The sequence below is a fragment of the Phlebotomus papatasi genome, chromosome 3 (genome assembly GCF_024763615.1).
Source record: "Phlebotomus papatasi isolate M1 chromosome 3, Ppap_2.1, whole genome shotgun sequence".
NCBI classification, from domain to species: domain Eukaryota; kingdom Metazoa; phylum Arthropoda; class Insecta; order Diptera; family Psychodidae; genus Phlebotomus; species Phlebotomus papatasi.
The window spans coordinates 14,219,860-14,347,841 of NC_077224.1; the positions used below are offsets into that span (position 1 = coordinate 14,219,860).

The 127,982-nt window shown below is 34.0% G+C and overlaps 6 protein-coding genes across 20 annotated transcripts; 2 read left to right on the top strand and 4 right to left on the bottom strand.

The window, feature by feature from the left end:
• The first annotated feature begins 3,047 nt into the window (after nucleotides 1-3,047).
• On the top strand, nucleotides 3,048-18,824 carry LOC129807804 (protein yellow). The gene is made up of 3 exons (XM_055857297.1): nucleotides 3,048-3,915; nucleotides 14,724-15,095; nucleotides 17,755-18,824. The coding sequence occupies exons 1-3, from the start codon at nucleotides 3,684-3,686 to the stop codon at nucleotides 18,633-18,635; spliced, it is 1,485 nt and encodes a 494-aa protein (XP_055713272.1). The 5' UTR covers nucleotides 3,048-3,683; the 3' UTR covers nucleotides 18,636-18,824.
• A 3,504-nt stretch (nucleotides 18,825-22,328) lies between these two features.
• Nucleotides 22,329-76,834, bottom strand: LOC129807805 (proton channel OtopLc). Of its 15 annotated transcripts, none has more exons than XR_008752321.1 (17): nucleotides 76,074-76,834; nucleotides 62,135-62,247; nucleotides 61,808-62,062; nucleotides 56,963-57,099; nucleotides 56,622-56,666; nucleotides 38,404-38,588; nucleotides 38,176-38,342; nucleotides 37,792-37,845; nucleotides 34,613-34,724; nucleotides 34,380-34,540; nucleotides 34,159-34,321; nucleotides 33,343-34,102; nucleotides 33,003-33,284; nucleotides 32,762-32,942; nucleotides 29,214-29,381; nucleotides 28,942-29,145; nucleotides 22,329-28,873 (listed from the first exon to the last, which is right to left on the bottom strand). XR_008752321.1 is itself a non-coding variant. In XM_055857298.1 (16 exons), the coding sequence occupies exons 3-16, from the start codon at nucleotides 62,012-62,014 to the stop codon at nucleotides 29,005-29,007; spliced, it is 2,781 nt and encodes a 926-aa protein (XP_055713273.1). In that variant the 5' UTR covers nucleotides 62,015-62,062; nucleotides 62,135-62,247; nucleotides 66,076-66,373; the 3' UTR covers nucleotides 22,329-29,004. The 15 variants fall into 15 exon arrangements, 7 of the variants coding, with proteins under 7 accessions (XP_055713273.1, XP_055713276.1, XP_055713274.1 ...); XR_008752319.1 differs by lacking the exon at nucleotides 76,074-76,834 and adding an exon at nucleotides 66,076-66,373 and having other exon boundaries at nucleotides 61,790-62,062; XR_008752320.1 differs by lacking the exons at nucleotides 37,792-37,845; nucleotides 76,074-76,834 and adding an exon at nucleotides 66,076-66,373 and having other exon boundaries at nucleotides 34,613-34,745; nucleotides 61,790-62,062.
• Nucleotides 76,835-87,585: 10,751 nt separating this feature from the next.
• On the bottom strand, nucleotides 87,586-89,499 carry LOC129807807 (uncharacterized). The gene is made up of 3 exons (XM_055857305.1): nucleotides 88,860-89,499; nucleotides 87,997-88,787; nucleotides 87,586-87,907 (listed from the first exon to the last, which is right to left on the bottom strand). The coding sequence occupies exons 1-3, from the start codon at nucleotides 89,111-89,113 to the stop codon at nucleotides 87,690-87,692; spliced, it is 1,263 nt and encodes a 420-aa protein (XP_055713280.1). The 5' UTR covers nucleotides 89,114-89,499; the 3' UTR covers nucleotides 87,586-87,689.
• Nucleotides 89,500-103,317: 13,818 nt separating this feature from the next.
• LOC129807808 (40-kDa huntingtin-associated protein) lies at nucleotides 103,318-104,405 on the bottom strand. Its single transcript, XM_055857307.1, has 2 exons — nucleotides 104,265-104,405; nucleotides 103,318-104,205 (listed from the first exon to the last, which is right to left on the bottom strand). The coding sequence occupies exons 1-2, from the start codon at nucleotides 104,348-104,350 to the stop codon at nucleotides 103,362-103,364; spliced, it is 930 nt and encodes a 309-aa protein (XP_055713282.1). The 5' UTR covers nucleotides 104,351-104,405; the 3' UTR covers nucleotides 103,318-103,361.
• Nucleotides 104,406-111,592: 7,187 nt separating this feature from the next.
• Nucleotides 111,593-118,216, bottom strand: LOC129807809 (dynein regulatory complex subunit 4). Its single transcript, XM_055857308.1, has 4 exons — nucleotides 118,011-118,216; nucleotides 117,843-117,879; nucleotides 117,605-117,769; nucleotides 111,593-112,904 (listed from the first exon to the last, which is right to left on the bottom strand). The coding sequence occupies exons 1-4, from the start codon at nucleotides 118,011-118,013 to the stop codon at nucleotides 111,697-111,699; spliced, it is 1,413 nt and encodes a 470-aa protein (XP_055713283.1). The 5' UTR covers nucleotides 118,014-118,216; the 3' UTR covers nucleotides 111,593-111,696.
• A 6,120-nt stretch (nucleotides 118,217-124,336) lies between these two features.
• Nucleotides 124,337-124,777, top strand: LOC129805199 (uncharacterized). Its single transcript, XM_055852966.1, has one exon. It carries the CDS (start codon nucleotides 124,337-124,339, stop codon nucleotides 124,775-124,777), a length of 441 nt encoding a protein of 146 aa, XP_055708941.1.
• Nucleotides 124,778-127,982: the final 3,205 nt, after the last annotated feature.

The following is a 127,982-nucleotide window of genomic DNA, read 5'->3' on the forward strand; positions in this document are numbered from 1 at the left end:
ACTTGAACTAACTAGACTCTAAGCTCTCGACTTGAACTAACTTATTACAATTATTTTATAACCGACCGGATTTCAGATAAAATGAAAAATAATTCTTTTTTTTTGTTTTTGAAGTAAGTTTAAGCTTAGGGGAAGTCTTTCAGGCTTCGCACATACTTTGGCTTCGAACACTTCATATTCTTCCTATTCTTATAAATAATAAATCTGTACTATTTTTTTCAGGAAATGTGTGACTTAAGACTACTTATTAAAATATGCCAAATATACTGCCATTAGATCAGATTCATTAAAAGAATATGTGAAAAATATAAAGTTTTCGAAGCCAGAATATGTGCGAAGCCTGAAAGGCCTTCCTTATTAACCAAATTCCCGCCTTTTCCTTTCTCATTAAAGACGTATGTACAATAAATTATGGAATATTAGAGCAGCATTACAATTAATTAACATTTCTAGACTGATGTTATCCTAAAACGCCATTAAAACGTGAACCCATAAGTTGTCATGTCAAAGTCTTTTTGGTTAGACGTGAATTTCCGTTAGCAATATTCCAAAATGCCTTGAATAAATTTCGCTATTACCAGGCTAATGTCTTGTTTTTCCTTTCCGGAAAAGAAGTATTGGTTTCATTCTTTGATCTGGAATGCCTGCAAATTTGTTCTATTTTATTAATTTCAGGTTAGTCTATTTATTTACGGAAATAACTCAAGTCTCATTTATTTAGCACTTTTTTATATAAAAAGTGGATGCACTCTTAAATAGACAGTGATTGGCATAAACCTCAGTTGAATTCTAAGACGATAATTCGCTGAATCAACACCATCGATGCACAAAAAAAATTTCTTATTAAACTTTTCTGCCAGTCATTGCAAAAAATCGCAATAATTCATGACTTTGATTACTCTGGCTTGTTTACTTTGAGATATTAGGCCAAAAAACAATGATTGACGGAATGATTTCAGAATGTTGATTGAATTCCAACATTAATGATGATCCACTAGCAATCAATTAAAAAGACAAATCCATCAAATTGCGTGGAAATGCTTTCGCAGCAAATTTGCCATTGAATGTCATAACACGACATAAAAAGACGTAACATCATATTTTCTTTCAACTTTGCAAGAAGAGAAATGCAATTGCACTAAATTGTTCATCTTCACTGAGCTGCTAATGAACTAGAAATTACCTAAATGGACAAAATATTTTACTGGTTTCTTTGGAAGACTTCTGTACAAGGACACGTCGCTAAAATTTCTCCCGGTAGCATTTTTAATCTGATTTAATTAGTTTAAGCTAAAGCGAAAAATATTTGCAGCATTCCATGAAGCCTTGGCAAAACTGCGTGAACGCGTGCATGGATTTGGTTAATCGGAGCAGCAAATCATAATGCTATAATTTCGGAAACGCTTAGAAGAAGCAATATGCTGTTCGCAATATGCTAGTTAGAGGAGTCTTATTAGGAAAAGTTATTTAGATCCAGATAAAAGATGTTTTTTCCTTGGAAAGTGATCGTTTATCACTGATAACGTTGATTTTCAAAATAAAAACAATAAGCCAGAATGAAAACCAAAAGAAAATACGATACAAAGGTTTTAATATTGTTTTTGGAGAAGAATAAAAGCTAAAAAAAAATAACCATTTAGATGCATTAGAGTTTTTTAAATTAAAATTCAGATAATTTATTTATGAAGAAACATCGCTATAAAGAATCTTGGACCGTACGTGTCCAGGTTAAATAGAAAGGTTTTCACTCAATGTTTAATGAACATTGGACAATAATCATATTATTCTCAATTTTTACTTTGCCTTAAACTATTTCTTGGTTTTAGTTCCGAATATTAGTAAATAAGGTAAGTGCACCAAATTTCGGCCAGCTTACAATTTCGGCCACTTTTTTTGTTCCTCGAATTTCCATTAATTTTTAGTTTTTGCATATTGTAGAGATTATATAATGCAAAAAATTACAGAAAATGTCTCTTCGACGAACGAGATTATAATCTGTTCTGTGAGTTAAATCTGTTCAAAGATAGGCCATTCAAAGTTATTAAACTTTGACCTTGGGAAATTTCTATATCGAAATGCTTTTCGAACATAGGTGCCTAAGGACGAAATATACACCTTGGCTACCTCCGATATTCAAAAATGAGAAACCTAGGAGCCATTTTCGAAATAAACCAGAAAATGGTGTTGAAGGAAAAAGACTGTCTTAGATAATATTGACTTGTAGGGACGTCGTCGAAAACCGGAAGTCATTATCTCTCACCGTTTGGACTCTAGTCGTGACACAAGCTATCGAACAAATAAAAAATATTTTTTAGAAATATTTCAGAAATATACAACAATTACGAGTACTTCAGCGATTAACTACCGATTGAGTCCGACGTATCAGGGTTTGAAATTTCAACATTTTTCAAAAAATGTAAATTTAAACAAATTGATTAAAAATTAGACACACCAAAGTGCTTAAATAGGTGCCAAAAGACGAAATTCGAGGCGTTTTCGAAATAAGCCAAAAAAATATTTTTATTTTATTCCAATTTGTAGAGCGTATGGCCCATTCGACAATTGTTAACCCAGTCGAACCCACCAATCCCAATCCTTCATTCCTATGACACACCCAACCCATTATCCCTAGGCGGGTGCTGAAGGTTGCTGGGGCTTTTTTTCTTGTCAGCTGAGTGAGCATCAGTCGCCGTGGACGGTTCACTCCGAGGAAGTTGAAAGATAGGTGTCACCTTCAGGTCCTCATTTTCCCTTAATAAGTTATATTACTTCAGTGAGCCCCATCAGGGTTTACAAATGCCCAGTTTCAAGTATTTTAACATTATAATATTTAAGAAATTATTTTAAAATATTTGTAAATTAGAAATGCTATCATAAGTTCAATTACTAAATTACTTCTCTTTTTCCAACAACCAGCGAGTTTGAGCAATTATAAAAGCTCCATTCATCGCTCGTCAAATGTACAATTTGCTAGCAATGTCCTTTTCACTTATCTCACCGATTCCATCGACAATTGGAACACTCCCAATTTTCCATTGTACTGGGTCAATTGGGAGAGTGGTAATAAAAAAAATTAAACGCATGATTAGACCAGCGGGAAAATATGTGAAAATTACCTCAAATGGTCTTCCTAAGGTCACCAAGCTACCGGACGACGACGGTGCATTCTGTGGGCAATTCTTCAGGTGCTCTTGAACCTCATGCTCATCGAGAGTGAAGCACGACCGGGTTCAATAGCATGTTCCTTGAATGAGAGGGGTTTCAAACAATGTCCTATCACGGGCTAATTACCATCTGATTAAATGGGAAAAAATTGCTGCAAACTCCATCTCCTTGAGAAGTCTGATCACGATGGAGGCGGATAAGGCCCCTTTCTTTGGCCGAATTTGCCTCTTTTTATTCCTGCAATTAATTTGTGATCGAATGGGGGGATTTTGTGGCAAATTCTTGCAGTGAATTGAGTAAAAATTTAATCCACTTGGAGGAAATTAAGTGGGGGCTCAAATATAACACCGTGCCAAAGGCATTTGAGTCATCAGTTGGTTTTCAGTGAGGCTCAAATCAAGTCCCAGCACCAGGGATTATTGAGGAGTTTTGCCAAGAAGTGCTGTGAAAGTTGTTCCCCAAAGAGGACTACCAAGGACTCCTCGTAGTGCATTTAAAAAACCAACGTATCACAAAAAATGAAGATTGTGGTGACTTTAGCTGTGATTTTCGTGATTTTTCGCGATGTGGAATGTGTTGGGAAGCTCCAGGAGAGATTCAGGTGGAAGGAGCTGGATTTTGAGTTCCCGAATCCTCAACTGAAACAGAGAGCCCTCAACACTGGTAGCTACATCCCCAGGAATGGTCTTCCCGTAGGCATTGAACACTGGGGCAACAAACTTTTCGTCTCTGTGCCACGATGGAAGGATGGTAAGTCATTTAATTATTGCGCATCCAGCGAATTTTTTTTCACAACGCAATGAACAGTGGAAAATTTAATTACACAATTTAGGCCTTTATACTTAATGCTGAGACGGATTTTTTGCCCTTTCTGTTTTCATTTAATTTGACAAATTTGATCCAATTTCACTTGTCGCAATTGCGTAAGTTTAGATATAAATTCCGCCTACAATGAAATAAATAAGTCGTTAAAAAATCATAAATTTTCTATTTGATGATTGAAGAGAAAATTGAATCGATTTTTGGAGGTCGACTTGATCATTAATAAATAGAAAAAAAATATTTTAATGATTATATATAGATTTGTCGAAAAGATTTGTGACACTCAATAAAAAAAAGCTCATAATTCAATTTAAAGAAATGAAATGAGAGATTATGATGTCATAACAGATTTTAAAATAAATAAAAGAATAATATTTAAAATTTTTATATACAATATTACAGAAAATGATGCTGAAATTCCTTAAGGATGATATTTTCATCGTGTAATAAAACTAAATTTTTATTTGCGAATCAATCAAGAAGAGAAACTTACTAAATCCGGTGCAGTTTAAATAGGGAAGAGCGGCGTCAATTAACATTACTTTTAACAATTCTCTTTTTGTAATCAAACGAACTATATCCTATATATTCTGAATCAAAACAGGATTCAAAACTTAAAAAGGGGAAAGTAGGATACCATCGAACACGGGGTAGTACTGAATCCTGCGATTTTTTAATTAGATTTTAGACTTAAGAGGACGAAACTTGTATGCATTCGTAAATACCGTAATCTTTCCTTTACTTCTAGAACTAAACGATGGTCTTTACCGATCCGATCTACCGTGTCTGATCGGTGAGAACCGTTCTTAAACATTGGAATTAAAGAAGAGATTATGAACATTAGGGAGTCAAAGTTTTTTCATCAAAAAGCACTTACGGTACTATAAGGATGCTTGTCAGTTCCAAAATTAGTGTTCGGTGTTACCGTATGTTCGATGGCGCCCCAGTTTCCCCTACAATTATTTTCATGCTAAAATTAAACTTTTATGGGGACAAAGATATTAAGAGGATTAGAAGGAAAATCGCCTTCTACAAAATTCCAAATCAATGGATTTCTTATAAATATCTTCTGATTGCAAATCTATCAAGTCCTACGGTTGGAGACGGTAGGGCAGTTTCATAAAGCTGATTTTTTTCTAGACTAATTTGCTAAACGAATATAAACCATATTCAAACCAATTATGTTCCGTTTGATTTTTCTATATAAGTACTGTCTAAAAATATACAGGACAATTCCTAAATATTTATTTTTCATCATAAAAATCTTTATTTTCAAAAGTAATGGATGCGTTAAACTACCCCACCCTCCCCTAGCCGAGACGGAAGAAATAAAGTTACTTGTTTTGTGAGTTTTCGCCCTAGTCTGCACAATTCATTCTAAAGCTCATTGAAATATTTATAAATAAAATATATAATAAATAAATAAATATATCAAAACAATAATATAAAAAAATTAAATAAAATTGACTTTAATTTTGTGAAAAAATTGCAAAATTCAAGAATTTTTTACCTATATACGAGTACTCTGAAGAAAATGACTTGTTAAAGGAACAAATGGATTTTGTTGAAATTTTGTCAAAAGGATGTTATTGACCAATTTGACAAAACTTTTTCTTGCATTTTATATGGAAAAACATCCTTTTGACAAACTTTTAACAAGATCCAGTTGGCTGCCGATTTGACAAAACTTTTCTATATTCTGTATAGAAGAACATTCTTTTTACAATCTTGTCTTGTTAATTTGACAAAACATTTTTTTCAGAGTAGAAAGAATGTTTCGTAAAATTATTCGCAAATATTTGTGAATTCCTACCGAAGACTTACGAAATACTCGTAATTTGTACAACCCACTAAAAACTTTGTAAAGGTTTGTACTTTTTTACTTTTCACAAATTTTGTTCGTAACATGATCACTTGACGATCATTTTTATACTTTCACAAACATTTGCTCGTAATTTTTATTTGTCTGGCAGAAAATTACGAACAAATGACAAAATGCTACGATTTTTTTCTGCGTATTTACGAACATTTACGAACAAATGTTTGTAAAATAACAAAAAATGCTCATCAAATGATAATGTTACGACCAAAGTTTGTGAAAAAGTACAAATCTTTACAAACTTTTCAGTGGGTTATACAATTTACGAACATTCTTAAAGTTCTCAAGGAATTCAGAAGCATTTACGAACCATTTTACGAAATTTCTCTTCTGTTCAATCAATCAAAATTTTACTATAAAATTTTTTAGGTTAAGTCAGAGTACTAAAAATGTAGTTATTTTATTATTTCTTGAACTTATGAGGTAATAAATAAATATTTTCATATAGTTTTCTAAAAAAAAAACTAATCATAAATTAACTTCAACTCTTAGCCAATTCTGCAAAACAATATAGAGGAATAAAATAATTAAAATTGTATTGTGAATAATTGATGTTATGTTTAAAATACTTTAAATATTTGAAATTATTATTAAAAATAAATCCATTTAAATTATTATTTAAAAAATAGGTTTTTTGAGTAAAATTTTTAAATTATTTTTAAGGTTTTCATTAGACCTTTTAAATGTCAATATTATAAATATTTAAATAAGGTTAGGGGAAAGCGCTCTACCTTCGGATGACTCAAGCTTCGGACAACTCATTTTTTCTAAATTCTTAAAGGCTTTGACCCTTTTGACCCATTTGACCCATGATTCTATTCTGAACATTTGAGGCATTAGACTATCTATTAAAATTCAGTATTATTGTGATAGAAATTCATTAAAAACGTATTGGAAAGTGGAGTGGCAAGGCGTTCCAGGCTTTGCGAAATGCTCGAACTCGTGACTTAAATGCTATACCTCAAAAGTATTTTTGCATCATTTACCGTTTACAGATACTCAACCGATTTGAATCGATTCATAAATCAGTCAAAAGATTCTACAAAATAGTTTAAAGAGTAATAAAAATTATATTCGAACACAAATTACTTATCGGCGAATAACCGGTTCATTACCGGTTTACAACCGATTAGAACCGACTTATAAATCACTCAAAATATTTCCCAAAATACACCTCAGGAGTAATTGAATTGAATTTCGTATAAAAATTATTTATCGGTTATGAACCGGTTCACTACCGATTCAAAACTGTTTGGCACCGGTTCAGTTTTATAGGAAATTCCATACCTTTCCAACGAGCACAAACATGACCACATTCGCTTGATAAATGCGCTCTCAAGTGTCTTTTAAACTTTTGACCTTGAAAAACAATTATTAGGAATGATTCAACACTATTTTCGTGTAAGGACTAAATACGCGCCTGAGCAATCTCTAAAACTTATCCAAAAGAGAAAAAAAAAATTCATGACGCGTTTTCGAGCAATCCCAAAAAAAACATGGGAATGAGGAGCATGTTAACGATCCTTGGGTTGACTTATCGGGGGGTGGGGGTCCTCTTTAGGTCCCAAGTCGCTATCTCTAACCGTTCGGCCTCTAGAGCTGATGACAGCCGGACGTACAGACTGACAGACGGACAAACAGTGTGACGCCAAAAAACTCGAAACTTCAGATTTCCAAAATTCTACCAAAATACGACTCCTTGGGGAGTAAGGAGTCGAAATACATATATAACTCAAGATCGAGGGATTATATACAGTGGCAGCCAAAATATTAGAATCACTTTGCAAAGCTTATATTTTTTTAACTTTTGTATTTTTTCCCAATTTTTTAATATAATTCTGAAGTACAAATCTTCAAATTATTAGAATCGTAGAATAAGGGTTGTTTTGGCCGCTAGAAGTCTCTATTTTACACAGAATACGTCAATAGTAAAATTCATTTCAGCCAAAAAAAATTGGAAAACTATCATTTATTGTTTCTAAATATGGCTTTATTTAAACTTATTCGATTTATAGACCACATTCTTTAATTTAAATGAAAATGGTCCTATCGTGTTGTCCAAACGAAATTTCACTATTGATCTATTCTGTGAAAAATTGAGACCTCTAGCGACCAAAACAATACTCATTTGACGTAAGGTAATTATTTGAAAATTTCTTTATCAAAATTATTTCAACGAATTATTAATTTGATTATAATTCCGTTAAGTTGTCTCTCAGCTTAAGTCGTAAGTGTATCTAGGGCATAAGGCACTAAAGAAGGGTTTCTCGTCCTCAAAGGTTTAATAGAATCTTTATTTTACCCTTACTTAAAGGTCTTATTTTACTTCTAGTTAATTAAAGTGGCAGAGGTCACATAATTGCTGTAGGTGGTGCTGTAGTCTCAGATTTTAAATACAACCGTTAAACATTAAATTTGGGAAAAATAGTATTTCTAAATTTTAAATTCCCTAAGAAGAATCATAGATCCAATACAATGAGGTAATCCCATTGCCTCTCCATTCCTTACAGTGTTTCATGCACATGTTTTCCAAGTGCATTTGTTTTTTTTTACTTCCATAAACCTCAGTTTTTATTCCATCATATTAGTGACACCACTCAAAATCGTATTTAAATCAATAGAGCCTTAGTGTTTTTTGCCACCAATGTCTGCGAGGATTTCTTTGAAGTTTCAAAACACGAATTGAAATCTAGAGCAAATTATGATACAAACAATCTCGTGCCGTACGTTTTTAATTGATTTTTGCCCCGAGGGGTCAAGAGTGAGTCGCCCAACATCTCACGTAGAGACTTCCAATGAATAAATTTGTTAAAAATTATCCTAAGGCTTAATTGACGTTTTGAAGGGTGGATTTTTGGCAGTTAAAGCCTGAGTTTATTGTTGGTATCGCGGGTGAATAATCTCAAAATCACGGTCAAGTATTTTAAAGTGAGTGGTTCAATTGAAGCAAAACACGGGTCTAGACGCCGCTGTACAAAGTGATTCAATGGAGGTACATGGAGTAAAACAATGAAGCAATTGAAACGTGAAAAAAAAATTATGAGTAAAATATTTATGACCATTATGCAATTTAATAGTGAGCAAGGTGAATTAGAGACATTTTATGTATCTCAAGAGCGACTTTCCTCCGATCATAATCTCTTGACTGTACCAATCTTGGAACCATTAAGGCCACATTCTCATGCTGAAGAGTGAAAGCACAACAACAAGCCAAAAAAATCACAAAAACAGAATCAAGAGTATTTAGCACAAATTTTTCTCTATAACTTTTTCAATTGGAAATACATAATTGAATTTTATGATGTACTACTGAATAGTAAATGGGAAAGTTTTAACTACTAAAAAGTATCACTTGAGCTTCATGAAGTTCTTGTTTTGTCTTCTCTGAGGCCCATAAAATGCAACACCTCATAAATATGTAATTTAAGTTCTCACATTTGACTCTTAATTGTTGCCAATTATGAAATAGATTATAAATGGATAGCCTGAGAGAAGAAATGTTGAACAAAAAGAAAATAACAAGTATAATTAAACGCGATGCTTTTGTTGTACACACTAGGAGAATGATTAATAGTAACTTATAGCTGAATTAAACTTTGAATTCAATAATCAAGAAAATTAAATGAGTTGACTCTTTTGGATTTAGCATAGAAAATTATATTTTTTGGACAATTAATGACTGGAAATTTTAGATTAAAATTTTATATGATTACTTCCTTTTGTTTGACAAATTTTGGAAAAATAACAAATAGATTTAGTCAACACTGAAAAAATATTAAGTTTTTAAAGGTTTTAATACAGTACCTATTACCCATTCTTGTATTATAGTACCTAACACTGAGAGAAATCCGAAAAAGTTAAAATAACATTCCGGAAATGTTAATTTTACCCTGCAGTATTAATCCGAAATCAGTGTAAATATTACCCTTTTTAGGTGTATTGGGGGTTTAAATTAGCCTTTTTCATGTTAATCTGACTCTTAAAAAGGTGTAAAATTAACATTAAAAAATGTTGATATATTTTTACACCTAAAAGTGTTAAAGTTATGAGGAAAAAAAGTTGATCGCACCCTCTTTTTTTCTCAGTGTACAGTAGAGCCCCGCTATAGCCCATATTTGATCCCAGATTTGACACTTAAGTCGCACTATAATCCATGTCATTTTTTAAAATTATCAACGACTTTTAGTATTAAAATTGCTCGACGGCTTCCACTTTCTTTGTGATTGTGGTACTTATCCTCGCTTTCTTCATTATGGATCACAATTATCACAACTACTCAATAAAGTTTGCCAAAAATATTAAAATATTTATGACAACACTTCATGTCGCGTACTAATAAACATAACCTAACTTAAAATCAGTGTTTTGAAATCAACGGTCAATAAATTCTAGTCTATAGAGCGATGGCCTATAGCGGGACTCTACTGTACTATTCATTTACATGTAAGCATTAGAATTTTGAAGAATTTCGCCAAGCTTTATGGCCTCTACACACCAAAGAAAATTATGTCCATATTGAAGCAAATTGCCTATGCTTGTGTAGGAAAAACACTTCAATATGTACATAAATTCTTTTAGTGTTTAGGGGCCATTAGTTACGGTCTTCTAGGCAGACCCACGAGTTAAGCTGAGAGACGACTTAACTGAAAAATGATGGGAATCCATCCTAATCATTATTTTGATTATAATTACTTTAAGGCGTCTCTTGGCTGACCTAGGTCTGACAAGACGCTTAGTACGTTTTCTATTTGAGGTACATTTCAGTAAAAGTTTAATACGTGATTGCACAACTGATTATGGCGTTTTATCCTCGAACTTAGCAAAACGTTAGTTAAATTTATTATTATCTTTGAAGACATTTACACCGCAGCATTGAATTGATATTGAACTGTCCCAAAATCGGATTTCGGGACAGTTCAGTCTCAATCTAATGCGGCAGTGTAAATTACCTCAATAAAACCGTTTAGATCGTCGCCCCTGATTCAGACTAAATTGTTCCAAACTCCGATTTTGGGGCAATACAATCTGAATCCAATGCTGCGATGTAAATGGCCTCTTTGTTTTCATCTTAATCACTGAACGACCACATCTTAATCACTGAACTACCAAACCGGTCAAATTGACCGGTTGAGAAACTTTTTAAAACTAACACATATTTGAACGATACAATATCGCTATCAAATTTTGTAAATTTCTTAAAATATGCAAGTAATAAATTTTTCAGTGTTTCAATTTTATTTTTTTCCTCTTCTCCAAGAAAAATTTATTGAGTATCCTACTTAACGTAGTCTGTCATTTCACCGAGCGCACTAGGAAAAATCACCAAAAACGGTCGGTAGGTTTAGTGTTAAAATATTAATAAAATTTCATAATATTTTTCGATAAAAATATTAGATATTTAATTTTGTAAAATATTTTGTAAGATTTGATTGACTAAAAGATAAAACATTGTATGGGGACACTTCCGGTAATCGCCAGTGGAAATTTATTTCATCTCAATAAGAAAAACAAATTTTCTGTTTTGCCCAGAGCTTTCGGTCCGAATGTGGACCTTCTTCAGTGGCTACAGAAAATTTGATTTTCTTCTTGAGGTGAAATAAATTTCCACTGGCGATTACCGGAAGTGTCCCCACAGAATATCCATCACGCCAGCTCATTATTCAACGGTAAAATATTGCATCGGCCCTGTCAATTCTTCCTCTCAATTTATATACCTATGACCAATTCGACAGTTGTTAACCCGCTTCACGGTCTATTTCCGTAACAAGAGCCAAATCCTTATCCAGAAGCGGTTATAGAATGTGTCTGATCTTATCGAACTTAACCGTAACCGTACTTTATAGTGCGTGAAGAACATTTGCCACAAAAAGGTCGATTTTGCAATGTTGAACGATAAAATTTGGAGTATTATTTAAGTAAAACCCTTCTTAGACACTTAACCGGCGCTACCAGGGGCTACAACTAATTTCTGGTCATAGTTTAACTATAAATTCGTCTTCACTCAAACTTGCTGCACACTACTGTCTTTTAATTCCGAATTTCTAATGATCTGTTTCTTTCTGGACCATCGCAGACTAGGTCGGTTAGGTCAGTCTCTTCAAGGCTTAGAGCTTGTCTCTAAAGACTTTCTAAACTCGGTCGATTTTCCAAACTAGGTCATCGGAGTCTATTGAGATACATTTGCTTGACGAAAGGTATAAGCTAGAGATCCGTCTCTCTTCACATAGGGAGCCAAATATTTGTCGTAGAATACACTTTTCAAGTGAATACATGCGGAATTTCAGAGATGTAGTTCTATACAAGGGAACCTCACTTGAAAAAAGTGTACAAAATTTAGGAAAAAAAGAAAAGAAAAGTTTTCGGAAAGAAAAAGAAAAGAAAAGAAAAAAAGAAAGAAAGAAGAGCAAAGGAAAAATGAGAAAATGTTTAAAAAATAGTATTTGAATTTAAAATACTAAAAAAAATTTCACAAGCCTAATCAATTCTTTTTTGGTTAAGTTTTTTTTAATGTTGAAATTCACTAGTTCAAACGGTTATCTTCTAAATTCCAAGAAGAAATTTCTGGATGATGTTGGTGTCTGAGGACAAAATATCCACCTTGCTAACATCTAAAACATATCCAAAAACGAAAAGTATCGATAGTTTGGTTTTTGAGATAATCCCAAAAGAGTTGTTTCTGAAAGATCCAAGAAATGGAGGAGAGCTCAAGGAAAATCGCAATCAATGACGAAGAGCTAAAATTCCAGTTTTTTGTCCTTATGCACAAAATACGGAAATCTTTAAGATTGGAAAAGGACACACTTGTAAATGAAGTACAACTCAAAAGAAATTTTTATAAAATAAATAAAAAACCAGCTAAAAAATTAAGATTTTTTTTTATAATAAGAAAAAAGAGAAAGACGGAAAAAAAAGAAAAGAAAAAAGTAAAAAAAAAAGAAAAAAGGAAGAAAAAAGATGTGTACAAATTTATTGAAGTGATGTACCCTTGGTTCTATACAGTAGATCCTTTTACTATACTCTCACGGTACTGGACCGAAATAATACTTAAATACCGAATTCTGGACTTCCAATTCGAGGATGGTCTTATTGAGGAAACTTCTATCTGATTCTAAAGTAGCCTACCTGTCCCCCGTACGGAACCTAAAGTGATCCGTTTGGAACCCGGCAAAGGAAAAAGAATAGGACTCTGGAACTAGGGGATCTTCAGAGAGTATTCAAGTTGGAGAGTAGCATCAAACCGTTCTCTGGAAGTATTTAGGACCGGTAGCTAAATTACCTTAAGCTTAAGCTACTGGTCTTAGCTTATGCTTAAGCGGAGTAGCTTAAGACTGCGGCAGTCGTCAGTACTGATTCTAAGTGAATCATATCACTTTCTGCTGACTAGTACAGTGGTCTTTATGACAAATGGGTGCTTTGATGAATCCTCCCTTCCTTCCTTTATTTGAAAAGATAAATGAATCCTCCAAGGATTGTTGACCCAGATTAGAAGAAGGAGTTCAAAACCTCGAAGTCTTGTAACCTCATTCGGAAATAGCATTTGACCAACCCCGATGCTCCCTGTAAGTTTTACCAGAGTATAGCTTTTTACCAGCCAACTATGTAAGATAGAATAGCCCAATTCAGCACCTGATCCAAACGAGAATACAGATTTTCTCCTTAAAAAATAAATTACTAATTTTATGTTTACATTTATTATCCAATTCACAGCCTTGTTTTTTGGTTATTTGCGCCCTAGATGAATTGAAAATGCATTTATATTGACGGATTTAAAATATCTTATTTGGAGTAGGTTCTCAATTACGTTATTCTACCCTACTTCGTTTATGTAAGGGATTACAAATTCAGAAGTGGGATGCTCATACAAAAGTGAACCAGGTATAAAGCCAGTTGTGGTAGTAGTACTTTAATCATGATGCAATTTCGATGGGAGACATGGAGACATCTTCAATTCTCCGTTTTCCATTAAAAATATTATTTAACCTCTTTTGCATCTTTTGGAACTCTGAAGAGGTCCCATATCACAATGTGAATCTTCTGAGAAAAACTATTTTTTAAGACTATGTATAATCGATAAAAATCCGATTCATTTAGACGATTAAAACTATTAGGGTGTCCAAATCTAGGACATTTTCGAGGGGGTCTAGAGCTGAAATATTTTTTATCAAAAATCGTGAAATAGGATTGCTGAATACGGTCGGCAGAGAGTCATATGTATAACACTGAGAAAAAAAGAGGGTGCGATTAACTTTTTTTCCTCATAACTTTAACACTTTTTATGTGTAAAAATATATCAACATTTTTTAATGTTAATTTTCCACCTTTTGAGGGTAAAATTAACATGAAAAAGGGTAACCTTAACTCCTAATACGCCTAAAAAGGGTAATATTTACACCGATTTCGGATCAATACTGCAGGGTAAAATTAACATTTCCGGAATGTTATTTTAACTTTTTCGGATTTCTCTCAGAAGTCTTATCATTGTTAACACATTATAATCACGAAATGGTCAGTCCCTTGTAGATAGGTCTGGAATGCTGTTCTTGAATGAGGATGTCTATTTAGTGATAATTTTTCCAAGTATTTTTTGAGCTTTTTCTGAACAGTGTTAATGCCTATTAAAAATATTTTATTTTTAAATAAAGCATAAACTTTAGTACTTGTTTCAAATGTTTACAATAGAGCAATAGAGCTAAAATCGTAATATAAATCTCTATATGTACTCTGCGAACCTATTTCTAACAGTGTGGCCGAATAATTTATTTATTGCATCATTTGCGGTTAAAACTTCCACGCAATATCAATAAAATGTATCGCGGTGTGTTTTATTAATTCTATGTTGTCTGTGGCTTTATTTTAGGAATTCCCGCCACTCTGACGTACATTGATCTCGACAAGACACCATCGGGATCTCCAGCTCTGATTCCCTACCCAGACTGGAAGAGCAATGCCCCTGAAGATTGTCCAAATGGCCTCAACACCGTCTACCGGATCAAGGCGGACATCTGTGGAAGACTCTGGGTTCTGGACACTGGAACTCTGGGCATCGGCAACGCCACGAGGAATCCCTGTCCCTATGCCCTAAATGTCTTCGATCTTGGCACCAACAGACGCATCAGACGCTACGTCCTCCGACCAGAGGACACAAACATGAACACCTTCATTGCCAACATTGCCATTGACATTGGTGCCACCTGCGAGGATACCTACGCCTACATGTCCGATGAACTGGGTGAGTACAAGAAGCCAATAGACCGAAGATCTGCAGACAAAGAGGGTTGAGTCACTAAATGCCCAACGGGAGAATTGTCTGCCCGGTCTGCCCACATTCACTCTCCACGTTATTCGCGTTTTGAAATGAGAAGGGCAGATACGCAATTACATGGCTAAAATATTACGAGTTCTGTGGTATTCGTGGGGCTTTCAATTGAGATCAACGCAAAATCAATAATGCGGTAAAAAACATTAACTCTAAATTCAGGTAATTCCACAAACTATTGGGAAATATTCTAATGTGAGGTGCTTAAATGTTGTCTATTTGGTTTTAAAATTATATCAGCTCTTAAAATCTCGAATATGAGTGATTTACTCAGCAAAAGAAGTACTAATTATGCAATACTGATTGTTGGTAATTAATTTCAACTAATTCGCGAACTAGACGAATGCAAGGTACTTTGAGGCTATATTTAACTTAAATTGTCTTATTTGATTTATGACATTCTGGAGATGAAGTTTAATTGGTACATAAAACTGAAGCGATATTTATTCTAAATTGTTATTAGATAACTTACAGAATTTTACAATTTAATAATTTACAGAAGAAGTAAAAATCTTGTAGCCAACCTACGTTTCACAAGCTTTTATAAGCTTAGGCAAATTAAACGTAAGAAGTCGATCTTTTCTGCCTTTGATACTTAACCATTCGAAGTTCTGAACCGCTTTTAAACGATTTTAGACATATACAGAAATTCTCAAACATTTTTGATTTATTCCTTTATAGTCTAGCTTTAATCTGTGACAGTAAAGTTTTGACAATCCATGTAAAGCTACAGTAGTTGTGGCTGAAATATTCTACTTTCGAATTTCGAAAATCAATATTTCGATTTTAGTGTCGTCAAGTGGCGCAAAGTTATGATAATCTGAAGAGTTGATTCAGCGAGATCTTTTATTCGTCTTATTGTTAAACAAATTATGATCAAGTATTATAAACATTAGGGACAATTTCGAAATTTGTAAACCTGTCAGCCCTATCAATAACCTACTTGAAACAGACCACAAAAACTATGAATTCTATTAGCATTGCTGAGATGAATTCTCGAATTCAATCAAATATATCAATTGACTTTCGAAAGGTTTTATAACTTCGAACAGGAGAGGAATTCTGGAACGCTCTGGCAATGCCATATGACAAATTGGGTTCGAATCTTAGAAGAGCTTTTTCGAAAATGCGATTCTGTAACCGTGACATTGCCATTTCAGCTCACGAGGCATTGTAAGAAGTCACATATTTGAGATTTCTGGCACTTAAAATGACAATGAATGATGTTAAACAAATCAACCAAGACGTATTGCATTTTCATAAAATCATCAAGTAAAGGGATTTCATTAAAAATTCAATGAATTGCATTTTCGAACTCATATGATATGACAAAAAAAGCTCGAATGACATTGTCAGGTTTCGATCTCATGCGTGACAATGCCACGAAAATTACAGAATTCCCCTACAGGTCCTTTTCATTGCACACAGTCAATGAATTTGATTAGTAGCCATTATTTTAGGTACGATCGTAAATATTCGTCAAGAAATTTTCGCGATTTGAGAGACCTTTGTACTCTACAAATTAGATTTGTACTCTACCATTTGTAGCTTTGTACTCTACCGATTAGAATGATTTTCAAAGAGCACTTCAAAACCTGTTGAAACTTCGAATGGTTGATCGAATGAAAAATGTAAATAAAAGTATGTAAAAAACTACGCAAAAAATTAGAATTATTCTAATAAAAATAATTAAAGAACCGCCATTTAAATGTAAAGTTTAAAATTTCGTCTCTCTGTCACCTGTTGAAAAATTAAAAGTTAAAATCGAAAGTAAAAAATAGCCCTTAAGCAGCTAATGTCGTAATTTGAAATCGTCTACGCTCGTTTTTTGAATGTGTCTGGTTATGAGTTTTATGTGACTTTCCCCTTTTAACAAGTCTGCTTAAGTATTAATAGTAACTACAATTAAGTTTTTTTTCTTCAGATTTTTTGAAGTTGAAACCAAAAATAATGATACCTGATACGTTATTTTTCTTAGAAAATAATTCAATTTCGAAATTTTGTATGATGGAATATGAAAATAAATCACAAACCTTTTATTAAAAGAATATGAGGATATCTAAATAATTTTCAACATTTTTCACTCAGAAGTTACTGAAGTTACAGAAGTTACAGAAGTTCGAAAATCAAAAAGCATTTGCACTCTTACGGCAAATACGCGAACTTATTTTTCGAAATGCAACTGATTTTAATCTAATTCATCCTGTTATTGGTTGGATCTTTTAAGCATTTATGGATTTAGAAAATCAAAGAACGTCTGGCATTTTACCTGAAGATTAAAATATTTATTATTGACTATATAAAATTTTCTAATTGCTCAATTAAGATACTATACAAAAATTCGCCACAGACAGACAAATTGTAAAATTACCTTGCTCAATGTGTATTTCATTGATTGATTATTTCACTTAACAACTTGCACTATAAAATCTTAAAAGAGTACAGCTTTTTATGGCTGTCAATAAATCTCAATATTTAACTGTTAACACTATAAATCATTAGATCAATAAAATGCAAATTGCCTTTGGGAGATCATGAAGAAGAAAGTAAAAGTTATGAATTTCTTTCTCAGGCTATGGGCTTATTGTCTACTCGTGGGAGAAGAACAAGTCCTGGCGCTTCGATCACAGTTACTTCTATCCCGATCCCCTGCGAGGAGACTTCAATATTGGAGGTCTGAACTTCCAATGGGGAGAGGAAGGTATCTTCGGTCTGGCTCTGTCACCCTTCAACCCTGATGGCTACAGGACGCTCTTCTTTAGTCCCTTGGCTAGTCATCGAGAATTTGCTGTATCTACGAAGATCCTGCGGGATGAGAGTCGAGTAGAGGACTCCTACCATGACTTTACATTCCTGGAGGAACGATCACCCCTTGGCCATACAACATCTCGTGTCATGAGCGATCATGGAGTGATGCTTTTCAATCTTATCGACCAGAACGCCGTTGGATGCTGGCATGCTTCCCTGCCGTACACTCCTCGCTACCACGATGTTGTCGACCGAGACGACGAAGCCCTGATCTTCCCCGCTGACGTCAAGATCGACTTTAACAATGACGTTTGGGTGATCTCCGACAGGATGCCCAACTTCCTCATCGCCGAACTGGACTACAAAGACATCAACTTCCGCATCTTCCAAGCTCCACTTCACAGGCTCATCTCTGGAACAATCTGTGATGTCAACAAACCCATTCACGGCCATATTCATGGTCATCACTACGCTCCTCTGGATCAGATCTCTAGCCCTCAGTTGATCTCTCAGCCAGCACCAACATCCCCTCCCAGATCTTCATACACTCCCAAGGCCTATTTCTTCAATTCGCACAATGGAGTGTCCCTGGAGATGTCCTCACCAGTGGAGTACCATCATTTCCAGAGCACTCCCTCAGGCTACCACGGCTTCAAGGCTAAATACTCACCAGTTGGACAGCTGTGGACACGCAAATACTGGTGATTTGTACCTCAGGATTCCTGCTAATTTATTCCATCAATTCATGGCCTGACGAAGGCTCTCCAGTAACATCCTCAATTGGACTTTTGTACTGTATCAAGCATTTTGTAATAAAAGAGATTTCGTTAAAATTTAAAATACTTTAAGCAAAATAGGAGAGAATTATGTACGAAATAAAAAGAGTATTTTATATTTCTTTGTGTTTTGAATTTCATGAATTTGAGAGAACTGATGGCTCGAACAGAATCCTTGGAATCTAAAAGTAAAATCCTGAGACTTATAGGTTTGACTTGGAATTTTTCTGGGGACACTAGGTGAATGTTGGCATGGTTCGCACAGAGCGAACCTTCAAACAACGCAAATTGTCTCTTTGTTTGCAAAGAGCTAATTCGTCATTTCTTAGTCATAAGATAGATAATTATTAAGCTCATGAAACGAGATGAGAAATGGTAAGTCAGCTCTTTGCAAACAAAGAGAAAATTCGCATCGTTTGAAGGTTCACTCTGTGCGGACCATGCCTACATTCCCTTAATTACAGAAATCATATCGACATAAGGCTTAAAGCCTCTGCATAGCTGTAATGCTAGATGATTTTCTCGCTTAATTATTTATATTTTTTCAATGTTTATAAAATGAATTGAAGTAGCATAGTTGCCAAATTATTTATTCCTAAAGAAATTTCAACATCTTTTTTAAAAAGAAGAATAGAAATTTCATTTTAATTCGAACGATTCCTGAAGTCAACCGACTCTTTAATTCAATCGTTTCCGTAGTGCAACTGACTTCTCAGGTTCAATTCAAGTCAGTCACTAGCTCTGGTCAACCAGTTGGTCATACAGCTCTTCAATTCGACTATTTCCTCTGATTGACCCATTTTTTCAAATCGATCGGTTTCTCAAGCTAACATATTCCTCAATTCGACCGGTTCCATACTTGGACCGGCCCCTCAAATCGATAGGTTTCCTAATTTTAACGATTATTTTTATTTTTATTTCTTTCTTTATTTATTTATTTTTTGGAATTTGACCGCTTCCTCAAGTTGACTGATTTTTTTAGGGAAACCTGTTTTTCAACAAGGGGTAATTCATAATCAATCATATTGGCTCGGGTTCCCAAAAAATGTATGGGTTCCCCGGGTTTCCTGAAAAAAATGTATGGGTTCCCCAGCCAGATTGGCTCTAGTTCCCCGAAATGAGTTACCCCTAGTTTTTCAAACATACCGATTGTCTAAATTAATCAATTCTCCAATTCGAAAGGTTCCTCAATTCATCCTGGTTTTTAATTCGACCGATTTTTCAATTCGACCGGTTCCTTAAGTTCACGAATTCCTCAAATCAACCGATTCTTCAAGTTGACCAGGGCTTCAAGTCGACTAAGTCCCTATGTTGACCGATACTTCAGAGCAATCGGTTTCCCAAGTCGACTGGTTCCTCAACTCGATCGGTTACTTAATTAGGCCGATTATTCAATTCACTCGATTCCTCAGGTCGATGAATTCCTCAAGTCGACTGATTGTTCAGTTAAACATTCTCTTCATACCGACCAATTCTTCAATTCGAACGGTTTTTTAAATAGATCAATTCTTCAAATTAATCGGTTTCCCAAGTCGACCGGGTCTTTAATTCGATCGATTTTTCAATACGAAACGAATGGTTCCTCAAGTCAATCGATTTTTCGTCAACCGGTTTCTCAAGCAGACCGATTTTTCAAGTCAATCGATTCTTTAATTTGACCGGTTCCCCAATTCAGCCGGTATTTTAATTCGACCGATTTTCAGTTCGACCGGTTCCTTAAGTTTACCGATTCCTCAAGCTGATCGATTCCTCAAGTCAATTGGTGATTCAAGTCGACTGAGTCCCCAAGTTGACTGATTCTCTAAACTTTAAACCGATCTGTCTCCCAAGTTGACTGGCTCTTCAACTCGACCATTTCTTTAATTCGGTCAATTATTCAATTTGCTCGATTCCTCAAGTTGATCAATACCTTATCTCGACCGGTTAATTCGGCTGATTACTCAATTCGCTCGGTTTCTCAAGTCGATCAATTCCCCAAATCGATCGATTCTTCACTTTTATCAGCATTTTAATTAGACCGATTCTTCAATTTAATCGATTCCTTAAGTTCACCAATTTCTTATATTGACAGATTCTTCAAAGCAATCGGTTTTCCAAGTCGACCGGTTCGTCAGCTCCACCGGGTCTTTAATTCAACCGATTTTCCAATTCGGCTAGTTCCTCAAGTCAACCGATTTTTCAAGTCAACCGATTTTTCAAGTCAATCGGTTTCTTAAACAGACCGATTCTCCAAGTCAATCGATTTTTCAATTCGATCGGTTCCTCAATTGAGACGGTTTTTTCAATCCGACCGATTTTTCAGTTCGACCGATTCCTTAAGTTTACCGATTCCTCAAATCAACCGATTCTTCAAGTTGATCGATTCCTCAAGTCGACCGGTGTTTCAAGTAGACTGAGTCTCTAAGTTGATCAATTTTTCTAAGCAATCGGTTTCCCTAGTCGACCAGTTTGTCAGTTCGACTGGGTCTTTAATTCGATCGATTATTCAATGCGACCAATTCTTTAACTTCACATATTTTTCAAGTCAACAAATTCCTCAAGTTGATCGATTTCTCAAATAGATCGAGTTCTTAACTCCACTAATTCCTCAAGTCAACCGATTCAACAATTTTAGTTCTTCAATTTTACCGGTTCAATAATTTCGACCGATTTTGCAAATCGACCACATAAATTAATTATTTAATTTAAATAAAATAATAATAAACAATAAATAATAAAAAATGATGTTTTGATATTAGACCATTCGCTAAATTCTCTAAATAAAAAGTTCTTTAGAGTACCGAAAACATTTCGCAAAAATTCTATACTTTCTTTCAACTTTTATATTTTGGTTACACATATTTTCACCTCAGAAATGTTCTACCAAATATCAACTTGTACAATGTTCTTTAAGTAAAAACTTTGGTGATCCTTCAAATCTTTTAATTAAAAAAAATCGAAAGAGTGTTAGCCAGTTATTCACAAGGTCCTGTGAAGTATTTTCCAGGTAATAAAGCTAAGGTGATACTTTGGAAAGAAATGTGAAGTGTCGTCAATGTTATTAGGATGATGTCGTACTAACATAATTCATTACGTTGCCATTGAGACTTCAAATCCACCTTATCATATATTGCCAAAATTTGGAGCACCTTTAAATCTTATTTAGCAGAAGATGGAAGATGTTCTCGTGCCTTCTTTCAAACCACCAAATGCCCTGGGAACTATTCTGTGAGATGGTGTGGAAAAAGGGACACCAAAACGTGAGACCGCCACCAAATTAGAGGGTAAAGTGGTTGTAATGAGGATCTATTAGACAACCCATCGTCTTGGGCGAGGTGAGATATGAGCTCATGCCCTCCTGGGAGTCTTCTGGGGCCGGTGGATGCTTTATAAATTTTGCAAGACGACAGATAGATTGACAGCCGGAAGGTGAAACCATCCATGGCTAATTCCCCCATCATTTGGCCCATCTATTTGCCACGAATATTAGAGTGGATTTAGGTATGATGGTCACCTATTTGATGGATTATGGTAATTTATCCAGAGGTCCAGTCTCCACCCAATCTTTCCCCTCAAAAACGAAGCCTTAATTGAATTCCAAAAGGAGTAGGGGGATAGTCCGAAAGAAAATAAAACACAACAGTATCGTTAACGTAATTTAGCATATGTATGTTATCATATCTTTTAAGTACATTCTTTGTTTTTTTTTCTTCATTTTATATCTTTTGTACAATAAATTATATCGCTACTAGAGAGTGTCACAAATCATCACTCCTTTTCAAATATTTTTTTTCTGATATTTCCATTGCAGTTCCTCCGTTTTCACCTGCCTTTCCATTTTCAATCAATAAATTTATATACCTTTAAATATAATACACGGCTTCTATTTTTTGGTAAATTTTCTTGTTTTTTTTTTGCCTCAGTTACAGATACACAATTAATTGATTTAATCAAAATAAAAATCTCTCATTTCACTCAGGAAATCAATAAAATGCCATCGAGAAGGACGAGACCTAAGGGGCGGATAATTTACACAAAAACAAATGCTGTATTGCAAAATATCTCACTCTTTCGTGTTCCTCGATAAGAAACAAAAAAATAATAAACTAAGCAAATAAAATAAATATTGTGATTATAATTTATACATTTCCCTGGTCAATCTCTCTGCAATCAACTAATATCTAAGAATAACAATTGATTATGAATTGCTCATGCCAATTTCTACCTCTTTGTCTCTAATTGCTTCTTTTCGAATTTTATTGTGATTCTCAATTTGTGTCACTTCTGAACAAAAAAGTCAGAGAAAAGCTCTTTTGAGTAAAAGTTGCTGGAGGGATGGAAATTTACTTCGAAAAAGGAAGAATTGAATTTGAGCGAAATTTTCTGTGACTTTCTCACAGAGCACTAACTTTAGTATTGTTCCATCGTCGTCAATTGAAAAAATGGCAGTGTTTCAATTCACTAGAGGTTGTGTTTTTTTTCTCTACATAAACAAATAATTTATTAGAAAATTAATGAGGATGTAAATTTGGAAAAACAGCAAAGGGGAATATAGATTTCTGAATTTTACTAATTTCACTTTAGCGAAGCTTCATGCCATTCCCAGTGTTCTGGAGAAATTATTCGAATTTTCGAATTTCGAAGGTCTTTCGAAATCGGATATATGAGTTTGTTTATTAGTCGCTTGAACGCTGTAACCGAACATCCTAGAACTCTTTTCCTTTAAATTCGATGTTCGAAGAGGATTTTCGAATTACCACTCTGGAATTTAAAAATCGAAGTTTTCCACTTGAAAGCTGTCAGTCTATGCATCACAATGACCTGCTTTCCCATAGATTTCTAAATCAAGTCGTAATCGCTGTTGCAGTATTTTTATTATGAACGATTTTTAAACTTTTCGAAATTCTAAAAGTGACTTAAAGAGCTTTTTATATTTCGAAGTTTTGCTTTCGAAAATCTACATAAGTACTAGAACTTTTTCAAATCTTCCTCGAAAAGATATTCTGTTAGCTCTGTCAAATACAGTCACCCGTAAGGATACTTTACTGTAACCTTTCCGACCTGTCTTTCTCGTTTCTCTGTAAATTATTTTTTAAATAACTCAGAAAAAAACGCAATTTTCCATTAAGCCTTCAGATTCTTCGAACAGAGATTTAATTGTTTTTGTAGCCTCGAAAATTTAACCTTGAATACCACGAATTTTAATTATTTCTTATTCGAAATCAAGTCATAAGCTTCATCTGTATATTCAATATCCGAAGAATCAACGATAATATATTTTGAAGAATTCTGACGAAATTCGAACTTACATCATATTTTCTGTTGATTATTCGGACGAAGATTTTAACATCTTCATGTCCTCAATTTTAAATCTTCAGTTATGACTTATTCGTTTTCCAAAACATTATGTAGTTACTAACTTGGTTACTAATCGATTTATTCGGAATCTAGGAAAGCCATTATAGAAACTTATTTAGCCTTTAATCTTCGAAAAAGATTCAAAAGCGTTCGTGTCGCAATATCCGTAGCTTTAGTGAAAAAGTACTACGAATTTCTCATTTCTGAAAATCATTATTCAAAATTAGACGATTTTTTGCTTTCCCATGGATCTTCGAAAGGAATTATTAATGGCTTTGCTTCTTCGAATGTACACCTTTTAACCCTTGCTCCGTCGTATTATTCTGTTTTTGAACATCAAAATACTTATTCGGAGATTAACAATGTTTTTATACTCGAAATCTCAGAAAATTGTCTCATGATCGCGGGCCCATGACATCCAATTTAACAGCCCACGCTTGTCAATAATTCTCCACTTCAGGAAGATGTTCGATTTCGATCCCTAGGCGCTCCAAAGCAAGATTTTAAAGATTTCGAAGTTGACGCCTCCTCACAATGGCTTGCATATCTTTTCTGGGAAATAACAATTCCACTTCTTGATACAGCAAATTGAATATAAATCGTTCGTTTCATCTTATGCTTGCTTTCTTAACAATCTTCGAACACAGGATCAAGTGGGTTTCATTTTTCGAACACTCATAATCATTATTCAATGATATTTTGTGTTCGAAAATAAAATCGAAAAGAAACCCTAAGAGATTTGCAACTTGATTGATTATTTATTTTTCGAAATTCGAAAACAATTTTTCGAATTCAAAAACCTTTGTGAAATAAGAACCTTGCTTATTAAGGTTAGCTTTTTTAAGTCCGTACATGCAAGACCTCATATTCCTGGCCATGACCGTTCGATTTCGAAAAATTGAATACTTCTGAACAATTGATCTTTACGTCCTTTTTCGACTTATCCTTGCTTATTCCTCGATTGCTATTTTTCCACAATCTAACCTTAAAATTAAACAAAAAGTAACACAATCGGAAAATTACATTTTGTCGCAAACATCGTCAGAGGGAATTTAGTTCATTGATAGCCGTGTGACCCTCACTCACAGGGCCTGATAAGAAATACAATGGTGGATTTTACACGAAGGATTAGAGTATAAAGAGACATAAAATTGTATCACACAAATTTTTTTTAGTGCAAACTTATCTTACACGATAAATTTCTCAAAGAGAAAAAACTCATTAGTCTATATGGGAAGAAAAGTTAAAAATTTCCTTTTTGGACAGATTGATTATTCCCATAGATTGAAGATCAATATTGAGAATTAAAAAGAACTATTTACACGAAAGAGACACTGTTAGACAATAGTAATATTTTTTTTTACCTTCACAAATAAATCACTTTAGTAAATTTTGTTAAATACAAAAATTCTTTTTTTCAATATCATTATGCATTTTGTTGCCATGTGAAAAATATTTTAAAACTCTTTCACTTTGGATTTTTTTTTCGATTTTTATGAAAATGCGCTTCAAAGTCGCAAGAATTGTTCCATTTTACCTCCTTTTTTTTTGGTAGAAAAAACTTTAAAAAATTCTCCTCAATTTAGATTGTAGACAAGACTTAAATGTGTTTTCTTGTATTTCTTCATCGCAACTCTGTCTCACAAAATTGTTATCAATAATTCTATGTAAGTCGATGCATTGTGATTCTTCTTTTCTTTCTAATGAATGTAACTGGTCCTCATTGGTGCAAATTCTCCAAAAAATGTATCTTTTTTTTTTATATACTTCCTCAAGAGTGCTAATGATCTCTTGCAAAAAGGATTCTTGGTGGGTTTTTATGTTTTACCATTATCTCGCATCTATTTCAGGACATGAGCAATCTCAATCTACGCTTTTTTTTTAATCTATCGTAATTGTCCATTACTATTTTTTTATAGAAAATGTCTCATCGAAAGTTTGGAAAAAAGAACTAGAAAGATTTCTGTTGAAAAAACTCTGTCTCAATCGTTATTTTTTTCTTGTTTTTTAAAATTGTTTCAACGTTCAAGATGAAAACGATACAATATGCTTACAATTTCATCTCCTTCATTTTTCTTTTAGTTATTAATTATTGGAATATCTGACGATAATATTTTTTTCTTTTATTTCTATTTAGTTATTTAAGTTTTTTTTTACTTCATCTCAACTGCTCACAATTCATGTGATTCTGTTTATATCTCTATAATGTTTTATACCTCCTCGTCAGAGAACAGTTTTATGATTTCTTTTTCTTAAAGTTTCATTTTTTCTCTGTTTTACACAATAAAATTTTTCATGTTAATAATTTTTATTCAATTTCTTTTTCATTACTATCAACTGTGAAAATCTTTTCATCGAAATTTCTTCTATATAAAAACATGTTTTTTTCTCAATATCTTCTTTATATACTTCCTAATATAAAAAGTAGACGAGTACAAAAATGCAGTCCCAGTATGAAGCGAATTCAAAGTACACAACTTCTATGTTTTTTTATGATAACTTTTATGTCACTTTCACCAATTGAGTATTAACAATTTTTTATCAATGTTTGTGTCTTCAATCAGAAGTTGTATTTCACGAAACTGTAAATTTTCGTTTAATCTCATATCTAGAATCCAGTCTGTTTCAACTCTGATTAAAGCGAAATGAATATGTTACGAGACTTTTTAATAAATGAAAATACTTTGGGATAATGGGCAGCGCACAATTGCTAGTGTTTTGTAAACATTGCGTTGACAGTTTGATAAAAGAGAAAGTGACATATTTGTAGTCGTCATGCTCACTTGCCTTTTCGAAAGCACATGACAGTTTCACAAGGATCAGCTTTCATTTTCGAAAGTAATTTCGAAAACCTGAATTTGACATATCCGCATGAGATAAAAAGAAAAGTTTATAGACGTCATAAACTGTGCCCAATTTCGAAAACATACAAGTCTCGACAAAGGAGAGGACTATTTATTTTCCGGTCGTATTTTCGAAAGCATATGACAGTTAGTTTCACAAGGATCAGCTTTCATTTTCGAAAGTAATTTCGAAAACATGAATTTAACATATCCGCATAAGATAAAAAGAAAAGATTATAGACGTTATGCACTGTCTCAAGCAATTTCTAAAATAGACAAGTTTCAACAAAAGAGAAGACTATTTATGATCGGTCATCTCACCTGAACGTAGTTTCGAAATATAATTATACTGTGCGCTCGGTTTGATAGCTCAACATAAAAGTATAAGAAATGCTTACTTAGTCTAGTCATCTTATTCACTCTTATTTCGAAAGTGGGACTGACGTTTTTTCGACAGTAGAGGTGATAAGCGGCACACAACTTTTTTTTATTATATAAACATAATTTCGAAACTACTTATGACAGTGAGCTAGATGATTAGACAAGAATTTCATTATTTCTACTTGAGATGTCAAATGGATGTTCACAGAACACAATCGTGTGTACAATATTAGGCGCGACAAACGTTTTTTTGTTTGTTTCAATGACGTATTTTGTAAGTTTTTCTTTTGACAGATGTTGATGTCAGAAAAAATGCTCCAAATATTTGTAGTGTTATTATTCTCTGTAAGCTATGCAGTGAACAGTTGCATATATTTTTATAAATATTTATTTGACAGTTGATGGATCCATTTCTTACTGTCTTTTTCAGTATCATGAGTTTCAAAGCTTGTTTGAGAACTGTCATTTAGATAGCTACTACGGAGCTGTCAAATTCTTCTTCTTGCTCTCGCTTACCTCTCACGTTCTGAATGCGTTCAGAACGTGTGTGGCCCCTCTAGTACCTCGTAAATCAATTTTAAATCATGTATTTCGAATCCGGAAACTGTTCCCAATTTTTTCGATCCTGTTATTATGAGCCCCCTTGTCGTTTATCAATTATGAAATATCTGTTCACAGGTTTCTAAATCAAAACAAAGGAATACCCAATTACTTTTGTTTTTATGGCCTCTTCACACTAGAAAATTTATGTCCATATTGAAGCAAATTCCCTACATTTGTGGAGGAAAAACTCTTCAATACGGACATAAATTTCTCTAGTGTGTAGAGGCCATTAAGCACGCTTTCTTAACAGAGTGATATATTTTAGTGTAAAAAAAAACATAGAAAAATCAATGTTTGGCAAAACAAAAGTCTTGTGCGCAGCCCATAAGTTTAGCACCATATTGCCAAAATTTTCTCGATCTCGAATCATCTATCTGGAAGATTTCTGTGCAATTCTGGTGAAACTACCGCTTCTAATTCTTGCATTTTGGGAACTGAAATGAAGTCTTAGTCCTCTGAAAAAGAACCATTATATCCTTTTTTAAATTGTGTGCGTCTCGAAAATCACTAATGCCAGAGACAATGAAGAAAAGCCTTCATCCTAATGTTTGTGAATGTTTGGGAAAATGAATTGGTAAAAGGATCTCTGTCCACCTTTTGTTTCAAAAATGGTTAATGTTCTAAGTGTGTATAAGTTTATGATTCATCATTATCCTAACACCTAGACACAGATTCGGAACAAGAATTAATTTTTTTTTTCATAGTAATTTTTACGTGTTTTCTCCTTTGAAATATTCAGACATCTTTCCTATATTTAATCTGGTTCTATTCTTTTCGCCAAAAAACTTCTAATCGGACCATTATCGTGTTTATAATGCTTCCTACAAACTCTGTTTACCCATCTTTCTTAAATTCTTTTTAAAGAATCCTTCCACAAACTATTTCTGCCCTTTGATTATTAATTGAGATTTGATTAAATGTTTCTTGTTTCTACTAATTCTCATTTTTTTTATCATTTTATCTTTCATTTACTGCCATTCTGGACGTGAGAGAAAATTCTTGCCTACGGAAAAAAATTAAATTGGAGTCCATTAGTTACTTCTCGCAAATGCTACAACCCTTTCATCTAACCTCTTGTCTGTCTTTCAGCTCAAAATACTAATTCTGAGAAATTGAGTAAGAGTTGAAATGATCTTATTCCAAGCGTGGCTTGTACGTGGTCTTCCACACTTCGGCCAGGGTGACAGCACTGTGAAATCGATGGAATATGCACAGTGGAAGGGTCACACGCTGAATAAGTGACCAGGCAATGAAGCCATAGAAGTCCAATTGAACCTAAAGTGCAAGACATGTGAATTCAATAACTCTTCTCCCCAAAATCGAAAGATATATGACCGACTTACCGGATTTGCAAAGACTTTCTGTGCCTCAAAGGTGTAAATGGCGAACATGGATATATTGCAGATTAGCAAGAATGTGACAATTTGACGGCCGGGTTTGCTACGGTCGTGCTCAGGAAGATGTACCCGACGTCGGGATACATCAGCGATGAACAGCAGTTGGAATATCACCTATTAAATAAAAATTTCGCAATATTTAATCAAAATTTCATCAAATTTAATATGTATACTTAAAAACCATTTTAATAAAATATGGATAAATCAGGGTCCCATCAAGCTTAATAAAAAGTGAAGATATTTTTCACTTTTCCTTGTAAAAATTTTGCAGACTTGCACCGCGACTTAAACAATTTTTTCTCGTAGTTCTTATATTATTTCGGCGAACATTATAAAACATGCATTTTTAGATAGCTTTTAATGCACGATTTCGAAATATATCAGACTGGTAAGTCAATTCTCTTTAGGAAAATACTTGCCAATAGTCTTCAGTGTCTCTATGGAAAAATGTATGGAAAAATGAAATGTCGAGAGGCCCCTTGGATAAACATTGGAAGCCGATTCTTCTATAAAGATTGCAACGGTCATATTTTGAAAATGAACGTGTTCGTGAAGAGGAAAAGTCAGTCTTGGCTTTAGCGGGAAAAAGGATTAATCGGACTGCGTGCCCTAGGTCTGGTCCGTAAATTGCATATCCCCAGGGCTAGGCCACCAATATCTCAGAATAAGGATTATAATAGAGTCTTAAACATTTAAATAAATTTCATGAATATTTCGCAATTCATAAAAAAAATAAATGACAATGATGTAAGGAAAAATTTGAAAATAATTGGAAAACATCCCAAGTAGCAAAAACTGATTCTTACTACCCAAATTTCAGTGAGTCTGTCGTACTGATTTAGTCATATCTGAGGCATTTGGGAGTCATACACTCTTAGAATAATTTAGTTCCAACTACCTCATATACAGTTATGGAAACTATAAAATATAGTAAGCATAGACCCATCCATATATTTAGCTAGGGTAACTAAATGAAATAGTTGAACAAAATTAGTTACAGTATCCTTTTCATTTAGTTATCATAACTAAATTAGATTAGTAACGGGTACTATAACATATCCCAAATAGCAATTTGGAGTAAGATTACCGTTGGATGTATGTATTCTGGATTCCAAAAACGGGTCCTATGACGGTCGTCAGAGAGTCGAATGACGGAAAGTGGGGAATAATATGACGGTAATTACGGAAGTCATTTGGCGTCATAATAACTCTGAAATTACCCGCCTACGACTAAAATATGACGCCCACTTCCAGTGTACTAATAAAAATTTTTCTCCTCACTGGATATATCTGAGGGGAAATTTCACTTGTCAAATGGCAAATAGAACTATTCAGAGCTGTGAACTCGTAAAGTAATTGATATTTTCGCGTATTTTCTCAACAGTATAACAGTGTACATTGGGAAGAAAAGCTCCTTCAGTAGAGATGTGTGTTGTGATTCGAAAAAGTACAGTGCCGACAGAAGTTAAGTGAAAATTAGGCAATTTTTTTCATGATAAACACACAAACATTTTTTTTGCAAAATGAAATTTTGTGATTTAGGAGTTTGCTCCAGTCTCTGGAGTATCCTGTGATTAAAATTTTGTGTCGAAAAGACCTATTTAGTGAAAATTTTAAAAGATTTTTTTGTGTTGTTGCCATCCAATGGGAAAATTTTCGACATGTCGGATGGCTCATTCAGCAATAGACGAACGGCAAAAATCTTCGCAAATGTGTGTAGTGAATTAGGGAAAAATTAGAGAAATTTACATAGAACGTTGTAGAAAACGATAGAAAATGTGAAGAATTGTTGAGAAAATAGTGTCTCCGATGGTAGTACAATAAAAAGTTGTGAAGTGCACTTAACGTTTTCATTCAAAGTGTGTGCGTCGATTTCGTACTTATGCGGTAGAGAAGGACGCCAAATGCATTGTTTTTGGCGCGTCATTTTTTGTACGGAAAAATACCGTCATTTGGAGTTGCTTTTGTTACTGCATGGTAGAGTAAATTTTAGAACCGTAAAATAACTATTATATTACTAATTCAATCTTGAGTAATGCTGTGACCAAAATTCGACGCGAATATGACTAATTTTTAAGATTCCAATTAGGAGTAATTTTTTTGACCATTTATTAATCAGTCATTTTTGAGTCATAGTAATTTTTTGCGGATTGGGATTAGTTTCAATAACTAAATAAATGTGGTTGATACCCATTTTATTGGCCGTAATAACTATATCATATTAGTTGTGGTTACTATATAGCTCGGAAAAGCTTCAACAAATAAGTAAAAAACCACTCTTTACTACTGAAAAAGTTGTCAGAACTTTATGAAAATATAGGCCCATTTATTTGCATTAGTTGTGAGAACTAAAAGGAAACAGTGACCAATATTAGGTGGGATATTGATTTTATTTAATTGACACAAGCAAATATAATTATATGAAACCTATATTAAACAATTGCCGCAACTTATCCACGTAAATACTGCCTTATGTTCTCACTACTAATAAATTTTTTATAAGTAAAATGTTTTAAGATTATAAGAATTATTTTAAATAGATTTGACAATAATCACCCAATCAACTAATTTTCATTACTAATGATGTCTAAACTTTTCTAACTGAGAGAAATCCGAAAAAGTTAAAATAACATTCCGGAAATGTTTATCCGTGCAGTATTGATTCGAAATGGGTGTAAATATTATGCTTTTTAGGTGAATTAGGGATTTAAGTTACCCTTTTTCATGTTAATTTTACCCTTAAAAATGTGTCAAATTAACTTTAAAAATGTTGATATATTTTTACACCTAAAATGTGTTAAAATCATGAGTAAAAAAGTTAATCGCACCTCCGTTTTTTTCTCAATGTAAGAACTTTAATTATATTAATTATATATTTTAATTATATTGAGAAGAAATTAGAATAAAAGCTGCTATCAATTTTGTCAATTTTGACCCACGTAACCCCGTAAGTATATGTATCGATGAATTAGAATAATATTTTTGTTTTTAATTTGTCTTTTTGAATATTTTTTTGTTTTACCTCATTCACTTACATTCAAGTGAAGTAGACGGAAATCGACTAACCAAAATGGATCAGTCAAAAATTTTGATTAATGCCCTACCTTTAACTACTGATGCCCTACCTTAAATTCAAATCTAGCTACGGCCCTGACATTCTGGACGATATCCTAAAACCCTGGTAAATGGCTACTTAAGTACCGTAGATACAGATGACTTGTCGCCCCTGCTTCTCGTAAGCTTTTCTTTAATTCAAACGCTTAAGAATCATCTTTCATCCATCTTCAAGGGTTTTTATGGTCACTGGACCATCCTTAAGATTTATAATTAAAGCACAGCTTACGAAAATCAGGGGTAAAATTACCCGGATCTACGGTAAATAAGTTTGCAATGACTAACAACCTCTTGACCTACCCAACGTCAATTTTGCCGAATCGTTATTCGGAATAAATTTTAGTTTTCCGGAAAACGTGCAATGATTTGTGCAAGATTACCTGAAGAACAGCAAGAGCTCCTGTGACGCAGACCAGTAGATTTGGTTCACTCTCCATGAAGTTAAGAGCTCCCGAAATCACGCTAAACACTGAATATGTGAACAAGCCAAATGCCGAAATACGCAGCAAGATATCATTCAAGTTGCTCTGGTCCTCGCAGCGGAATTTCAAGTGTTGGACCCTACAATACAAAAATCACTTAGAACCTTATCCACATCTTGTCAATTTAAGTAATTCATACCTGCAGAAACCGATGAGGATGGCAATGACTGAGAAAGCCATTAGAGCACTGTGAGATACGTCTGCAAGGTAGATGGCCAACAACGAGAGCTGGGGATGACGAACGAGTACGAAGAAGAGGATCAGGCAGATGAGGGAACCCACAAGGAGTAGGAGTCCAAAGAAGAGTCCTTTGGAAGCTCCTACGCAGTCAACACGGCCTGAAGAAGCCTGAGCCATGGCTACAGCTCGTCGAGATAGCATAACCTCCAAGCGGTGTTCCAAGTCCTCCTCAGTTGCGAACCTATTAAATCAGGGTATTGGTTATTAAAAAAAAGGGGGCTAGAGTTGAATGTCCTTACTTGGGATAACGTCCAATCTGACGCCACATTACGTAGATCACAACAGCTCCAATCAAACAGTACTCAATGATAAAGGGGTAAAGGTATGGAGCTGAATCTTGAACAATGGTCCCCATGATATTAACCCGTCCGCAGGCTGTAGCATTGGTTGTATTTGTGTAGTTAACAGGCTGGAAAGCTGTTAAAGCAGATGGGAAGAGAGAATCCAAACTCTCAAAGGTCTGGTCCAGGGAGTTACTGGTGTTGTGAGCCAGTCCTGAATACGTCTGATAGGAGTGTTGATCAAAACCAAAGAGGTTGTTGAAGAAAGATTCTGTTGTAGTAGAAGTGGTTGTTGTAGTAGGAGCTGGGGTTGAAGTTGTCGTAGACGATGAAGAAAACAGGGCGAAGATCGAAGCTAGGGTCGAGGTTGAAGTAACTGGCGGGGCAGTTGTTGTCGTTTCGGTTGATTCGGTTGTTGGGGCTGAAGTTGCACGTTTCAATTTGCGCAGGAAAGTTGTTGTGGTATGTGCAAGGGTTGTAACAGGAACTGATGTTGTTGTTCTTGAAGGGGTTGGGTTGTCCAGATCCTCAGCAAGACCTTCAGTCACACCCTGAGCTGTGCTCTTGACGATCCGGGAAAGGATGTTTGCTGGGGATTCTGCTGATGAGGCTTCCTGAACGTTCATGTTGGAATGAAGAGGTTCCCATTCGAAGTCCGGTTCTAGGTGTGTTCCCATAACGGTTCCTGCGTTCCTCAGGGTATGTCGTCGGATAGAATCTACAAAGAGGTGAGTTTAAGAAACTAGGTCAAATTCAAAAATACCGGTCGGTTACCTAAAATGGCACCATCTTCAGGTGCTGGTCCACGGCGTTGATGATAGAGAGTAATCTCTTTGAGAGACTCAAGGACAAGGGTCCGGATCCAAACACAAATATTAGTTGCAACAATGTGCATCAGTCCAAATCTTGCCAAGACTTTGAAACGATGAATGTTCAACTGAAAATAGATGTTTTATGAGTTTCTCCCAAAATATCTAGAGATACTAAAGTCTCACTCTGGCATTCATAAAGATGAAATACATTTGCATAAAAGTGAAGATCATCTGGAGCAGAGGATTAACACCGCGTAAAATTTGATGGCATGGTGAATCAAATGGAATCTCAAAGAATGAACCAAATTCCAAGCCAGTGTAGATCATTGTTCCCAATCCAAAAGCTACAAAAGCAAGAAAAGCCATTTGTCAGAGGATGGTACCACAAAAGGGAGAACACAAAATAGACTTAGTACCAATTGCCCCAACACGGAGGAAGAAACTGCCATGGGTGGTATTATTCTGGGTGGTTTTCCTCTTGCGAACATTTTTGGGTGTGGGGGCCTTTTCGGCTTCGACGGTGGTATCCTGAAAATTGAATTTGATAGTCTGAAATTATTATTGAGAACAGTCCTTGAACAACATATTTCAAATCAAATTTAATGCCATTTCAGTTCAGAGGATGACTTTTTGGAGGCCAATTTGTCAAGTTGTTTTGTTGCATTCTTTGCAATCAACACATGCCAATCAACATCTAAACACTGGGAAAGTCAATTTAGTCACACAGATTTGGTTAGTTAACTCTGAATTCGACAATTTGTTGTCCAAAAACACTTAAACAGTTAGTTAGGAGGGTATTTGTACTCTGAAGAGGAAGGTTTGCAGAGTTTATTTAGTAAAAATTTGTCAAACATAGCAAAAAGTATTTCGTAAAACGAAATACTTTTTTAAAACCGACTTATGAAATGCTCGTAAATGACATAACCTACAAAAAGTTTGTAAAAGTTTAGTAACAAAGTAACATTCACAAACAAATGTTTGTAAAAGAACGAAAAATGTTCGTCAAGTGATCATGTTACAAACATTTTTTGTGAAGAAATATTTAAACATTTACAAACTTTTTAGAGGATTATACAATTTACGAACATTTCGTAAGTCCCCAGAACAAAATTCACAAATATTTACGAACAATTTCACAAAATATGTTCCCTACTGCCGATAAATTTATTTTAGAAGGCGTGGCTTATTTGGGTTAATCATTATTTTGCTTAGACGATACTCTTATTGAATACCAGAAAGCAAATAAACAATTTAAAAAAATATTACAAAAAATATTTCAGTGACAAAAAATTATAAAAATAAGTAAACATATATATTTTTTATTAATTTTTCTTTTTAAATACTTTATGAAGAAAGTTAGGATTCGACATTTTGAGTAAGTTCCACCTCCAAAAAAGTATCAGCTTTTGACCTTTTTGTAGGCGGCTATAATTTTTTTGAGGTGGAGTTTATTCAAAATTACTTATACTATCTTTCCGGATAAAACATAAGCATACGACTTGGAAAAGGAAAACATTCAGCTCCGCCTCCAAAAAATAAGTCACGCCCTCATAAATTTTCTAAATATGGACGATCCTAATAAAAACTCTATGGTTATGGAGTTGAAATCTTTTAAAGGTGGAGCTTACTCATAATATCAAATAGCATAAAGTATAGAGCTAAGAACAATATATTCAATTTGATTTTATATAACAAAAAAAACATAAGAAAGATTTTAACATATATTTACTATATTTTTGTAACTTTTGGTAAATAAAATATGTTTTATTATAATTATTTTTTAAATTGTTTATTTGTTTTTAATAAAATTTGAATAATTACGACTCCATTATATATTTCTTAATTTTGCATTGACTTTTTAAAAATGAAACATTTTATAAGTGTCAAATTGACAGTGACAAAACCTTAATATTTATTTAAGATTTTTAATTCTAACTGGAACTATTAAAATATTTACTAAGCAATTGACTTAATAATCTTCATAACTAGAATAGACATAGACTGTGAAAATAATTTCCACTTGTGAAAATTTAACGAAAATTTGGAAACTTTGTTGAAGCTTATTGAAATTTTGAATATTTATTCTAAAATTTATGTATTTATAGTGAAATAAACTGTTAAAAAACGAAAAAAAATTAGAAAAACCTCAATTTTGACTTTTTAAGTAACTATCTCTAATCGTTTGTTCTGTAGATCTAGTACAGACGCTTAAATATTTATATAAATCATTCTATTAAGGGGTTACGTGGATCGCATTCTGAGAAAAAAACAGCATATTTCCTTGACATCTTTTTTCATCATAATAAACAAAAATTTAATTCGAGCTCTTAAGCATATAAAAGTATAACATTTTAGCTATACTATTCGAAATTTTCATTTCAAAATTTTAAATAATTCAGCCGTTTGGACCTGATTTTCGGAGACAGTTATTTAAAAAATTACATCGTTTCCTGTGTACAAAATTTCTCAGAGTATATTCATCGGACATCAAAAAACTAAATATTTCCTGTTAGCTGATGAGTTGCACTCGTACTTGAACGGTAGAACTTTTTATCTTGATCACATATTATTTTATGTACCCCTAATACAAGACAAAACGTTGTGTAAAATACGCCGAAAATCGTATTTTTTTGTATAAGATTCTAATAAAAATCCAAACATTATTTTAAAAAAATATTCTACGGTTCAAGTACGGGTTTAACACATCAGCTAACAGGAAATATTTAGTTTTTTGATGTCAGATGAATACTCGGAATACTCTGAGAAATCTTGTCGGCGGAACAGCATTTTTTTTTTTTTTTTTCAAAATAAGTTTCCGAAAATCAGGTCCAAACGGCTGAATTTCAAATATTTTTAAGTCAAAATTCAGAAAATATAGTTTAAATGTTTTACTTTTCTATGCCAAAGAACTTAAATTAAAATTAAAATTTTTTATATACAAAAGCAATTAGTGAAAATATGGTGTTTTCCAGTCTTCTTGATCCATGTAACCCCTTAAACTTCATAAATAAAAGCAGATTTCTTCACTGAGAAAAAGGGGGTGCGATTAACTTTTTTCCTCATAACTTCAACACTTTTTAGGTGTAAAAATATATTAACATTTTTTAATGTTAATTTTACACCTTTTCAAGGGTAAAATTAGCATACAAAGGGTAACTTTAACCCCCAATACACCTCAAAAGGTTAATATTTACACCGATTTTGGATCGATACTGCAGAGTAAAATTAACATTTCCGGAATGTTATTTTAACTTTTTCGGATTTCTCTCAGTGTTTATTTAAAATCTTCAATTTTATTAAATTTAAAAAACTAATCTTAATTTCCAAACCTTAAAAAACACCTCTCTGCAAATCTTTCTCTTCAGAGTAATAGTTTAAAAAAATACATTTTATTTTGAATGAATAAATTTGTAAAGCAAGACCAAGGCCAAAACACAACGTAGGGATTAATCAACGAAAGGAACTAAAGTGTTAGAAAAAAGATATAGCAAAAATGTAATCACACACTGTTTTTATTTGTTTATTTATAAATTTTTATTTTGGAGAATTATGGTCTTTGACTGTTTTTTTCCAATGTCCACCACAAATCTCATACCTTTTGCAGTGATTGTTCGCGCACCAAATCGCGTTTCTTTTTGGGTAAGACCTCCTGAAGAGTGATTTGTTGTGTATGAAAATTATACAACAGTATCATACATGGCATTTTAATGTTTTGCAAAAAAACAATAAAGGCAAATAAATAAAATAATCATAATATAGATCAATAGACATTAAAAAAATGTGAAATATTTCATTACAATTTGCAACTCATAATTTGAGACAGACTTTTTAATCCATTAATGTGATTAATATTTGAGAAACTTTCAGTGTTATTCATGCAAATCATTTTAATTGACAATGTAATTGATGTGAAGTTGCAAAAGTGTGAGAAAGAGATATTTTAGTTGGACAGAATAAAATTCGGTAACTTTCAAATTACCTGGAATGGACTGGGTTTTCCACCCTTGGCTGCATCCTTGTCCTTGTCCTTTCCACCTTTGGCATCTTTTCCCTCTGGTGGATCACCCTTCTTTGGTTTCTTCTCCTTCGGCTTCTTCTCCTTCACAGGCTTGGGCTGCTTCTCACCTCCAGCACAGCAAGTGCTCTCTGCAAGACATCAATCATTGGAATTCCTTTTGCAAATGGGAAAACTAGGTCATACACTTACCTTGCAGAAGGAAGCAAAAGACGTAGAGCAGGAAGAGAATGCTGGCCCCGTAGAGATAGGTAAAGAATCCTTCGTAGTACATCACTGGGATTCGATGAGTGCTAACATCGCTGATGACGTATGCAACGCATACGACGACCAGGAGCATGGCATACACCAAGCTGGTGACTATGAAGAGGGATGTCCTAAAATAAGGGCTGGAAGTTAGTATAACCACCCCCACGGTATGGGACATTTCAGAGAAATTAAGCAAACAAGGCACAAAGTACAGATAAATTAGTAAAAGTGATTAATGGTGTTAGGTTTACAGTGACACTAAGTGACCCAGAAAAGGGCAAAGCAAAGTGATTTTCGGTACACCTGTGATTTGTGAAGCCAAGATTAATTGCTAGAAAATCAAGGTTCTTAAAGGTAATCGGTAGAGTTAACTTTAAAACGGTTAGTTTAGTTGATGGAATAATTTTTTTTTTTTTTTTTTTTTACAACCCGAGGGCATATATATTTATTTCCTATCTCTAGAATCAACGAGACATCTAATAAAATTCACACTGATAGAAATTGAACAGTACACATAACACATAGGGCGTTAGACCACTGTCCTCCACCGTAATTCGCACGGTTCCTGGATTCTAAGTTCCGGAAGTAATCTCACTACGTTGTACGAGAGTAGCCACGTCAACTCTCCTGAGTCTCTTATAGGTTTTCCTCTCAAGCAAGGGTCTGATCAACTCATTTGGATGTTCATCGATTTTGCCCTTGTACTTACGACAAATTTTGGAAATTTCATCTTCAATGGATTCAATTTTGAGATCTCTGTGAATGGCATCATTCCTGATGTACCAAGGTGCATGGGTAATAATTCTCAAAACTTTGGATTGGAATCGCTGTAGAGTGCTTAAGTTCGACTTGCTAGTTGTTCCCCAGATTTGAATTCCGTAAGTCCAAATGGGTTTTAAAACAGCTTTGTAAATGAGAACTTTTGATGATAAGGACATTTTCGAACGATGGCCAAGAAGCCAGTAGAGCTTAGCAAGCGTTATCTTAAGCTGCTTCACCTTAGCTTTTAAGTGACTTTTCCAAGTAAGTTTATTGTCTAGGTGAATTCCAAGATATTTTACCTCATCTTTGCGTGGAATCACTTTCCCATTTAAATATACCGGGGGACACCGCGCTTTCTTTAGAGAAAATGTAATGTGAGTCGACTTGTCCTCATTGACTCGGATTCTCCAGTTCTTAAACCACCTCTCTAGAGAGAGAAGATGATCCTGTAACTCCCTAGATGCTGTGAGAGGGTTTTTGTGGGTAGACAATATTGCAGTATCATCAACGAAGGTTGCTGTAGTGACGTACTCAGAAGTAGGAATATCGCATGTGAATATCTGGTAGAGCACAGGTCCCAAGACACTACCTTGAGGTACTCCAGCGCTAATGCTGCATAGAGCAGAAGTCGCTGTCTGGTGTCTGACCTTAAACTTCCTATCTGTTAGGTAAGAAGCAAAGAATGCATGGAATTCCTTTGGGGTGTAATTTTGAATTTTGATCAGGAGGCCCTCATGCCAGACTTTATCAAACGCCTGAGCCACATCCAAAAATACAGCAGTGCAAAACTTTCTGTTATCTACAGCAGATTGAGCCTCGTTCGCTATCCTATGAACTTGTTGGACAGTAGAATGGGAAGGTCTACAACCGAATTGATGGGCGGGAATTACACCATCATTCAAATATGGCAAAAGTTTCTGGAGTAGAAGTTTCTCACAAAGTTTGGATAAAATGGGCAACAGGCTAATCGGTCTATAAGACGACACGGATGTATCATCTTTACCAGGCTTCGGGATCATCTTGATTATTGAAGTTTTCCACATCGAAGGAAAAAATCCAACTCTCATTATTGCGTTCACGATGAAAGTGAATAATCTAACACACTCCTCGGGGAGTTCCCTGATCATTCTCCCAGATATCAAATCCCACCCAGGTGCCTTCTTAACGTTGATCGTTGTAATCATATCCCTGACCTGTTTGGGTTTAACTTTAAACTTTTTGACACTCGTACTGCAATTTGAATTCTGATTAACAGAGGTGGGAACGCAACCATCTTCGTCCGAGCCAGGGAAGGGTTGGAATACTGTCTGGAGATGTTCCGCGAAAAGGTGAACTTTTTCCTGATCATTTCTTGCCCAACCTCCGTTGGCTTTTCTAAGAGGGGGTTGAGACATTTTTGGCTTTTTTGAACTCCTTACAGCCTTCCACAGCGAATACCCACAGTCAGAGTTTGGAGACAATCGAGACAGAAATATTTCGAATTGATTATCACGTTCGGTTCTTAAGGCGTTTTTAAGCTGTCTAGTGAGCTTATTCAATATTTTTTTGGTTTGCGGTGATCTATGCAATTGATAATTCCTCCTGGCTTCACGCTTCAGTCTTATGAGATTATCAATGGTCCCAAACCTATTACTGCGGTCAAAAGTACGGGACGGGACTGTATGTAGAGTTGCTGCCGATGCTGCTTTTGCTGCATCCACCATCGTGCATGTGAAAGCCTCAACAGCTCTCTCAATATCGGCCGGAGAATTCAATGGGATATCCAATGAACAGTTTTCAGAGAGCTTTTTTTTGTAGATTGCCCAATTCGTGGAAGAGTTTGTGAGTGTCTCGGGTGGAGGAATAGGCACAGGTCTCGATTGTATAGTGATTAATAGTGGAGAGTGATCTGAAGACAAATCGAAGCATGGCTCGACTGTCACGCATTTAGGGTTGACATTTTTTGCAATTGCAAAATCAATTAAATCGGGTATCTTCCGTGAATCTGAAGGCCAATAGGTTGGTTGCCCAGTTGAAAAACATAACAAATTTTCTTTGGTTAAAGTTTCCATTAATTGTTTCCCCTTAGGATTTACAAGTCTGGAACCCCAGAAAGAGTGCTTGGCATTGAAATCGCCCCCGACTAGGAACGTGTCTCCCAGAGTTGAGAAGAATTTTGAGAACTCCTGAGATGTGATAGAATATCTGGGCGGACAATAAACAGCAGACAAACACAATACGCCAGAAAGAGTTGACAGTTCAATATTAGTGGCCTGGATATGCTTATAAGAATACTTGGCAATTTCACAGAATTTCAAACCCCTTTTTATAATAATTGCGGAGCCCCCATGAGCTTTTCCTTCAGGATGCTTAGTGTCAAGAGTTATGTAATCTCTAATGGTAAAGTAATTTTTTGTCGTAAAATGAGTCTCTGACACTAACATGACATCTATATCATGATCAAGCAGAAATTTGCGCACTTCCAATTTGTGTTGGGATAACCCATTCGCATTCCAGATTGCAATTTTGATTTGACTGATCATTTTACTTCATTAAACGAGTGACCATTTTTGAGAGTTGGGACACACTCTCTTCCAATTTGCTTTGATTTTTGATAATCTCAGCCATATTTGCTTGAAGAGCACTAATATTTGATTGCATAAGAATCATCAACTTTATTACATCACTATCCCCATTGATCTGTAGAGGCTCCTTGGTATTGGTGTTCTTAGTGATTTTGTTCTTAGCAATATCTGCATAGGAGATTAGATCGCGCTTAATCTGTCCTGATACCTCAGCGGAATCCCTAATATGTTCATTGCGTTTGAGTCTTTGATTTCTGATTCCCCTAAATTGTCTTGGGTTCATTCTCTCTTTAAACTCGCGATAAACAACACAACCCTTCCAGCTTGCTGCGTGTTGACCCCCACAGTTGTTGCATTTTCTAGAACTCGGGTCGTTTCTATCCTTTTCACAGGATAATGTAGAATGCCGACCCGAACATAGAGCACAAATTGAAAGGAGATTGCAACGGGATTTTGTATGCCCATATTCCTGACAATTGTGACACCTGAGGGGTTGCTTAATTTTATGCGGTTCTTCCACCTGTACAACCATATGCATAAATCTATTTAATTGATAGATAGGATGAGGACCCGTAGAAGAAAATGACTTCGGATCAAGGTCTATCATAAAAACGCTAGATTTCTCTCCTTTGCGATTTACTACATTCGTAACCGAACGAGCAGCGAAATTTAAACGCCCAAGTTCTCTTTTAATGTCGTCTGGTCTGGTGTCCGGATGAAGACCCTTCAGTGCGACTCTAAGAGCACGCTCGCTTTTTAATTGAAACGTGAAATAAGGAATCTTTTCACTAGTGAACATAGCTTGGACTTTACGATAGTCAGCAATATCAAACAATTGAAGTTTACCCTCTTGCCCGTTTCTTAAAACTCTGGCATCGAATTTTGAGATCCCCAAAGATGACATAAATTGCGGTAACATATTGACAAACACACTACCTCTTACAAAGAGAGGGGTTGGTTTTTCTGTCTTCATGGTACTTTCCTGAGAATTCCCAGAGTTTCCTGCTCCAGTCTGGTCAAGAGCGCCAAACCTGTTGTTTGTGGCGATTGGCTGAGCTGGGCTTTTTACTAGCGAAGGCAGAACTTTAGCATTTTTGGGGCTTCTTTTCCTTTTAACCGGTAAGAAGTTTTTGTAAATATCGATGCCTGAGATCGGGGTTGCTGTCTCTTGTTGGGTCATCGCTGGAGCTTCGGCAGAAATAGGGGTGGCCGGGCTCTCATTCTGTGCATTTGGGTTCGGCATAGGGAGCTGTCAAGACTACTGTTAGCTAGTCCGACACGTCACCCAGACTCCCCCAGAAACGCTGAGGTCAGTTGACCTTGGTAGATTTTGTTAGCGAATTTCCTCCAGTTAAAGCCACGGGGAACGTAGCCAACAATTTGACAAAATCCCGCAGCCCCTGGAGTCCTATGAAAATTGCCGATATGGCTTGAACAAATGGAGGATTTAGAAAATCTTTGATAAATTTAGTGGAGCAAAATAACATTGGATGCTGACACTTGCCTGTCAAAATGACGTTGAGTTGATGGAATAATGAATATATCCCGATTCTAGAGCAAAGTGAAAACCAAATACGAAAGTGATTTTCGACTGTGAAGTTAACGATTTTTTATAGATTAACAGAATTTACAAATTTAGATGCCAAGCTTTTCAATAAGATCCATTCTGACTCGATCAAATCCAAACATTCTAAATGCGAAAAATCCATGTAGGATACACAAGGTTCTACAACCCAGATTAATTTGCGCATAATTCAGTAATTTTTGATACAATTTTTAATAAGAAAACTTATTAGTTCGAAACTATACTTAATATCGAAATTCGAAAACTTTTCTCAAACTCAAGAAGTATATAGGGTGGATACCTCGAATGATGCCACTACCCCATTTGATGCCACCTTGAATAAAATGGTATTTTTTCAGCAAGATTTGCGGAAACACTAGACCTTTCTTGACTTTCGCAATTTTATTCTTTACGACGTTTCGAGGATGAATGTCCTCTTCATCAGTTATCGAATTTTGTTTGATCCAAGTCCAAAAAAGTGTAACCATTTCCCGCCTGTACGTGATTTTCCCAACAAAATTCGATACCTGATGAAGAGGACATTCATCCTCGAAACGTCGTCGTAAAGAATAAAATTGCGAAAGTCAAGAAAGGTCAAGTGTTTCCGTCAATTCTTACTACATCCCATCGGACCGAAATGGTATTTCTTCAATCTTACGATATTTTCGAATTATGAAATACAAGCTAGAATCACATTTGTATAATTCGTAATTCGAAAATATCATAATATTGAAAAAAATACCCTTTTATTTAAGATGGCGTCAAATTGGGTAGTGGCATCATTCGAGGTATCCACTCTAATCTAATTCCAATTATCTTGGTTCTACAAGTTAAATTAATTTAGCAAATTTTGCTAATAGCTTTCAATAAATTTAATACTAGTTTTAACACGTAAAAATAATATTTGAAAAGATATTTGAATGTTTTATTAAACTATAAAAAGAGTACACGGAAAAAAAACATTTAGTCAAAACCTGCTTTGAAAACTTCTGTACAGATAACTAATCTAATTTAGAAACACTTGTATTTGAATTTCATATTGAAGGAATATTTCCTAGATACTACGGAACAAGATTCTGATCTTTTGCAAGACCTCACGTAGGGCTAAATAATTTATTTCCTGAATTCCGAATTGAGAAATTAAATGAGAAAATTGGGTTTAACTATATTCAGATTTAAATCCATTTAAAATATACTTTAAGTCTACGTAAATCGGTAAGTTTACGTGCAGTTAAGCGGATAAACAACGTAGATTGTTATGTGTTTATAAAATATTAATGTTTGATTAAATTACCAAAATTAAAGAAAGCCTTTAAAACTGAAAAAATTTTCTAAATAAGATTTTTGATTTTAGTAAATTTAAAAAATAATGCCATTCGACCAACAAATTCCTTTGCAAATATTTTAAAGTAAAAGAAATTTAAAAAAATAATTATTTAAAATAATAATTTTGTAAAGCAAGATCAAGGCCAAAAAACTACGCAAGAATTAATGTACAAAAGGAACTTAAGTGTTCCTTTCGTATTAGTAGATATTAACTTAGCAGTTTCTTTGGCTTGAAACTAGGTTTGACAAAACTCAATTAAAATTTTGATTTATATCCATACATTATTTTCAAAATTATTTAAAAATAAATTATGATTAAGAATTTGGTCTGAACCGTTTAATTTGTGATCATCTTTGATTCTTGACATACGATACAATTTGCCTAAAGTTTCGATAAAACCGATCAGCCTTCTTCAATTCCTACATAGCATAGAGTGAAGTGAGGCAGCTTTGAAATTGGGATTTTCCTCTTATTTTTAAATGGAATTGACCCTAATCATGATATGATTTAGCTCCAAAAACAGATTGAGAAGTTAAATTACATTATGATATCAACCAATTCCATTTAAAAATTGTAGAAAAATACAAATTTCAAAGGTACCCCACTTCCCCTAAGATTAAAAAAGTTTCGATTTTACTTAAGTTGTGTATCCTTGATTTTCATTTAGTATTGGTTTATTCTTCCGAAGTTTGAATTGGAATATGGCCTTTATTTAAATCGTTTTTTTTTTCAATTTTAACTGGATGCATGCTTTAAAAAAAGTCGTAACCTTAGAACGAAATGTTAATTAAAAACGTTTTGTAAAACCATATTGAACAGTCGAAATTTAAATTATCGCTCTTATTATTAAGAGAAGGGTGTTATTTGTAACTTCGAAACTGAATCTTAAAACGTTTTTACATTTACAGGGTAAGTAACCTATTACTTCAATTCGATATTCTGTTACTCGTCCCTTTAATCCGTAATATAAGTTTCTAAGATGTTTAAATTTACTAAATGAAAGCGTTACTAATAAAAGGTTAAGCAAAGTGCGTATATTTAAGACTAAATTCTTAGTTTTGATTAATGTTTTTAAATAATTTACTTCATATTTTTAAAAATTCAAATGAAAATTTAAAAGTTACATAAATGTATAGAATACACCCAGAAGGAAAGACAAAACTTTAAAAGCTTTATACGGGCTTCAGACCTGAGACTTAGCCATAAAGCATAACTGCTCTAATTTTCCAATAATCAAGATTTTTGGGAAATTAATTTAGGACTCGAATATTAAAAACAAATGATCTACTAATTCTGAGAAAACAATAAAATTGGTTGATATTTAGGATTTTTGGGCTTTCGGGAACTGGGTTAAGCCACTAATCTCAAGACCGCTTTCACGAATCCATAAAACCTTTAAAATTCTATTCCCTGTCTTAAGCATCTAAATCGTATACTTTAAGATGTTTTAAATGTTTTTTCTTGTAAGAATATAACTTATAGCAGCCTAAGTATAAGTCTGAAAGCTTCTGACTGTTAAATGTGTAGGTCTATCTTAAATATAATTTTTTGTTCTTTTTACAAAATTTATTTTCAAAAGTTTCAGTGAAATTCTAAATTTTTTGGAGGCTTTCATACCAAGATTGTAACTCAAAAGTTCTAAAAGATTTTCATAAAAGATTTTATCCTTTAAGAAATTTAGTAGAATATTAAAAGAAATTAGAGATATTTATGAAGTCTTATAATTTTAAACTTTTAAGGACGAGTGGGACACCGGTGTTCCAAAAACGAAAACTATTCATTCTGACTATTTAGAGGTCAAAATAACTTTTTATACTTAAAAAAGATGGTTTTGTTTTCGGAACATCGGTGTTCCATTCATCCCTAAAGAGTTAAGGACTTAATGAACCTTTGAACAACTTTTAATTTTTTTCTTTAGAGGTCTTCCTAAAACATACTATGTTTTAAAGGGTGTAGTCAAGGGCATTACGTTTCCTATGATTCCCATATGTTTCTAGCGTGCCGAAAAAACTTTTGAGTTTATTAGCTGTTTTCTGTCATTGCAAAATGAATTATCAAAAAATAGAAATATAAAATAAAAGCCAATTTAATATAGAATAGCGAATCGAAAACTCCAAATTGGTACACTACGTAGTTTTGGAGATATCTCGTGAAGTGTGTAAGAAAACAGGAAAAAATTTACACTAAAACTGGTCGCATTTTTCAGAGCTAATGTCACCCCCCTGGATGTAGTAAACTTTATGATGATTTTAATGGATTCTTACAGGTTTTAAACTTCAGGGATTTAAAGAACCTTTAGCACTAAACCTACCGACCGTTTTTAGTCGTTTTTCGGTCAAATGAAAAACCGCGGTAGGGTAGGATATTTAATAAATTTGTCTTGGAAAAGAGCAAAATATTAAAATTTAAACACTGAAAAATATATTACATGCATATTTTAAGAAATTCATAAAGTTTGATAGTGACATTATACCGTTGATAGGTTTAGTGTTAATGAAGAATTCTTTTGATTTTTTAGAACACACTAACAGTGTCTCAAACATGACAGAGCTCTTCTTAAAACTTCTAAATTTGAAAGTGTTTAGTAGATAAGCTTACAAAAAATTTCCAGGTTTTTTTCTTAAATCGGTTTCACTTTGAAAAGGCTTAGTGGTTCTTTAAGTATTTTTAACGTTTCCTTAAAGTGGTTTATGTTTTACAAAAAAAAAAAGAAACCTTACTGGATCTGGTACCCTTCTTATACTGAATATTGTATGTTTTTACTTCAAGGAGAGGACCGATACAAAACGATTTTAACAAAGATTGTACAGAAGTACAGAGAGAAAATACCGCTTCATAAAAAAACAACAAAAATAAATTTGGGAACCATCAATTAAATAACCCCTGTGCAAAAGAATATGGCTGAACTCTTTAATTTCGTACTTAAACCTCTTAAACCTACATTCAGACTTTCCATTCCGACTCTAACGACCCTAATCATACTTTATCAAGCCATCTTGATGTTTAGTATGATATTATTCTACCGATTACCTCTGAATTGTCGAACCCAGCCCAACTGAACCCCAACCCCTTAACTTAAGTAAAACCAAAATGAAAATGGTGGAACCTCTGGAGGGGCTTCGGGACGACATTCTTGAGCTCCATCTCCTTGTTGGCAGCATTATTTTTCTCAGCACTGTCTCCACTTCCACCCGTATGAGCTCGGGAAACAGGAAGCGTAGCCATATTGTCGCCACTTTCAACATCTACAGTGGCCACCTTAACATCAGGGCCACCCATTTTCTCACTCTTTCACAAAGTCAATGTCCTCACGCAAACTTTTTCTTTGCTCTCAAGGTTTTTTTTTTCTCACAAGATAAACTACAACTCCTTCTGAAGTCTCTTTTCTCAATTTATCATCACTCTTATTAGTTGTTTCTTGGGATCATTTGGGGGATTTAGTGGATTCTGTAGAGGTTTTCCAAGTTCGAAAATCTCAATGTAATTTCGATGTCACTCTATTAATGAGATGGAGTGTTGTTTTGAGGAGGATCACCAGAGTTCAATGGACTGTGCTTTGGTCTTTTTTATTGTAGCTATGTTTGAGAAAAGGAGAATGAAATTGAGGAAGAGAATAGTTTGGGAAGAATCTCTGAAATACTCTGAAATTGAGAGTATGGAGGGATGTTGCGCACTACGGAATCGACGTGGATACTATGAGAAGAGAGGTATCCGATGGATGCTGTGCTATATAGGTGGGTGGGGCCGAGCTGTTGGTTGTATGATTGGCCGCCCGGGCGACCTAGTGACCTCCACATTGAAGAAAAAAGTCACAAAATTGACAAGAAATAGTTAAAGAAGTTGCCAATTGAGATGATTTCTCACAAAATTCAGAAGTGGGATTAATTTTGGGGTACTTGGAAGCTTGGGATGGAACCACAAAGTCGGGATACCATCGAATTGGAAAATTGGGTTTCACAATGGCGCCCAAATGGAAAATTATATTGATGAAAATTTGCCGCTTCGGGGAGGAAAAATTTGGGAAAAACAGTCACAAACGGCTTGAAAATGCAGGAAAATTTCACAGAAACTTTGGAAATTTCGAATAAATACATAAAATCTTAGGGTTTCCACTTAAATTTTGATAAACTAATGGGAACGTCCTCTTGAGAGAACAATGGATTCAGAGGGAAAGTGCGTTTTTGTAGGAAAGAAGCACAAGCCATCAAACCATGGACGGTAAAATTGTAGCAAATGCGTTTGAATGAATGAGCCTTTTTACATTTTCACTAACACTTTTCAAGATAGAACTCAGATATTGTTATCATAATCAATGGCACGGAATTTTTGCGCGCTTTCTTCTCACAAGACACACAGATAGAATGAAGGCAGAGTTGCTCTTGGAATTCCATTTGACCCTTATGAGAGGAATCCTCTCTGGGTAGAGAATTCTCTCTCTTCCCCGATTCTGAACAAAGCCGTGTGAAAGACTTTCACATGATACAGTGGTCTTTTTCATCCTGCCTCAACCAAAGCATCATGCATCAACCCCAAATTGAGGTATTTGCACTTTCTCTCTAGGAGAGGGAAAATTTTTGCCATTTTGAATTGAGGGGTGAAAGTTTGAGAGAGAACCAGAGATTTTTGGTTGAGATGCACCCTCTTCCCCTTTTCATAAAATAAAAAAGAAACCCACCATGGATGTATTTGTGAGTTCATCCGGACATACAGCATCCGGAACAAAACTTCCCTCCAGTATTGATCGATTTTCCCGCTCTCGAGAGAAAGGGACAACAAAAACGGAGAATTTTTCCGTATAAACGTTCATTGAATCCCGCATTTGTGAATTACCCACCAATTTTCCAGCAACGAAGAAGAGCATTATTCTGTGACAAATCCTCTCAATACACCCCAATGCCTCCTGGGGAGATATCAAAAAGGGTGACAATGGGGGGCTTATGACCCCGCTATATAACACCAATTTACTTTATTCAATTTGCATATCCCAATTAATGGGCAGCATTATGGTTTATTCAGACGGGGAAATCGATAAGTTTAGCACTGGAGCATGAATTTTGGACCCAACTGCATTAAAAACGTTACTGTAATTAAATTTGTAAGCTAAAAGCTAATACCCTAATTGCACGACTTGATCTATCAAAACTGTCAAGAACTACAAAATAATTCTAACTGAAAAATTTGAGTCAAGTTTACAAGTGTTTTAAATATTAAACACAATTGGGTTATAAGAGATTAGACAGTTTTTCGAAACAATCCATAAGTAAAATTTCAAATGTATTTTTAAAATACAACACAAAAAGAAACAAAAAATGTATGAACTATATTTATTTTAATGACAATTTAATTCGTTTTTAAATTATTTTGACATTTTTTACTGACCAAAAATGTTCGATCTTACATTAAAGGGAGACTGGGGCAAAAAGTCACAAAACGGATATTTTATTTTTTTACAAGCTACCAGAGCGCCCCAGAAATTTCTAATTAGCGCAGTTTTATAGGAAATTTGTCACACTACAACTTATTGAAAGTAATTTTCCTCTATTTTGTAAAGGAATACTTTTATCGAACCCTTTTTGAAAAGGGTATTTTTTTGGCCATTCTCAAAAATGCTGGAGTAAATAGTATCAGGCATGGGCGACATGGGATATTATCACATTTTGATTTACTTTATTATGGGCTTTCGTAAATTAAAAAAATATTTAATGACATATTTTCATAGGAAATTTATTCATTAATTATTATTAATTTTTTTTATTTTTCAACTAATCAATAAATAATTACAAAAATAAGCCCTATTGTATTGCTGAGATAATCAGAAATATGCTTAAGGTAGGTGTGACAGAAGCGGCTAGGCTCGTGGCGTCACATAGAATTCAATTCACTTCAATTTGCTTCGATTTTGTTACTTTTTGCTCCATACATTTTGTTACTTTTTACCCCAAGTGATCGTTTTTAATAAAAGGATTTCTGGAGAAAAGAATCTTTGGAGAATTCTAAAATAGATATAGCGGCACCATATTCAAATAAACTAAATCATTTAGGAAATATTGAAAAATAAATAGGTAATAATTGATATGATGGATATCTTCTGTGGTGAAAATATTTCAAAGATAGTGCTAAAAACAGGGGCCTCTCGACATTTTATTTTTCCATACGTTTTTGCATAGAGGCACTGAAGACTATTGGCAAGTTTTTTTTCTAAAGAGAATTGACTTATCAGTCTGATATATTTCGAAATCGTGCATTAAAAGCTATCTAAAAATATATATTTCATAATGTTCGCCGAAATAATACAAGAACTACGAGCAAATTTTTAAATCGGGGTGCAATATCTGCAAAATTTTTACAAGGAAAAGTGAAAAATAGCTTCACTTTTTATTAGGCTTCATGAACCCCTGGCTAAAAATTTCGATATTTATCATTTTCTAAATTCCTTTTTTTTAATTCTAAGCTAGTTGCGGCATTGAAGAAGGTCTATGGAGGCTATCTATGGAAAAAAATTAAGTCGCTATCTTTTTTATCTTGGAAGATATTGAATTTTGAAATTTTCGATTTGTGACTTTTTGCCCCAGTCTCTCCTTAATCTTAATCTTAAATCTTAATCCACCAGGAACATTAAAACACGGTAATGGCCATTGACACCTTCCTCGTTTTAATTTCTCAAGCTAACTTTTCTGAGGGGTTTTCCCCTTTTCTTAGGTCTATAATTGCGTTTTTAATGAAAGTCATTACTGTAAGGGCCTTGACAGACCTGAGGATTAGCCGAGAAACGGCTTAGCATAATTATATTAGAAATAATGGTCAAACTACATCTCCGACATCGGCTTAAGTCGTAAGTGCGTCTAGGGCATATGTTACTGTCCTTTATATTCAGTGTACTGGCTGAAAATAATATCTTTGATCCACTTATTTAAGGAGACTAAATAAACTTAATAGACTTAATAATAGAATTAATTAAAAGTAATAGACTTAATAATAATAGACTTATTTAAAAAGCCATATTTATGGATATTAAATATTCCTTCAAAGATTCCTCAACATTTATTATCTTTAAATTATAGGGTATCTACAAAAAATATTCCTCCTTGATTCTTAAATTCAGTGTAAAACTTCAGGATTTTAAATTCTGAGTTATAGACTAATTAGGATTCATATATTTCAATCTACATTTAAAGGTTTCAAATATCCTATCGATCAGATTTAGAATTAAAGAGATCTTAAAGGAGTCTTAGGTTTTAATTAGAGTATGCTAATTGTGAAATTTATAACTAAAGATTGTCGGGAATTTTAAACCGTTCTTGATTTCTCACAATTTTAGTATCTACGTGTCTACGACGTATCAAGTTTCGATGTACTCTTCATCAGGCATCGAACAGGAGTTGGATCACAACTTCTGCCGTTCTGATGAAGAGGACATCCATCATCGAAACATCGTGTAGAATAAAATTGTGAAAATCAAGAAAGGTTCAGTGTTTCCGGCCATCTCACATTACACTTCATTGAACCAGTAGTCTTGTGAAATTTGTTATATTTCAGTTAATTTATCAAAACAATTTTATCGTGAACACGCTTTTTCTCGCAAGGCTATTGCCGTATTATACACTATTCTAGGATTTTTTTTCAAATTGCAATTTGCTTTGCAAAATTGCGAGAAATTATTTGTTTAAGTTACATTTAAATATTTTATCATTGAAATATTTTATAGTGTTCTATTTAATCAAATAAAATACGCATCAAAATTTTTTTTTTTGAAATATAATATATACCAGGTATTGTGAATGTATTTACTGGGGATTTGGAAGAAAAACTAGAAAGTAAATACGACAGTGGATGCCTAACTTACTTGGTGTTCTACCCGTCGTTTCCTATCTCTTGAAAGAATTATATACATAATAAAATTAATTATTCTATATGGGTAATGGCTCCCAGCCAAAACTTAGAACGACAAAATTCCGGATAGGGCGACACTTCGAATAACGAAAATTCCTGAAAAGCCAAAATCCCGAATGAGTTGAGATCCCGAATTGTTTAAAATCGCAAAGAACTAATACCTAAGGGTCCTGGTCAAGATCCCTAAAACCAAAATCTTGAATTCTTAAAATTTTCATAGCTTTCGAAATTTTAGGTTTTCCAGGTTTTTGGGTTTTCAAAATTTTGGCTCTTCAGGATCATGGTTTATCGGGATTTTGGCTTTTGCGATCTTGATCGGTATCAAAATTAACTTTAATTTACCTGTTTAAAAAAAATCCTTGAAAATACTTCTCATTTTTAAATTTGTGTTTTTTTTTAATTCAATAATTTGAAAAAATACATTTACTTATTTTTTTATGTATTTTAGGTTTGATTTTAATTAAAATACTAAAGGTAACACGCTGAAATATCTTTGATTATCTTTATGGACTCGATTTAATTATTTAAAGCATTGAAATAGTTGGTATAACCAGAATTAGTATGTAATTCAATGTTCAATACTTAAAGGTCCTAGCTGGTCGTAGCTTGTCGTTGAAATAAAATCTTTATAACCATCATTCCTTCCTTTATTTCTCAAGTACTTAAGGCTTAAAATTCAATTCAAAAAATCAATACTAAATCTTTAGAGACGCCGAAATATCTTCAATTAATCAAGAAGGATAAATTAGAGAAGAGAATCTCCCATTTTGGCTTTAAGACATAAATTATCTCACAAATTTATTTTTCAAGTCTCTATAATTCCTCCAAGAAAGCAGTAGATTATCTTATTGATTGAGAAGATTACCCCTCCTTCGGTAATTCCCTCAAGTTATGTGCAAAGTAGAACACCTTAGGAATTAACCGTCTGCAGCATATTGTAGTCAAAATTTATTCCAGCCGTTAATTTTGGGAAATATTTCGGCGCGAAGGGAACAAAGTTCATTTACAATTGTAAAAGTACGTGATAGCGTGCAATAAAGTGAATTTTTCCCTCCATTTCCCCATCGATTTTCCCATTCGTGCGGTGTTGTGGGACAAAGGGACGAGATTTTATCAGTACGGTGTTCCCCCCTACGATATATCCTACAATCCAGTCCTGGAAGACAGGAGAGTGAAACAAAAAGAATTTTACTACAATTGGACGCAAGGAATAGCAATGAAATTGATCGTTAAACATAAAAATAGGTCACCCTCCTTCTATGAAATTATGTCTTTTCGCAGTTGGATTTCCCAGAATGGAGGACTAACTATTGATTTTTTGCCATTTAGTTGCATCCCATTCCATTCAGATACAACAATTGCACATTTTCCACCCCAATGTTCTACTGAGGATTCGCTCTCTTTTGCCAGGAAATTCATTTCAGTGGCAGTTGATTGTGTTGTCTCCTCAATAAAACAATGCCAACCAACAGACTTTAGCCTTTAGCATTCTGATGAAAACACTTGTTACACCCATTCTATCCTTTCAAAATCCTTACACGCTATTTTGTCACTCACATTGTGGATATGTGGCTATTTTGAGCACACGAAAATATTTATATACAAGATGTTAGTATGTTTTTGTGACACAGAAACAGCTTGTTAAATTCTACTTGAAGAGGTGGGCTTGTACAATTTCTTTCGAGAATTGTCTACGTTTTTTTTCCAAAAGATAGTGTAAATGTGCCAAATTTCGGTCAGCTTGCAATTCCGGCCACCGATTTTGTTCCTCGAATTTCCATAAATTTTCAGTTTTTGCATACTCTAGACAGAGATTATACAATGCAAGAGAATAACAAAAAATATAGCTGCGACAAACGAGATTATGTAAAAAACATATTGAAAGAATTCCCGAAGGGCAAGTAACTATGAGAATGAAGATGGCCGAAACAGGGCACCAAAGCTATGTCTACATTTTTATTCATTTTAAAATGTATTAAGAATGATTTTAGAGTAAATAAAAATAAACTGTCTACAAGGTTCCAAGCAACACTGCTTTAGAAGAAGGAATAAAAAATTGGATTTTACTAAAAATATTATATTTCAAGCTTGAGATTTTGGCGCTTGCATGCAACTATGCCGAAATTTGGCACACTTACCCTATTTGTTTTTTAGATCATTTCAAAAAATAACATTTGAAACTTCTGTTAATTAGATCAGTAATATCAATATCAAAATTATACTGAAAAATCGTTTAGAAAATATTACTGTGTTATCACTTGCACATTAAAATTTTAATATGTTTCACATTAATTGTCGCTGGTGAGAGTCCAAAGGTGTATTTTGTGTGTTTGAATCATTTTATATTCAAAATTTGATCTATTTGTTGATAAAAAGGTAGACTTGGCCCGCAAAATTTGATATAAATTGATTTATAGCATTAATGCGAAAAATTAATGCGATTTTCTCTTTAATTTTTTAATGTGAAAAATATTTATGCTTTAGGTAAATTTAAACTTATTTTTGCAGGCCAAGTTCACTTCTTTATCAATAAATAGAAAAACCCCAAATATTAAGTGACTCAAAGACACAAATAACATATTTGGACGCTCACAAGCGACAATTAATGTGAATCACATTAAAATTTTAATGTGCAAGTGTGATAACGTAAGAATTACTTTATTTTCGATATAAAGTTCCTTCATCTGTTAATTTAAACTGGAACTAAGAACTCAAACAGTTTTTTTTAACAAACATTTAAAGGCATTGTTTTCAGGGAAATTCGGTTTATTTTCTTTTTTCCAATTCATTCTTTCAGCCAATATATCGATCCTGGATGGGATCTTCTGCAGTTGACTGAAAGAATAAATTATTTTGCATAGAATTTCCATACGGTCGACAACCAGAAATAAACTATGCTAGAATTTAGACTAATCCTCTATTAAAATTTCAACTTCCATATAAGGTAAAGGAAGTATATGTCGGCCATGCATCTTGTATCGGCCAGCTTGCAGAAGATATCGGCCATCAAGATAAAATGAATATTTAAAAATTTACTAACTACGTTTTACCAGTTATCTAATGCAAAATATATTTGCGTTTGTTTATATATAATCTTCTGAATTAAGTTTTTCTGCCCTGAAGTTAAATTCTAAGATCCAATATACGGTTAGTAAAACTTATTAGCCGGATATTAAAATCTAAGAGTTCCTTAAGGTAAAATCTAAATAGAGATGGTAAATTTTCCCATTCGACTTTTAGAATTTACTCATCCGTAAGGTACCTCTGCCGAATATGCTGCAAGTCTAATTTCAAAATAGTTTAATATAAATTGGGATGATAATATAATCTTTAAAATATCTATTAGAAAAAATGCAAGAGATTTTTAATAAATTTATATATTTTTTTGAAATTATTGCATTTCTAAAAATATTAAAATAATCAGCTTCATATAACAAAATCCGATAATATTGAAAAGCTCAGTGTTTTGTCACTTCTGAAGATCAGTAAAACAATCAATAAGATTAGTAAAACTATATTTTTATTAATTTTTAATACAAAATTATCCCTTGAAAATTTTATACTGTGAATAATGTAATCAAGCTCAACTGCGAGAAATATGATGTAGTTTTGTTAATTTATTTTTATATCTGAATTATTTTGACTAAAGGCTAAAAGGTACAAGATATCGTTTTTCTTATCTTCGATAACCCCTCTCGCCTACACCACTATTGAATTTTATCTCATTAATTCTTAATTATAAAATTTAATTTTTCGCTTTTTTATTTAACTAATAAAAATATTATTTTTCAAATTTATTTAATTGCATTTTGCATAACGTAGAGAATTTTTCTAAAAAAAATGTAGACATTGTACCAAAAGCCCATCTCTGATTAGATCAGTGCAAAGTGAGTTAGCAAAGAGTTAATTGGAGACATTACTGTCTGTCAAACTTTTTTGTGAGTGCAATTGATGGTGATTTGTCAATGATTAGTGAGAAAATTGTGACTAATCTTTAAACTAATTTAGTGTTAAATAATTCAGTGAAGTTTTGCCTTTTTTTCAATTTTCTGACCTTTTTTGGCTTCGAATGTAAAATCCAATATCTTTAGTAAATGTGCTGAAAAATCAAAAAGAAAAAGGGAGAACAAACAAAAAATTGCTGTTAATGTTTTTTGATTATCTTCTGGTATATTTTTCTTGGTTTCTGTTTTTTTATTTTTTTGTCTTGTATGGAGTAGAAAATTCTTGGACGCCTGTGTAAATGCGCATTAATTACCAAACAGAAAGGATATTAACAATTGTGGCTTTGTTTTCAACAAAAATTCTCCAAAGGGGAAACAGAAATAACAAAAAAAAATAACAACTCCCTTTGTGGAAGTTGGGAAATGGGAGGAAGTTTATGAGTGAACTTACTTGGCATTTTTTGGTCTTCTCGGATCGAGTGGCTCCTCGGCATAATCCAGACTAAAGTCCTCCCCCAGGTCCCTGGGAACGAGTGGAGTTCTCTGGTGAGTTGGACTCGTATGTGAGCCATATCCATCGGGATTTAGCTGATTCCAACATGGAAAACAGACACGCAATTAGAACATTTTTGTCACAGACACAATGTTCCATAATTTATTCAAAAAATGCATTGGATAGGGGGGTTTAGGGGGTGGATAAGGGAGCGGGAAAAATTATGAAAGACACTGAAAATGTAGTAATATGCAAAAGTGATGAAAAGGGGAAAAATGTGGCATTTTTATGAGCTGTTTTCCACATAGACAAAAAAATAATAGCAATTTCGGATAAGCGGCAGGGAATTTTCATGAAGAGCTTCAGGATGATTGCCCAACAAACTCTGCAATGCAATTTTACCTGCTCATTTGCAATGCAGCAGAAAATTTTCAGACAGAGTCAATTTGGATCTACGTATTTGATGGTTAATATTAAAATATGCACCCCTGACAATAATAATTCCCAAAAGCTGATATTGTTTATAAGGATAAATCTGCGGAGAAAAGACACGATCTAAAAACTTAAAGGCTAAATAATATTCTTCTCAATCAAATTCTCAAAATGCAAATTTTGAAGCAGTTAAATCAAGAAAATATTGAATTTTTTAAAAATATTCTACTGATTCTTAAGCCACTTACAATAATAAACCCCGGGAATATATTTTTTATGACCGCTCAAGCCAGGAAACTTATTTTAAGTTCATGGAAAAGCACAGGAAAAAATAACAATCATCTTATATGACTCTTTTCTGAATATTATGGTCTTCTTGCGGTATTATAAGGGGCGTTAATGGCATAGGAAATCGTTATTATCAGCATAAATGAGTGCCATAAAACTTTTCCAATATAAAGGAAACTGATAATGCATGGGCATGCACATCTACTTGGTACAATTTGAGCTTTATACAGGATAACAAAACTTGACCTGTTGCAAATTTAATCTGGACGTCAAGTTGGAATTATGAAACATTCCTATTTAGTCTATTTCTGAAGTACCACTAAATGTCTTGTAAGGAAAACGGTCGAAAACCTGATTCATAAGCCGTATATGCCAACTCAGAAAATCGAGTATGATTGTTAGATTCTTCTAGAGAATATCAATCACAACTATTTATCATTTATTAATTATATTGGTAACTATTGCTCCGTCGGTTAAAATTTTGCAATCCGAAAAAGTCGATTTTAAGCTGAAAGAACTGTCTTAAAACTTGATAAAAAAAAATGTCATTTACCTAATCTTTAAAGTACTATAGATCTACTTAATGAATATAAATGGCTCTCAAAATAAACCGTGAGCGGCGATAGGCAAAATATTACCGATCTGGAGCTAAAAATCGACAGTGTTAAAGAACGAAGCCTGAATGCTCTGAAAGATTCCTTAAGTACCTTCATCTATACGATAATATGAATTTTAAAATTGATTTGTAGCGATTTCCATTTTGCTTTAAAATTTCAAATTTTACTCTACTACATCCTTATATGGGCTTCAAATCTAAGGCTTAGCCATATGGCTAAATCGTGGAAGTGTTCTAATTTCTAATCAATCAAGATTTATTTAGTAAATTTATTTTAGGAATGGATTATTTAAGAAAAGTGATCTATCAGATTTTGGAAAACCAATAAAATTGCTTGCTATTTAGGATTTTGAAACTTTCTGGAACACGGATCTTCAGAATATGAAGATCGCTTAACTTTTTAAAATAAATTTTTAAGCTTAACTAATTAATGCCAATGAAGCATCTTTTACTCAATTTACACGACGTAAATTAATCAGGTGGGATTATTTGCTTTTGAAGATTACTAATAAAACTATTGAACTCTGTTGCTCTGCTTTATACGGGCTGAGGACCTAAAGTCTACCCATACGGATTAACTGCTCTATTTTCTTAACAATCATGACTTTTTGGAAAAAAATAACTTAGGAATGGATTATGAAAGATAAATGACCTATTAAGTTTTCAAAAACCGATACAGTTGTTCACTATTTAGGATTTTGAGACCTTCGGGAACTACGCTCAACTTCAAAATAAGGTCAGGAAATATATAGCTCAGCGTAACTAAACACATTCAATTAATATAGACTTTAAAGTACCAGACTGCAGTACTGCTTTAAAAGGTTTCAAATCAAAGGTTTATTCATATGGTCTTTGAGTAAAAACGCTATGCTAAGGATGCTAAGAGGAAATGATCCAACATATTCAAAATAAAATACCAAAATTGTCTGTTGGTAGTCGAAATTTTCTGGAAATGATAGAGGCGGAAAACTGGTTTTGAGTGTCAAGTATATAGCTCTACTAAGTTTTCGATTTATTATCATGTGTAAGATCTCCGTAGAAGAAGTTGTAATACACTAGTAGTCAGATTCATCAACTACTAAAAAAAATATTTACTACATCTAGTGACGAGATCTATTAAAACTATAACAAACCTGGGATGGCATGACAACTTCTTTACGATTACTGTCAATTCTGAATAATTAAAATGATACTTGAACTTCTTGATCTTAATTTTATTTATCATCTATTACATTCGGCATACTAATTTAATAGGTAATATCAATTCGATAGTATCGAACAGCCATCATTTCACCCCTGTTTGGTCTAACTTAAACATAAAATATTGTCCTAATTTAATAATTAATTAAATAAACACAGAATGATATCAATTAAAAGCCTAGGTCTTCTATCTCGAAATAAAACTGACCGTTTCGAATCTTCAGATTGGACTACATTAGAAGATTCTAAAATAGTTTAGAATCTGAAAAAGAAAATACAATTTTCCTATGGCGCAAAAATACAGCCATAGACCATTTTGAGCCACTTTTCAAAATTTGTAAAAAAAAAACTTTTGGCCTATGAAAAGTGATCAACTTTGGGAAAACAATTATTCTTCATATGAAGGAGAATCGAGATTTTTTCCGTGTATTAGTATTATTTTTTGGCAAAAAACAAACGAGCAGTAAAAAATCAAAATGGTCAGTAGGGGAGACCGGGGAGGTTTGGAACAGGGGTAGTATGGGACGAGGCGATTTTTTCATTCATTATTGAAATAAATGGGAATTTAACCATTACTCAATCGTAGGCAACAATAAGATGTATCTTGACTAAAAGAATGGACATCCTCAGTTCTGTTGCTTAAATTTTATGAATATTTTTTTTTAAAAATTGATAAAAATTGTATATTTTGACGTCTCAGTTTTCCTCTTTGCATTTTATATCAGCGTACATAATCAAAACTTTTCTATTTTATTAGCTAGCAGTGTAATCTGCGAACATATTTTTCTAAAAGTTTCCGTGATCATACAGTCTTGTTTTTTACTCAAAGGTTTTAAATACCAAAACTACACACGGGGATGTTTGGGACACTTGAACGAGGATGAATGTAACGTTGATTTTTGACAAGATTGTACAAGATTGATTTGACAAGATTTGTGCAATTTTTTTATTATCAAATTGGAGAGTAATGCCCAGTTTCTACTGAAAATTTTCCTCTTGTGGAAGCTTGAGCAGTTTAGCAGTTGCCTACAGAGCCAATTAAACCATCAACGTCTTGGGAATCAATAATTTCTTCTCCTGTTGATATTCGATCTTCGTTCAATCCCGTTAAAAACTATTTTCTCGAAAATTTCTCGAGCAGTATCCTCTACAATTCTCACAAGTTCATGCAGTTGTCGTAAAATCAAACAGGTCCACCAATGAGTTCAAAACTAAAAGTGTCAAATGAATTTACTCGTCCGAGGAATTTGATGATGATGATTCCAATATTTAGAATAAAAAAGCAAAGAAATCTAGGATAGTAAATAAGAAGAAAATACATTAAATAAGTGAATGACAAAAAATTACTCTATTGTACAAATAAGATTGATATTAATTTTTAAGTATGAAATAAAAGATTAAACATTTTTATTTCTGTTAGTAATATTTTTAATCTAGTACTTAAAATTAATCAACGTGCTCCAATAATGCAAATTATGCGAGAAAAAACGCGTTCCAAACATCCCCTTTTGCATCCCATACTGCCCCACATCGGGGAGGTTTGAGACAAAGCGTCAAGTTAAATGTTTTATCTTCTCCAAGAAAACTCAATTGTTTTCCAAGTTCTTTCGAGTACTTTTTATAAGGTCAATACCCATAAGTATCCTATAGACCGCATAAAATTGCTATACATTATCGTGATTTTTTGGAATACTGTCTCAAAGTCAAAACATGAAAAAGTGTCCCAAACCTCCCCGGTCTCCCCTAAATATAAAAAAAAAATTAGCTGCAAAATATCTAATTATCGTCAGTAAAATAATTTAAATCTTTACAAAAATGCGTCTAATTTATATATTTAACATTCAAAATTGTTAAAGATAGAACGAAAAGACCTTTTTTTTCTTTTGCCAAAATTTGGACGATATTATCACCGTTTCAAATTTTTTGTTACTGCTCAATTTTAACTTTTTTACTGCTCATATATACAATGCCTTAATTTTTGAGTAATTAATAGGAAATGAGCAACATCCTGAAACTTTCATGAAACAATAAACATTTTATTTAATAAGAGCGAAAAGAGTAAGCATAATGAGTGTCTCTGTGTTCATAATTTTCTCCGTAATCGCGGGAGTTAAACCAAAAGAAGCCCAAACGAAAAAGTGAGGTGGCAAAAGAGTTTGTGTTGAGTGTCTAAAGAATAATTAGATTTAGCAAAAGAGATGGTGTGAGGGTTCGGCGGCATTTGGTCCATGAGGAACCACTGCCCCTACCTTGACCACCGTTCCGACCTGATTACCGTCCGTTGGGCGGCTATCCAGGAGGAGTCCTTCGCGCTCCTGTTCCATGGCGGCTGGTGGCTCTATGGGTCGCGGCGTCGGTGGATGCTGATGGGGTACGTGGTGGCGAAATTGAAGGGGTTGCTGAAGTGGTGGTGAGGGCTGCTGGGGCGGCAGAAGGCGTTCGCGCATTTCATGAATATACGGACAGCGTTGCATGCCGCTCCAAACTCCTCCACAAAGTCTTCCTCTTGCGATATGGCTTTTCTGCAGCAGGAAATGGGCCTTTTTAGTGATTTATGGCCGAGGACAGAGATGCAATTTATGCTACAGACTCACCGAGATATGAACTTAATAGGGTTTAAAAGCTGTAACGTTTCATCAAAATTGACTTAGAGCTGTTTTTTTTTCTTCACCTCCTTCTCGTGGCAATCAAATCCAACCTTGGCGATCTATAATAAAAAAAGCACAAGCCAACATTATGAGAAAAAGTCGATTGTATCTCTCTCGTGCATAACCGGAAAATGGAATTATTTATAAATAACAATTGTTGAACGATCGTATGATATAATTTTCTCAAGAGACGTGAGTGGAAAAAAATCCTCCTCCAATGTATCTTTTTTTCCCGCCTAAAACCGAAAAAAAACTCTATTTTCATCACCATGTAATTGTGCACCCAATATAAATTTTTCCCTCACCACGGAAAACTCTACACCTTGGCCACATGCCAGAGAATTTTTCCTATAATCCCCCATTCCACCAACAAAAAAAAAACCGGCATCAAAATAATATTAAACAAATCTTCACTGACCGCGAAAACTTTGAGATAGAGTGAGCATCTGGAAACGGACAACAAGTTCTTTTTTGAGGCTGCCTAACCTTCGGCAGAAGAAAAAAGTGTCTGGTGCCAACTGATAAAAGGGCCCCCCCCCTTGAAGAGAAGAATTTCTTCAGCAGACTGCTGATAATGAGGAAAGCATGATTTTCGCACCATCTCCCCAAATGTGAGATCACTGACACGATCTCTGGCCTCAATTAGTCACAGTGATTGAGAAATTGAGCCAAAGAAGACATAATGCTACCACATTTTTACGCCTCATCGGGCAGAAAAGCACCTGAAAACAGATCTCGAGTCACCTGCAGCGGCTACATTTTCATATTGCCAGCAAAAAAAAATGCCCCACTAGGTGGAATATGTTAATTTATGCATACACTTGTGACACTCGGAATGCAATTAATGTTTTTTTCACTCGCCTCCCAAATAACTCATTTCTGCGAGCGAAGAGGCGGCAGAAATGAGTGAAATGTAACAAAAAAGTGAAAGTTTCAAGGCTGTTCTGAAAAATTTCACTGATTTTTAATTTTTCATTCTGCTGTTGCTTCAGTTTGAACTCACATTTGATGGTTCGGAAACGGTTTAACCGTTATATTCAAAATTTTAAACATACGTCAGACTGTGTCAACTATTTTTCAAATTTTAGAATTTTGGCATACAAAAATAAATATAATGAATTTTAAGTATTTGAAAAAAATCATACACTTTATTTTTTTTTATTTAATCCACGACGTTGCACTGATAATTTTGAAAGCAATTCAAAGTTTTCACTTAAGACCAAGTGTTAGCATCGACTACATTTTTGATTTCATATTTTTTATTTAGCTAAATATTAATTTGGCAAAATTTAAAAATTAAAGACACTTTCAATAATTAAAAATTTAAAAAATAGTATATTTTGTATAAATAAAAAAATGAAAAAAACAGAAAACCGAAAAATGGAGATCTGTAATTATAGATACGACGAATAAGCTTCTTGTAAAACTATTAGGAGCAGGTGAGGCTACATTGAGGTGTGAGGCTACATTGATATAAGATTTTTTTTTGCATATTTCTAAAAGAAATTCTGCATCAACCTAATGTGATTTAGATAGACAAAACCGATCGCTTAGAATGAGAAACGAATAACTCAGAGTAAGCAAATTTTACATGCAGAGGATAAAATTTTTTTAGATTTAAAACCTCTATAACTTTGAAAATAATTATCTTTTGAGCTTAATATTCACAAGGAAAGTACCATGTATAAAAAAGTATCCAAAAAGCGAATAAAATGATTTTTGTAAAGACTCGAGTTGTTCGATTTATATTCTGAGTCGTCGAAACAATTGTGGAACTAAATAAAATAATTTTAAGGTCAACCTACATTTAGAAATTTACAAAAAAATTATGTACCAATTTAGCCCCACAGCTCAATGTAGCCCCACTTCCCCCTAGTCCTTATGGTGTGCTATCACTGATTTTTGATTATGTAATATCATTATATTTGTTATTAAAATTTTATTTTTTATTTATCTTATTTTATTAAAAAAGGTAAAAAGAATATTACTCCCTCCGTTCCGAAATAAGTCGTACGTTTGGGAAAAATTCTTGTTCCGAAATAAGTCATACGTTTGGGAAAAATTGGGATTAAGGGAAAGTTTGTTGGTAAATGTTTTGTGTATCAACAATTATCTCCTGTATAGAACTATTGTTAATGTTCGAAACGTTAAATGTTAATATTCCCCAAACGTACGACTTATTTCGGAACGGAGGGAGTATTACACTGTGCAACGATGATTTTGTCCCTGGGTTTCATGCTATTTTTTCTATTGCTAGGGTCAAATGATTTACGAAAATACTTATTGTGATTTCATTTTGTTTTTGCGCCTGGAATCTAGGCAAAATCGTTCTTGTCGTTTTTTGATACTTGGGTACCTATATCTCCGATTCTGCGGAAACGATTTATAACTTAATATGGGAACATTTGTTCTCCTTTAGAAGCCCGATAATCTTTTGGACAAATGGAGTTCGTGAAACTGACACCAGGGGCGCTGTAGTCCCATGTATGTCAGAAAATGTATGTTAAAAAACAATCTGAGAGAAAAGTTGCACATGGATGAAAATGTAGCTAATAAAATTCTCTATCAAACCCACAAAACAGATTGTTAGGGACAGTCCTAGTTTTCGAGATATTTTTGATTAAAGTTGCTAAAAAGTTCGATTTTCCATGTTTTCTGACATACATGGGACTACAGCGCCCCTGGTGTCAGTTTCACGAACTCCATTTGTCCAAAGGATTATCGGTCATCTAAAGGAGAACAAATGTTCCCATATTAAGTTATAAATCGGTTCCGCAGAATCGGAGATATAGGTACCCAAGTATCAAAAAACGGCAAAAACGATTTTGCCTAGATTCCAGGCGCAAAAACTAAATGAAATCAAAATGATAAGTATTTTCGTAAATCATTTGACCCTAGCAATAGAAAAAATAGCATGAAAACCCAGGGACAAAAAAAAGTTTAAAATTGTTGCACAGTGTTATAAATTATACAGATTTTTTTTAATCAGTTAATCAGTTAAAAGAATATGCCGCTAAGAAGGAAAATTCTGTTTTCAGAGTTAAAACAGAGTTAAAAAAAATCTCTAAACTTTTTATAGTTTAGAGATTTTTTATTAAATCGTGTATTCAACATTAAATCAATTAGATTGCTAGTTTGATTAATTATGTATTGTTCTGCTACAAAAGTGAATTACGCAAGAGATGAGCAATTTCAATGTCAGTTTCCATCTTCGAATTACAAAAGCCTCATTATGCTTTGCCAATAAATTGATTTTTAATGCCATTCAACTTCGATCTATCATAATTTATTCCCAAAACAAATAAAAAATCCAAATAAGGAATATTTCTGCTTTCTTTTTCATCAAATTTGCGTGAAATATTGGACAGTCCAATTAATTAAATTTATCAAGAAATACTCACGAAACTTTCACGACACTTCAAACCCCCCAAATTTGGATTGAGAGATGAGATAATATTTGTTTTTTTGTGGTTTTTTTTGTTGCTACTAATTCTTCTAATTACAAACTTGTATCTCTTATGGACGGTTTTGATGAATCGCTTTGGATTTTTTTGCCAAAACACCAATGAAAGCTCTTTGATGTGACCATTTGTGGGAGTTTCCGGTTCCGCGCCTTTTCACTCTTTTTTTTGGCGCCAAAATAGCGCACGTTCTGGGTGAAGAGCCACCCACCGCAACTTTTAACATGGAAGTACAATTGATGACCGAATTTGCTGGTGCATTCAAGAGATTTTATCACACAATTCCCTCGTAAATGACAATCATAAATCCTCTAGCATTTTTTCCACTCTTATTCAATATGACAATGAAATAATGGCCATTTTGAGATGGGAGTAATAAATGATTATTTGTTGCACTTATTCAGTTGCACAATTTTCTGCACTCACCGACTCTTGATGCGAGCATTGTTGAGATTTTAGATAACTTGAGATTCACAACATTTTATTATCGCGGGGAAAATTCAATTTTCAGCACATCTCTCAAATAGAACTCTTGGTCGTTATTATGCTCTTCTATTGATTTACCGGCTGGTAGTGAAAATGGGAATTTTATCACTTAGTACTTCATTGTTGCGAGTTTTGGTTTTCTGTTATATTTTGCCCGTCAGAGAGTTTTCATAAAACTGAAACTGCTGCAGCAACTTTTGTAATTCAATTGGCCACAGACTCTGCCTACACCACACACAACTTAAGCCTACACTATCGATAGAATAGCAATTGTGCCAGAAGACGAGCGGTGGCCTGTTACAAGCTCTTTCTACATTGTTGACATGGCAAGTGTAAACAATCTACTTCCAAATTCAAATTTTCTTTTTAAAATTTTATAATCGTAATAAATACATTCGAAAATCCTCCAATGGTTTCTTGCTTTCGAAATTAAAAAAGGTAAAGGAAATAATACTTTTTTTCGAAAATTCCTTTGATGAAGATAATATCTTTCAAGACGGAGAGGCTATGGAAATAAATTTATACGAAAATCCTCCAATGAATAATTGTGTTTCGAAATCTAAAAGAAAATTCATGAATTTTATACTTGAGCGCTGATGTTCTGTTTTCGAACTTCAAAACCTTATAAAAGATATTGAAGAATTTATTCTAAAAGAGTTTAAATGTACAAAAATTATAGTTGCCAAATTTTATCATTCGGTTTTGTACCTAAAACAGTACACATAATGCACAATGTTTGTTGATGTTTGTCTAAATGGTATAGTTAGCTGGGACACATACCAATTAACTTTAAATGGTGAATTGGTTTTGAATAATTTGTTGCAGCCCAATATGAAAATCCGATCCTTTTATTCCAAAAGGAAATAATCTTTTCACTCGTCTTTTCGCTCGTCACTTTCAGTACGCATTAAGAAAAACCTAAGCATTTGGTTTAGGAAAATCAATACAATTTACAGTACCGTAGATATTTAGTTTTTGTGAAATATATCTCGGATGATTTTTCGAATTCCATGAATCATTAGGTTTATTGCAAAACTGTTTATCAAATTCAATTTACCGATCTAAAACCAAAATAGTATAATATTACTATATATATTTTAATAAAAAGACAAATTTTAGTTAAAGAAAATGAATAAAAAGTTATAGAAAAAATTGCATTACTACGAGAATGATTCCTAATCACGAATAGAAAGTAATCCAAAACAGTTTTCCTACTCAAAGAGAAAGCAATTTTATAATCTTTTTTTTTTTTAATTCAACTTGCTATAGCCCTAAAGCACAATCGGTTAAAGATATTGACTTCTGATCCTCGCTTACCCCCCCCCCCCCGCTCCTAAGTGAACGTTATCTCCAGACATTTTTTCCTCCCCCCACACACTAATTCCCCTTGAAAACCATGCAATTTAGTTTATTTTAAAAACAGCTACTGTGTTTGTTTTTATTGTCGAATATGTTTTCGAAATAATTAAAACTTTTCGACAGATTTTCTTAAATTTGGATTTTTTTAAAGGTCTTGAAATTTCCAACCTTGCTGCATCAAACTTAATCGGTAATGAATCGGTAAAGTACCTGTAATTAATGTAGCTTTCTCAATATTTTTTCTAAATCTCTTTTATTTGTTCCGAATCTTGTGACACGGCTAGAGACCACACGGTAAGAGAAAACACATCGACTTCCGGTCTTCGATGGAATCTTATCTAGTCTTATATAGGACGGTTTTTCCTCAACCCCTTCCGTCCCCTCCCAAAACCATGTTTTTTCGTTTATTTTGAAAACGGCTTCTACGATTCCTTTCATTTTCGAATATGTTTTACAAATAGTCAAGGTGAATATTTCGTACATAGACAACCATGACCAGTATACATTACGATATCGAAATTTCAAAGGCCAAAGCTAAAGAAAATTGAATGGCCTATTTCTCAATCGATTGGTCTTGCGTAGTATTTTTTGAAAGATCTTGAAACTAGTATCCGGAAACATATTTTTCGATTGAAACTTTGTGTCATATAAAAGCCATTAAAATATGAATTGGATCCAAAAATATACGCGATTAGTATTTTTAAGAAAAGTTTTGGAAAGATCAGTACAATTTGAAAATTATATATAGTTTCAAAATTACTAAATATTTCGATCAGAAAATATATTCATCGCCAGAGTTATGAATTGCGGTGAAGCAGTCCAAAGTTTTAGAGACCGAAACTTTCAAATTGCTAACGGAAGAACTTTAAATCGGAAACGTCTCTGCGGTAAAGTTTGGATGGGTCGTACTGTGGTTTTTATAGAAGTAAAACAATAAAAATAGAAATATTTTTATTTGGTTTTGTAATAAAAAATAGAAAAAATATGCAGATATTATAGGTTTGATTTTTATGGAACAGTAATCTGGGAAAATTCGTCAAATAAATTCAAAAAATGCAGCCTTACAAGATCGTGACAAGTAACTTGACAAATATAACGACCAGACGAAAATACTTTGATCTTATGATCGAATATTCTCCTATATATATTAAGAGGTATTAATATTCTTTAATTGATCACCATTTGACGTTATCTATAAATGAATTCACAATGAATTTGAAAAGTCGAAAAAAAAATATTTCAAAAACGTTGAAAGATAATTAACGGATAGGGGACAGAAAAATATACCGGTCATGAGGTTTCTAATTGGTGGAAAAATTACATACACGTGTTAAAATTTGCTGCTGTACGTAACTTGGACCATTTCACAATTTTGCACTCAGATGCTCACCATCCGAAAGGGTGGTTCCATTCATCCTCGAAACATCTAGAAGACTTAAAAAGTAAAAATCAAGAGAGGTCTATTTTCCGTCCACTTATCTTCTACATTCCATCAGACCGAAAATTCATTCAGATTTAAAGATAATTTTCGAACTTCTTGTTCGAATATATACTGTTCATGAATATTGTTTACTAATTCGAATATTCCTAAGAGGAGTTCTGTCAGCGCTCAGGCAAGAATTATTTAAAATCACAACCCAAAAGATTTCGAAAAGCTTTAGAATATCGAAAGATTACATTTAATTGTAATAAAATTGCAATCATTGTAAACAATCGGCCCATCCCTGCAATCAATGGCATTGGAGATTGAAATATGAACACTCACACTCTCGAGAAATCATGTCATTTTCAGCGTCTCTTCCACGAATCGCATCCGCACCCAAAGAGATCGACATAGTCAATCAGCAATTGCGATAAAGTCTACCAACCATCGTCAATTTCTTCAGAAGATGCAACTACCAGTGCATTGTGGTGAAAGTCTATCTCACATTTCTGACAGATTTAATGCAATTTCTTATATCAATGCTCAAGAAGACCGTCATGAGATTGTGAGACAAATCAAAGGCAAAACCACCGACAAATCCAATTTCGATTTATCTCGCCGTGAAAACATCAATTTAAACACTTTACTTTTTTTTCTTGCCTAAACAAACATCGACTCTCAATGGGATCTCCAAAGTGCTGCCAATTAGGTGGAAAATTGCACGTGAGAGGATAATTAATAACGTCCCGGGAGTATTTTGCGAAAAGAGAGCAAAAGGTCGGATTAGGATTTTCCCAAAATAGGGACCTTTTTTTATTTATTCACGCTGTAAAATTCTATATAACACCATCGACGCTCATTTAGCTTGCGCGCTATTCATGCCCCAAATATATCCATTTGGAAATTAATAAAACATTCCCTCACATTTTGCCATGTCAAATCCTAAATTGGGGAAATAATAATATGTGGCTCAATCACTGAGAAGAAAAACCACTCAATAGTTTTCTGAAGTGACAAATCAATGTAAATTTATTCCAACAAACTGTGCACTTTAATTAATACAATGATGTGAAAATGGAATAATTTTGCATTGGAAATGCAATGCATCAATTGCAAGTCAATGATTGAAGAGAGTGAAGACTTTTTAGAGAGATTGTAGGTTTTTCGTTTGCTTTTGAAAACAAGTAATCAATCTATTAAATTGACGGTCTATGAAAAAAAAATATCAGCGCCTCTGGTAGCTCCTTGAGAAAACCCTCACTCACATTGTACAGATGCAAAATAAAATCGAAAACCAATTTGTTCCTCAGAGCCGTCAAATCTTCTTCTAAAAAAAATTAAATTCTATACCGGTATTTACGGAGCTACTCCGGTTTTTCTCACCTTCGTACAAAAGTTTTCTACCTCTGTACGCCCCATTAGCACTGTAAGTATTGCACTGGCTACAGAAATTAGTACATCAATGTTTAAATAGAGGTTTTATCTACTTGATTTAATTGTTTGTAGGAGGTATTACTCGTTTAAAAATTATTTTAATGCTATTTTTCTAAGGAATGATTTCAGGACGCTTGAAAAACTATTCTTTTTTAAACTGATTCCAGATAGCAAATTAGGTGTAACTTATTAATCACACTTACTGTAATCTTCGGATTTTTTCTAAAGGCCTCTACTTGTGTGCATTTTTTTTTTGTCAAAAATTAACATTTTTGACAGACTTTTGACGTTTCTATCAGAAGCGCTATAGATAGAAACGTCAAAAAGCTGTCAAAAATCTGTCAAATATGCAATTTTTGATGAAAATTACTCCCAATGTGTAGAGGCCCTAACGCCAGCAATCTGTCTTACTAGATCTAGGGCTAGGACATTAGAAGCATTTTTTTTATAATTAATTATTTAAGTTAATTAGGTAGTAAATTCACATTTTCAAAATTCAAAATAAATTATTAGTCAGAAATTAATAGAAATGTAATCTGATAATTATTTTGAATAAATTTCGTTAATCCGTCTCTCGGCGGGGTTACATGGGTCTCTCAGGTCAAAAAATAGGCCTTTTTCTGATAATAATTTATTGTGTAGAAAATATTTTAGAAATTCCAACTTTTGGGATATGAATGAGTAACTTTAGAACAATTATCATTATTAAAATGTTCTTGAATTGTCTGCACCTCTCTAGCAGAACTATTACAGTCATTCTCTTTCAGAATTGAAGGTAGAGTTAGAATATTAGCTTTGAAAGCAACCACTTCTTCTCATAAAATATTTTTTTTTTATATCACCTGCAATGCTCCAAATTCTCCGACACTAATAAGGTTATACTGCGAGGAATTCTAATTATAGCCATGACTTTCACATTATTATCAGGATCTCGTACCTCATATCCTCACAAGAAACCATGTTAGGGATGCTCAATTTGGCAAAAATGGTTCTGGAGGAGGTGGAAAAGCGGATAAAATGAGGGAAATGTTATTTGGAAAACTGGTCGCGGAAAAGCGATTTCTTTTCGATACTTCTTGGAAATGTTCCAAGTATATCTCCCGCCCCCCCAGTCACCCAATAACACTCCCAAACTTTCAATGAGATTCTCCCATCCCATTAAGCAATCGATACCAAGCACTTCCATCAAGCTGGTGTTCTGGATGAAGGATGGGTGCTCCTGTCGTGTAGACTTTGGTGTGGTGTTTGTGGTCACAGAACGTTGAGTCGGAAGTTACCGTGGTTGAAATTATATAATTAGACGTTGAATTACATTTGTGACTTGGGAAATGTCCCTGGTTGGGGTCCTGTGGAGCTCTCAGGGACAATTATCGCGAGGGTTGAAACACGGCAAATGCATTTAGTTGTCGTGGCAACAACCACCTGTTACGAAAGGACAGCCCCCCAGTGCCCTATGTTTACGGTTTTAGTTGGAAGCGACGGTTCAGTGACCCCAAAAGGAAGGCTGATGCACCCATCTAACTCGAGTCATAACAAAACAAATTTCCAATTGTCTCGGCCAGCCAACTGAACAGAATTTTCCTGGGACGCCTCGGAAAATGCCTTGGAGGTGGGCCCAATAGGGGAGCAACAGTTTATGAATTTGTGATTTGTACAACCGAATATTAATAACGCATGTCGTAAATTTTGCGAGGGAAAATTCTGTGCAGACTAAGAGGGTGAATTTCGCCCTTTATCAGTATTTGAGCAGCTCCCACGCTCATGTTTGTGTTTAAAAATATCCTCACATACACATTCAAAGGGAAAGTTCGCCCCTTTGTCATTCATTTGAGAGTCTTTGGAACCCTCATGTTTCAATATTGCTCGAAATTAGATTTGCAACTCGCATAGATTTAAGATTACGATTGCTTGAAAGTTTTTCTGCTTTAGAGCAGAATCACATTGAATGTAAAATGCTCACCGTATTTCGTTAATTTACGCATTTTTATTGCAATTCTTACGCAAATTTTCGATTACCGTATTACCTTATCACTCATACTCCGAGGAACTAGGTGAAAATAATATAAGAAAACTAAAGAAATAAAACGAAAATGCGATAAACGGTGAGCAAAAAAACTGTACGAATAATATCTCTTACAGTTTTCTTTGCTCACCGTTTATCGAATTTTCGTTTTATTTCTTTAATTTTCTTATACTATTTTCACCTAGTGCCACCGAGTATGTGATAAGGTAATACGGTAATCGAAAATTTGCGTAAAAATTGCAATGAAAATGCGTAAATTAACGAAATACGGTGAAGCTACGGCGAGCATTTTATTCTCAATTTGATTCTGCCCTTAATCTAAAAAAAAATTACACAATCTCAAATACTTAAAATTAAAAAAAGATTAGTTTACATGATATCAAAGTATTTTCGAGGTTTAAATTGTTTGATCAAAATTATCATGAAGATTTGCTTCAGAATCAATTTTTAAGATTATGTTGCTTCAATATTCGTGGTAATTAATTGTAAAATGTCTCTAGCTTTAATCACAACCTCAACTATAATATCCTTGATAAAGTATTACGTTATTTTGTGTCATTAATCTAATTTATTTTCCAGTAAAAATCTGAATTGAGGAATTTTGAAGCAAGCTTAAGGCTTCACATGATACAGAGAGCTCTCCAGATTAATCCTGGGTAAATGTTAGTTCTTTTCATATATCTCTAATTGGTCGAGAATTAGAGATAAAGCATCACTCGTTGAGATCTAGTATTTATATAATATTCTTAGTATTTATTTTAATGGAAAATCCCGAGCTTAGGTTTTTGAGTAAACACTCTTATTGAATTAGTTTGATTTTAAATTTATGACTTAATTTTGTAAATAAGTTAGTGGACAGTTAAAGTAGATCTTAAAGTAAAGTGTCATGTGTTTTCTTCATCGGTTAAGGGAGATTCTCATAACCCGTTTTTTCCATCACAATTCTGAAATCTAAAAAGACTCCACTAGAGTCCACGGAAAAGAGGGTTCATATTGGAGAGCATTGACCGCCAATTACCTTCAAGAGTTGATCAGCTGATCGGTGGAGCCCAGAATTGTTGACAACTCCTCACCGAAACACTAATCAACTCCTTTTTGTTCCATCAGATGAGCTACAGAAGTCCCAAAGCTCCAAGCTAATATGTATAGGCCCTGTCTTAACTCCATATGAGTTGACATATCTTTTAACGTAAGAGATATTCTACAAAACTTTTACTTTCCTTAATGAGGGTCAACCATTTCTTAATGCTCTTTGATTGATTTACTCATTCATTCAAGCAATTCCAAGCTAGACAGTTATTAACCAGATTTTTCTTCGTTAATTAGGGTAATTCAGATTTAATTTTCAGACCGGTGTTGCAGCAGAAGGAAAAATGTGAATGATCTGCACGCCTAATTTATATCAATATTTCAAAAATACGTCGAAAAATCAGTATTGTGTTGAACGACTTTAAAGTGGAAGTAAGGGCCTAAATAGACTCAGGCTGATACTCGAAAATATTCAGCCTGTAAAATTTGGTAGTATAGATATATCCCAAACTGTCACACGCTTAGTGCTTAGGATCATCGATTAGAGATCGTTTGCATAAATTTCCTTCATCCAATTCGTTACTGCCAAATCTTACTGGCTAAATCTTACAGGGCCTCTACACAGGAGAAAATTCTTTTTAAAATGCCTTTATTTAAAAAAAAAATCTCCTATCCTTGTAGGCAGAAACGTAAAATAGTGTGTAGACACCATAAGGGAGTTCGTTATGATAGCAAAAATGTCATATGACCGTTTAGCTCACCAACTAGTGATTTCACTTAAATGACGAACCAATATCTGAAATTATGGCTTATTTTGGAACGTTTTCAAGAGACATGTTTATACCGGAAGGAAGTTGTATAACCGTTGAAATGCTATATCGACTTTTATTGGCGTTCTGCACTTGTTTGCTGATGGTTTGTAGATATATTTGTATGGTGACCCATTGTCCTTTATAATTCTCTCACTGTGAGTCCTAGAATTTCACAGGATGGTATTGCAAGGCACTATCAGTCTGAGTCAGATGGGTGAGGTAACAACATTTTGTTTCTTTTTGCTTAATTTTTGCTTTTTTTATATTGTTGTCTTTTTTTACTCATAAAATTCATTTCATATAAAAGAAGAGTACCAGTGATCGGCAGTGTTCCTCAGATCGTCAGGTTATTACTCTATTGTTGCACCATTTCAAATGAATTTTTAAAAGTTATTAGCAACTTTTTACCATTTATCCCTCATGAGATTACAGTGAATTAACTCAGATTTAAGTTATAAAATCTTTTCCGTGAGACACCTTAGTAAATTTGTTACGATGCGAGGTACAGAGTTCGTAGTTGCAGTTACATGTATTTTTTATTAATTTATTGTAAAAATTTAAAATTCAAATGCACAGATATAGTTCAATTGATCACTTATATACCGATTAGCATACACAAAAGTACCATAAAGTATTTTGTGGCTTATATTTTCAACTAAATATCTCTTAAGATTCCGATCTGCGGTGCCCTTTCCTTATTTATTTTTCTTTCGTTCTTATTATTTTTTCAAATTCTATCTTTATCAAACAATACAAGAGGGGCGGGCCCTATTTGTTTGTGAGAAATAAATATCAATATCAATTTCATTGTTTTTTAACTAAGAAATTTCAAGTTACCCAATTCGAGGTTTAATCTCTCCGTGGTGTCACATATAAGATTAATCCTAAGAGTAAGAAAAAAACGGAAAGAGAGGTGTATAGCATACAAAATTTCAAATGGAAAATCATGTGTGTAAGAAAGTGTGCACTCTAGTAAAGTAATACGATAAGTAAGATATTACTGTTCGTATTAATTGTTTTCTGAAACGTACTAATTGCCTTCTGAATCGTATTACAGGCATTTCGAGCAATTTTCCATGCGTGCCAACTGTGATTCGGTCAGTTTTCGAACGTAATGCGAGATAGAACACTTGCTGTCTTTGTTTTGGCATTCTCGCAGTTCAGAAAGTATTAATCTTAATATTAATTTTATATGTGACATGGTCATCTGAATTGCAAAGATCTTTAATAATGCCTTTTAAGACAATCCTTATCTTCATCTAGAAAAATATGTCTGAATTCCTTCTCAACTCTGTTCCCAAATTACTCTTCTGCAGCATTCGGTCCGAATGAACTCCATCTTTTTGTAGTACTTCTCACACTTTTCTCATGTGTGTCACCCCTTGACCCGTCCACCCTCTCATCAACAACGTACCCAATACACCTCAAAATCCACTCTCGAGGAGCATAAAAGGGTATTATTTTCGTCATCTATAAATAATCAAGCACCAAGTGGCACATCCAAAAGATGTGCAAAAGCCCCCAAAAACACTTGCAGTGATTTTTGTGCTAAATGGAAATAATACTTGACTTGATTTTCTATAAATATTTCCATGAGACAACATATTTTGTGATCTTGTTTTCTTGGGCTCATTTTATGCTGCAGCATAGAGGATGGGCAGGGAGTAAAAAAAAAAGAAGTAGAAGACAGTGAAACGTGATACATTGCCATTTGGAGTGAATATGTCTCCATGTGATGGATCATTTGCACAACTTTTACTCTGCAATTTCTCTGGTATTTAACCCATTTTCCGATGGCACGACTGTACAATTAAGAATCAATTCACTTATTGCGACAATAAAATGGTTATTTACTTACGGAGGAGAGTCTCTTGAGGATTCCTCTTTTTTTTTATTACGATGCTCTGCATGCAACACTATAAAAATGGTTCTAATCCATTTGCTGTGTCTTTTGCATGCTTCCAAAGCATACAATTTGCAGCTTGTAAAAATAAACACCAATTTCTCAACACTGAAGATTTTCTTTTATTTTCTTTTTTTTTTACTGGGAGGATGATGTTTGTGATGAAAAAAATCTGTTTCCACAGCACAGAAAATTGAGGCTCCGAGACAAGAATAAATACTGTGATATTCTTAATAAAATCTGTATGTTTCTTCTCACTTGCCTAACAATACCAATAACTTTTTTAGTGAAACTGTGATATATTAGCGCGGTCTAGGGCATAAGACCAGTTCCGGAGATCTTTCGCGATCAAATCTCAACCAAAAGTACGATTGATCTCAGCACAGAAATCTGGCTAAAAATACTCATGTTTGTGTTTTTGGGACTGAGAAAATCGCGCTCTTTGGAGTTTACAAAATGCAACTAAAATTCTGCCTTTGCACTAAAACACAAGAATTTATGGTCTTTAGCTTCCTCTGGGCAGTCTTCTCAACTTGAACACTTTTTGGTGCCTTGTAATATCAATTTATGCACTATGCAAGAACACTGATGGTATTTCCATTCTGCTCCCACTTCAAAACTTTATTCCTCGGTACAAAAACAGTGTTGTAGAAAAAACTACAAATATCTCCCAGCTACTCACATCAACTACTCACTACAGTAGAAAATAGTGGAATAAATGGTGAAGCCAAAACAAAACACAACTCAACTCTCAACACTCTTGCACACATTCAAACGTCCACCAACACAACCCAAACTCCCTTCTACACCATGGAAAATCCGCGGAAAATTCATCTCAACGGCCCAGAGAGTTTGTGCAGAGAGAGTCGAGAGCTCCACAGGAAATTTTCCCCTGATTTTCCTTTACAAAAAAGCACGTAAAATAATTTGTTCTCTGGCAAGGTGGAGTCTCTCCAATCAAGAACCAAACAAAATGAACGCAGAAATTGTGTCGAATTTCACTCACAGACCGGAAATGGATCCCTTTATTCATCCACATGACCTCAAAATCAAATTTCCCGCCATATATAGAGGCACGCACTTCCCAGGGAAAGAAGGAAATCAGCAGGAATCGCCCAACTGTGCCCTAAAAGGTTTAATTGAAAGTCGATGAGAATGAGTGAGGATTAAATAAAATCACTTCTTTTGCACCTTCCCAAAGAAGTATAGAGCAAAGCCAAGCCTGAGTCAAGCAAAAGCTATAGGTTCGATTCTTACTCGGGTCGAGTTCAAAGATAAAGCCAAAAAATAGGCAGTAATAATTAAATTTGGTCTATACAAAACCTGAGTATGCATAAAAAAGGATATAAGAGTAAGTGCACTATCTTCGGACAACTCGTTTTTTTTTTCTAAGTTCCTAATGGATTTGAGCAATGCATTAAACACATATTCAAAAAACGAGTTGTTCGGACCTTGAGTTGTCCGAAACTTTAATATCCAAGATAGTTGTAAACAAAGTAAAACCTCATTATTTTGCCTTTGCTAAAGCTTTTACGATAGTTTTAATTCCGAATTGAATTAATAAAAAGGGTAGCAAGGCATCTCAGGCTTTACGAAGTACTCGAATTTGCGACTTAGATGCTATCCCTCAAAAATATTTTCACATCATTTACCGTTTTCCAGTTCTCAACCGATTTAAGCCAATTTGAAAATCACTCGAAAGATCCCACAAAATAATTTTAAGAGTAATAAAATTTATTTTTGGAAAATAATTACCGAGAGCACCGAAGGACTGGCAAGTTGGGGTCATTATACCCATATTCAAGAAGGGAAACAAGAAAGATTGCTCCAATTATAGGGGAATTTCCCTTCTGAGTTTGCCTGGCAAAGTGTATGCCAAAGTCCTTGAGAGAAGATGCCGAGAAATAGTCGAACCCAGACTGGGTGAGGAACAATGCGGGTTCAGACCTGGTAGAAGCACCACGGATCAGCTTTTTACCCTGAGGATGATTGTCGAAAAGGCTTGGGAGTATGCAATTCCACTCTATGCTTGTTTCATAGATTTGGAAAAAGCATATGACCGAGTACCGAGAGAACAACTTTGGGATGTACTGCACGAGTACGGACTGGATGAGGAATTGGTGGGAGCTATCCAGTCATTGTACAGAGACTGTAGTAGCTGTGTTCGTGTAAACGGATCCAAGTCGGAAGGTTTTCAGGTGAGTGTTGGACTGCGCCAGGGGTGTGTTCTATCACCATTGTTGTTCATAATATATATGGACAAGATTATGGAACGCAGTCGGGGGCAGAATGCGATTCGTATTGGGGATTTCAGGGTGAGCCATCTCCTCTATGCAGATGATTTGGTTCTTTTTGGATCTTCCAAGGAAAAGCTTCAGCGCACACTTGACCGATTTGTAAATGTTTGTGCCGAAACAGGTATGAATGTGAACGACAAAAAGTCGGAGGTAATGGTGATTTCCCGAGAATCTGTGGGATGCACTCTACATGTTAGTGGAGCCTCATTGACACAGGTGAAGAAGTTCAAGTATCTCGGGGTGTTATTCACGAGTGATGGAAGGATGGAGGCAGAACTCTCGTCGCGAATCGGTCAGGCTTCTGCAGTTATGAGGCAGCTTGGCAGAAGCGTGTTGAGGAAGGCCGAGCTTAGTCGATCGGCTAAATTATCGGTTTTCAAAGCTGTGTTCATTCCTATTCTCACCTATGGTCATGAGATTTGGGTAATGACCGAAAGGGTAAGATCGCGAGTACAAGCTGCCGAGATGAGGTACCTTCGAGCGGTTAAGGGAATCACTCGTAGAGATCGAGTGAGGAATGTGGCCGTTCGTGAGGAACTAAGAGTCGAGGAGCTGCTTCTTCGGGTTGAGAGATCACAACTTCGATGGTATGGACATGTTCAACGCATGAATGAAGAAAGATTCCCCAGAAAAGCTATGCAAGCCATTGTGAGGAGACCTCGGCCTCGAGGCAGACCTAGGACAAGGTGGCTGAATCAAATTCAGGATCTTGCATGGGAGCGCCTTGGGATCGAACTCGAACATCTTCCTGAAGTGGCGGAGGACCGACAGGCGTGGGCTGTTAACCTTGGTGTCATGGGCCCGCGACCCCAATAGGGATAAGCGGTTGAAAATGAATGAAAAAAAAAATTACTTATCGGGTCATAACTGGTTCAGATCCGGATTTAAACGGATTTAAAAATCACTCAAAATATTGCCCAATATAACTTAGGACTAAAAGAATTGAATTTCGAATAAAAATTAGTGGTCGCTTATGAATCTGTTCATTACCGGCTCAGAACCGATTGGAACTAGTTCAGTTTTGCCGGAAATTTCTAGACCTTTCTCAAACACGTTTTCCAGGAATCCCAAAAACGTGTCCGGGTCAAAATCCCGAAAGTCAAAATCACGAAAGCCAAAATCCCGAACGCCAAAATCCCGAACGCCAAAATCCCGAAAGCCAAAATCCCGAATTCTTAAAAGTGTCATAGCTACTTCCGCGATTGCACCCGCGCTTGCTGGAGGCAAAGGGAAATCTTCTGTGTCTTGGGAACTTATTCTAAACATTTTCCTCCATATAATTTCATTCCTTTCAGGATTTCCAACATTCGGGATTTTTGGCTTTCGAGATTTTGGCTGCCACCGCCCAAAAGCAACATGATCTTGGCGGAGAAGTGGAGGAGTTGGGGAAATGAGAGGCATGTTAACGATCCTTGGGTCGCCCTATAGAGGGTCCCCTTTAGGTCCCAAATCACTATCTCTAACCATTTGGCCTCTAGAGCTGGCGACAGCCGGACGGACAGACGGACAGAGGGACAAACAGCGTGACGACATTTCTCAGAAATCGTCTGAAACGCGAAGATTTGTTGAGAAAAGTAGTCTCCGGGGGCTGGAAGGTGGAAATTTTGGGGAGACGGGGGTGAAAAATCGAGAAGTTTTCATAAATACTGTCCTCTCCGTGGAGTTCGAGCAGTAAATTTTTTTTCTTTAAAACTAAATTTAATTTTTACTGCTCGTTCTGGTAAAGCGGTGTTACTTAGAACTATTTCCAAACTACTTTCAGATGAACAAAGAGAAAACTAAATCTACTTAATAAAAGAATAAGGAAAATAATTAAAAAAAAAACTTTTCTTTGGTTTTTTTCCTTTTTCTCATTTAAAACAAGGAGAAGATCTTAAAATTCCAAATTGAAAGTAATTCAAAATTCGTCCATTTTATTCTGCTATAGTGCCCGTGTTAAATCAAAAGAGGGGAAGGTATCTAGGTTTCGCACACACTCATGCCTCGAACACTTAATATATATATTCCCATATTCCTTTAAAGAAACTGGCCTAATTTTTAAATTTTTATAATTACTAATACAATTGGGAGAAATAAAAATATAATATTTCGCTTATCTGTCTCTATTTTTTAATATATTTCTTTTTAACTTTCTTTCTTAAAGTCAAGTTTAAAGTAAAAAAAAACTAGATAGTTTTCGGCCAGTAAACTGAGTATCAGAGACAGTGAAACACGGTATTGACCTTTGGCTCCTTTCTCCTTTTAATTTCCTAAGCCGACATTTCGGAGGGGTTTTCCTCCTTCTTCAGGTATAGAAATTTTGGGGAAAAAATTGTCACAAAAATCGTTACACTGAGCACAATTCGGACTTTGCACGAGAGACAATTTCTCCAACAACATCCAACAAAGAGTGTAACGATTTTTGTGACAATTTTTTCCCCAAAATTTCTATACCTGAAGAAGGAGGAAAACCCCTCCGAAACGTCGGCTTAGGAAATTAAAAGGAGAAAGGAGCCAAAGGTCAATACCGTGTTTCACTGTCCCTCATAAAAAAAAACTTTTGAAAAAATATTTCTAACCAATAATTTAAAAAAAAAAACTCGAAAAACCGAAAACAAAAATATCTCAAAATCGAAAATAACACATCCCTACTAAAAAAAAAAAATTTTTGGTGTTTTGAGATTTCGATAACAGTAACGTAACGATTTTGTTAATTCGCCCAACCGCATGAAAGACTAAAAAATAAAAAATAAATATTTAAAAATACCCCCATAAGTTTGAATAAATTGTCTCATAGGGGTCGATGAAAATCCAAATAGCTATCTGAGACCGTCTCATCTATATTTTTTTCTAGCGGATATTCAGTTAAATAGATCAACAATACAATAATTCGGATAAACTACATTTGTCTTCAAATCGAAGAATCTAGGCCTTCCCAATGCAAATTTTCTAGATATCCGTATTATCCTTTCTTTAACATCTGATCAAAAGGGGATTCGAACCCAGGACACTTGCATCATAGAACGGGTACTCCACCATTGGATCCATTAATTGCCCATTTATTATTGTTTTCATTTCTGAGAAAACAAAGTCATTACTATTTTTGAACAAGATGCATATCACTAACCCCTTCCCTGTTCCATCAACCCTTATCTTAATTGAGATACTCTTTTCTACAATTTTCTGGTCAGATACCTAATCATCCTTAAAGACCTTAATTGTTTCAAAATCAAGAACCTTAAATGTAGGATACAAATCAACCATTAAAGGTATATTTAAAATTTAAAGACTTAAAGATTTGGAAGATTATAGGGATAATCGTCCCATCCACTTTAACACGGATTCCCATAAGGCCTTAACTGAATATAAGACTATTTAAAGTTTAATATCCTGTCCTGTATATATTATACTACTTTCTCTCTTTTTGTGCCCCAATAAAGCGAGCAGTAGAGCCTGCAAAATTCAAAAGAAACCGCTTTGGAATTTGAATCACGAATTAAATGAGAACATTTAGAATAACAAACATCCAAGAGCTATTTTGAGGATTCATTTCATGCCTCCAGGCATCTTCTGGACTACCATTTGGATGATTTGTCTCGTGATTTCGAGCAGAATCATAAATGAAAACTCCCCGTCATGATCAAACAAAGGCGAGACCCCTAAAAATCATGGTATCCGTCTAATTGAAAAATTTCCTCGAGGGTGAGTGCAAAAATCCCATTTCTCGGATTGCATTTTGTGGATTTTGAGGGAAGTGAGTTAATGACTATATGCACTAAGTGGAAGGCTCTTTTGTCGCTGACGCATGGCACCTTCATTGTTCTTCGGGATGTTCTGGCGGAGGATGCCTCCGGGGTGGAACTTCTCGATCGATAAATGCACTTCTTTGTGCCATGGGTGCCTCTCTTCCATGCACTCAAAGAGCAGGACAAAGTATTCTGTAACCCACAGGAAAACCACTATGGAAAAGCCTCTGTGCCTGTGTGAGTGTGGAAAACTCAACGGGAAATGCGCAGGACTCATTTCTCCTCCAGAGAGTTCCCTCATATTCTCAGGATTTCCCGTAGAATTCAGCATTTGTGGCCTTACGTAACGTATTTACACTTTTTGATGCGTTTTTTGCTCCCTTCTGGTCCATAGAGGAAAATTCCAGAGGAAGGCAAAAGAGAGAGGGAAAATTGAATAGGAAGGAAAAGCAAAGAATTTTCCTCTTGATTATTTTCCTAAGAGAAATGCAGTCAGAGCTATTGAACATTTAACAAACGCTCCACAATTTATTACACGCAGATTCCTTCTTTGTTGATCCAACAACAAAAGATTCAGCAATTTTTACATCATCGTCACTTCCTGGATTGGTGAACTTGGGCATTTTCATCCCAGACTAAACAGTTGGTCAATTTGTGGTGTATTGAAAAACAAGACAATAGCCATCAACCATTGACTTCATACCTCTTATTCACACTCAATTATGCAAATGCGTTTTTAATTTCATGTCTGCAAACGCCTCATGAGCCCTAGGTCGATATGGGAAGGGCTAGGACAAAGACAACAGAAATCAACACAACTTTTGCTTTCTTTGCACAATTAATGATTTTATTTTAATAAATTTATTAAAGTTAATTATTTTGATTTTAAAGCTCTATTGAATATTTTTCAAAAAATTTATGACCGTTGATATCCAAATTGAGGGCTTGGCTTTTGAAACATTGCTCCGTGATTTCTCTTTTCGCCCTTGGTAGTGGTGCCATCTTGGATCATAAAACTACTTGGTTTTAGATTATCTCAATTTATTTAGGACATTTAGTACACTATTGATAGCTTATACTTTTCAATTTGTAATTTTATTTCAATTCACTTTGGTAATATTTTCAAGTTTGCAAATTTAAAAATAATCATAAATTGTGAATTTCAGGTTATTTTGTACTCTGGCGATGTACAAGGATCTTGTATTTTTTATCTAAATAAAAAAGGCTCATTTTAAAAAACAGCACCTTGAATTTTAATAAATAATTTTCAAAAATATTTTGTATTGATATTCTTAGAGTTAAGAAAATCGAAAAGAATAAATAAATAAAAATAAATAAATAAAGTAAGCTCTATTTCTATTTTTAATCAATAAATAAAATCGAAACGATAGGTAATAATGGTAAAAATATTCAATTTGGTGTGTAAAAAGTTGAATTTGGTTAATGAGGTAACATATCAGTTTTTTTTTGGCAAAATTAATAAAACAGCAAAATCCAAAATTTCGTGCAATTTTTTTTTTTTGAAATCGTCTTTAAATGTTCAATAATGTACGTACATATACTCTTTGAATTTGGAAATCGTTTTTAATAGGTTTAGAAAATTTCATGAGAATTTTCAAAATCCAAAACTTTTAAATTTTTGGACAAATGTCTTGAAATTTTAAAGTTTCTTTCATATTTCTTGCTAGTTTTCGAACAAATTGAGTTAAACAGGGAAATTAAGGAAAATCGTAAATTTTTAACCGATTTTTTTATTGGCCAAATTGAAAACTTTTGCTATTCATTTCTAATCCTTTAGGGGAAAGTACCCAGACCTAGCCCATACTTCGTAAGACCCCTGAACATCGTAATGACAATGATTACAGTTTTCTTATGTTTCTGAATAAATATGACTCCGTAACATAGGGGAGACTGGGGCAAAAAGTCACAAAACGCACATTTTATTTTTTTACAAACTACTCGAACGCCCAAGAAATTTCTAATTAGCGCAGTTCTATAAGAAATTTACCGCTCTACAACTTTGTGAAAGTAATTTTCCTCTATTTTTTAAGGAAATACATTTATCGAGCCGTTTTATAAAACGTAATTTTGTGACCATTCTCAAAAATGCTGAGGCAAATAGTATCAGGCATGGGATGTTATCACATATTGATTTGCTTTGTTGCGGGATTCCGTAAATTTAAAAAAAAATCCTAGATAACATATTCATATAGGAAATGTATTCCTCTACATCTTTGTAAAACAGCTTTTTCTCTATCTGAACGATAAAAATGTTTTTCAAGGAATTTGAGAAAAAATACACACAAAAGACTGCAAATCGTTTGACCAATGCAAGCAACAAACGGCGAGACATATCAATATCATTGACGTTGCTTTTCGACGTGAAACATCAGAAATTGTTTCGGTTTTTGTTACTTTTTGCTCCATAGCTTTTGTTACTTTTTACCCCAAATGGTCGTTTTTAATAAAAGAATTTCTGGAGAAAAGAATCTTTGTGAAATTCTAAGATAGATAGCGGATTCTTATTCAAAGAATATCCAGATAATTTAAGAGCATGAAACGCTTTGGCTCCCTTTTTCTTGAAAAAAAAATATAAATAATATCTGTGATATTTTCGGAAATATATTTCACGAAAATAAATTAAGAAAATAAAATAAATTTTTCCGAAGAAATTTTTATAGTGTTTTTAGTTTTTTTTTAAGTTTTTAGGATTCTAACCAAGTACAGTACGACTCCAATAGAGTAAATGCATTTAATTCTTACACATTTTTCAAAATCTGAGTTAATAATTGTTGTATTAGGATTAAGGGGAAATGTGGCACCTTTGAATAGGATCAGCTTTGAAATTGAGCTTTTTCTCCTATTTTTAAATGAAATTGAGCCTCATCATTGTATAATTGAAAAATGAAGATAATTGAGATCACGATAAGGCTCAATTCTATTTCAAAATAGAATAAAATGCCCAATTTCAAAGCTGACCCATTTCAAAGGTTCCCCACTTTCCCCTACTATTTTTGCTCGTTAAAAATTTGTCATTAAATGTGGAATTTTACGTACCTTTCAGCGTGTTTGAAATTTTTAGGGGTTCACTCTATCGGAGTCGTACTATATTTAATTTAGGTATTTCAATACTGTTTTTAAAATTGAAAAATCACATTATTTTTCAATCCTTATTGTGTTTTTCTTTTTGTAATTTGTCAATATCCAGGATTATATGATTAATTCCTGAACTTTCTGACTTTGATAATTCCCAATTAAATAGAATAATTTACCAAATCCTTAACTCTTTCGCATCTTTTGAGACTATTATGAGTACCCAAACGAAGAATATTCTAACAAAAACAATTTGTTTTTTTAATTATTTAAAACTGATAGAAATATAATTATTGTTGATGATTACAAACTATATGAATGTCAAAATCCAAGATATCTTTTTGTAGGACATCGATTAATTCCTAAGCTAAGATATTTTTGATCAAAAAATCGTGAAATTGACTTGCTGCACATATGCTGCAATCGCGAAAGAGTTAATTGATATTCATTTCAGTGAATTATTTTTTCAGGTTGTAGTGGTAGTTGTTCATTTTTTTTAAATTGAAAGAAAATCAATACTTTATCTTAAAAATTCATTTTTTGCTAAATTGCTGAATATAGGATATTTGAATTTTTTGAAGTAAATATATGTTAAATAAGCATATATTTTTTAAATTTGTTTGTTTAAATTATTATTTTTCTTTTTTTTTACTATAACTGAATATTTTTGACTAAAAATCCTTAGAGAAATCCTGAATTTTTTATTTCTCGTGGTATCCGTGCGAGAATCATGTAATACCGTTTTTGATTAAAAACGTCAAAATAAATAAACAAAATCTAGTACATATAAAAATATTTATTTTCATCCAAAAAAGTTCATAAAATGTGGTGATGTGTTTAATCCATGCAATTATAAATCTAAGCTGTAAATTTATAACTTGTACTGACTTAGATAAAAGCCTTATTTAATTAAATAATTTTGTACATTGAATTTTAATCATGTCTTATGATTTCTATAAATAATATTTTTTTTACTCAATTTGAACAAAATTTTACATTATCAAACAATTTTAGAAATTTGTGATTTTAATGGATTGTTTAATTTTAAAAAAACACTATAATTTTTTTTGACTTTGAAAATCAAAATCTTTTTTTCTTTTGTTTTTTTATTGGTTTTTTTTTGTGTTTTTTGAACTATAGTAACATTTAAGATTTTGTATAACAATCTTTGCGATCTCAGTCATCTTTCATTTTTTGTTTTGTATATTTTTTTTTAATTTTTTCATTTTTGAAATATCGCTCTCTACGTATCATAACGCAAATAAGAATTAGAGCCTTCGGATTCAAGGCAACAGACAATATTTTCCATGTTTTCCTTATCCAAATAAACTTGTAAAACCAAGTTTATGTAAGCCAGAAAATAAGAATTATAAGCTTCATTAAATTGTACTTATTTACAAAGAGATAAAGTGGCTATTTACAAAGTTTTTTCCAATACATCTTTAATTTTTTTTCGAAATTTATGGTTCCTGCACATCTTTAGATCAGGAAAATTATATAAGGTTGAGATTTACATCCATTTCTTTCTTAAAGTTTTTTGCATGTCCCTCTTACTTTTTCGCAATCTCCTTTTTCTTTCTATCATCAAACCAAATTAAATTTAGTTAAGTCAAAATTCATGTCTGAAAGAGTTCGATTGACTTAAGCTATTCTTTCGGGAAAGAAAGAGACGTAAATATTGCTTTCATGAAATTTTAGTAATCTAAAACCTGATGCATTAATCTCAGAATATATATTTTTTTTAATTTAATTTTTTAACGTGATCGAAAAAATATTTAAAAATATTATATTTAAAATTTAGATTTTTCTTAAGTTCTGCGCACGTTGGAAATATGGATTTAGTACTCAAAGTTCAAAAAATACTATACAGGTGCCATCTAGGCTTAAAATATTAATTCTTGCCTTGGCTAAGAACTGAGTACTAAAATGGTAATACATTTTAGAACTCTTAAATTTTATTTATTTCATTTTTTATACTCTTATAAAGAGTTTTAATAAAGGTATTGATCAATTTTAATCTGGATTGAATGTATTTTGTTCTTTATAAATAGATTTTTTCCGTTTTGTTAAATTACGTCTATTCCCTAAATTAGTATTCTTTTAGAACATCTTAATGGGGTCTCTTATTTTTAGAATATTGCTGCTTGCTTTTGAAGGGTCATCTCTTTTCTCAAGATTAAACTTGAATGGGATAAGAGATAATTTTCTCACAGTGGGTACTCTTATTTTAAATTCTCTTATTTTCTCTTAAATTAATTCGTTTTAAAATTTAAATTCTAGGAGCTCTTCAACGGACAGTACACTGTTAAAAATTCAATGTTTTTAAAAAAAATTGTCCAAAAACTCAATATGCTCATTCAATCCAGATTTTTATTGAAAAATGTCCAAATTGTGGCTAGCAAAAGTCAATGATTTGTTAGGAGGAACTCTTGAATTTAAAATTAATTATTTTAGAATTATTTAAATGACATATCATTACCGCTGCTCCTACGGGCATTCTTGGGATCAGCTCCATTCTCATTGCACTTGAACATCTTATTCTCATCAGCGCATTTAGCTGTGATGACGCTCCTGACGTTGGACTCGGGAATATTGGCGTTCTTCGTTACGAAATGCAGGATGTCCTGGATCTTAAGTGGGTCCAACTGCTTCTTGGCGTTCCTATCCAGAAAAGCTGGAATGAGAGAAAAATCGGATTAGTGGAAAGTTTTTTAGGAAAATCGGGTAAATCGGGTAAATCAGGTAAATTTTGTAAATGCTTACCAGGAGATGGTTTTCCGGAAAGGGAATGGGTAGCAAGGACATTCCTACTGAAGACTGCTACTAGAATCTTCCTGGTAGCTACGGATGGGCAAGCCCAGTTGATGCCTTTGAGGACCTGAGCTGCAATCTTGGTCCCATTTGGTCCGATTACGATATCTTCCTCAGGGCGGTAGACCATTTGACTAGTAGAGGATTCCCCGGAAGCTTCAGGACTAGCAGCAATCTTAACCCTCTTCACGTTCGGAGTAACATTCTCTTCGTTCTCCAATTGGCAGATCTTGTTCTTCTTGTACGGAGCCTTATAGGTCCGAACTTCGGGTTTAGCCTCTTCCACAGGCTGAGCCTCAGTGTCTATGACCAGATTCTCAGATGGGGAGCACTCATCCGGAGTCAGTTGCAGGTAGATTGAATTTTCCGGAGCAGTTCTCAACTTCTCCGATTGTTTAAGTTGCTCCACACTCTCTTCAATGTCCCGGAGCTTCCGCATAATCTCTTCCTGGATGTTGGTGCAGTGAGTGAAGTTATTGTTGAAGATCATCTGATTCCGATAAACTTCACTCAGGCTGCCCAGGATGGCATTATTCTGACTCTGAATCTGAGCAATTTCCTCGATCTGATGAGACATCTGAGCAGCAGAGGCTGGGACCAGCCTATCGTAGAGACTCTTGTCCGTCTGAGTCTGCTGATCAAAGGTCATCGGTGGGACTCTGTGCTGTGGATGCTGTGGCTCCGGCATGATGGAATCCGGGCTGCGCTGGCAACTTGTACTAGCATCGCTAGTTGAACTCCTCCTGCAAGAACCCAAAAATTTTTAACGTTATCATTCAAATTTTCAAAAATTCCCTTATCCACAAAGTCCTTACCTATTGTCCTCTAAGGTCCTCTCCACCTGAATTGCATTGAACTGTTCCCGGATGAAGTTCAAATCATCCGAAATCATACAGATATTGGCTGGTCTAAGCTGCCCTTCTATGTCAACAATAATTTTCTTCCCAGTGTAGCAAGTTTGAGGATTAACTGTTTGTATATTCCGCACAAGTTGGCTGGAGATGATGGCAAATCTGCTGACTTCCTCATGATTCAAGGCTTCCAACTCCACAATTAAACTATACTCCATTGCACAATTTTTTTCCACAAAAACAGAAACACTCAAAAAACACAAAAAAGTCTCTAAAGAACTATAACTTCTATCAATGCAAAAGTCTCTCTCAAAAGAATTATTCGCAGAAAAAATGTTCAATTTCAACAAGGTGTTCACTCAGCAAAACTTCACAAGAAACTAATGATCTGAGGCTAGAGTCTGGGCCTTTTATAGGGCTGATCGAAGGAAAACCGGTGAGCCTTGAGAGGGAGACAAAAAAACAAGCAACTAATGAGTAAAATTTCCCAATTGGACGTACCAGATGCTTAAATCCATCCTTTTCTACATCGCAGCCAGGTAAGAATTGTCCTCAAAGGGAGATTGTAGCACCTTCAGGTACAAAAAAGGGAAGAGGTTCAGCCACAACGAGTGAGAGGGAACCTCTTTGTGGTCTAAAAGGATTTTAATTGTCGCTCTTGGGTTGAATACTGAAGAATAATAGTGATAGAAAATCCTTTCGGATTTCGGGGAGTTGGGTTGGGGATATATTTGGAAACTTTTGCAAAGTTTTTGTATCTTACCAAACGCAATCTTTTTTTTCTAGAAAAATTGAAAAAATATATTTCTTGAAATTTGCAAAATTTAATAATACATTTTGTAGATTTATTGTACAAATTTTTAAGAATTTTATTTAAAAAAAATAACTCCTAAAGCTTCTAAAAATTATAGGAGTATTACATGAATAATCGAAAAGTTTTTTTGATATCTTAAAATTTTTAATTTTATTAAATTTATTTTTCAGGCATATTTCGGAATTTTTAAACAGCCTTGAAGCTCATTTTCGTTTTTTATTTCTCTTATCAATTTTTAAGTAGGAGAAAGCGTGCTACCTTCAGACAAGTCAAGTCTTTTTTTCTACGTTCCTAATCCCACCCATAGCTTTTTTCTAGAAATTTGATGCATTGGACCAGCTATTAAAGTATAATTATTATAATGGGTGAAATTTATCAATTACACATTCAAAAAATTAATTGTTCGAAGCTTGAGTCGTAATAATATTGCTGGCACAACATTCCATGAAGGAACAAGGCCTTCCTGCAAGGGGATTTCTAGACATGCATTATTACTTTTCCTTGTACGGGATGAAGTTGTCAGTCCCATGCCCGTCGAATCAAGTGCAGTGAAGCTCACTGGATACAATCCGAACACCTTTAACGCCAGAAAAATTCCCGGTGACCTAAAGGAGATTCGAACCCGGGACAATTGCATCATAGATCGAGTGCTCTACCACTTGACCCATTGAGTGCCTGCAATTTGAATTCATAGCTGATAAAAAATTTTTTAGGTATAATTTTGTATTAGGTGAGATTCTTAACAATCTCACCTACTATAATCCTAACAAAATTTCATGTCGTCCGATCGACCTCAAATTTGGCCAAAATGTGTTTCGCCACTTCCTGATTCCGAATATATATGTGGCTAAGTTACGTTCCCGGCCGGCCGCTCTTTGGAGCTTAATAGCTCCTAAACTAAAAAAGATATCGACTTGCAGTTTTCGGCAAAGGTTATATATCGGGTGAAAATTGCAACTTGGTGCATTGACCCCCCACCCCCCACCCCTCCTTCCGCCATTTTGAAGACCACCCTTTTTTTGTTTTCTCAATAGCTCCGCCCCTATGGTATTCAGCGGACTCAAATTTTAGTATGTTATAGCTGGGCCTTAGAGCTTTCCATCAATATCAAACTTAAGGTCCCCCGACCCCCCTGACCCGAGCTATAAGGGTCCAAAAAAAATTTCTTAAAATGGCCATAACTCCGGTTCTAATTGTCAGAATTTAAAAAGTGAGGGCTTTTTGGAAAGCTCTCGTGAAATGCCACTTCCCCTTCTAACATCGCAAGTTCATAAAACCACCGCTAGGGGCGCTTTTTTTAAAAAGAAAATTTTTAAATCTTAAAAGTTAAATAACTCAAAAATTCCATTGTGCATCGGGCTGAAAATTTAGTATGTTGTAGCCGTTGATTATACCTATCAAACAAAAAAACCTTAAGTCGATCTAAAACCCCTGACCCGAGCTATAAGGGGTCAAAGTTCGAACATTGACCGGCCTCTATCTCCGGTTCTAATTAACATAGCGGCCTAAATTTTACCTTTTTGGTTTCGTCTCGATGAGCACTTTCAGATGGAAGTTCAAAAAGTCACCACAGGTGGCGCTGTGATAGCGTCAAAATTCATCGAAATTCAAAGTCACTGTTCTCAAAAACGGCATTGTGCAAGTTAATGAAATTTTAGTATGTTGTAGTCCAGTCTAGGACGTTTCCAAAATAGTGCGTATGTGCGCTGTGGTTAAAACAGAACCGGAGATATGAGGGGTCAAAGTTTACAAAATTCAAAAAATCATATCTCCGGTTCTATGTGACCGATTTTGATGAATGAGGGCTTAAACGAAAGATCTCACCAAATGCTACAACTTTCTAGAATATTTGAACTTCGTGGGACCAACACCAGGGGCGCCACAGTCGAAAAACCAATTTCAATATCACATAACCTCAATTATCTCGACTGTCGCTCAACCGATTTTGATGATTACTTCAACATAATTGTAGAGCACATTTGTCTCTACATTTCGTCCATACATTATTTTCCGGTCAGACTACGCTATCACTCCGATTTTGCCGTTTAAGTGTGAAAAAATTGATTTTTCCCATAATAACGCTTTGAAATCACTCAGATGCCAATTTGACTGCCTCTACTCCACCAAGACACTTAAAATAGGGGTTTAAATGGAAAGTCCCGCAAAATACAACAATTCTTTGATTTAGTTGAAGTTCAACAAATGAACACTTGGGGCACTCTGGATGAAAAAACGAGTTAAGAAACAAAAAACCTCGCTTATCTTGGCTTCTGAGTAATCGATGAGTTCAAGTTCTACGGCAAAATTATAGAGCACATTCTGGTCTACATTTCACCCATATATCATTTTTGTGCCAGTTCATCCAAATCCTTGACATTTTGGTTCAAATACAAAACTTGTATAATTTCACGAATTTGATTCAAGATAACTGAATGGGTCTCCCTACTTCAGCATCAAATCGAATTTGCATGCACTCCGAGTTAGCTCACGTTAAGAATCTCACCTACATAAGCCGGTTAGGATTATCTGTCCCTTTTCTTAAATATTTGAATATCTTCTAGTACACAATATTTAATAAATAATTGTTAAAAATAAGGGTGAGTACGCCTTAGTAAAATGTGATTATTTTTTTAATTCGTGTTTCACTTTTAAAAATTTAATGTATACGAGTTTGTCACCTTGGTTTTCGTAAGCTTTTCTTTAATTTTAGCACTTAAGGCTGATATTCACCGATCGAAAATGGTAGATAAGGTCGATAAATCCCATTATAACTACAAGAAATGAAAACAAGCTTACGAAAAAGAGGGTTGGAAAATCATTTCCGAAGGACAAAGTCATCCGCGTCTTACCGTACGTAAAGAATATAAAGTATCTAGGAGAAATCGATCACGCATCGCACATACTCTAGCTTCGAACATCTCATATTTTTCCTTCAATGTTTTTTATAGAACCTGACCTAAATTCTTCAGAAAATGTGGGACTTAAGACTAGCTATTAAAATATATTATTAAAAATATGAAGTATTCGAAATCAGAGTGTGTACGAAGCCTGAAAGCCTTCCCTACCAGAAAATGGACAAAAAGACTTTAATGCCTTGAATGCTGGAGAACAAAAACCTGAAAATTAAGTGAGGTTATATCTTTCCATCCATTTTCTGATAAATTTCTTCGGTCCGGAATTCTTAATTTCGACAACAAAGAACTGCTTAATTTGCTTAATTTCCTTTAATGAAAATATAGAAGATATTAGTTAGTCATAACGAATTTTTAAAATAATTGACTTTTGAATTGACTTTTGAATAAAGATCAGGAGTAACATGATAACTTATTTTCGATAGTATCGACTGTCGCTTCTGAAAAAAATTAAACGATTTGTAGGTAATTTATCAACAGTCACATTATTCTAAGAATTGTGCAACATTCGCTTAACCTAACTGGTATAGAGTTATCGATACTATCGATTCGATAGTATCTAAAAGTTATCATTCCACCATAGACTTTAAATTTTCAGAGCAAAGTTTGAATTGATCCTAAAGCTTTTAATATCGAGAAAGAATTATCAATTTGTATTAATTTAATTTAATTAAATAATTTTATTTTTTCCACATGATTTTATATATATGGGCCAATCCATCTCAAGACGACCATAGGGGTACCCTTCATGGTCTTAGATGTTTTTGAATTTTACATATGTTAAAGTACACGATAAAATAATATACCCCTATTTTTTTTTTCGTCCGACGGCCGGAAAAAAAAATTCCTCAATTGCGATTTTTAGCAAATATTTTAAAATGCTCTATTTCGGGAACGGGTAGATTTCTTCTTACTCTTTTTTTTATTTGAAAGATAATTTTATACTCTTTAAAACGATATACTTGGATTTTTTTACTGTTGATCAGTAACATTGAGTACTACATTCCCTGAAAAGGCGAGCTTCCACTTTTGCACTTACTTTTTTTTTAAAAATATTTGAAAAATTACCATATTTTCAAAATTAAAAATAAACAGTTAAACAAAAAATTTTGAGTTCAACTTTTCAGGGAATATAGTACTCCACAATACTTATAAACAGCCATTTTCTCGAAATCAAGTTTTTGATTTTTTTGAGTTTTAAATAAAAATGTCTTTTATTGACAAAAATAAGCCTTTAAATCATATTAAACACATGTACTAATTATGTTTTTTTTGTTTTCTTTTAGTTTTTCAAAAAAAAAATCCGTTTAAAAAAAATCTACATATTGACACATGTGTGTATCTTAAAGTTTGATTTTTGTCAATAAAAGACATTTTTACTTTATATTCCCTGACATTTTTTAAAAAAAGTAAGTGCATGTCTCCTTTTCAGGGAATGTAGTACTCAATGTTACTGATCAACAGTAAAAAAAAACTTAAGCAGATAATGCAAAATCAAGTATATCGTTTTAAAGAGTATAAAATTATCTTTCAAAAAAAAAAAGAGTAAGAAGAAATCTCAACCCGTTCCCGAAATAGAGCATTTTAAAATATTTGCATTGAGGAATGAAGCGCGAGGCGCCATACGCCATGTATCTCCGGCCAGGATTTTTTTTCGACGTGTACATATGTAAAATTCAAAAACCTAAGACCATCGATTTGCGATTTTTTCGGTCGTTTTGAGATGGATTGGCCCATATTAGGTGAGATTCTTAACAATCTCACCTACTATAATCCTAACAAAATTTCATGTCGTCCGATCGACCTCAAATTTGGCCAAAATGTGTTTCAGCACTTCCTGATCACGAATATATATGTGGCTAATTTACGTTCCCGGCCGGCCGGCCGCTCTTTGGAGCTTAATAGCTCCTAAACTAAAAAAGATATCGACTTGCGGTTTTCGGCAAAGGTTATATATCGGGTGAAAATTGCAACTTGGTGCATTGACCCCCCACCCCCCACCCCTCCTTCCGGCATTTTGAAGACCCCCCTTTTTTTGTTTTCTCAATAGCTCCGCCCTTATGGCATCGAGCGGGCTCAAATTTTAGTATGTTATAGCTGGGCCTTAGAGCTTTCTATCAATACCAAACTTAAGGTCCCCCGACCCCCCTGACCCGAGCTATAAGGGTCCAAAAAAAATTTCTTAAAGTAGCCATAACTCCGGTTCTAATTGTCAGAATTTAAAAAGTGAGGGCTTTATGGAAAGCTCTCGTGAAATGCCACTTCCTTTTCTAACATCGCAAGTTCATAAAACCACCGCTAGGGGCGCTATTATTAAAAAGAAAATTTTTAAATCTTATAAGTTAAATAACTCAAAAATTCCATTGTGCATCGGGCTGAAATTTTAGTATGTTGTAGCCGTTGATTATACCTATCAAACAAAAAAAACCTTAAGTCGATCCATAACCCCTGACCCGAGCTATAAGGGGTCAAAGTTCGAACATTGACCGGCCTCTATCTCCGGTTCTAATTAGCATAGCGACCTAAATTTTACCTTTTTGGTTTCGTCTCGATGAGCACTTTCAGATGGAAGTTCAAAAAGTCACCACAGGTGGCGCTGTGATAGCATCAAAATTCATCGAAATTCAAAGTCACTTTTCTCAAAAACGGCATTGTGCAAGTTAATGAAATTTTAGTATGTTGTAGTCCAGTCTAGGACGTTTCCAAAATGGTGCGTATGTGCGCTGTGGTTTCAATAGAACCGGAGATATGAGGGGTCAAAGTTCACAAAATTCAAAAAATCATATCTCCGGTTCTATGTGACCGATTTTGATGAATGAGGGCTTAAACGAAAGATCTCACCAAATGCTACAACTTTCTAGAATATTTGAACTTCGTGGGACCAACACCAGGGGCGCCACAGTCGAAAAACCAATTTCAATATCACATAACCTCAATTATCTCGACTGTCGCTGAACCGATTTTGATGATTACTTCAACATAATTGTAGAGCACATTTGTCTCTACATTTCGTCCATACATCATTTTCCGCTCAGACTACGCTATCACTCCGATTTTGCCGTTTAAGTGTGAAAAAATTGATTTTTCCAATAATAACGCTTTGAAATCACTCAGATGACAATTTGACTGCCTCTACTCCACCAAGACACTTAAAATAGGGGTTTAAATGGAAAGTCCCGCAAAATACAACAATTCTTTGATTTAGTTGAAGTTCAACAAATGAACACTTGGGGCACTCTGGATGAAAAAACGAGTTAAGAAATAAAAAACCTCGCTTATCTTGGCTTCTGAGTAATCGATGAGTTCAAGTTCTACGGCAAAATTATAGAGAACATTCTGGTCTACATTTCACCCATATAACACTTTTCTGTCAGTTCATCCAAATCCTTGACATTTTGGTTCAAATACAAAACTTGTATAATTTCACGAATTTGATTCAAGATAACTGAATGGCGTCTCCCAACTTCAGCTCTAAATCGAATTTGCATGCACTCCGAGTTAGCTCACGTTAAGAATCTCACCTACATAAGCCGGTTAGGATTATCTGTCCCTTTAACTTATACTATTAGTTTTATAATCATAAATATATCTACCAATATTAGCGAAACACCTTTTGTTCATTCTCGCTTTAAGTCGTGTTTTTCTAGTGTATTCTATATAAAAATATCGAATTTTTGAATTTTAAGAATTTAATAAAATGTGAGAGATAGAAATAAAATTTTATTTAGATTACTGAATTCCAACGGGGATGGCTCCTTGTCAAGTCACTATTGCACTCAGGCCCCCATTTGGGTTTATTATGTATTCCCAATAGAAATAACCCTTATTAACGACAAGTATGTTCAAGCCAGCTCGATTTTCGACTCCATTAAACAGGCAGTTTTAATCTTGATAAGTAAATAATTAAATTATAGAAATAATGTCATAAATAGAGATAAATAAAATAATTTTTGTTGTTTCATTTCAATTTGTGTTAATTCAAAAGTTAAATGATTTCATGTAGAAAAAAACATTTAATTTAATATCAGAACTATATCCAAATCCATATAAATTTCATTGCATCACTCTTTATTATACCAGAGCATTTTTCAATATTTCTGGTTCTATTTTTTTTAATTTAATATAAATTTTCATTTTGTGATATTCAATAGAAAATAATAGAGTAATTTTGAATCTGATCTAAAATTGAAATTTTAAAATTATCTCATAGTTTCAAATAAGCAAAAAAGAGAGGAATGCCAGTAAGAATTGCAAGTTCTCTTACACTCAAATATAAATCTTCGTAGTCCTTTAGTCATATACACAATGGGGAAATCACAAAATTCCAAAGTAAGTTGGCTTCCAAATTATACCATTGCATTGGTGGCCACTTTTTGAAACTCAGCTAAATAAAGCATATTGGATAAATGAACTTAATAACCCAAAAATTCAGACTCTCTTCTAAAACAAACTTTTTGGCCTTACGCAAAGTGACACGTGAATTTCTGATCAAGATCCCATTTGGGATTGTAATCAAGAAAATTTTTATTTTAATTCTTTTTTAAATTTGAGTAATAAAGTCTTAAGAAATAATTTAAAATTAAATTCAAAATAGTTTTAGGAACACTACAATCTCTTCTGAGTCAATTTTCAAAAATACAACTATTCTGAATAAAAAAAAGCAAGTTTCATTTTATTATTGCTAACCCTTAGCAATATTTTGCCGAGTTTCAGCATTTAGTGAACTCTGGGAGATATTATTTTTCAATTTTAATTTCGTTCACTTACAGCACTTAATTACTAAAGCTGTATAAAAAATGAATGGAATACAGTTATTGATTCAATTTAATACTAAATTAGTATTTTAATGAAACAAGTAATGATTTATTTGAAAATTTGATATGTTTTAATAAAATATTGATCATAGATTTATGCCTTAATTATTTTCACGTCACGAGAATGTCGTACGACGAACGTTTCTTATTACATTATTTTGGAGCAGAATCTGTGCTAAAAACAACTAGCTGTGCTACATGTTATCAAGAAAAGCTATTTTGCTAACAAAATGGTTGAAGGGTCATAAAATTGATCCCAAGGAAAAATTCTACTAAATTTCAGGTCAAAAATAGCAATTAAAAGAAGTACAAAAGCTTTGCAATCTTGGACAAAGTGAAAGTGAAGAAATCGTTATGCTTCAGCTCGGCATTTCGGGCACTGAGCATAAAGAATTTGACAAGAATTGTATTAACTTATATCAATATCAAACTTGCGATAACTGCAATTGTAGACAATCTTAGCTAAAAATTAATAATCTACTGATTTATAGAAGTATATCAAGCTGTTGATGGATATGAAACAGTGATTAAAATGTTAGAAAATGTTACAAAATAACAGCTTTTTAGTTCTTTTTGTCTTCTAATGATGATCTTATGAACTGTATAAAATATTACATAAGAACGATACAAAAAATCTATAATTTTATTGTGCAAAAGCTGTTAAAAATCAAGAGACACTAAACATTTAAAGTGACACCTATTGGGCTTGTTGGAAAGGTTTCATGGTTTTCATGGGGAATCCAATTTTATTAAATATCTTTGTTCTATGATCACTATCATCATCATTTTGAACCGCTTATTCCTATTAGAGTCGCGGGCCCATGGCATTCAGACTAACAGCCTACACGCCTGTCGATCCTTCGCTACTTCAGGAAGTTGTTCGGCTGGTTCGGATTCGCTCCCAAAGGCGCTCCAAGGCAAGATCCTGAATTAGATTCAACCACCTTGTCCCAGGTCTGTCCCTTGATCGAGGTCTCCCAACAATGGCTTGCATAGCTTTTCTGGGGAGTCTACGGAGTCTACCTTCCTTCAATCTCTCAACTTGGAAAAGCAACTCCTTAGCTCCTCACGAACGGCTACGTTCCTCACTCGATCTCGACGAGTGATTCCCAAACTCAAATAAGTCTTCAAGTTTGCTCTCTTCTGCCAAGACACCAGTCAAATTCTTCAAATTTCTGTCTTAAATTTCTTATCACAAATTCGAATTCTTTAAAAAGATCGTTACAAACGGCTTTTCCAGGAAGAAATCTTAAAGTAAACGATTAGAGTATCTTCTCTGCTTTTTTGCTACAAATTCGATCGGTTTTTGGTACATTCTCCACAAAATATACCTTTCCTTTTCTCTTGCAAAAACTAATTAAAATTCCTGTCTGAAGATATTTTAAGTTTATTGCCCAAGACAAAAGACAGTGCTATTTTTAACACCCTTAATTGCTTTTTCTGCTAAGGGAAGCCGATCCTTAATGATTTTGCAAATGATCTTCTTATCTGGCACAGCAAAAGGACTCAAATACTGAGACACTTTCTTTTTCTATTTCTTTCCTTGAAATTGAATATATTTTAGCATATCTAAATAAAATTTTCTCTTTTTTTCTTGAAAGCTGTAAAATCTTCATCTTGCATTTCTTTTACAGCATGTTCAATGCTCTTTTAGGTAATAAAAGATAATCTTAAAAGCATCTCTGCGTAGCAATTGTTAGGTAGAAAAAAAGTGTTGTAAACAGGAATGCAAGGGGAGGATTCTGGCCAAATTTGCATGTTTCTTGTAGAAAAAATATTCCTGAAATCTTATTTGGGACGTTCAAACTTTCTTCTTGTTGCTGCTAAGGAAGAGATTTGAATCTTCTTGAAAACGAAAGGAATCTTGATGACCTTGGACAAACTGGAATACAATTCCTTGATGATGAAGAATTAATTAAGAAACAATATTTTCTTGCTTTATCTGTTATAATACTTAAATAAATTGCAATATGTTATCGAATTCGTGTTCCAAGAAGTAGCTACAGATACCTCTTTTGCCAACATTTAAGGAAAAACCCGCATCTGTTTTTTACGATCTAACGAACTTTCTTATCTCCAGGGCAAAAAAATTAAGCCGACATGACAGAAATATGAATATTTCATTTTCAGAGCAATAAATCTATTTTTCTATCGTTTTATTATTTAATTTGCCTAAGCAATCATCCATTTAAAGAATTTAAAGTACAACATTTAAGTAATATTCCACGAAGATATATTCTTCTTAACTATCTAAAATCAATAAGTGGCTTTTTTGGTTAGAATAATCCTCAAATTTTTCATAATTTTTCTTTCAAATTTTCTTTTAACTCTGGTGCATCTGGGACAGTGAGTACCCAAAGAAAAATATGGATATTTTGGCAAGAAACATTTTTTAATTATTTAGAACGAAATTAAATCTAATTCTTGTGAATGCTTACAAACAATTAGGATCTACGGACCCAGACCATTTTTTATAAGCCCTCGATTAATCCCTGGGTTAAGATATTTTTCATCAAAAAATTGTAAAACTGGTTTGTCGCGTATGTTCCGGCCCGAAAGAATTAATGGAATTAAATTAATTTTATAATACAACAAAATTGGTTTGGAATAACACTATCAATATCATCAATTAAGCATGAGCAAATATTTTTAGTTGCAAAAGACACGGAATAAACTGAAATATAATTTCAAAATTAAACAGATAGAACCTTAATTGCAGTATGCAGTTGTATGAATCCCAAAAGAAAAGAAACTGAATCCCAAAACCTCCAGTTATAACTAATTTCACAATGGGATTGAATCAAAAATTATCATAATATGGTATAAAGAATTTACAAATGAAACACAAGCAATACCAGAAGACAACTCTTTTGGGATTGCCATTAATAAGTCCCAGAACAAGACTGAATTTTATTTCAAACTGGTCTAAACTAGAATTCATATTAGTGGAATACCAGAGTAAATTAATATCAGTGCAATTTAATTTACTAAGACTGCATTATCCAAATTATTTATAAAATGTGTAATTGTAATATAGAAAATAATCAATTCTGGATTGCGAATAATTTCCGGATAGATTTGAATCAGTACCACAATACAGTGTCATTAATTTCAAAAGTGGAATGAATCCCAAAACCTCCAATCAATCAATTTAAAAATGGTTTTAGATCAAAATTTAACGTGATATGGTAGGAATAATTTCTAAATCAAATAGAAGCAATACCAGAAGACAATTATTGTGGGATTGGCTTCAATCAATCCCACAATGAGACAGAATTTTAATCCAAAGTCGTCTAAACTAGAATTCATCCTTGTAAAGACTACGTTGTCTAAACTATATTAAAAAAAAGATATGCAATTGTAACATGGATAGTTATAAATTTCGGACTGAGAATAATCTCGGAATAGATTTGAATCAGTACCACAACGCAGTGTCATCAATACCAAAAGATAAATAATTCCCAGAACCTCCATTTAACGAAATTCACAATGGTATTGAATCAAAAAGTACCATAATATGATAAAAGGAATTTCTAAATGAAATACAAGCAATACCAGAAGGCATCAGTTAATGTGGAATTTACTTTGATCAATCCCACAATGAGAGAGAATTTAAACCCAAAATGGGCTAAAATTCCTATCAGCGGAATACCAGTGCAATTGCTTATCCGAAATTTATCCAAAATTCTTAAAATATTATTGAAATTTAATGCACTTAAATTAAATTGTTTACATTATTAATTAAATATGTAATTCTAAAATTAAAAGGAATATATCCCGAATTTTCATATTTAATTCCAAAATAAAATAGAACCGATCTCAGAATGCATAATATCATAGATTCCAAAATAGGCAAAGGAATGCCAAAGTATCTCAATAATCAGGTTCAAATTGGTACTGAATAAACTTTATATAATGAAGTAGGTGCAATACTAAAATGATATGGCTGCAATTCCTGAGGACATTAAAATCAATTCCAAAATGAAACTCAATCAATGTTAAAAGGAAGTAGAATTAACCAAAACTCAATAACCATCTCCAGAAGCATCATCTCAATCATCCGATTTACCTTGACACTAAATAAATTTTTATCATGAAGTAGGATGAATCTTAAAATAAGATAGACACATTACCAGAAGACGTCAGAACGAATACCAAAATAAAACTCAATAAGCGTTAAAATGGAATAGGATCAATCCCAGAGTAGGAGAGGAATCCAATTCTAAAATGAGATTATAGGCACAATTCCAAAGGACGATAAAATCAATACCAAAATGAAACTCAATAAATCATAAAATGGTTTAGAATCAATCCCAGAATGAAATAGCCTCAACCCCAAAATAGGTAGAAGAATCCCAAAACTTCTTAGCAATCAGGTTAATATTGGTACTGAAACAACTTTTGATCATGAGGTAGGGCCAATCCTAAAATGAGATAGGCGCTACTTCAAAATGAAACTGAATAAATCTTAGAATGGTGTAGAACCAATCCCATAACACAATTGCTCTAATCCCACAATAGGTTAAATTAATCATAAAGCAAGCTTACAATCAATCTGATGAAGGAATTGAATGAACTTTACATACTGCTTTAGATGCAAACCCTACACTGAGAAAAAACGGGATGCGATTAATTTTTTCCCCCATAACTTTACACTTTTTAGGTGTAAAAATATATCAACATTTTTTAATATTAATTTTACACCTTTTTAAGAGTAAAATTAACATGAAAAGGGTAACTTTAACCCCAATACACATAAAAAGGGTAATATTTACACCGATTTTGGTCAATACTGCAGGGTAAAATTAACATTTTCGGAATGTTATTTAAACTTTTTCGGATTTCAGTGTAATTATAGCATAATAAATTTTAAAATATTGCAAAATTAATACCTATCAATACCAGTATTTGATATGTTTAAATTCAAAATGATTAAAACGAATATAAAACTTGTAGTAATAAATAAATCCTTAAATTGTAGACGGTAGAGAATCAATCTCAGAACTAAAAACAATTCCAAAATGAGACAAAAGAAGGGGAGTCTCTGCACTGTAAAAACGATCTTAATGATATTATCGCTTTAAAAAAAATGATATATTTTTTACAAGATTTTTTCCTGAAACAAATATTAAAATATTTATTCAACTTTAAGCATTGAAATTTTTAATATCAATCCTTAATCAGTCTTTATTCAAGCAATAGGGCCATTAAGGACATAATGATAACTTATGGTGAATAACAACAGGAACCACTAATTTGTACGTGAAGTATTTGAAATCAATCAATCATAAATTAATATAGGCTTCAATCCCAAAATGAAATGAATCCCAAAACGCTTGAAATATCAATCCCACTAATGGGATTGAGTCAATCCCAAAAAGAAATAAAATCAATCCCAAGACGTTTTGACCATTTTCGGTATGAATACCATTATTAAAGAAAATGAGTCCAAATTTTGTTCACAAGTCAATACCAAAAGGGGCTAAATTAGGCTTGGTCCTAAAATGTAAGGAACTGTCATTGATATCACTTCAAAGAAAATCAGCTTAGAATTAAAATTCTTTGCCAAAAATTCTGGCAAATAAAAAAAATTGTGCTACGATGAACTTCCTCCAATAGGACGTTCACCGTTCTTGTCCTTTCAATTGGTCCTAGAGCACTTTCCTTCATAGCTATGCATTAGCAAGGAATGTGTTCATATCCTCTGCATCGCATATAAATGGACCATGTGTATAAACCGCGAGATTGATGAGGACATTGTGAATCAACGGAGGGAATACAGTTGGAAATCTTTTGTGATTGCAGAGGGGATCGAATTTGACGACGGAACTAAAAACAACCAACGATGCTCTTCGCTCTTGCTGGATCAAATACGCATGGTATGAAAAAAAGATGCTTTTATTGAAGGCCCTAATAAGAGTCACATTTAGCTCTTGCACACATTGGCGGAATCTTCGAATTTTTCGAGAATTCGCCCGAGCAGGAGGAACTGTTCGGGTGAAATTGCACGAAAGTTGCTGATGTCATTCCTGGAGGCACGAATAGCATCGATGTCTTTGGTCTGACATGCCACAGCAAGGCCCTGGAGATGCAGGAAGAGTTCCGGGTCCATGCCCTGAGGCAAATTCTCAGGATCTGACCAGATGGAATCTGTACTGGTGTATCTTTCCAAGAGTTTGATGTGGGAGGGAGATTGGCGAGATGGTGGAAGCTCCAGGAGCAGTAGCAGCATAAGTCTTGAGATTTCTGTTCGATGGATAACACTCCCGTAAAATGCCTCAACGCGTCTCTCACCAATGTCATCACAGATCTCTGTCAGCTTCTCCAAAGCTGCTACAAAATCTCCCGACCGGATACTCTCTCCAGCGGACGTTTCCAGATCGAAGATTCTGTGAGAGGGGGAATTGAAGTTGCTGGTATTCTCAGCATTTGGCTTGATTTTCTTGATCTCCCGGATAATGGCTGCCTTCATGGCTGAATCCTCAGAGAGACGTCCCAGGGCCTGATTGTAGCATCTCAGGGCACCTTCAACGTGCTCCCCAGCATTGGAGAGCACATGGAGCTCTTCCTGACGCTCATGTGCCACCAGGAAAGCCTTCGCGGATCTCAGCAGAGCATCAACCTCTGTCACTCCATTCCCTATCAATCCCTCGCATTTGGCCACTCCTAGCCAGCACAGGGCAGCATATTCGGGCAGGAAAGCTTCCTGGAAGCTCCCTGCTAGGGATGCAAACTCCTCAGAGACCTCCAGGAGATTAGGACCAAAGCGCCTAGAATATCAAATAAAAAATTAAACTTAGGGTCCGTTTTAGTCGCCCTTTTTACTCACTTGAAAACGGCCTTTTCCGCTTTCTTGAGCTTCTTGGACAGGGATTTGTACTGCTGCAGGAGATCATCCGGGAAATTTGTTGACATTCTTCTCGCTGGTCTAACCACAATTTCTCTTATTGCGTGGTGAAATCTCTTGTCCCAAATATTTCCGAGATTATTTTACAGTGTAAGAGAAGAACCTAGATTGAGTAGCTTCTATTCAAATCGGTCAGTGGTTAACGGTTGAGGTTTTACGAGTCTTCCGACGCCATACCAATCGAATCAGCGAGAATTATAAGAATTCTAAAACAATTTTGAAATAAAAAAATCAAAAATCAATTTAATTTCACTGTTTTTCAATGATATATTTTTCAATGGTAGAGAGATGTGAGGCACCTGAATGAAGCTGGACCTTATTATGAATTAATTTAGCTCAACAAACCAATTACGAAGCTGAATTATATTATAATAAGGCTCAATTTCGTTTAAAAATAGCAGAAAAATCCTAATTTCAAACCTACCCCATTTCAAAACTGCCCCACTTCCCCCTACTCTAATGGGAAGATCAGCTGCAAAAGCTTCTAAAAACATTTTCAGAATAGAAACTTAACGCTGTTTCTAAACGCCTCTGATATCTAAGGCACGAAGAAACGTATAATTTTATAGATTATAATGTAGTGGAGGGTGGGGCTGTTTCCCACAACTATTTTTTTTTAACAAAATATTTTCCAAACGAATATGAAACAAAGTTTAAATTAACTACTTTTCGCTAGTTTCTCTTGAAAAATACCTAGATAGTTATTTATCGCCTCAAAGTATTTTCGCAAGTGATCCATGCGTGAAACTACCCCGCCCTCCCCTACCAATGCCCCAAAACCCGACATTTTTTCAGATAATTGGACATGAGCAATTTTTTCAAAAGATTTATACTATTTCATTGGCGAAAGACAGGTTAAGCGAAAACTAATTGCAATGCACTGAGCTATTAAAAAGCAATTAAGTCCAAATTAGCCATTAAGAAATGGTCTTTAAATCAAGGTTAAGCTTAATCCTTTAAAATAAAAATAATCCTGGCCAACATAAAATTAATGAGATTACTAATTTAGGCACCAGACAGACATAGGGTTTAGGAAATTTAGTTTAAAAACTATTTATAATTTAATTACGCTAAGTCGTCTTTGAGCTAGTCAGCTAGTCCTGATTTTTAGAATTGATGAGCAGAAAGTGAATGTGGATTTCACTTCCTTAGAACGGAATGTCCCTCCTATATAGTGATTCCAACAACGGTTAACTGCTCTATTTTGGAGACGGTTTTAAAACCGGTTTTCAGAGATGATTATTATTATTATAAAAAAATCAAGATACACTGCAAAATATTTCCTTGGCTTTAGAAAGGAACCTGAAGTGCTAAATAATTCTAAGTGTAATTTGTAGTATGGTAGTATGCAATATATGAATGATAGTAGTAGGGTTTCCTGTACGTTTCTTCCATTCTTGAAAGAATTGTATGCTCAAAGATTATAGGAAATTATTTCAGGACTTCTTCACTTAAAAATATATTATCTTGATATAGTCCCAAATTGTTGTACTCCGACAGGGGCATGAACTGTATAATACATAAAAAAATTAAATAAATAAAATAACCTTAGTTAAATATTTATAAGACTAAATAAACAATTGAATTTTCTAAACTTAAGTTTAATAAAATTTAACTATATGTTATAAGATTTTAAAAATAAAGGAGAACTCTTTCGGTTTGTTCGTTAAAACGTTTTCTAAATTTTTTTTTCATTTTCCAAGATCTAGAATAAAATTTTTATGTATTTCCTCATTAAAGATTGTCAAACATGACAACGTTTATAACCAATTAATTTTAAGAAAGATAAATTGTATGAAAAAAATAGTTATTTTTACAGCAATCTACATTGCATTAGCTTGTCTACGGTACAATATTATTGGAAAAACTCACAGTAATTTTCCAGCACTCTCAAATTTTCTGAACTACTTTAAATACAAAATAAAGCAATAGAATAAATAAGTTCTAAACTAACTGAGAAAAAGAATATATTTATTTATTAAATATTACATCAAAGTTAAAGTTCTGAAAAATTGCTCAAAATTCCATAATCTAATCCCATATTTGAAACCGATTTAAAACCAGTTATCCGGTTTCAGAGCCATCCAAAACCGATTGACCGTCTATCCTAAAACCCGGTTATTTGGAATCACTATTCCGATGAGCATCGATTTTTTAATTCAATCCGAAATTTTAGATTTTATTCAGAAAACCGACATTCACCAGGTGGCAGTTCTATTTTTAAAAAAACTTTGTTAAAGATTTTTTAAATCTGCCAGATCTTTTTTTAATATTCCAAGGTTCAGTTTGAGCGTCCCTTGAGGTTTTTAGCTTAAGAACTGAAAGATTGATTTCTTTAAAACAGAATGGCTTTTTGGAGAGTTCCAGTTTTAGGCCAAAAATCACAAATGGCACTCATGCTGAACCTTAGAATCCTAAGGAAAACCCAATAGACCAGAATTTTTTATATTATTTAAATAAATGTTCGAAATTTTGGATTTTATTCAGACACTCATCAGAAGGCAATTTCGTTGTAAAGAAAATAACCTTTCGTTTTTAGACTAGATTGATTGATTAGATTAGCTTGGCAATTTTGCTCTCTCTTTTTGACTGGCCTATCCCCAGTGAAATGTAAAACATATTGTAAAACCGAAACATACAACCAGATAAAGGACGTTTCCATCGTTTAGTCCTGGAGGTTGGAACCAACGCTAAGACGGCGGTGTATGCATGGGGGATGGGAAAGGTCAAGAATGAGATGAAATAAATTCTTATTCAAATCTAAAAATTGATCCATTAAATTCTGAAAAAAAAACCAAAAAGTGGTTGCTATTTAGAATTTTCAATGCTGGAATTGGACTAAACCTCTGGTCTGAAGGCAGCATGTTAAGAACATTTATTAGACCAACATTTTATATTGTATTATTTAGTTGATATCCAAAATATTGTATTTGCAAATCCGGCACTCTCCCGAAGGCCTTGCCGTTTTAAACAAATCAAATTTCCGGTTCTTAGTCTTCAAGTTAAACCTTATAATCTTAAAAAAAGAACTAATAAACTTAACAGATCTTAATAGACTTGTGCCATAGAATGCGGTCAAATTCTAAATTGAACGTATATCACTGGCCCTGATATACCCGTTATAAGGGCCTTAAAACCTAAAGTCCGAAAAATAGTCAGACACTCAGGATCCTTGAGAATATTTGGCCCTTAAAACTTGGCGGTAAAGAATCAATTCAAATTATCGTACACAAACTTTTGTACCAGGAATTAGAAGATCTTTCCACTAATTTCCTTTACCATCTGCTACGATCTGCTTGAGCCTTTCAATCCCTGAAGTTTTACTGAATTATTTAATTTCTCTACCTTTATTAGACTAGATTTTTGAGAATATTTTGACTTAGGATTATAAGATAAATAATCTATAATATGAAAAGAAAATCATTGCAATTACTAATTATTGAGCTCAAGAGTAGAGTCCTGGTCAAAATCCCGAAAGCCGAAATCCCGAAAGGTAAAATCCCGATAGCCAAAATTCCGAATTCTTAAAAGTATTATAGGTACTCCCACGATTGCACACGTGCTTGCTGAAGACAAAGGGAAATTTTCGGTGTCTTGGGAAATTATTCCACACATTTTCCTCCGTATAACTTTATCTCTTTCAGGATTTTGAAAATTCGGGATTTTGGCTGTCTCCGAGAGAGTGAACTAGGCATAATCCTCAGATTAATAGAAAAGGTTCTCGATGTACTAATAAACGCGCAGTAAACAGAATTTCTATTTGAAATACTGATGCTGTAATATTTAAAGAAAATTTTTCTACTTTTAAAAATTATTAAAAAAGGGACAGATAATCCTAACCGGCTTATGTAGGTGAGATTCTTAACGTGAGCTAACTCGGAGTGCATGCAAATTCGATTTAGAGCTGAAGTTGGGAGACGCCATTCAGTTATCTTGAATCAAATTCGTGAAATTATACAAATTTTGTATTTCAACCAAAATATCAAGGATTTGGATGAACTGACAGAAAAGTGTTATATGGGTGAAATGTAGACCAGAATGTTCTCTATAATTTTGCCGTAGAACTTGAACTCATCGATTACTCAGAAGCCAAGATAAGCGAGGTTTTTTGTTTCTTAACTCGTTTTTTCATCCAGAGTGCCCCAAGTGTTCATTTGTTGAACTTCAACTATATCAAAGAATTGTTGTATTTTGCGGGACTTTCCATTTAAACCCCTATTTTAAGTGTCTTGGTGGAGTAGAGGCAGTCAAATTGGCATCTGAGTGATTTCAAAGCGTTATTATTGGAAAAATCAATTTTTTCACACTTAAACGGCAAAATCGGAGTGATAGCGTAGTCTGAGTGGAAAATGATGTATGGACGAAATGTAGAGACAAATGTGCTCTACAATTATGTCGAAGTAGTCATCAAAATCGGTGCAACGACAGTCGAGATAATTGAGGTTATGTGATATTGAAATTGGTTTTTCGACTGTGGCGCCCCTGGTGTTGGTTCCACGAAGTTCAAATATTCTAGAAAGTTGTAGTATTTGGTGAGATCTTTCGTTTAAGCCCTCATTCATCAAAATCGGTCACATAGAACCGGAGATATGATTTTTTGAATTTTGTGAACTTTGACCCCTCATATCTCCGGTTCTATTGAAACCACAGCGCACATACGCACCATTTTGGAAACGTCCTAGACTGGACTACAACATACTAAAATTTCATTAACTTGCACAATGCCGTTTTTGAGAAAAGTGACTTTGAATTTCGATGAATTTTGACGCTATCACAGCGCCACCTCTGGTGACTTTTTGAACTTCCATCTGAAAGTGCTCATCGAGACGAAACCAAAAAGGTAAAATTTAGGCCGCTATGTTAATTAGAACCGGAGATAGAGGCCGGTCAATGTTCGAACTTTGACCCCTTATAGCTCGGGTCAGGGGTTATGGATCGACTTAAGGTTTTTTTGTTTGATAGGTATAATCAACGGCTACAACATACTAAAATTTCAGCCCGATCGCATAAGGAATTTTTGAGTTATTTAACTTTTAAGATTTAAAAATTTTCTTTTTAATAATAGCGCCCCTAGCGGTGGTTTTATGAACTTGCGATGTTAGAAGAGGAAGTGGCATTTCATGAGAGCTTTCCAAAAAGCCCTCATTTTTTAAATTCTGACAATTAGAACCGGAGTTATAGCCATTTTAAGATTTTTTTTTTGGACCCTTATAGCTCGGGTCAGGGGGGTCGGGGGACCTTAAGTTTGGTATTGATGGAAATCTCTAAGGCCCAGCTATAACATACTAAAATTTGAGCCCGCTCGATGCCATAGGGCCGGAGCTATTGAGAAAACAAAAAAAGGGGGGTCTTCAAAATGGCGGAAGGAGGGGTGGGGGGTGGGGGGTCAATGCACCATATTGCAATTTTCATACGATATTTAACCTTTGCCGAAAACCGCAAGTCGATATCTTTTTTAGTTTAGGAGCTATTAAGCTCCAAAGAGCGGCCGGCCGGCCGGCCGGGAACGTAACTTAGCCCCCCATATATTCGTGATCAGGAAGTGGCGAAACACATTTTGGCCAAGTTTGAGCGCGATCGGAGGACATGAAATTTTGTTAGGATTATAGTAGGTGAGATTGTTAAGAATCTCACCTAATAATTTTGGTATCAGATTAGAAAGGTCCTTAAACATTGATCATGGTCAATCCTAATGGAACCATAATGACCTTCTACAACTTGGTTATTTCTGATAAAAGATTAAAGGGTTTTTAATTGCAAACCATCTAAAAGAGGTTTTGTTTTAAGCATTGATAAGTATGATAACTTTTTAAGTTAATTTAATTCAGTTTGTTCATCTTTCTTGAGATGTAGACTTTAAAAAATACAGTCTTTTAATTTTTACTGCAGGATTCCTAATTATTTTTTCTAAGTAATTATTTTATTGTTAAATTTCAACAAAACCAATTATTTAAATCAATTTGTTTATTCTTTTCTGCAATTCTGTGCCAATTTTAGCTTATTCTATCATAAGGGGTTACTTGGGTCATGAAGAATGAAAAACAGCATATTTTCTTTAAATATCTATTTTTATTTAACATAAAAAAGTTAATTCAAGCTCTGAAAGATTTAGAAGTAAAGGGAGAAACCTATATTTTCTAAAATTTTTCTTTAAACTTTTTAAAAATTCTGTCATTGGAAACTGATTTTCGGATTCTTGTTTTTAATCTAACTTTGCGGTAGTTATGATTATTAAATTTAAAAAAAGAAACATTCAGAAATTAAAGAAGACAAATATTCCCTGTTACCAGAGGAAATGAACTCGTTCTTGAATGAAGGATTATTGATTTGTTTTTTTTTTTAATTTTTACACAAATATTTAAAAAAAATAACATTTTAAATGTTGTTTTTTTTTATATATATGCTTACGAGGCTTAAGAGCTTAAATTAAACATATTTTATAATAATGTTGAAAAAAATCTAAAGAAAATGTTATGGTTTTTAGTCTTCATGGTCCACGTGACCTCTTAAATACTGGGCCATTTAGTTAGTTTTTTTTTTAGTAAAAATTACTTATTTGTTTGATATCTAAAACCAAGATCAAATAATCAGAAAATTAAAAATTTTCTTATAAGATTAGTGACACTGAATTTTAATGAATTGAATTTTATTATCTTATCTGTTTTTTGCAACCCCACCCCCCTATGTGACCTTATAAAAACTTTCCTAAAAAAGAATTAAATATCTTCAATTTTAAAATACTTTTGCTCTTTCTTAACATAATACAAAACCAATGCCTTAAACAATTGTTATACTCGAGTAATTCATTTACTGACTCAGAAAAAAAGCATGATGAATTACAATCAAATAACTAAGGATATCCCGAATATATAATCCTAGATGGCGTTATTACTGTTTGTGATCTATTTGTCTTGGCCACCCAGACGAGTTTTAGACTTAACGTTGAGGTATATGGCTTGACTTCTCTAATTTCTGATCAGACGATTTTGATTTAGGACTGGACTAAGGTCAAACGATTCGGTTTAAGAAAACCACTAAAATTGCTTATTACAACTTCTCGCTATTCCAAAACCTAAATCGTTTCCTTTTTTCTTTATAAACAAATTCATGTTAATAAAATACTGAATCGAATTTTCTTTACAAATTGAAATTCCGTCCATGGCAGTTTAACAATCGATACCAATTTGAAAAACCAAATTATTGACGCTTGGTCCTCAAATATAAACCCAAAAACACAAAAATCTAAAGTACGCATTCAATGTCCAATTTTTATTGTAAAAATTTCTCAGATAAATCCAAAACCACTCTTGATTTTCTCGAACTAATATGAAGATCCATACAAAATTGATTTTAATTACAAATATTTCAGAGAGGAATGAGTTGCAAGTTTGTAATCAGGAACTTTGATTGGTTGGAATTCCATTTCTTCTCCAGAAAGTCCAATCCCAAGCGAGTCCATCTTTTGGTGAAAATACTTAAGGAGTTCGTTGTATTTTTTAGCAATTTTGATAACTTCAAACTGAAGATCTTGAATTTTGTCAGTTTTTATTTGAATGAGCTTTTCTACCCGAATGCTAAGGGCTTGGGGTTCCATTCCTGCAACAGACAGAACTTCCCCAAGGACAGCTTCGCGTTTCTCTGTCTCCTGTTCCATCATGCTGATTTTTCTTTCTAGAAGAACATTTTTTAGTCCTGCTTTCTGTTGCAGTTCTAGGACAGCTTCCTCGAACTTCCCACGTAAGCAATCGCGTTCCTCTGTAACAGCTTCCAGGCGCATCTTGAGCTCTTCAGTTTCCCATTTATGGTCATTTAGTCGCTTTTCAGCAGTCTTGCAGCGAGTCTTGGAACGAGCCAATGCACTACGGTCTCGATCGTAGTTCTCAAGCTTCTTCCGAAGATCAGCTAGTTCGGCCTTTGCCTCCTGAAGTGGTTCAATCAATCGCCTATTTTCTGCAGTGACTTCAGCTACTGTTCGCTCATTGCGCTCTGATTGCTGCCTTAGGTCCTCCATCTGTTCCTTCAGGCTTCCAATCAGTGCCAGGTTGTTGAGGGTAATGTCATTGTAGTACATCTTCAGCTCTTGATGCGCCTTGTCATGAGCTTCAATCAACCTGGCGATTTGGCTGTTCTTCCGCTCCTCCACTTCGGCTACTTCCATTCTGTTCTTGACTGTGCATTCCTGGATAAAGCGATCCATCTTAGCTTCCTGATGAACCAGTAGCTCCTTGAGTTCCCTTTCATATCGGCTTCTTTCTTCACTCAAAGACTCACTATGACTCAGTTTTAGTTGTTGGATCTGAAGCTCAGTGCTCTCTTCCTTTTCACGAAGTAATCTCCGAAGTTCTCGTTTGTCCTTGAGGAGTTCCTGCTCCTGCTTCCCATGATCTTCTTGGGCCATCTTCAGCTGCGTCATGTACTCTGCTTTCATCTCTCCCAGCCGAGTCTGATGCTCATACTGGAGATGCTTTATCTGCTGAGTCACATGTTTTATGTCAATTTCAGCCATTTCCTGGGCCTCCTCTACCTCACGGTCCTTGTTCCTAATGATAGCCCGGGCCTCCTCTGTAAAAATTAAAGAACTAATAAACCAGTAGAAATAAATGATCGGTAAAATTTTGAAATAATGTTGCTTGAAGTCGAGGTAGAGCCAAGGAAGGAGTCGAGATCAAATTTTTTTATCCTTATTTCGAAGTATAGTGTGATTCCATTTGGGATTCTGTCGGAATCCTTCAAATGTTTCCATATAAGGGTTTCTCAAAAAGAATCCTTAGCTTAGATACTAGAAAAAAACGCTATACATTTTTTTTAATAATACAAGCAACTGGCAAGTTGGCCTTTTTATATGGGGCTATTTGAAACCAATTTCTAAATTGATCTCGGACTTAGCTCACAGTGCTCCGAGGAAAAAATTTCATTTAAACAAAAATTTAATATATTAATCCCTCCATACGGAAAGGTATCTTATAATATGAAAAAACTTCTCACTTTTTAAATATTTAGCATAACGGTAGTGAGTGCAAAAAAATTCCCATATAAATTTTAATCGAAGTATGAGAAAGTGACTTCAAATTTCAGGCAACTTGCCAGGGGGTTATTTAAATACGAAATAAAAATATGTGTCATTAAATAAAAAGCAAAACTCAAGAGACTTTTAAAGACTATGAATGATAACCTTTTTAATTTTTGTTTTAATATTTTATGAAGAAAATCTTTTTATATCAAATTTAATTATTAAATTGTATCAGTAATATAGAAATCTATGACAGAAATAATATAATTTTGGTATTGATTTTAAGGGCATATGGCATTGGTTTTATGAAATCTATTTTCAGTGATTTGAATAATAAATTCAAGCCCAATTTTCAGTGGAATTTTAAATAGTGAAAATCTTTTTTTTGCGCACTCTCCTTAAGTATATCGTCCAATCACAAATGATATTATTCGAAAGTACAATTTCTATGGATCTGATTACAAAGAAACACATCATCATATGATAAAGATTCAGTACCACATTTTAATCAATTCCTGAAAATCTTAGAAATAAATTTTTCTTGCACGGTTTTTATTTTCAAATATTCGTTGTTAGCACATAAATCAGGAGCTAAAATTAATCCCACCATTTTGTTTTAAAAACAATCCCACAAATTACTTAGAAAAAATCTCGTAATGTAGTAAAATCCATTCTACAGAATGATCAAACCCAATCCCACTACGTCCTAAAATGAATCCCAAGATGTACTAAAAATTAAATACATTTCAGAGAAGTCAATCCTATTGGCATCCTTGGCACCTAAAATCAATTTCAAAATTTTCTGAGTATAATTGCATTATTTTCTAAAATCAAACCCTCAATGCATTAAAATTAAATGTAATAATCCCCTTAAATCCATACCATAACACTCAAGACAGCAATGCCACTTTGTCCTGAAGTCAATCCCACGGTGTATTAAAAAATTAATTAATTAATGCACTTAAAGTTAATCGAATTGTGACTTGAAGTCGCAACAGTATCCTAAACTATTCCTAAATTATAGTTTTAAAAAATTTGCAAAAAACACAATTTTTATGTTCAAAGAACAATTTTAAGATGTTTTAAAAATCAATATCATAAGCTTCCACATTGATTCAATTTCAATGGTATTTTAAAATCCAATCCCATGTCATTATTTCCAAAAATTGATTTCCCAATGTGATAAAATTCAATCCCACTAAGCTCTAAAATGGAATATAATTCAATTACGACCTTAAATCAATGCAACAGAGTCCCAAAATCACTTCTAAAGTATTATAGAATCAATTTCACAATGCCACAGAAGAAATCCCATAATTTGCGGAAATTTTTTTAATGTAAATATTTAATATAAACAACGTTAAGATGTCTTTAAATTCAATCCCATAAGGGCCAATCCATCTCAAGACGACCATAGGGGTACCCTTCATGGTCTTAGATGTTTCTGAATTTTACATATGTTAAAGTACACGATAAAATAATATACCCCTATTTTTTTTTTCGTCTGAAAAAAATTCCTGGCCGGATATACATGGCGTCAAAGATGGCGCCTCGCGCTTCATTCCTCAATTGCGATTTTTAGCAAATATTTTAAAATGCTCTATTTCGGGAACGGGTTGAGATTTCTTCTTACTCTTTTTTTTATTTGAAAGATAATTTTATACTCTTTAAAACGATATACTTGATTTTGCATTATCTGCTTAAGTTTTTTTGTAACGGTATTTTAAAAAAATTTTGAAAAAAATTAAAAATTAATTTTTCTCAAAAACCCCATTCTCAAAAATTTTGATTTTTTTACTGTTGGTCAGTAACATTGAGTACTACATTCCCTGAAAAGGCGAGCTTCCACTTTTGCACTTACTTTTTTATTTAAATATTTGAAAAATTACCATATTTTCAAAATTAAAAATAACCAGTTAAACTCAAAATTTTGAGTTCAACTTTTCAGAGAATATAGTACTCCACAATACTTATAAACAGCCAAAAAATCAAAATTTTTCGAAATCAAGTTTTTGAAAAAAAAATTTTTTTTGAGTTTTAAATAAAAATGTCTTTTATTGACAAATAAAAATAAAATACCGTTACAAAAAAACTTAAGCAGATAATGCAAAATCAAGTATATCGTTTTAAAGAGTATAAAATTATCTTTCAAATAAAAAAAAGAGTAAGAAGAAATCTCAACCCGTTCCCGAAATAGAGCATTTTAAAATATTTGCTAAAAATCGCAATTGAGGAATGAAGCGCGAGGCGCCATCTTTGACGCCATGTATATCCGGCCAGGAATTTTTTTCAGACGAAAAAAAAAATAGGGGTATATTATTTTATCGTGTAATTTAACATATGTAAAATTCAGAAACATCTAAGACCATGACCCCTCGATTTGCGATTTTTTCGGTCGTTTTGAGATGGATTGGCCCATAAACTCCTCTATTAATTCAACGATGTCTTAATCTAATGTTAATTCAATCTCATACTTTCAAATCAATCCCACAAACTAGTCGTAAATTATTCACTTTTTATTCCAAGATCTATCCTACCGTATGATGAAAATTAAACCGATTATGTCCTGAAATCAATCCCACCACGGGTTAAATTTCAATTCCGAAATCAATGCAAACGTATCCTAAAACCATTTCTAAAATAAAATAATAAAATTGAAGTTACAATGCCTTGAAAGCAATCCCACGTTTTGCGGAAAATAAATTTTTTAAATTTTTTAAAAGCAAATGAAATGTAAAGATGATTCAAAAATCAATCCTAGACCTTCAAATCAATCCCATAATCTACTAAAAATTCGTTTCTTCTTAAGACGTATGCTGCGATATAATGGTGTTCAATCCCAATAGAGGCGATATACTAAACTCCCATTATTTCCGAAAATCGATAACTTTGTGTTTAAATTCAACATGCACTAAATTCAATTGCATAAAGTGGTAAAATTCAGTCTAAATGTGTCCTAAAATCAATGCCATATTGTTTTTTAGTCAGTCCCAGAATGTTCTAAAATTCAATCCAATTCTTCCCTAATATATAATTCCATTTAGCGTTAAAATGAATTCCGTACTCACTATAAAATAATTAATAATTCAATTTCCTCAAGATAATTCAAAGGTGTCCTTATAAAGAGAATCCCACAATATTTAGGTCAATACTAAATCATGTTTAATAGAATAATAAATTAGTGGTATTGGTTTACAGGTAGATTATCTTTGATACCCAATCCAAAAATGCCCTGAAATATAATTCCATATGGCGTAAAAATCAATCCCGTACGTCACTATGAGGAATTAATAATAATTTAATATGCCAAAACTAATTCAAGGATGCCTTTATAAAGTGAATCCCACAATATTTAAATCAATACCAAATGATGTTTAATGGAATAATAAATTAGTGGTATTGAGCCAGGGGTACTTTATTATTAGGATTCAATCCAAAAATTCCATGAAATATAAATCCATGTAGCGTTAAAATCAATTCCGTACGTCACTATAAAAAATTAATAATTCAATTTCCTAAAGATAATTCAAGAGTGTCTTTATAAAGTGAATCCCACAATGTTTAAACTAAAACTAAATAATGTTTAATAGAATAATAAATTAGTGGTACTGGTTTAAAGGTAGATTATCATTGATACTCAGTCCAAAAATGCCTCTGAAATATAATTCTATAAAGCATTAAAATCAATTCTGTACGTCACTATAAGAAATTAATAAATCCAGTATCCTAAAGATAATTCAAGTCAATACCAAATCATGTTAAATAAAATAATTAATTAATGGTATTACTTCAGGGGCAGTTTATCATTGGGATTCAGTCCAAAAATTCACTAACGTTTATTATAAATCCTGACTGAATGACTATAAGCTATTCTTCTAAGATCTCAGCAGCAAGAGAGACTTATGGTTGATTATTTGTAACCAAAAACTACTGTTCCGATCGGGATCCAAGAGAACAGTGACACCAATGTTTTGGGTCCAACTTTCAAGGAGCGAAGGGAGACCATCGCTAGCACTACAAACTTTCCTTCTGGCATACAATTATCGACTCCTAGTGCTCTCTTGCGGAAAATAGGGATCTTATCACTACAATAGTTCCTGATTCAACCGACCGACGATGTGTTTGAGTTTGAATTCTTTGAATACGCCTTTGTTTCTGAAACAAATTCTTCAAAATTTTGCTCTTCCAGGATTTTCGTCAGTGAATAAGATTCCTGAGGAAAGTATCTGAGCAAAGGAGTGTATCTGCTTACCTAATTGATTGCGCGTAATCTCCCAGAAGGTGCGCAATTTGTCACGCTCCAGCTGAAAGAAGTTTCTTTCCTCGCGTTCCCGCTCCATTTCATTGCGGAGACGATGGGCAAATGCCTCAAGTTGTTCCCTGGTCATCGAGCTGGTATCCACACCATCAATGACAGCTGCAGGAGACAAGAAAAAAAAACACTCTTAAGCATTTCAAGCGAATTCAATTAGTTCAAGTGCATTTCTTACTTGTCCCCTTGGATTTGCCTTTGCTCCTCTTTGGCGCCTGCATGGGAAAGGATTCACGCGCGAGGGGTTTGGGCAGCAATTGAAAATGAGTACAAAAGTGGTAAATTTCTTGCAGGAAACTTAATTAGAGGGAGACTGGTTGGGATTTTTTTTTAGTAGCGTTCTTACCATGTCTTTGGTGTTTTCTGTTCCTCTTTCCGCTGGGACTGGAGCTTCTTCTTTCTTTGGGGAGGATAAACTAACCAGAGAAATTATGTGGCGTCTGTGCTAATGCTTTGAATTTTTGTCCATTAGACAATGAGGGTGGTACAAGGAGTTTATTTCCACTCGACTGCGCCCTGCACTGAATTCACTAAATTATCAATTATTTATTTGGATGTTGCTATGAGCAACAGCCTTCTAGCATAATCGTTGTATGAATAATTTCCCAAAATCGGCACAGATTCCATTAGTCTCCACTTTAACTGGGGATATCTTCAGGATTCTCACGTCCAGGAGATGCATCTCAATTCAAATTGAGATGGGATGCACTTTGGGGCTTGCAAGTAGATGAACAGACCACATATCGTTACGCTGTGATCAACAATTCTCAGTCTCTTTGATGAACACTTCAAGTCCCATTCTCTAGTTTGCTATTTACCCAAACTCCCCTTTTGTCTACCACCTTGGGTGGCTTTCCAGTTCTGTGGCTCAGACTTTGTTCATCTTCCAGAGATATTTCTCGAACAGGACTTCCTCAAGTACACCGATATCTCAGACAGATTTATTGACAGAGAGATAAGGCTGCACATCAATGGAATTCAATTCCGATTTATGATGTTCTTATCCAAGTTTTAGTAAATATAATATGGATGAAACAAATAGGAATATTACTTGAGAGAATTTCAAGAATTGTCATTAATAGATTTTACGAATTTATTCGAAAATAAATCATTTATTTCTCTTTAAAAACTTTCAAAATGTTGGAGTATCATAATTTAATTACAGCCAATAAGGAAATGAATAAATACTTTACACTAATCACAGATTCAGCCAATTAGAGAACGAGATTGCACTAAAATATTCCATGACTAAATTTAATTATGTAAACCACTTAATTAAAAACCGATGAATTAAATCAATTAATTTTATTTCTGGTTTCCTCATTCTATTTGTTCTTCTTCAGCAATGAAAAATTATTTTATCTTTAGACCGGAATGTAAATTTATGGAATTCACATGAAAAATTGCATGAAAAAATTGATAATTTTTTGTTAGAACAACTTTATCAATTTGTAATGAAATATTTATTCTCATCAAATACTTAAAGCTAATCGTGTCTTCTAATTGGTTTAGGATAGAAGAACTTTGAAGTTTAAACCAATTAGAGAATGTGATTGAACCGAAGTATTTTGCGAGTTAAAATATTTAATTAGGTAGGGGAAGATAGGGTAGTTCAACTCATACATTACTTTCAAACGAAAATAATTATTTAGGAAATGCCATGTTAATCTTCAGATAGTCAATACCCGAGAACAACCACCTAGTAAGCACAGTTTATTTGAAAAATGCAGCGGTTTCAATATATTTTGCTGACATAATCAGCAAAAATATGCTGACCGCTCAGCAGTTCTTAAACAAAGAGTGCCACAGACATTTGTTCGTAATTTTCTTGAATTTTTGTCATTTATTCATGAATTTTTAAGAGATAAAATCAAGTCGTAAAAACTACAAAAAAAAACGTAAAAAAAATTAAAAACCTTTACAAGCATTTCGGAAGTTCCCAACCAGAAGGAATTCACAAAACATTTAAGAACAATTTTGTGACGTAGGTTTCCTGTAACAAAGTTATGTATATAATAAAATTAAATTATGTAGAATTAACATTTTTTACTGCTCGAACTCAGTGAGAGAGCTGTAAAACTTGTGTGAGCTGTTTAACTTGTCACCTTCCCTGAGTTTGAACGGTCAGAGATATCTACTTCCGGTCTTCGATAACCCGTAATTAAAAAAAACAATATCTCCAGACGTCTTTTCTTTTCCACCCCAACCCCCCTTCCCCCTATTCCCACCAAAACCTTTTTTTTTTGGTTTTTCTTAAAATTGGTCCAAGATTTTTCAATGATTTTCGTATAAGTATTAGAGGTAGTCCAGGCGAACTTTTAATATTAGTTGAATATCTATAACCGGAAAATTCCTCATTTTGAATATTATTGAAGGTCAGAAGTCAATCAGTGTGGAGGGCTGATATTTCAACCGATTTTGTTAAATTTGGATTCTTGGAAAGGTATTGAAATTTCAAACTCGACTGCATCGGTCTTCATCGATAATGAACCAGTCAATTACCAATTTTAGAATAATCGAGGGGAAAGCGCGCTACCTTCGGACGATTTATGCTTCGCACAAATAATTTTTTTCAATATGTTATAAATGAATTTGGTCTATTATGATACTATAGTTCAATAGCTAGTCCAATGCCTCATATTTTCAGAAAAGAGCTATGGGTGAAATCCATAAGGAACATAGAGAAAAAATTGAATTGTCCGAAGTTTGAGTCGTTCGAAGGTAGCGCGCTTTCCCCTATTTCTCAAATTTTTTTCTTGACCTTAAGTTTGTTCCAGAGCTTTAGGTAAAACTGTAAGAGATATCAACTTCTGGCCCTCGACAACCCCCAATAAAAATACAATACCTTTAGGTGTTTTACCCTTTTTCCCATATTCCTCCTCCATCCCATAAAAACTATATTTTTTCAATTTTCCCAAAATTCGCCCATGCTTTTTCAATGATATCCGGATATGTATAGGTAGTCCAGGCGAATATTTTATTCAAACATACGTATGACCGGAAAATTCTCCATTTTGAATTATCGATGGCTAATGGTCAATCACTTTGGAGGGCTTATTTTTTAACGAATTTGGTTCAATTTAGATTTTTTGGAAAGGTATTGACCTGGCTGCATCAGTCTTCATCGTTAATGAATCGGTCAAGTGCAATTTTTTAAAATTTAAAATGCTTTATTATCAAATTGATTTATGAATCAATTTCATGACTAGACCAGTAAGCACTTAAAAATCATGCGAAAAACTAATTCATGGAGAGCTCTATCTCGTTGGTTCGAGCATTCCGCAAAGCTGGCTCACTTTGATTTCTCTTTTTCTTTATTTTCAATTGCAACAAAAGGTTTTAGAGAACGACTTGCAGTTAAGAAATTTTAGTCTTTTAGTACACAAAAATTGTTAAAATTTTACACAAATCTTAGGAGGTTAGAATATGATTATCCCTCTTCTAGAAAATTATACTAGGATTGAAATAATATGAAACACATTCTTTCAAATACATTTAAATTGAATAAAGACCATATTTTTAGTCGACATTTCTCTATTTTTTAAAAATAGTTGTTAAAAGATTGCAAAAACACACGTGTACTAAATATTTATATTAAAATATATATTATTCTGTTAGACTGTAATGTCGTAAGTCAATTTATTGATTAAAATTGTTAAATCCCTTAAATTTTAATATCGTAATAGCACATTTTAGGCACCTTTCTTGATTTGTACTAAAAATTGTTCCGAAATAGTACTAAAAGTTTTTTTTAGCAGTAGGATAGCACTAAAAGCTTTCAATGACTAAAATGATGTCCTGAAGTATAAATAAAAAAATCCTTGCGATGTTTCTATGAATATGGAAAAGAGAAATCTTTCTCCTAAACATTTTTTTTAGTACATTACTGCTCTCATGTGCTTATGTGTAATTCACTTTTCTCTGTGATGATTCCTGTCAAGACTGTTCTCCTGAGTTTTCGCCGTGTTCCAAAACCACCAAATGGTCGAGACAGGAACCAATACAAAGAAAAGTCGATTGTGCAGAAGTATATGAGAGAAGTCATGTACTAAAAAAAATTTTCGGGAAGAAGATTTTCATTTCTTTGTTTTCTATAGGAATAGCACCTTACAGTATGTAGACCACTATATAAAAAAACATAATTTTGCTTATTACTTATTGCAATAAGCAAAATGCAAGATTTTTTCACAAAATAATTTATTTAGTACAGGCATGTGCTAAACATGTACTTCAAAATATTACACATTTGATCTATTATTCGCTTTAAAATAGTACAAGTGCCTAAGAAGTGTACATAAAAGTTGTCTTTAAAAAATGTAGTGCTAAGTAGTAAAGATTCTCAAAATAAGTACTTTTACGAAAGAAAAGCAAATCATCTGGTTTTAATATGATGTGACAATAACTTTAGAAAATTCAATCAGGCCTTCCTTACAGCAGAATGGGAAATAATATCGAAGTTTGCAGATTTAACCACTAAAGGCCTCAAATGATTAATTTGATAGAATTCTGCTCTAAGCTAAACCACATTAATAGCAGCCAAGTTCCATTGAACCATCTCACTTGAGACTCATTCTCCTGCCTCCTCCACTTTGCCCTGAGCCGGAAGGTGAAGGCAATTCTTGCAGTTTTGCAGACGCAACACTTGACTTCATTTACATATCCCATGTGTGATTCATTGAATGAAGAACCTCCCCTAATCAATTGACTGGTAGCTCCTCGATGGGTGTTTGAGGGTCAACTTCAGATGCCATTTTTGCATGCTACCCCCAAAGAAATTCTATGCAAATTTTTCAGCAATTGACTAAAATTCTCTAGCATTCATAAGAGTATCCATTATGCTGACTTTCTTGCTCATTGAGCACTTTAATTCTTTCATGAATCCTACCACATTCTAATAAATTATTCAAAATTTGCCAAGAGGAAAGACACCCATTCCTAATGATGCACCCACATGATTGGGATGGATGGGGATACCCCAAGTGATACCACTTTCCAATTCATGTGAATGGTGTTATTTAGTTGCGGCTTCCGATGGAGCACAATTGAAACTGCAAATGGGGGTAAATCTCACTGAATGTGAACACGTTTGATTACTCTATTGAGGGTAGGAATCATTCAAATTGAAAAGGTAAATTATTATTGGAGTCGAGGCCCTCCTAAATGATATAATGTGGATACATTTTCCATTCAAATACCATTAGCATTTGCTCACGGAAGAGCTTTTAGAGGGGTTGGAGTTGAGTAAAACAATTGGCAATTCCTCAGCAGATTGTCAGACGTCCTCACACTAAATTGTTCTAACAGAGATTGAATTTCAAATTAGGAAGCAGTAATACGAATGACAAGGAAGGGATTTAGAAACTCACTCACAAACACAGAAATTTTTATTGCAAAATCCCAGGTTTTACGGTAACTAAAAAAGCGTTCAAGAAAGCATTCAATAAGCAAACAATATGAGTCACACCTATAAATTACTTATTTTTTCGTTAAAACTATTCTTAGATCAATTAATAAAAATAGTATTAATTATGAAAAAAATCATAATTCAAACAAAAGGCTGACCAAATGGGTTACAGTTGTAAAATGTAATAAATAATGCTGGTACAACATTTTAAAAACTTGTCCTTCCCGTAAGCGGGATATCTTGAAATGCATTATGATGCTATTCCAATAAAGCAATTAACGTTTTTAGTACTTTACTGTTCTAAAGTTCTTATGCATTATTGATTTTTTTTTATGTGTTGGTTCCTGTCTCGGCTATTTTCCCTAGTCCTCGCCGTGTTCTAAAACCACCAAACAGTCGGGATAGGAACCAATATAAAGAAAAGTCGATTATGTAGAACCACTTGAGAACAGTCAAGTACTAAAAAGAAATGTTCATTTTTCATTGTTATGGCAATATTAACTTATTGCTTTTAGAAAGATAAGGTATTCAGTCATATGCCCAGTGGAATCAAATGCTATGAAACTCATTGAATGCAATTCAATAACCTTTGAGGCAGAAAAATTCTTGATGACCTACATTACACTGTTTAAAATCAAGGATCTGGTACCTTTTGCATCCCCGGTATCCCCCATATTGTCATCTCCCAATTGTCAGAACACCGTGCGAGAAATATAGATATAACAAGCGTGATATCCGTATGGTCTTTTTAGACTTGGAGAAGACTTTTGACTGCGTTACACGAAATCAAATTTTCACAGCGTTGAGAACCAAAGGTATTCCGGAGTAATACACATGTATCATTAGGAAAACTTATGTTCGTACACCCTGTGGCAGCACTAGTGCTTTCCCAGTTGTGGTGGGAGTTCATCAGGGTTCCGCTTTGACTCCAATTCTTTTCAATAACGTGATGGACTACTTAACTTCCCACCTACAAGAGCTTGCACCATGGTGTCTCCTGTATGCAGATGACGTTGTATTGATGGCGTAGGACAGGACCACATTGGAGATGAAACTTGATCATTGGAGGGACGCTTTGGAGAGTAATGGTTTTCGGATCAGTAGGACTAAAACCGCCTCGGAAACGATGACCTCCCGTTGATCACCCAATTTAAGTATTTAGGGTCGCAAATTACCGCAAGTGGAAGTGTAGATACTGAAGTCCACCACAGGGTAAATGTTAGTTGGATGAAATGGCGGTAAGTTAGTGGAGTCCTGTGTGATAAGTGATGCCACAATTGTTCAAAGGTATAGTCTATAAAACTGTGATGCGTCCGGCTATGCTTTATGGTTCTGACCGTTTTGAATGTCGCGGATCCCAAAAGGCTCACGACAACTGCTTGTATGTAGCAGAATTGCAAATGTTAAGGTGGTCTTTGGGACTGACTCTCAAAGACAGGGTCAAGAATGTTGCCATCAAAGACAGTCTCGGAATTCCGCACATTGTGGAGAAGGCAAGAGAAAAGCGCTTGAGGTTGTACGGTCACATCATGCGTCGTAACGACCATCACATGATCCGTCGCAGCATTGACATGGAAGAGATAAAACGAGGTCCAGGAATGCCTCCGACGACGTGGAAATCCACAATTCGGGAGAGTGGTCTCAGGATTGCTGAGACGCAGGAGCACGCCACTTGGCACCTTCGAAATAGGAGGGCCGACCCCCTGTAAGGGGAAGTAACGGCTGTTAAGTAGTAATTAGGTATCCCCCATGTGCCTTAATTAGCTTCAAAATGGCTAAAGACCAATTAGTTTCTAGCATGACCCCAAATATTCTTTGGGTAATGGCCTAACATCTTTCAAAGACAGAATATGCTTTTCTCTAAACAGCTATTTTTTTCTGGACATTCCAACAAAAGTGCTCCACCATCTTCAGAGCAACGTCATAGCCTCTACAGCAGAGGTGTGCAAGAACCGTTGAAACCGAATAAACGTCAAAATAAGTTTGCTCAGGTAGCGTTTTGACCATTGACGAACAAGCTTTATTTGACGTTTTTTCGGTTTAAAACGGTTCTTGCACACCTCTGCTCTACAGGATGCTGTTATAAACAAAGCACATTCTAAAGTGAAAGTTTATCTCTTAAGATACTCAGATGTCTTAAAACATTCCTATCGTCCTGTCTAATTCCAGAAGAAAACGACTTCCTTCAAGGCTTTAGATTGCCTACATCTTTGAGAATTTTTCTAAGATTACTGTTGCCCGGCATACAATTAGCTACCCTGTTCTTTATAACTTTGCTTGAGATTCCTAATACGGCAGGGGCATGGCGACCTAAAGGGGACACAAACCCGAGACGAGACATTTCTGTGGGTCAAATATTTTGACGACTTAACCCACATTATGTATCCACAATTCATCTCCAGAATTAATTCTGTCTTGTTTATCAATATAAGGCTTAAATACAATTAATTATTCACATAGCTTATTACAAGATATTCAAGTACTTATGAGCTTGTAAATATGTAGACACTAGAATAATCGAGCAGGATAGAAAAACTGGATTCTTTTCAAGTCGTTAGTGAACTAAGGTCGGATAAAAATTACGAAAATCATATTTAATACGTGGGTAATCTCTACAACAAGCTGGTCGGTAATATGCAATTGGGCCATTAATATCGTCAAAAGCGACCTGGTCAAAAACCCGAAAGCTTACATCCGGAAAATCCTAAATCTAGAAAAAAAAACCAAAATCGGGAATCTAGCTTTCGGGATTTTGAATTTACGGAACTTTGACTCATTTGAGATTTTAACCCATTTGGCGTTCAGGATTTTGATTTTTCGAAATTGTAATCCATTGACTCCGTTCAGTAAAAACCTTTCGAAGAAACAAAGTCACTCCAAAGCCAACACAAACCCATACGAAAATTTATCGAAAGCGTGAAGTTCAAGTTCGTATACCCGCCGTTTTAGCGCTGATTGTTCTGCCATTTCGAATTTCGATATTCTTTACACTTCAATCGTCAACAATGTCAACAACTCTGTGAAAACTTTTGTTGCAAAAAGCGAATTTTTGTGTAGTTTTGTGGAATTTCAGGATGACAGACCGTTTGAATTGCAATTTCATTAAGATAAATGTCCATTTGATGAACTTGCTCACTTTTGTGAAACTCGTCGGTATAAACGTTCATACTTTCAATGGGTTTTTAAGTAAGTTGTCACTGATATCTTCGAAACGGCACGGAAAAAAACCTTAACCGGAGAGAGCTCTAAAAATCGGGAAGTTTATTACTGAACGAAAGGATTCGAGACTTCAACCCATTCGGGACTTTGTCTTTCGGGTTCTTGTTCAGCTCTCGTTCAGATTTAATGACACTAGGGTAAAGTGGTACAAGTTGGACAATGGTACAAGTTGGACAGGGCTTTTTTTCTTGTTAAATTTAGTACTTAATTTTTTTATTTGTATAATTTTAGTGCTGTAGTTTTATAATTTGGTTCCTTGTGCTTAAAAAAAATAGTACTGTATTTATCAAGAAAAAATCCCTGTCCAACTTGTATCAATTTACCCTATATCAACCTTGGTTAAATAAATTTAAAACCTTTAAAACGTTGTGTTCATAAAAAATCCAGAAAAAGTCGCATTTACCTTATTTTTGGAGAAATATTAGCCATTACCCATTTGTAATATCAACTCTGTACATAAGAAAATCTGAATTCTTCCCAAGCATCATCAGTACAAGTATTGAAGTCATTGAAGTATTAAATAGGATTTAGGCCACGCCCACTAAAAAAATAATCATTCTTTTTATAAGATTTTTTTTTATTTTTTAGAACAAAATTCAAATGCTTTACGTCGCTGAAATGTGTTATTCCTAAATATTTCAAAACATTTTTTCTATAAATATCTATTCCACTTATAAGCCCCGCCCATATGAAAGAAAGAGATAATTTATGGAATGTGTCATCGGCAAATCGATCGTCAAATTTTATACTAGTTCTTATTATTTTTGTAAAATTCCAATTTACTTAATCCTGCAAGATCGTCAAAAGTAAAAGTAAGATAATTTTTTTATGGTCACGCTTACTTGAAGGCTATGCTGTCTCTTTAAACGATTTCATTTTACGTAAAAATGCAAATTTCACAGTAATTTATTAACTTACAACTAATCAAAATTTTATAGTTACGTTAAAAGCGTGAATCTGTTAATACTTCGTATTCCTGGATGCCACGCCCATTTACAAAAAATATTAATTTCATTTAAATGAGTTTCACGCAGTTCAAGAGAAAAATATCTAGAGGTATTGCTTTCAAAGACATTAACAATTCAATGCACTGTCACCAGGTATGTAGATATGAAGAAAGTTTTGTTAATAAAAATTAGGACACGCCCTAAGTAAATTATTTCCGGGACGTTAAAATCTAGAAATTTTATTAAAAAATATTGTTTTTTTATTTGATTTTATTTATCAATAAAAACAAAACATTTATTTTGGTGTGATATTACTTTTATGTGGGCGTGTCCTAATGTGTGCCGACATAATAATTTTAGTTTCGCCTTAATTTAAATTTAGAGTGTCGAAGAAAAAGAATCAGCATAGAAATAAAATAATTGTTCCCAAATTTGTCGGCTCACACTCCAAGCCTTTTGTTAGTGACTGAGTCTTAAAAACTAGAAGTTAAGCTAAGTTCCCAAAAGACTCAAAATTTTAAAAAGCGACCAATGTAATTGATTTTTCAAAACTTAATTAATCATTTACCCATTAGGGTAAAGTGGTACAAGTTGGACAGTGGTACAAGTTAGACAATAATGGTACAATTTGGACAGGGCTTTTTGTTTTGATAAATTTAGTACTTCATTTTTATTTGTATATTTTTAATGCTTTAGTTTTATAATTTGGTACCCTGTGCTTAAAAATAAATGTTGTACTGTATTTATC

Bases quoted from the DNA above. Each gene is read 5' to 3' on its own strand.
- LOC129807804 (XM_055857297.1), top strand. From the start codon at position 3,684: ATGAAGATTGTGGTGACTTTAGCTGTGATTTTCGTGATTTTTCGCGAT. The intron at 3,916-14,723 runs GTAAGTCATTTA...GCTTTATTTTAG, and splicing joins TGTGCCACGATGGAAGGATG to GAATTCCCGCCACTCTGACG. The intron at 15,096-17,754 runs GTGAGTACAAGA...TTTCTTTCTCAG, and splicing joins CTACATGTCCGATGAACTGG to GCTATGGGCTTATTGTCTAC.
- LOC129807805 (XM_055857298.1), bottom strand. From the start codon at position 62,014: ATGCAACGCTGTCCGTATATTCATGAAATGCGCGAACGCCTTCTGCCG. The intron at 38,343-38,403 runs GTAAGTGTATGA...GATGTCTTGCAG, and splicing joins CTTTTGCTTCCTTCTGCAAG to AGAGCACTTGCTGTGCTGGA. The intron at 37,846-38,175 runs GTAATTTGAAAG...ATCACTCTTCAG, and splicing joins GAAAACCCAGTCCATTCCAG to GAGGTCTTACCCAAAAAGAA.
- LOC129807807 (XM_055857305.1), bottom strand. From the start codon at position 89,113: ATGGAGTATAGTTTAATTGTGGAGTTGGAAGCCTTGAATCATGAGGAA. The intron at 88,788-88,859 runs GTAAGGACTTTG...GGGTTCTTGCAG, and splicing joins AGGACCTTAGAGGACAATAG to GAGGAGTTCAACTAGCGATG. The intron at 87,908-87,996 runs GTAAGCATTTAC...CTCTCATTCCAG, and splicing joins TTCCGGAAAACCATCTCCTG to CTTTTCTGGATAGGAACGCC.
- LOC129807808 (XM_055857307.1), bottom strand. From the start codon at position 104,350: ATGTCAACAAATTTCCCGGATGATCTCCTGCAGCAGTACAAATCCCTG. The intron at 104,206-104,264 runs GTGAGTAAAAAG...TTGATATTCTAG, and splicing joins GCGGAAAAGGCCGTTTTCAA to GCGCTTTGGTCCTAATCTCC.
- LOC129807809 (XM_055857308.1), bottom strand. The intron at 117,770-117,842 runs GTAAGAAATGCA...TGTCTCCTGCAG, and splicing joins AGGCAAATCCAAGGGGACAA to CTGTCATTGATGGTGTGGAT. The intron at 112,905-117,604 runs GTAAGCAGATAC...TAATTTTTACAG, and splicing joins GATTACGCGCAATCAATTAG to AGGAGGCCCGGGCTATCATT.
- LOC129805199 (XM_055852966.1), top strand. From the start codon at position 124,337: ATGCCACAATTGTTCAAAGGTATAGTCTATAAAACTGTGATGCGTCCG.